At 54.9% G+C, this 141,714-nt stretch overlaps 1 protein-coding gene across 1 annotated transcript; it reads right to left on the bottom strand.

Annotated features, from left to right (window-relative positions):
* Nucleotides 1-32,509: 32,509 nt before the first annotated feature.
* On the bottom strand, nucleotides 32,510-108,930 carry CDH22 (cadherin 22; the record flags this gene model as incomplete). Its single annotated transcript, XM_080716765.1, has 11 exons — nucleotides 32,510-33,054; nucleotides 37,251-37,502; nucleotides 44,762-44,879; nucleotides 44,987-45,108; nucleotides 57,071-57,207; nucleotides 65,014-65,267; nucleotides 68,825-69,018; nucleotides 73,166-73,333; nucleotides 83,494-83,613; nucleotides 97,425-97,719; nucleotides 108,649-108,930. 11 exons carry the CDS (start codon nucleotides 108,928-108,930, stop codon nucleotides 32,510-32,512), a joined length of 2,487 nt encoding a protein of 828 aa, XP_080572891.1.
* Between the last annotated feature and the right edge of the window lie 32,784 nt (nucleotides 108,931-141,714).

The raw sequence follows: 141,714 nt of genomic DNA, 5'->3' as shown, positions 1-141,714 counted from the left end.
TGAGCCTGTTACCCCACCTGTAACGCAGGACGAGAAGGGCCAGGTGGTATCAGTATCCGGCCCTTGTTTCCCCCTCCTGCTCTCACAGGACAGGCAAACATGTAAGGAATGCTCACTGTATGCCAAACAGCCATCTAGGCCTGTAGCATCTCACAACAGCTGGGCCTGGTGGCTCATGCTTGTAATCCCAGCATTCGGGAGGCTGAGATGGGGATCGCGGTTTGCGGACAACTTCAGCTACTTAGTGAGGCCCTTTGCAACTCAGTGAGACCCTGTTTCAAAAAGAAAAAGAAAAAGCCAGGCGTGGCGGCGCACGCTTGTAATCCCCGCGCTTGGGAGGCGGAGACAGGAGGATCGCGCTGGTTCAAAGCCAGCCACGCTGGCTTAAGAGACCCTGTTTCCGAATTTAAAAAGTATAAAATAGGTCTGAGAGTGTAGCCCAGAGGTAAAAGGGTTTCCAGGAACCCCAGTACCACAAATAAATAAATACATAAATAAATAAATAAATAAATAAATAAATAGAATAACAAATAGGGCTGGGGGTGTATTTCAGAGGTAGAATGTCCCTGGGTTCCATCCCTAGTACCACAATCATTTGATCAATCAATCAACCAGTCAATCTCACAACAACCCCCGTGGCAGGCACTATGATAGTCCTGCCCCCTTTACAGATGAGAAAGCTGAGGCTCTCAAAAGTATAGCACGTTGTCCAAGTTCACCCAGCATGGAGATATTAGTGTTGAGTCTCAAGTTCAGGCCCGGCTGACCCTGAACCCCAGGACGCCAGTACTCTTGCCCACCTGCCAGCTCATCCTGCCAGGATCTCTGGGCTGGCCCTCCCCCCACCCCTAGAACACTCCTCTCCTCCCCACCCCCTCCTGGGCTCAGACCAGGAAAGCCCTGTGTGGAGCCTTCTACTCTAGAGGGATATATATTATCTAAATTTGATAAGACAACTTAATTTCACTCTGTGTCTGTTACCGGCGATAAAACCAGGAGACTTTTATGACCCAGCGTCCTCGGTAAGATTGTCAGGAACTTATTATACAAGGTCTAACTGGATTTCTCTCTGCAGATGGCTGGGAGCCACGGGCTGGAACGCACTTCGGCAACACATTTGGGGGAATAAATGCAAAACGCTTGTTCCAGAGACTGAGATAAGGCAGCAGGCCTCTGAGCTCCCCAAGAATCCGATCTGCCTTTCCTGGGCCCTGAAGGGTGATTTGGGGAGGATTTGTCCTGTGGGGGAGGAGGGGAGGATGGGCTCCCTCCACCATCCCATGATCCTCTGCGCCCCGGGAAGGAAATCTTGAGATTTGGGTCCAGCAAAACATTTCCTGGAGAGTGAGGATTCAGGGCAGAGGTGGGGGGCTAGGCTATGAGAGATTTGTACATCAAAAGGAGGGGAGGACAAAGGGGAGGGGGCAGGTCACTGGCTGCCTCGGGCCCTCCAGAGATTCACCCCGCCCTGCCATGAGAGGCCTGGATCCTCCTCAGATGCGCCCTCAGGGATGGTGGGAACCCTCCAGCCAGGGGTCCCAAGTAGACCCCACTCTCGGACATGGGGCTCACCTCCAAATCTAGGGGACCTTCAAACTTGGACTTAGAGACCCCCAAGATTTTAAGGTTCATCCTAAAGGCACCCCAAATCCAGATCTCACCTCACATTCTGGCACGTCCCAGGCTTGGGCTCACAGACGGGTTTGGGGCATATCTCAGCTCCAGCACCGAGGTAGGCCCGGCAAACCCCAAAGGCACAACTTCACGTGTGGCCTGGCCCCCAAGTCCCCACGCTGGGCGGGAGAGGTGTCGCTAACCTGACTAGCGCACGCGCGGATACCGCACACCCCAGATTCACATGTCTCCCCAAATAAGTGTGGGCGCCCGCAGCCTGGGGTTTCCAGCCGATTCAGGGGTCCTCTAAAGGAGCTCCGGCTGACACTTGATCAGAGTCCTCTAGCCACCCACCTGTGCGCTGGGAGCTTCCTCCCGCTGACCGGGGAAGTCAGGTCTTCCCTGGCCCTTGCCCACGGGCCCTGGGACCTTGAGCCCTTCCCAGTGGGCCGGGGAGGCAGCTGCGACACAGCCACGGACAGCTTCATGATGGTGACACTCTGAGGAGGCGTTCGTGGGTGACTTTGATGACGGAACGTCATAGCATGTACTTGTGTACTTACACACTCAGGCGGCTTCACCATCACTGAGCCGTGGGTCCTATGGGGCTTGCACGTCCCACCCGTCAGTGACCAAGGTGCCGTTGTGCAGCCCGTGGCTATATTTCCTTCACCACGTGGCTCCTCAATGCCCCATTTATCACCCATATGGTGGGCCCCGAACTCCATTAAGAAAGTCCTGTCTCAGGCCAGGCATGATGCATGCTCGGAATCCCAGCATTCGGGAGGCTGAGACAGGAGGATCGCGGTTCACGGACAGCCTCAGCTACTTAGTAAGGCCCTTTGCAACTCAGTGAAAGGCCCTTTGCAACTCAGTGAGACCCTTTTTCAAAATAAAGAATAAAGAAGAGGGCTGGGGGTGTAGCTCAGAGGTAGAATGCCCCTGGGTTCCATCCCCAGTACCACACACACACACACAAAAAAAAAAAAAAAAAAAAGGAGAAGAAAGAAAGAAAAAAAAAAAAGAAAGTCTGCTTGGCCTTCCCAGCCATCTTTGGCCTCTTCCCTCATTTGGGACCCCATCTTAGCAGGCTCCCTCACCTCCCATGCTTGGAGGGCAGAGGATACTGGGTACCAAGCATCCCCTGTGTGCCAGGCCCTGGCAAGTCTGTGTCTCGTCCAACGCTCACCGCGACCTCTCCAGCTAGCGTTTGAGCCTGCCCATTCCATAGGTGTGGACCTGGAGGCACAGAGAGGTTAAGTCACTTGCCCAAAGGCACACAGCCCAGAATGGGAGGAGTTTTCCTCTGCCGGGGTCCTGTCCCAAGATCAGAGCGGAGCTTGGGAGTGGCTGCTGGATGTGGGGTTCGGAGGGTGGCTGCCTTGGGGAGGGCCAAGGGGACGCTGCTGCCGCGGAACCTCCTCTTGTGGCCACACTGGCAAAATGAATACGGGAGGATGGGGCGGGGCCAGGAGACCTCGGTGAGATCAAGGGCGCTGGCTGCCAGAGCCTGTCACTGGGGGCTGGAGGGGGCAGGAGCTGGCTTTTGCCAGGAGAGTGATGGATGAGCTGGGCCCCGGCCTTGGGGCGCCGAAGGGCAAGTGGAGATGGCCCCCACGTGTGTGTGTGGGCGGGGGAGGTTGATGACAGAAATCTCTGCCACCCTGGAGAAGCCGGGAGGGGGGGAGGCCTCCCCTTGGTTGAAGGCCAGGAAGCCCAGGGGCCTCTGGAATGCTGATAACCTCTGCGGCTCCGGAGGGATGCAGGGGTGGGGCTGGCTGAGCTCACCTGTCTCTGTCTTTAACTCTGCGGGTTCCTGGGGGAAGGGAGACTGTGGAGTGGGGGCCGTGGGGGGCCTGGACCGCGGCTGAGGCTGAAGGAGAGCCTGGTTGCGGTGGGCAGCGCATGGCATGTTGGGACGACCAGGCTCTACCATTTCTGAGCTATGTGACCTCAGAGAAATCGCCTCACCTCTCTGAACCTCAGGTAGCTGTAAGCTGGTCTGGCGATGCCAACCTAAGGGGTTGTAAGGCACAGAGGCAGAGCTGCCCCCAGCAGTGGTGTTTTATATGATAAAGGTGTTACCCTCAGCCCAACACACAGGTCCTGGAGTCACCTCCAAGAGGGCTAGAGCCCCCAAATTCCCTGGCTGAAAGTGATTTTATTTTATTGTGGTACCGGGGACTGAGCCGACAGCATTCTACCTCCGAGCTACACCTCTAGTCCTGTTTTTTAGAGCTTTATTTTTGAAAAAGATCTCACTGGGTTGCTGAAAAGTCTCACTACTTGCCGAGGCTGTCCTTGAACCCGTGATCCTCCTGTCTCAGCCTCCTAAGTACTGGGATTATAAGCGTGTGCCACCACCCCTGGCTATGATTTTATTTTTTTCAAAAAGAAACAAGTCATATAATCCTCCGAGGATTTTCCCTTTTGGCTCTAAAAAAAAAAAAAAAAAAAAAAAAAATCTAACCTCTTCATTTCCATCCCCCCTTTTAAGCTAATTTGTGGAAAATTAAAACGGGGAACTCACGGAGGCTGGCATTTTAATTGGATCTTGTCTGGAGTCCTCTCTAGGATTTCCTGATTAGCTGCTCCCATTAAACCCCCCTGCTCTTTTCAGCTTGGTTGCACGGGCAGCACGGGCTCTGGTACTGCGAGGGGCGCCCAGGGCCCGGGTGATTTCCCACGCAGGATCGCGGGGTCGGGGCACCTGCCTGGCGGTGACAGCTCTCCCCGGCTCTCTGGTCAGAGGGGCCCTCGGTGGGGTTTCTGATGTGCGCAAGGCCCCGCAGGCTGCCCAGCTCTCTTTCCTGGAGGAGCTTGCCTGGCGGCAGATCAGCACAGTGGTCCCTTCCTCAGCCTCCTCCCAGACGCAGGGTGGGAGGAAAGGTCTCCCCAGCTGCCTGGGCCCTGAGGGCAGAGCCTCCTCCTTCTGCTCCAGCCAGCTACCAGTCTGTTTAAATCCAGGTAAGAGCCGGGCGTGGTGGCGCATGCTTGGAAGCCCAGGACCTGGGAGGCTGAGACCGGAGGATCGCGGTTTGCAGACAGCCTCAGCTACTTAGCGAGGGCCTCTGCAACTTAGTGAGACCTCATTTCAAAATAAAGAATAAAAAAAACTGGGCTGGGGGTGTAGCTCGAAGGTAGAATGCCCCGGGTTCCATCCCCAGCAGCACAAAAATAAATAAATAAATAAATAAATAAATAAATAAATAAATGAAAAAGCCAGGTGGCGGCCTCCCAACCACTTCCTGGGTTTGCTCAGTAATAATGAACAAGGATGGCCCCGCTGTTTCTTGCGTGCCCATCTCCTCGCAGACGTCACCTGCAGGGTCTTATTTTGCCCTCATAACAGCCCAGAGGGAAGAGACCACTATTATCTTTCCATTTTATGGATGAAGAAACTGAGGCCCAGAGAGGACAAGTAACTCTAGCTTGAGTGGCAGAGCCGGCTTCATAATTCAGGTTTTCTGGTTCCCAAAGCCCCCTGGACTCACCTTGGTTTCCTGGTGTGGGGGGGACAGTGGATTCCTGGCATGTTCTTGGGGTGGGGGCTCAGACCCTAGACGCCCTCAGCCCTCTGACCCTGGCAGCCAGCCACGTCCAGGGGGCTGGGTGAGGGAGGCATTGATGGGGCGTCCCGCACCCCCATTACAGGCCCAGCCCCAAGGCAAGGCGGGGCGCTCTCCTCGGCTCAGTGGGGGGCCGCAATCAGCGCTAATCAGCCGCTGCTAATTATCCTGCCCCTGGGGAGGTGAGCACTGCACCGGGGAGCCAGGAGGGAACCGCAGCGGAGGCCGCGGGATCCGTTCCTTCCAGCCCGCTGGGCACAGCGGACCCCGCTCTGCCTTTCTGGGCCTCAGTTTCCCTAACTTCGTGGAGAGAGAGGTGAAAGCAGTAGGTCTCCAACTCTGGAATGCGAGTGAAACAGCCCCGGGCCAACCTCGACCGAGCTAGACCAAGCCCTGTGCATGCCCACAGTCCAGGACTTGGGAGGCTGAGACGGGAGGATCGCAAGTTCGAAACCAGCTTCACCAATTTAGCGAGACTGTCAGCAACTTAGTGAGGCCCTGTTACAAACAAACAAACAAACAAACAAACAAATAAACAAACAAAGGCTGGGGGTACAGCTTGGAGGTAGAATGTCTCTGGGTTGAATCCCAGCACCAAAAAAAAAAAAAAAAAAAAAAAAAAGGCTGGAGAGACGCTTCTGACAGACAGCGGCTCACACCTGTAATCCCAGGACTTAGGGGACTGAGACAGGAGGATCGCAGGTTCAAGGACGGCATGGTCATTGAGTGAGATCTGTTTCAAAATAAAATTATAAAAAGTCTGGGGGTATAGCTCAGGGGTAGACTGTCCCAGGGTTCAATCCCTAGTACCTAATACACATGTGTACACACACACACACACACACACACACACACACACACACACACACGGATTCGGTGTGCTGGTTGGAACAGTTCCCAGTATATATAGTAAGTACTCAGTAAACCGCCGCTCACTCATGGTCAGGGAGCAGTTTTTGCTTCTATCAGCTTATTTAATCTCCCAACAGCAGGCCCGATGGTGCACCTCCTCAATCCCGTGACTCAGGAGGCTGAGGCAGGAGGATTGCAAGTCTGAGGCCAGACTGAGCAACTTAGCAGTTGGGGCTCAGGTTCCAACAATTTGAACCCCGACTTCCTGGCTCCCCTGGGGAGGGGCACTTCTGCACCCCCTGTAGGAGCTAGGGAGGACATGAGGGGGTACTAACTAATGGAAATCCTTGGGATTCGGGTGCCTGATGATCCCCCTGCTCATGAACTTCACATGCAAATTTCTTTCCTGATGACACCGAATGCTAGCAAACTACCTAATTTAATTTCTTTGTGAAAATAAAGAGCTAAAGTGGCCCTGGGTACCGGCATCAGCACTCCAGGCCGAGCGGACACTCATAAGTACCTCTGTGTCCTCCGGGCCCTCCTGGGGGAGGCTGTCCAGGGGGAGGCCGTCCCGCTGCCTCCCGCAGAGCACAGTGGTTGGGGCCTCAGTCGGGAGGAGGGGAGCGAAGCCATGCGGGCTAATTAATCACCTGTCTTTTACATCCATACGCTGTTATTAAACACAGACGCAAATGGTGCCTAACTGGCTGCCTTCTTAGGCCCGTCTGTCACGTGGGCCAGCCTCCCTGCCTCCCTCCCTCCCTATGGCTCCCCCCCACACCCCGTCCACTGGGGCCGGCACCTTTGCTTTGCTTACCCGAGGCCCGTGGATCGCACCGTCCTAATATGACTCTTCAGCAGGCTTGTCCTCTGCCCTCCTGCCTGGTCTGCCTCCTCTGCTGCTGGCCTCCACCCAAGCTCTGCGCGTGTCAGGACCTTTGCACGGGTGGTTGTACCAAGCTGTGTTTCTGTGGCCAGCTCTTTCCTCCAAGTTTAAGGTCAGTGTCAGCAGCCCCAGCCACCTCGTTGAAAGTGACCCTATCTTTTTTTTTTATTAAAATTTTTTTATTGGCGCGCTGTATTCATACATCATAATGGGATAAAAAAAAAACTTTTGTAGACATACATGCACCCAGTTAGTCCCTACCCAATCCTCACCCTATTTCCTCCCCATCCCTCCTTCCCATGCTTGGCTTACTGGTTGACATCTAATATAGCAATTTATCCAAAATTAACAATGATAATCTCACATAACAGGTTCATTTTTCTGATATCAAGCTTTTGATCACTTAGAGATAACATTTCAATATTTCTTTTTGTTTTCTTTCTTACCAGAGGATATTTTTTCTTTTTTTTTTTTAAGGTGAAACTATCATACATTTATTTTTTTTCAGAAAAAATCTATCCTAACATGAAATATGAACTCTAAATACCCAAAACAATCATGAAAAAGAACAAAACTAGAAGATGTACATTTTCTGATTTCAAACCTTATAAAGCTATGGTAATTGAAACAGTGTATACTGCTATAAAGGCAGAGATATAAACCAGTGGAGTAACATAAAAAGCCTAGAAATAAATTCTTCCATATATGGTCAAGTTATTTTTGACAAGGTTTCCAAGAACATTTGGTGAAGGAAATAATAATCTTTTCACTAAATATTGTTGAAAAATAATAATTACATGAAAAAGAATAAAATTGGACCCTTACCTAACACCATATGCAAATATTAACTCAAAATAGATAAAAGATCTGAATGTAAATCTTAAAACTACAAACTTTTAGAAGAAAACCTGGGTCATAAAACTTCACAACATTGAAACTGGCAGTGATTTCTTGGATATAATTTCAAAGGCACAGGCAACCAAAGAATAAACAAACAAACTTCCTAAAAAACAAAAAAATATTGTACATCCAAAGACATTGTAAACAGAGTTAAAAGTTGCTGATAGGATGGGATAAAATAATTCCAAATGCTATATCTGAAGGTATATTAATATTCCAAATAGAAACCCTAAAAATGAGCAACAATAAAAGCAAACAATGCAATTTAGAAATAGGTAAAAGACTAAAATAGGTAATGAATCTCCAAAGATTTTTATATGACCAATAAACACATGGATATCACTCATCATTATCATAATATAACTAATCATTAAGGAAATACAAATAAAAACTATAGTGAAATACTACTTCACATTTGTTAGGATGGCTACTTAACACGAATTACCTTGCTCCAGCCCTTTACCTTGAGTTTGTTACTATCTTTATTTGTAAAGTGTGTTTCTTGTAAGCAGCAGATGGATGGATTCTGGTTTTTAATTCATTTGCCACTTTATGTCTTTTTATTGGGGATTTGAGGCCATTTACATTCAGTGTGATAATTGAAAGATAACTTTTAATTCCTAACAAGTTAAGATTTTATTTCTGTTTGAAATACTGTTTATTCTTCTTTGCTTAGTTGTCTGCTGGATGGAAAATCTTGTTTCTCTGGTTCTGGTGTGTGTTACCTATTTCTTCTTTGAAGTTAATCTCTTTGAGTATTTTCTCTAGCGTTGGTTTTGAAGACATAAATTCCTTCAGTTTCTGTTTGTCGTGGAAGCTTCTTACTTCCCCATCTAATTTGATAGAAAGTTTTGCTGGGTAGGAAACTTTTGGCTGGAAGTTGTTTTCTTTCAGAGTTTGGAATATGTTGCTCCAAGCCTTTCTGGCTTTCATGACTTGGTTTGGGAAGTCTGGAGTGATTCTAATTGGTTTGCCTCTGAATGTCACTTGGCCTTTTGTTTTTGTTGCCTTTAAGATTCTCTGCTTGGCTTCCACATTGGTCATTTTGACAATTATGTGGCGTGGGGATCCTCTTCTCCGATCCTATCTAAAGGGAGTTCTATAAGTTTCCTGGACCTCTTGCTGTATGTTTGGAAAATTTTCTGCTATTATTTCTTTGAAGAGATTATTAATCCCTTTGGTTTCACCTTCTTTTCCCTCCTCTATTCCGATTACTCTTAGGTTAGCTGTCTTAAAATGGGCCCATATTTCTTCAATGTCAGATTCCTGCTGTCTGATTTTTTTTCTAAGTTATAAATTATGCGTTTGTTTTTGGACTGATCCTCTTCTAGGAGTGAGATTCTATTCTCCATGTGGTCTAATCAATTGTTTATTCTTTGAATTGAGGTCTTTACCTCAATGATCGCATCTTTTATTTCTTTTAGACTCTCTCTAAATTCTTTATGAAGGTCCTGTATTATTTCTACTGTTATATTCTTGATTTGATCTTCTGGAGATCTCTGAATTTCTGTGTTATCAGATTCTGATAATATGGGGTTGTGGGCATTCATTGCTCTATTGTTATTCCTCTTTCCCATGATTTCAGAATTTTGTGCCTTCCCTGGATCACTGCGACTTCACTTAGGGTGCTCTGGATCTCGAGTCTGTGGTAATCTCAGCTGTCACTACTCCTTTACTGGGTTGTATCACAAAGTCTCAGACCCAGGGAGTTAATCGAGGCTGTGCGAGACCATGGGGGTGCCAAGCTGGGCGTTTTCCCACAGGGAGCTGCGACTAGGGTGTGGTATCTCTGCCACCGCTACTCCTTCACTGGGTTGGACTGCAAAATCTCAGACCCAGGGAGATTATCAAAGCTGCGCAAGTCCCTGGGGGTGCAGTGCTGGGATTTCTCCTGGGGGTGCAGGGGCCGCAATTTCACTTATGGTTATTGTGCGCACTGATCAGGAGCTGTCGCGGTGCGTGGTGAACTCGCTGTCGCTGCTGGTAATATGGCGCCACTGTCATGCCCTCGGCCGTGAGGCTGGCGTATTTCTTTTCTGGTTTTGAGCTCCGTTCTGAGTCCCTGGAAGGCGTGATGAGCTTGGCCACTGGGAGTTTTAGTCGTTCTTTGCCCTGAAAGAACTGCTGAATTAAACCCGAATGATCCGCAGCTGCTCACTTCAGCTCCTTGTTTACCTTTCCTCTCTGGAGCCTGGTGCTGTGAGGGAAGATGGTGCCGGCGCGGCTCTGCCGCCGCATTGAGGGCTTGATTTTTTTCTAGTCTCTGGTTGTCCTTCTAGTCTTTTTTTCCTCTGTCCCTTGTGTTTACATTTTTTAATTTCTCTGCTGATAGTGTTTTCTGACTATGAAAAGCACTGATTTTGTGGCAATAGAGATAGAGTTTTAGCAGGACTCGTAAACGCTGCTTTTCTCAGCCACCATCTTCCTGAAAGTCTCCACTGTGACCCTTTCTTTTGACTCTAGCTTGCTTTGTCATTTTTTTCTTTGTACCTGATAATTTTCTTCTCTTTCTTTCTTTCTTTCTTCCTCTTTCTTTCTTTCTTTCTTTCTTTCTTTCTTTCTTTCTTTCTTTCTTTCTTTCTTTCTTTTTGTTGTTGTTTTTGCTATACTAGGGATGGAACCCAGAGGCTTTCTACCTCCAAGCTACACTTCCAGACCTATTTTTATATTTTATTAGATGCAGGGTCTCACTAAGTTGCTGAGAGCCTCACTAAATAGCTGAGGCTGGCTTCGAACCTGTGATCCTCCTGTCTCAGCCTTCCAAGTGCTGAGATTACAAGCGTGTGCCATCATGCCCGGCTATTTCTTTTTTATTTACTAGTTTTTCAGGTTTATTTTTCTCTCCTGCTAGAAGATAACTTAAACAAGGGAGAGAGAACCTGTGGGTAGCAGTTCCTGTTTTTTTCTCTTTTGACCTAAACTTTAGGCCTTTCTCTTTCTCTCTCTCTCTCTCTCTCTCTGTCCTGGGGGTTGAACCTAGGTGAAAAGTTGGGTCCTGCACTCATGTGACTTTGTGTCACATGACCTCTGCACGGGCAAGGGGGGCCGAAACCCCTGCAAGAATTGGGCGTTCCCGCGAGTAAACCCCCCATCTCGTGATATACATACCTTGAAAAGGAGAGCCCGCCTCCTCTAGCTTTGGACAGGCATGCAGGCCCCACAGTGCCTCACCCTGATCCCCAGGAGAGCCATGCCATTTAAACTTTACATGCCACGTGTACCGGATTTCTCTCGTGTTTTTCACACTCTGCCATACTCACATATTTTTTTATTTTACTTCACATTTTTATTTTACTTAACATTTGGTACCAAAACCCAGGAGGACTTTTGGGTCCCTCCCCCCTTTTTTTTCTTTTTTTCTTCTCTTTTCTCTTTTTATTTTTACTCTCTTTTTAAGCCCTGGACTCTCCGATCTGCCAGCAGCTCAACTGCGGGGTCCCACACCAGGTTCCGCTTGCAGGTGTTGCTCCCGTGGCCGCTGCGGCCACCACCGCCAGGGTGTGCAGACTCTGCTGGCTGCCCACCCACCCCAAGCCAGGCTCCTTGGGGGTGCTGGCGCCGGCTCTGCCCGCCGACCGCCTGCTCGGGCCAGGACCTCTGCCTGCCACTTGGACCTCCTAAAACCACCGTTCCAGCTCGGCGCTCCGGTCACTGCCGGGACCTCTGGCTGGTTTGCTCTGCCCGCCCCGAGCCAGGTTCATTGGGCGGTGCACAGCTGGCCCTGGCCTCTGCCACAGCCACCCGTGCCAGGCATAGCTCCACTCACTGTTGCTGCTCCGTTCCACCCGCCCCGAGCCAGGCTCACTGGCGGTGCTCCTCAGGGCCCAGCCTCAGCGTCTGGCACGCGCCTGGAAGCCATTTTGTCTTCACGCTGCGGGCCCGGCAAGCCATACCGCCTGCGTGCCTCCGCTGATCCCGCCCATGCCGGCCGCCAGTGCCGTCCACACCAGGCACCAGCGTCATGCGCCCCGGCTCCACCGCGCCTCCAGAAGCTTCTCAGCACTTCTGCCGCAGCCGGCGCTGCCCGGCAACGCTTCACTCCGGTAAGCTGCCTCCTTCCCTTGGTTAGCGGACTCCAGACATGGGTCTTCCGGTCCACTGGGACCCCGAAATCCAAGCGCTTGGTGACCCACTGTCCCCTGGTCCACTGGGACCACCCTCCGGATGACCAGGTCATCCTCTGGGTTTTTGAGAAGGGTTGGAGACGTCCTTCCCTCTCTAACACCCCCCCCCCCCATGTCTGAACGATTTGAGTAGGGAGAGCGGGGACGCCCACTTCCTGTTCTTCGTTTCCGCCTGCGAATCAGTCATGGGAAGTCGAACCTTTAAACTAGCAGATGCCCTGATCGCCTGTCTGGCCTTGATACGAGTTCGGAAATGGGTTGCAGTGGCCCAGGAAGAGTTAGGAACTTTTCTAAGCGGTCTGGTATCCCTCCAAATGCTCTCCCCCATCAGCTGCCATTTATTTATTTTCCTGCCAGCCACTATTTTGTGATGGCGCGCAGTCGCTGCCTGGTGACATCACAGTCGCCATCTTGGCCCGCGCCAGACTGCAATTTTGCTGGGCGGCCGCCCGGCCGGCTCCGCACGGTCCTAAATGTGCTCAGCTTCTGGCTCCCTTTCCAGCCTGCTTGGGCGCACCCTAGGTGCTGCGGAAAACACCGGGGCCGGGGCCGGGGTGATACCCTCTGGCTGCCTGCGGGGAATCCGTGTTGCCATTCTTGCCGGGCATCCGCCCCGGGATGCGCTCTTTGTATGTGAGTGTAGCACGGCTGACAGAACCTTAACATGGCATCTAAAGTTTTAATTCCAGAGAGAAACAGGCAGAGATGGAGTGTACACTCCAACTTGCCAAAAGGCAGATCCCTGGTAGCTGCCTGTTGGCTGGCGGTGGCGGCTCAGCCCTCTGGAGCGCCACCTAGGGGTGGAGGACAGCAATGACGACTACCTCCAGGAGCCTGCCTGAAGTGGGGTGCAGCCACGCCCACTAATCTGACCGTGCCCGGCGTGTTGCCAGGAGGGCCACTGGAACAGTGCCCTTGGAAAAGGGTGAGCCCCAAGTGCCTTGGCACAGGGGGACCACCTTTCCAGGCCCTGCCGTTGGCCCTAATCAGCCTGGCTGAAGACTGATGGCTCCTGGATCCCTCAACCTCCAATCCTTGCCAGCTCAGGGTAGCTCTCCAGGTAGTGAGTAAGCCAGTCTCCATTTTGGTCGCCTGCTTAATCTCACGATTTTTTTTTTTTTTCTTTAATAGCCCTTGCCTGTTCAAGCCTCCTCAAGTGCACATCACTAAGCTGTCCAGGGTAACCTCCAATTCTCACTGCGGCTATGCACCCACCTGCCCCCTTCCTGCAGACTCCGACTCCTCCCGGCCTGGGGCCCCTGACGACGCCCCTTGACAGCAGGAAGTTGCTAGAGGGTCCAATCGTCATCTGTTATCCCTACCATCAAAAGGCCGGGATGATAAGTTGGGTCCTGCACTCGGGTGACTTTGTGTCACATGACCTCTGCAGGGCAAGGGAGGGGCTGAAACCCCCGCGAGAATTGGGCGTTCCCACGAGTAAACCCCCCATTTCGTGAGATACATACCTTGAAAAGGAGAGCCCGCGTCCTCTAGCTTCGGACAGGCGCGCGGGCCCCACAGTGCCTCGCCCTGATCCCTGGGAGAGCCATGCCATTAAAACTTTACATGCCACGTGTACCGGACCTCTCTCGTGTTTTTCACACTCCACCGTACTCACATATTTTTTTAATTTTTACTTCACATTTTTTGTTTTACTTAACACTAGGAACATTCTGTCTCTCAGCTATACCAATAGCCCTTATTTAAAAATTTGAATCAGGGTCTTGCTAAGTTGCTGAAGGTCTTGCTAAACTGTGGAGGTGGCCTTGAACCCAGGATCCTCCTCTCTTGTCCTCCCAAGTACTGGGAATCACCAGTATGCACCACCATGCCTGTGTAAATTTTGGCCTCCTGAGATGGCATTCAAAACCCCTTATAAGACAGGTGTGGTGGTGCACGCTTGTAATCCCAGCATTCAGGAGGCTGAGACAGGAGGATCATGCAGGTTAGAAGCCAGCCTCAGCTACTTAGTGAGGCCCTTTGCAACTCAGTGAAACCTGTTTCAAAATAGAGTCTAAAAATTAGGGCTGGGGGTGTCACTCAGAGGTAGAACGCCCCTGGGCTCCATCCCCAGGACCACACACACACACACACACACACACACACACACACACACACACACATAGCCCCTATGTTCCTCCAACCCTGGCAAGCTCCGTGGCTGAGGTCCCGGCCACTATGTTCAGCCCACCACATCTCATTTAATCCTTTCAACATTCCTGTTAGCAGGGCCTGCTTTATTAATGCAGAGACCCGGGTTCAGAGAGGTTAAGTAACACGCTCAAAGTCACACGGCCAGACCAGATCAAGCTGAGACTGAATCGGGGAATGCCTGGTTTTGGGTTCAGCATACCTGTGCATTTCCCACATCTCCCACAGGCCTGAGGCAGAGCAGGAAGTGGTCAGAGCCTGCCTGCCTTGCCCCGGTCAGGTGAGAAGCAACAGAATAGGCGCTCTGTCAAGAGACTTGAAAGAGCGAAGGGTCGGGCTGCTCTGAAGGGGGGAGGGAGGGCCGGCAGCTGGAGCAGCAGGGAGGGCTGCCCATTAGCCCTAATTAGCAGCCCGTCTGGAGGAGAGCGCGGGCTGCAATTAAAAGGTACGTCAGTGGGTCCCAGCTGGGTCGTAGCACCGTGGCAGCTGCAACATTTCCAGAGTCTGAGCTTGAAACACCCAGCTGGGAGGCCTCTTGGTCGCCTCTGCTCAGATCTGCAGCAGGGAGGAGGCGCAGACCCTCCTCAGCCAGGCGGCCACCACCAAGACCCCTCCTGTGCGCAGCTCACCCCCAAAGCCCATTATCCCCAGGGTCCCCCATAGTCCCGGGAGATGGTACCTCTGAACCCATTTTGCAGAAGGAGAAACAGAGGACTTGAGGGTTTTCTTTTTTCTTTTTCTTTTGTGTGTGTGTGTGTGTGTGTGTGTGTGTGTGTGTGTGTGTGTGTTACTGAGGATGGAACCCAGGGGCATTCTACCTCCGAGCAACACCCCCAGCCTTATTTTTAATTCTTTATTTTGAAGCAGGGTCTCACTGAGTTGCAGAGGGCCTCACTAAGTAGCTGAGGCTGGCCGTGAACCTCGATCCTCCTGTCTCAGCCTCTGGAACGCTGAGATTTCAAGCGTGCGCCACCACGCCCGGCAACTTGAGGGTTTTAATGACAGGGTTGGGGGAAGCCTGACCCAAGGCTGGAGGGTGGAAGGAGAGACTGAACAAGGCCCTGACTAGGACTGGGGTGGGGGTCACCGGGAGGACAAAGGACAGGGCTTCCAGACACCACCCCTGCCCCCCCACCCTGCAGGGCAGAGTCCCAGGGCCACCTCTGCGGGGACAGATGCCTTCCACAGGGGAGGTGGGCTGGGGGAGCAGGAAGGCAGAGTGTCAGGAAGGACCCAGCTGCCTTCTAAAACCCTCACTTCCTCCCTTAAAGCTCTAAGAATAAACTGGGATTTAAAATCAAACTTAAAAAAAAAATCACAACACCCTAAAGCTGCCTTCCAGGAAATCGATGGCAGTGATTTGTGCCGCAGACCTGCCGCGGGGAAGCCGGCCGACGGGCTGCAGGGTGGGAGGGGCCAGAGGCGCTGGGGCCCAGGGAGCCCTCTGGGTCGGAAGTTGTTATTCATAATAATAACCACAGGCCCTGAGGACTTATTAAGTACCGCTTACTTGCTGGGTACTTTGGAGAGATTAACTCTTTAATCCTGGCAATTAACCTCACCGGGTGGGTGTCTATGGGTCCTTGTGTTGTAGTTGCAGAGACAGGTCCTGGGAGGGTGTGAAGAAGCTCGTGATATGGGGGGCAGATTTCAAGTCCAAATCTATTGGGCTCCACAGCCTCTGTGAATCTTGGCGGCAGCGACTGAAATGAAGGGCTGCTGCCCCCTCTGATGGAGTCCCCGACTTTTACCCCAAAGAATGGCTTAGATTTTATTTGCCCATGAAGATGTTTTCAGAGTACAGAGAGATTAGGCAGATATGGCTACTTGGGAGGCAGTGTGGAAGAATGCCAGAGGGAGGCTGGGGTTCCACAGGAGACCCGCGCCCTGAACCCATCACACACACAGAACTAGTGGGGGACCCCCCCCACCCCCTTCATCCTCCTAGACCCAGATCCCCAGGTGGCAAAGAACCTGTAGCCGCCCTTGCCTGTCTCATCAATAAAGTTTAATTGGAGCATAGCCACACCTACTCATTCATGCATTTCGTGTGTGACTATTTTTACGTACAATACAGATGAATAGTTACCAGATACCCTCGGGCGGCCTCTGCCAGTCACCTGCTGCCCCCAAGACGTCCCAGCTCTGGGGGACCTGCACCTCCACTGTACTTCAATGCCCTCAAAGCTGAAAATATTTACTATTGGATCTTAGAAGGAAAAAGCTCACGGTCCCTATGACTCCTCTGCTAGACAATGTAGGCATTTCCCCCTCCATTTAAATTTTTTTTTTTAATTTTATTTTTTGGTGGTGCCGAGATTGAACCCAGGGGCATTCAGTGTCTGAGCTACAGCCCCAGCCCAATTTTACTTATTATTTTGAAACAGGGTCTCTCACTTAAGTTGCAGAGCCCCCTTTTCGATCTCAGAATTCCCAGGATGACAGAGCTCAAAGCATCTTCAGAGAATATTCTATCCGACTGGGGCACAGAGAGGGAAAAGCATTCGCCTGAGGACACACCAGAAAGAAGCGGGAGAATCGAGATGGGAATCCTGGCTTTTACACCACAGCTGTATAGCGGCCAGCAGGTTTGTTCTAGGAAACCCCGAGGGTGGTCCACGCTTGTAATCCCAGTCCTTGGGAGGCTGAGACAGTAGGATTGCAGGCTAGAGGCCAGCCTTAGCAATTTAATGAGGCCCTCTGCAACTTAAAGAGACCCTGTTTCAAAATAAACAATAAAAAGGGCTGGGGGTGTAGCTCAGAGGTAGAATGTCCCTGGGTTCAGTCCCCGGTACCACAAAACAAAACAAAGGCACAGTAGGCCTGCTCTGACAATCAGAGACAACAGAAATACCACTGGACGGTCACTCACCCAGAAAGGTGGCTCCTCCCTGCCCTCTTTTGGTCCTTGGCTTTTATAGAGGGAGAAGTGGGCTTGGCTCTTGTGTGTCTGAATCACCTCTCAAATACTTAGAGATCTGGAGTAACAAAGTAACTTTATAGTAACTTCTGTAGTGTTGGTAACATTGTGGGAACTTTGTAGCATTGAAAACTTTTTAGTTCCTTTCTAACAAAGTAACTTCATGTAACAGATCTGTAAGCACAGGACTCCTGGGAGGCCTTGATGTGCAGGCGGCATTCACCCATTACTCCATCTTAGTCTGCCTATTTTTACAACTCCACCGATGTCCTGCGGGCCATTTTCCCACTCAATGTATCAATGAAAGTTTTGCTTTCAAAAATAAAGTCAATCTCAAACCGGGCGTGGTGGCGCACGCTTGTAATCCAGCATTCGGGAGGCTGAGACCGGAGGATCGCGGTTCACGGACAGCCTCAGCTACTTAGTGAGGCCCTCTGCAACTCAGTGAGACCCGGTTTCAAAATAAAGAATAAAAAATAGGGCAGGGGGTGTAGCTCGGAGGTTGAATGCCCCTGGGTTCCATCCCCAGACCCGCAAAATAAATAAATGAACAAATAAATAAATAAATAAATAAAGTCAATCATACAAAGGGGACTGTTTAGCTGGGCGTGGTGGTATATACCTATAATCCCAGTACTTGAAGGCTGAGACAGAAGGATCACAGGTTTGAGGCCAGCTTCAGCAACTTAGCCAGAACCCTGTTTCAAAAATTAAAAATGTAAAGGGCTTGGGGTATAGCTTGGAGGTAGAACACCCCTGCGTTCGATTTCCAATGTCAAAAGATGGGGAGCAAGGCTGTTGGAGGAAGCAAAACATTAAGTAAATAATCGTCTAAGTGCTACTTGGGTGTGACATAAATCATAAATTTGGTTTTCGAAGAGCTGAAAAATGGACACCACTGAAGAACTCCTGAAGTTCTAAGGTCCTGGGATCTGAGAGCCCAGCATGGCCTCCGAGGGAGGGTGCCATCATGGGTGCAGGCTGGTCACCTGCAAGGCCACTGGGCCCAAGGGCGGCCTCTTCTAATTCACGCGGAGATATGCGTTGGGCCGGCAGGCTCCCTAGGCCGTCCCTTCTCCTCGGCCTCCCAGAGGTCGGAGGCCACTGCGATGGGGGCTGCTTCCTGTGGCCGTTGGGTTCTCCCTGCCCGCAGTGAAGCCGCTCCAGCTCCAAGCTGCTTGGTGGCAGGGTTGCCCATGGTGACGGGGGCTGACTGGGGTCCAGAGGCAGTGAACGGCCGTCTGTGGGTCAGCCTGGACTCCGGGGCCGGCTCTGAGCAGCTGCCTGGCAGCTCAGAAGTGGGTGCCCAGCAACTCAGGTTTTTACAGATAGATCGCAGCAATGAGCTTTTTTTCCCCCAGGACCTGGGAACATCCTAGAACATTATTTTTGGGTTGGAGAGCGGGGCTGGGAAGCCAGAGGCCTCCTTGCTCCTGACCACATCCCTCTCTAACACCAACAGGGAGAAGGGAAACCGGCAAGCACTCGCAGGCTGGACTACAGGCGGGCAGCCTCTCTTGTTTCTGGGGTGGCTTTGTCCTGCCTCTGTGGTCTTGGGGACGGGGTCCCTGGCAAGACTGGTGCACCCTAACATGCTCCCCGGAGCTCCACCTCCCACGCCACGTCTCCGCCCACCCAACAGCTCTCAAAAGAGCCTTCTCCCTGGTTCCATAAAAGACCGGGTGATGGACAGACAGAGAAGAGGTTCCTGCCCAACAACCTCTAATATACTTCTAATATACTCACCAGATGCTTACGGAGCTTCTGTTACGTCCAGCCATATTTCACGGTTAGTGGTGATAAAGTGACAAAAAGTCACTGTTAGCCGGGCGTGGTGGCGCACACTTGTCATCCCAGCATTCGGGAGGCTGAGACAGGAGGATCGCGGTTCACAGACAGCCTCAGCTACTTAGCAAGGCTCTTTGCAACTCAGTGAGACCCCGTTTCAAAATGAAGATTCAAAAATAGGGCTGGGGGTATAGCTTGAAGGTAGAATGCCCTTGGGTTCCATCCCCAAGACAAAAAAAAAAAAAAAAAAGAGAAGAAAATAAGTCACTGTCCAACTGGGTGTGGTAGTGCATACTTCTAATCCCAGTACTTGGGAGGCTGGACAGGAGGATTGCAGGTTTGAGGCCAGCCTCAGAAATTTAATGAAACCCTGCTTTAAAAAAAAAAAAAAGGCTGGGGGTGTAGCACAGAGGTAAATGCCCCCGGGTTCAACTCTCAGTTTCCCCTTCCCCTGCCTCCGCTGTCTCTGCACTTTGGGCATCCGCAAGGGTTTGGATCCAGGCTTGGGATGGGCACTGGCAATGGGCACTGGCCACCTCCAAGTCAACACTAATGATGCCCACCAGTGATGTGTCCTTGGGGCGCTGGGGACAGGTTGTGCTGTAGCCTCAGGACGTTACTGATGGGTGCTGGTGGCACCCCTCTGCACTGGGGGGCGGGCGCTGCTGGGCTCCCCAAAGCCACCGGCACTGAGTGCTGATGGCGCCCTGATGTCACCAGTGCCAACCCTGGTAGGGTAGGGACCCCCTTCGCTTCTGCTGGAGACCCCAGGCTCCCTCCCCACTGGGCGGGGGGGGGGGGGAGCCCTGTGGCCGCCCCGCCCCCACCGGCTGGGCTGGCTCCCCTTGGAGCCCAATTGATCCCTGTCGCTGGGGGTTTCTCTCTGAAGCTAGAATGTCATTTTCTACCGAAATCCCCCTCTTTCTTGTAATTACTGAGACTCACTTATGAAGGGCGCGCACACGCGCGCGTATTGATTGCCACCCCGGAGAAGCCCAGGAATCATTTCGAGTAGATTAACCTAACTTTCTTTTGCCTTTTGGGAAGTTAGACTTGGAGTTATTTAAGGAGATTAATCAGCTCTTAAGAGATCCAGACAGCCTTTCTGCCTCCTCTCCCTCTTTTTGCACGAGCTGGGCCATGTCATTTATACCCTGCCTTCAAAAATACCTTCTTCCTCCCCACCCCCTCGCCCTCTCCAGTTTCTGCCATCCATGCGCAGTCTTTGGGCCCAGCAGGGTTCTCCGCCGCCCGGCTGGCTGTTGTTGGTTTACCTGGCTGGCCTTGTGGCCTGGACCCCAGGCTGGGCACAGCCTCAGAGAAGGAGGATGGTGTCCCCGACCTGAGCCTGGGCCGCAGCTGTCACACAGAAAGACATCACCATCCATTCCATGAAAGGCAGCGAGTTCCTCCCAGTGACAGCTCGCAGGCAGCAGCCCCACTCAGCCACCCTCCGGGTTTCCAGGTGCAGCTCGGCCCCTCCTCTTCCCACCCAGGAAGCCATTTCATCCCGTCCATCCTGCTTAGAAGGCAGCGAGAAGAGGAGGGGGAGACAGGAAGCCCGGAGAGGGAGAGGAAGAGGAGGAGGAGGGGAAGGTGGGGAGAGGTCCCTGGAGGAGCCAGCTTCTGCCCGCCTCCACTTCTCATCTTGGCGTGGACAGGGGCAGTTCTAGAGCCAGGCGGCCTTGAGTTCTGATCTCAGCCCCAGCCCTTTCTAGCTGTGTGGCCCTGGGCAAGTCGCTTACCCGTCTCTGAGCTTTTGTCCTTTATCATTCAAAGGGGGCAGTAGTGGTCTCTACCTCACAAAGTCGCTACCACCACCGAGCGAGGTCTGGTGCCTGCCCAGTTTGTGTCCCCTGAGAGCGGGTGGGTCTGGCGGGGTCAGGGCAGGGGGCTCCCGGCAGGTCCTCTTGAAGAATTGCTGTATCTTGTGGGACTCTCTCCTTCTGCCTCGGGGACTCCCGTTGCTCTTCCCCAACCCCAGGGAGAAGCAGAAGGGGCAGCCAGGATGATGGGGTCTGTCGGGGTGACCATTCATTCCTCATTTCAGGAGCAGTGGGGTCCCTGGCTTCTGAGGCAAAAAAGAATTACAGCCCGCGCCAGTCACAGCCAAAGACAGAGATTTCTTTAGGAAAATAGAGGATGCATATTCAAGGGAGAAGGTGGCCATCTCAAGAGGGAGAGAGCGACTTTGGGGTTTCACAGTCCTTTTTAATAGGAGGCCCCATGATGGAGTGGGTAGGGGGTGCATGGCAGGAATGGGGAGTCTGGTCCCCTTTTTTTCTGAATCCTCTGTTTCCCACCATTTCTTTGGTGGGTGCTGGGTGACGCCTGGGCTGGACCAAAGGCCAGACTTTTTCGGGTTCTTTGTTACCAAGCATCGCTCAGGAACTCCCGGCGGGGAGCGGGGCCAGTATGATGAAATACGAGGGGCTTATTTCTGCCTAAGAAAGAAGCCAGCTCTATGGGGTGAAGTTTCTAGATTCCAAAGTGATAATTCCTCCTTCCTTGACAGGTTGCCTCCTCTTTACCTATTACTTTTATTTTTCCTATCCTCCCCGAGGTCCTTGGGAGGGGAGGCGGGGGACCCTGAGCTCCTAGGGCCCGGGAATGTGGCAGAGCCGCCCCGCCCTGGCTGTGGCGCTTTCCTCTCTCCTTCCAGGAAAAAAGTTTGAAGTCGAATGGGTCCCGAGGTGGAATATTTTCCAAATGTCAGTGCAATCTGCGGCACATTACAGCTAAATGCGATCATCTCGCGCCAACTCTGAATGTCAGCGCGCCGACCGCGATGGAGTGACAAGCTGCGGGTTGACAGGTGGGGCCGTGGCCCCCGCTCTCCTGGGAAATCAGCCTGGCCGAGCAGGAAGACGGGCTGTCTCTGGGCTCAGCAAGCGGGGGCCAGTGGGGCTGAAGGGGTGCCCTGTGTGTAAGCAGGCTCCAGTGCCCCCCACCGGTCCCTGTGTGTCCGTGTGCACACGTGCTCAGAGACACCCGGGAAGGTGGTCACTAAGCACAGCTTGGGAATCTGCGGGCGGCTGGTCTGCGTGCTCTTCAACAAGGTGACACTGTAATGTGACTTTGTACACATTACTGGCCCCCCTGGGATGGTGTACACACATCTGCACTCACCGACCACGAGACCGTGGGTATCTGTGTGGATAGAGACACTCTCTATCTCACAGAGCCGCTTCTATTTGCCGTGTACCATCTTCTGTGCCTATGTGTGTAGCTGCGTGTGTGCACGATTGTGCGTGATTTTGTGATAACGTGACTGTGTGTGCACGCACGTATATGTGTAGCCACAGACACCTATCTAGCTCACGGAGCCTCGCATCTGCTGTGTGCCGCTTTCTGTGCCTATGTGTGTAGCTGTGTTGTGTACAATATTGTGTGGTTCTTTGCAGATGTGATTGTGTGCGCACACACACTGTTTCAGGTCATCTGTGCACGTGCGTGTGCATTTCTGAGCTTGGAAATCCCATCTCAACTACAAAGGAAGAAGAGAAAGTGGAGGGGGAGGGTGCTCTGCCTCACTGCCCTGGGGCGGGGCGTCCTGATGGCTGCCTGCTCAGCGGGCCTGTGATTGGTTGGGCGGGATGGGGATTAAATTGCCTCCAATTACAGAAAGCAAATGGTGAGGCAGGCCAGAGGCACCAGGCGTGAACGCCAGGGTCCGCCAACCACACCGGATTAAGGGTCTGCTTTGCAAATAGCCTCGCTTGCTTGTGTGGGTGTGAGGGCTGTGAGCACCTGCCCGTGTGCTCGCGTGGGGGGCAGGCTAACACGTGTGCCCAGGAGGACGCACAAGAACAGGCGTGTGCTTTGTGTGGCCACAGGTGTGGCCGTGTGTGCATCCGGAGGGCTGTCACTGCACCCGTGTGTGTCCATGTGTCTGGGGGTGGTGCCAGCCGTGGAGGCTGTGAGTTTGTGCCTCCAGGGCTGTGAGCCTGTGTATATGTACAGGATTCTGCATTTGTCCGTGAGAAAGGGGCTACGTGTATGTCTCTGTGTGTGACTTCAGATGGTGGGTGAATCTCCATGGTTCTTTCTCTGTGTGTGGGGTTAAATCAATGTTTATGAGGGAGAGGGGAGGGAGAAAAATATCCCTTTCCCAGATGGTGGCCAGAGTTCAGGATAGGAGCGTGTGTGTGTGTGTGTGTGTGTGTGTGTGTGTGTGTGTGTGTGTGTTACTAGGGACTGAACCCAGGAATATTCTACCTCTGAGCTACACCTCCAGTCCTATTTTATTTTATTTTATTTTTTTTTAGTACTGGGAATGGAATTCAGGAGCATTCTACCTCTGAGTTACACCCCCAGCCCTATTTTTTTATTCTTTATTTTGAATTGAAACAGGGTCTCACTGAGTTGCAGAGGGCCTCACTAAGTAGCTGAGTCTGTTTGCGAACCACGATCTTCCTATCTCAGCCCCCCAAATACCGGAATTACAAGCGTGCACCACCACTCCTGGCATTTATTTTTATTTTGAAACAAGATCTCACTAGGTTGATGAGAATCTCACTACTTGCTGAGGCTGTCCTCAAACCTGTGTTCCGATCATCCAGGACAGGAACTTTGATAAAGGGTGGGAGCTCTCATACCAGTGCCTGTCGACAAGGATCACTCACACCAGAACAGTATATGTGCCACACTCACACCAGTGCAGGTGGCCAGGAAGCACTCAGACCAGTACATGTGGACAGGGAGTACTCACACCAGTGCAGGTGGTCAGGGAGCGCTCACACAGTGTGGGAGGACAGGGAGCGCTCAGACCAGTACACGTGGTCAGGGAGTGCTCACACCAGTGTGGTGGACAGGGTGCGCTCACATCAGTTCAGGTGGACAGGGAGCACTCACACAGTGCAGGTGGACAGGGAGCGCTCACACCAGTGCAGGTGGACAGGGAGTGCTCACACCAGTGCAGGTAGACAGGGAGCACTCACACAGTGCAGGTAGACAGGGAGCGCTCACACCAGTGCAGGTGAACAGGGAGTGCTCACACTAGTTTATGTGACCAGGGAGTGCTCACACCAGTGCAGGTAGAAAGACAGCAATCACACCAGTGCAGGTGGTCAGGGAGCATTCACACCAGTGCAGGTAGACAGGGAGCACTCACACCAGTGCAGGTGGAAAGACAGCAATCACACCAGTGCAGGTGGTCAGGGAGCGCTCACACCAGTGCAGGTGGACAGGGAGCACTCACACCAGTGCAGGTAGACAGGGAGTGCTCACACCAGTGCAGGTGAACAGAGAGTGCTCACACTAGTTTATGTGACCAGGGAGTGCTCACACCAGTGCAGGTGGTCAGGGAGCACTCACACCAGTGCAGGTGGACAGGGAGTGCTCACACCAGTGCAGGTAAATAGGGAGCACTCACACCAGTGCAGGTGGTCAGGGAGCGCTCACACCAGTGCAGGTGGTCAGGGAGCGCTCATACCAGTGCAGGTGGACAGGGAGCGCTCACACCAGTGCAGGTAAATAGGGAGTGCTCACACCAGTGCAGGTGGTCAGGGAGTGCTCACACCAGTGTGTGTGGACAGTCTTCCTTCCTTGAACAGACCCTTGGGGAAGTGCTTTCCAAGGACAACTAAATCCCAAGGGAAGAGAAATAAGTGGTTTCTTATCATACCTTAAGATTCTTCAGTGGCGCCTCCCCATAATCCTAGTACTGGGGAGGCTGAGACAGGAAGATCACAGGTTTAAGGCCAGTCTCAGCAATTAGGAGACTCTTAATAACCTAGCAATATTCTGTTTCCAAATAAAAAAAAAATGAAAAGATCTGGAAGTGAAGCTTGGAGGTAGAATGCCTCTGGGTCCATTCCCAGTGCAAAAAAAAAAAAAATAATAAAGATTTTATTTTTTTATTTTTTATTTTTATTTTTATTTTTTGCGGTAGTGGGGATGGAACCCAGGGGCATTCTACCTCCGAGCTACACCCCCAGACCTATTTTTGATTCTTTATTTTGAAACGGGGTCTCACTGAGTTGCAGAGAGCCTCACTAAGTAGCTGAGGCTGTTCGCGAACTGCAATCCTCCTGTCTCAGCCTCCCGAATGCTGGGCATGTGCCACCACACCCGGCTCAAAAAATATTCTTGAATGTGAGAGCCAGAAGGAGCCGTGGGGATCAGTGAGGCCACCTCTTTCAGTTGCCCCTCCTTTACAGTTGAAGAAAATGAGGCCCACGTGTTTCCTCCCCCTCCACCTGGTCCTAGTATGCCTTAGAATCCACACTTGGGCCTCTGACCATGTCCCTGGCCTATTTTGCTCTTACAACGGCAGCTCTCGTGTGCACCCGGTCTCCAGCAAATCTTTCTCCAGGGCCCTCCTCTTTCTGAGCTCCAGTGCTGAATTTTCAAATTCTGTGCCCATGGCCGGCAAGCCTCTCGAATCAACACGTCCAGAATCAAACTGACCTCGCCTGACCCCACATCGGAGGCTTCTCTTGGGTTCCCTGGCTCATTACCAGCTCCGCCGCCCTCGTCGCTCAAACCCCAAGCCTTTGACCTTCCCTATCCACCATCCCCACATCCAGCCCATTGCTGGCTCCTGCCTGGTCTCCCTTCTAAATATTTCTCTAATCCACTGCTGCTGACCCAGTTTTGAGCTTCAAAGTCTTCTCTCTCTGTCTCTATCTGTCTGTCTGTCTCTCTCTGTCTCTTTCTCTCTCTTTCTTTCTCTCGATCCTTGTGTCAATCTTCTGTGTCAGCTACAGTTAGGTTTAGGTGTTTGGGCCAGAAGACAGAAGTTAACGTTGACTCCTATAAGTTGGAAGTTTCTTTCTCTCTCCTGTAACCCAGGTCTGGAGATGGGCAGGTCGGGGCTGGGATGGTGTCTCCACGAGGTTGAAGAAATTCAAGTCTCCTTTCTAGTTCACTGTCTGGCTATTTATAGGCTATGGCCCCTATCCTCTTGACCCAAGGTGGCTGCTTGAGCTCCAGCCCTCTTAGCTATATGCAGCTAGTAGAAAGGCAAAAGGGACAGGAGAAAGAGACAAAAGATGTGGGTCAGCAGACTTTTAAGGAGTGACTCAGAAGCTGACCCATGCTGATTCTACTTAGACTGCGTTGACTAGGACTCATTCTATGCAAAATATAGTTGAGATGGAGGCTTGGGAATGGACTTATTGTGATGGATGGCCACGCGCCCAGTTACCCACTGGGGGTTTTCTGGCTAAGGAAGAAGACAAGACTGTGACACCTCTTTCCATCCTCCCTCTCTCTGCTTTTACCATCTAACCTGTTTACCTCTGGACATAGTGGTCAGGACGATCTTTCTAAAATGAAAATCTGTATATAAGATTGCCACATTTAACAAACAAAAATACAAGATTCAAGCTGGGCGTGGTTGTGCACCCCTGAAATCCCAGCATTGGGATTCACTGAATGTGAATTTCAGATAAGTGATGTGTACGTTAGTTGTTATTTACCTGAAATTTTTTTCCTCACCAATGGCCCATATTTCTGGGTCAGCATGATCCACAGGCCTTTCACGGCCATTCTCAGGAGAAGGCCTAAGCTCTCAGCAGGGCCGCTGGGGCCGTATGCCCCCCCCCCCCCGGCTTGTGCAGGTCTTTCTGCCTAAACCTTGCTCCTCCGAGCGCCCAGGCCTTTGCTTCAGCGGTTCCCCTGCTCTGGGATGTCCTTTCCATCTGAGAAGCTTCCAGAGGGACCGCAGCATTTGCCCCTCCACGTTCCTGGATACGTGTAGGGGTGGGACATCATCTGCGTGGAACAAGTCCAAGGCCACACAGCAAATGAGCCAAGACTGCAGCAGCCTCTTGGGCGTTAGGACTCCCAGCACAGTGCTCCGTGCGTGTGCCTCGGCCTGTGTGGGCCCCACCTGGGATCACTGTCCCTGGAGCCTTTATTCTCCGACATCTTCCATCCGAGCCTGACGTCCCTCGGCACGCAGGGGGTTAAGCCAGCCTCGGAGCTGGGAGCCGGAGCCCATGGCGTCCTTCCTCACAATAAAGCTAATGAATCCCTCCTTGCTGTTTTCTCTTGCACAATAACATTTGATCATCATCTGCGCAGCAGACGAGAAGTTTGCGGCAGATGCCGTTCTGCGTGAGTGGCGATTTCTGTGTGTGGGCACGGCTCCCGTGGTCCCAGGCACACCTGACAATCCGGGGCTGGGCCAGGCTGCACCGGGGGTGGAGGGGGGGCATGCGTACACCACGCGCTGGGGCTCTGCCTCCCGCCACGTGTGGGAGACGGGCTTTGGAGGCACGTGTCCGCCGCGTGCAAGCTCGTCTGTGGAGGTAGGAATGCGTGGCGTGGCCGTGGGCGGGCCGCGCTGGCCCCACCGGAGGTGCACGTGGACAGAGGTGGCTGAGGACACGTGGCCCCAAAGTGGAGGTGTGTGCATCTCGGGGGGGGGCAGCTGCACAGGGCCATGCACTCTTGTGCATGCGTGCATACGTGGTGCAGCTCTAAGCACTCATGCAAGGAGGCCTCTCTGTTCAGGTGCTTGGAGGCGATCGTGTCTCTTATCTCCACGTACAGATCCGTGTGCTCACGTGTGCAAACGACCCTGGACATCGTGTTCTTAGATTTGGGGCTTGTCACTGATTTGCTGAGCCCACATCTGCAAGCAAGTGTGCGTATGCATTCTAAGTGCGTGCAGCTATATGTTCATGTGCACTAGCACGTCTGAGAGTGTGCACACACACTCACCGTGCCTTTGAACGGGAGCCTCTGGGGGCCCCATCTATGCACACGAGGGCGTCCCTGCCGGGAAGAGTTCGCTCACTGCAGAGTCCCAGTGGACACGTGTGCATGCCTGGAAGAGAACATAGCCAAGGGAGGCGTGGATGTGCTTTGCGTGCAAACACACGCATGCACACGAGGGCTTGCCTCCAGTGACCCATCTGCAGGCCTGTTGGATCCATTCTGCATGCGTGGCTGGAGCATCCGCGTGCCCGCACCCTGAGCACAGAGGGGCACATGTCTTCTGATATGCCCCGTGCATGCACACGTGTGCGTGCACCGAAGCGTGAGCCCCTTGCCTCAGAGCGGGCTGACAGGGTCACATTTTCCAGAGGCTCGGCGGCCAGCGACAGAGCCGGCCTGAGCGCGCTGGCTGGCAGGAGGTAAGCGGAGCTGCCGACTCGTGACCCGGGGTGGGCGGCGATGACGGCTGGCTGACAGAGGCGGGCGCTCGGCCGCCCCCGTGCCAGCGGCGTCTCTCGGAGCTGCCCGAAGCAGGAGGCGGGAGCTGCTTCTTGACCTATGCAGCTCGGCGCTGCCTTCCCACCCCCTCAGCGTGAGGAGTGCTCCGGGGACACGTGTGTGTGTGTTCACGGCCGAGGAGACACGACCAGGCTCGGACGTGGCAGCCCGCCCCGCGCCACCGCTGCCTCCGACCTCTCCCGCCTCTCCCAAGTTCCTCCGGGTGGGTGGTCAGGGCCAGGGCAGGTGAGATGGTCGCACGCCCTCCACGCTTTGTCCCCTGAACAAGTGCCCCTTCCTCTGTGGCCACGGGTCCCGTGTCTCGCCCTCAGAACACACGGCTAATGGAAGTACCTGGTTAAAATTAAACAAGGCACCTTATGTAAAATACTAAGCATAGGGAGCTTTATCTGTGTTAGTATTAATTATACACAGTGCTTAGCACAGCACCCGGCATTCAGCAGGCGCTGCGTAAGTGCGTCCGTCATCATTACCATCATCGGTGTTCATATTCCTGGTTCTGAAATTGTTGGCCAATTATACATCAGTTCTCTCTCTCTTTTTCTCTCCTTCCTTCCTTCCTTCCTTCCTTCCTTTTTTCTTCTTCTTCTTTTTTTTTTTTTTTTGTAGTACTGGGGATTGAACCCAGGTGTGTTCTACCTCTGAGCAACACCCCCAGCTCCTATTTTATTGTATTTTACTTTTTGTCGTGAAACAGGGTTTTGCTAGGTTGCTGCAAGTCTTGCCGAGTTGCTAAGGCTGTCCTCAAACCTGCGATCCCCCTGTCTCAGCCTCCCAAGTACTGGGATTGCTTGGGAGTGCCACCGTACCCGGTTTATATATCAGTTCTTACTCTAGACCCTGGGTGGCCTTTGTCCCGTGGTAATGACGCTGATGGTACTGGGAGGAGGATTTCTTTCTTCTCATTTTCTAGATATCTAGAAGGGCAGCCTCTTTGCCCTCTGCCCTCCTTGGGAAAGCCAGTGTATCCACCTGGAGCTGAGAACTGGGGTGGCCATGATCTCCACCCAACATAGGGAGACGATTTGGCCCTCTTGGGGAACTGCCAGATACCCCAAAACTGTGCCCCCCACTCAAAGACCCTTCCCCATCACCACAAATCATCAGAAAAGCTCATGATGTGCTTGGTGTGAGCAGACACCTCATGCGACCTACTGTGGGGGCCGGAGCTCCTGTCTTTACTTGGGGCTTGACCGGTGGCCTGCAGAAACAGCAGGCCATACAGGAGCTGGGGCGGAGGGGACTCAGGAATGTCGCCTCCCCCTCCATGGCCCCCCTGGAGCTGATAGAAATCAGGGGAAGGCTTGAAGCGTGCTCAGAGCCCCCTGTGTGCTGGGCTCTGGGTGCCACAGATCAGATAGTGCCAGGCTGGAGTTCCCAGGTCTCAATCTTTTTATTTTTTGTTTTTGGTACTTGGGGGACTGAACCCAGGGCTATTATACCTCTGAGCTACACCCTCAGTACTATTTTATTTATTTTTGTTTTGAAACAGGGTCTCACTAAATTGCCGAGGGCCTCAGTAAGTTGCGGAGGCTGGTTCGAACCACGATCCACCTGTCTCAGCCTCCCGAAGACTGGGATTACAAGTATGTGCAGGATGACACCTGGTCCGGGATTCTATCTTACATTTCCACTTAGTAGCTGTTTGATCTTGGATGCGTTACTTAAGTTCTTTGTACCTCCTTTTTCTTGTCTACAAAACAGGGGCCACAGCCGGGCGTGGTAACGCGCGCTTGTAATCCCCGCACTTGGGAGGCTGAGACAGGAGGATCGCGCAGGTTCGAACCCAGCCTCAGCTACTTAGTGAGGCTCTCAGCAACTTGGTGAGACCCTGTTTCCGAATAAAATATTAAAAAAAAAATAGTTCTGGGAGTGTAGCCTGGAGATAGAAAAAACCCTGGGTTCCACCCCCAATACCACCAATAAATAAATAAATAAATAAATAAATAAATAAAACAGGGGCCACTCTGTTGGGTTGACGTGAGATTAAATGGGTTAATTGCACCCGACGAGCTCAGTGCCCAGGGAAAGGCTCGGAAGCCACCGCCGTCAGAGCATCTTGAGCTAGCCACAGCCCACGGAGTCGGTGTTTAGAACTTTACGAATAAGCAAATGGGGGTCCAGAGAGGGTAACTAACTTGCCCAAGGTCACACAGTGGGTATACAGCAGAGCAAGAGGCTCAGAAAGCGAATCGGGCCGAATAAAGTTCTCTGTTGCTGGGGAGGTCCTGGACGAGGTGTCCAAAGGACCCGTGACTCCCTGTCCTGGAAATCCTTTGGACACGTGACTCTTGGCAGAGTCAGGATCTCAACCAGAATGTGCGGAAGGAACAGAGACATGGAGTCGGGGACCTGTGCAGTCTCAGCTCCGTCCCCTGCCAGCCATGTCCTTTATTCCTCTGAGTCTCGATTTCTCCCACTGCGGTGTTAGGTGGCAGTGACCAGCCTCGGAACCGTCCCTGGGCACCGTAAGATACGGCGGGGGAAATGATGCTCCCAGGCATCCCCGCCGCGGGCACCCTTGCTGGGCTTCGGCTGCTATGTTCAAGTTCAGCAGAGCACTGCTTTCCTCAGCCTGGCCCTTCATCCTGTAACCCAGCGCCTGGAACACACTCTTCCTGAAGCTGCCCTGTGCTCTTGCTTGCTGAGAAAACTTACACTCATTCTACAAGACCCAGCTAGAGCCACTTCTTCAGGGAAGCCCTCTGGGAACTATCTAAGGGTTTCCAGGACCTTGTTCTGTTAATTCTGCCACATCTGTTTTCAAACACATCATTGGTGTTATCTGTTCCCAAGTCCCCTTGACTCAGCCCAGCTAAGTCCTGAGCTCCTGGATGCAGGGGCCATTGGCGGTGCCTACCCTGGATGAGACCACGTAGGGGAGAAGACCGTCAGGCCTGCTGGCCCCCTCTGGATCTCCCATGGCGACCTTGGCCAACGTGGAGAAAATGAGTGGACGCTCCCTGGCGGCATCGGAAGCGAGGCCAGGAGCATTTCTTGAACAATGTCCACGTGTCAGGAAGGCACTGAGCTCAAAGCTTCACCTTCACGTCTCCCCTAAGCCTCCACAACCCTTGGCCAGAGAAACTACCCCCACCTGACAGAGAAGGAAACGGAGGCTCCCGCAGCCGAGGGTGTCAACGAGGACTGCCCAGCGGGGATTCACGGCACATCGGTGCGGAATGAATGAATCACTGGGGAAGGGGTGACATCTTTTTTCTTTTCTTTTTGGACTGGGGATTGAACCCAGCGGCATTCTACTCCAAGCTACACCCCTGGCCCTATATTATTTTTTATTTTGAAACAGGGCCTAAGTGGCAGAGGGCCTCACTAAGTTGCTGAGGCTGCCGTGAACCTATGATCCTCTTGTCTCAGCCTCCCGAGTACTGGGATCACAGGTGTGCGCCACCACGCCCGGCTGCAATTGACGTCTTAGGATCATGGTGTCAGAGTTGGGAACTCTTGGAGATGCCTTAGCTCTGGGGTTGTGGGGGCCCATGGATGGGGAGACTCGTGGGTTCCCAGACCAGACAGATAAGATCCCTACTATGCCCCGTGGCTTGCAACCCCTCCGTCTTTTGCCAACCCTTCTACCCAGGTCCTGGAGCCACCCGGCTGGTCTTGCCTTGACCCCTGCCAGGTGTCTTATTTTGATGTGGCCCGAGACTCTGGTTCCACAGAGGTTCCACAGTTGCTGGGGCCATCCCTATCCCTCTCTCGGGGCAGAATCGGGAGCTGAGAGTCGGGACTCCTTCCTCCTGCCTTGGAGATGTGGATGAGGAGACGGTGCTCAGAGCTGGGGCTCGACACGCGGGGCTTCTAATAACCACAGAGAGGACCGTCGTAACAAAGGCTAACATTTACTGAACACCTACTATGTGCCAGGCACTGCCCTACCCTCTGGACGCACACGAAACCTTTTTATGCTCACACTTCTTCGAGGTAGGTCTGTTATTAGCCTCATTTGACAGACGAGGAAACAGGCCCAGAGAAGCGACGTGCCTTGCCCAGCGGTGCCAGCGGCGCTCTCGGAGCTCACTTGGGCAGGTGTCCCGGGACAGGCCACACGCTTCTCTGGGGGGCTCTCCCCATCTGGCACCCGCAGGACCCCACCTCATGGCTTCTGTGACGGCTGGAGATGGTCTCCGTTCGCGTTCCCGCACACAGTAGGTGCTTAGTAAATGCACAGCCCTTTTTTCCTCTTAACTGGGATGCGAGGAAGCCGGGGCGGGGGCATCTCCGCAGTGTCCTCGCTCCAACATTCGCCTCCCAGGCGGCGCCACCTCCCTGTCCCCTCCAACCCCAGAGCCACGCAGCCCGGTCTCGCTGCGCGCTGTTAATGCTGGCGGTATTTCTGCACCTCCAGGCCTCAAAGCTGGACCCCCGGGGAGGGGGTCAGAGAGTCTGCCCCAGGCAAGTGCCCCGGTGTCCGGCGAAGGGCTGAGCGGGGGGAATGCGCGGTCCTGGGCCCCGGTGCATCCCCGACGGGCGCGCCCCGACGGCACGGCGGGGGCTAGGAGGCCTGGGCCTCGTCGTCCGCGCGGTGGCCGGCGTAGAGAGCCGCCAGGGGCCTGAAGCGCGGGCCCCAGCTGCTGAGATAGGCGAAGTCCTGCTCGGAGCCCGAGGAGCCGCTGTGCAGCGAGCTGAGCGAGGCGGCCGGCGAGTCCGCGCCCTCGAAGGCGTACGTCTGGAAGGCGTCGTAGGGCGGCACCGACAGGTCCCCGTCCGCCAGCGCCACCTTGCGGCGGATGAAGTCCCTGAACACCGAGAAGTCCGGCTCGGGCCTGCCCTGCGGGAGCGAGTGGCGCTCGGACGGCAGGCCGGCCTGCGGGGGGCTGCCCGCGCCCCCGCCGCCCCCGCCGCCGCCCGCGTCGCCGCCCTTGAGCTCCCCGAAGTCGTAGAGGCTGCGCAGCGCCGACATGTCGTAGGCCTCGGTGTCCTGCTCGCCGCCGCCCTCGTCGTTGTATTTGATGACGTTGTCCCGCATGTCCTCGTCCTCATCCGGGCTCAGGTGGCTCTTGTGGTGGCGCCTGAGGGTGAGGATCAGTAGCACCAGCACTGCGGGGAGAGGCGGGGCGCGGAGTCAGCTCCCTGCATCATTGGGGACCCCCCCCAACCACCACCACCATGTCCAGTCCTCATCCTCAGGCTGCTTCCTGGATTTCTAGGTTTTGTTTTGTTGTGTTGTGGTGCTGGGGATGGAACCCAGGGGCACTCCACCTCCGAGCCACACCCCCAACCCGGTTTTTTATTCTTTATTTTGAAACAGGGTCTTGCTAATTTGCAGATGGTTTCACTTAGGTAGCCCAGGGTGGATGCAAAATTGCGATCTTCCTGTCTCAGCCCCCCCCCCCCCCCCCAGTACTGGGATTACAGACTGTGCTTCCACGCCCAGCTCTGCATACTAGCTTTCTGGGTTTTTAGCACCTTTCTTTTTTAAATTTATTATTATTATTATTATTATTATTATTATTATTATTATTATTACTACTTGGTGCTCCTGGGGATGGAACCCAGGGGCATTCTACCTCTGCGCTATACTCCCAGACCTATTTTATACTCTACTTGGAAACAGGGTCTCACTAAGTTGCTGAGAGCCCCACTAAGTAGCTGAGGCTGGCTTCGAACCTGCGCGATCCTCCTGTCTCAGCCTCCCACGCGCTGGGATGACAAGCACACGCCACCGCGCCCAGCTTTAGCACCTCTCTTACAGCCAGAATGGAGTGGTGAGCTTCCCAGTTCTGGCAGCGTGCAAACTGAGACCAGATCAGCACTGGCACTGGGGGGACAAGCAGCATAGTTGAGGGTTTTCATGGCGTGGAGGGCTGGATTCAGTCTCGGAGGTCTCCAGCCTCAACTCTAAAAGATACGCCCTGCCAGGCCTCTAGGTGCTGGGGGCTGGGGCAGCTGAAAGAAGGATGATGGATGGAGCTGGGGAGTGAGAGCTGCCCTTGACCATGACCTCTCTCCCACCCTTGATCCCTCTGCCTGGTCCAGAAGTCCTGTGGTCTCAGGTCTCAGGTGGAGACCCTTAAGAGCCCTCCCCAGGGAACTCCAGGCCAGATTCAGCACCTTCATCTCCAAGTCTCCTGGGAAAGGGTTCCGCCATCTGTCACGCTGGTTCTCTAAGTGTGGCCCCTGGGTCAGCAGCAGGGCAGCCCCCTCGCCCCCCACCCCAGCTTGTGAGAAATGCAAATCTTCAGCCTGGTGTGGCGGTGCAGGACTGGAACCCCTTGGGAGGCTGACCCAGGAGGATGGCAGGCTCAGGATCAACCCTGCGGAGATCCTGTTTCCAGATAGAGCTGGGAGTGTAGCTCAGACGTAGCATGTCCCTGGGCTCAATCCCCAGCACAAACTAAAATAAAACAAGAAGGACATGCAAATCTTTCAGGCACCTTCTGGAGCTGCGGGGCGGGCCCAGCAGCCTTATGCTTCCAACGAGGTCTTTGGGTGATAAAGAGTGGAGATCGCAGTCCTATCACAGACCAGTACCTGTTGCATCTCCCCAGACCCCGAATGCACACCCCAACCTACTCTCAAGGACCTGGGAATGCTTCCCTACCTTGGTGCTGAGGCCGTGCCAGCGTGTAGCAAACGCTCACAGCATGTTTGTTGAATGAAATAGTTGAGAGCTGGGCGTGGTTCCGCACGCTTGTAATCCCAGTACTTGGGAGGCTGAGACAGGAGGATCACAGGTTCGAGGACAGCCTTGGCTACTTAGTGAGGCCCTTTGGAACTCAGTGAGACCCTGGTTCGAAATAAAGCATAGAGCCAGGCGTGGTGGTGCACGCTTGTAATCCCAGCATTCAGGAGGCTGAGACCGGAGGATCACAGTTCACAGCCAGCCTCAGCTACTACTTAGTGAGGCCCTTTGGAACTCAGTGAGACTCTGTTTTGAAATAAAGAATAAAAAATAGGGCCGGGGGTGTAGCTCGGAGGTAGAATGTTCCTGGGTGCTATCCCTAGTACTACCAAAAAAAAAAAAAAAAAAGTTGAATGGATAGATCTGTCTCCTCTTGGCTTCCAGGACCCTTGTTTTCCTCCTTTTCTCACCTCAATGAAAGCTCTTCTCCATCTTCTAAGCAAGCTTCTCCTGCCTTTCTGACCCATTAGCCCCAGCTGCCCCCGCACGCCACACCGGCTCCCTGGACGCGCTCCTCCAGTCTCCTGCCTTGAAGTTCTATTTAGAAACTGACAACTCCCATATCTCAGGCGCCAGCCCGAACCGCTCCCCGAAACCTGGATTGTACACCCAATTTCCTACTCGACATGTCCTCTCGGTTGCCCAAGGGAATCTCAAACTTAACGTGTCTAAAGTAGAAATAATAATCCACCCTTGATGCCCCCCATCTCAGTGATGGGGGACCCAAACCTTTCAGGGTCTCAGAGCTTAGAAAAGTCTTTCGTTCATTGATGAATCCCAGCGCCACAAATCTCGCACATAGGAGGGACTCACCAGATGGATTATACATAAATGACGGTGGACGGGTGGATGGATGGACAGGCAGATGCTGGGTACCGTGGCAGTTAGGGGTTAGACAGTCTTGCTGCTCTGGGGCCAGAGCCAGCTGCTAGAGCCACTGGGCAGGATTCCGGCTTACCGCCTAACAAGGTGGCTCAGGGAGGGGGCTGGGGCCAGGGCCAGGCCTAGAGGGAGGGAGGGAAGGTGTCAGGAGAGAAGCACTAAGATGCATGGGCAGCTTCTGGAGCTGGAGGCTGGGAGCTGCAGAGGGGGATGCCCGCGGGAGCAGATGGTGGGGATGGCGGGCGGCGGGCAACAGATGTGCCAGGCCTGATCAGCGATTCCGCCCGTCACCTTTAGAGCACTGATGTGCACTTTCTTCGTTTGTGGGCAATTAGGCAGAAATTTGTTTGCACTGCCTCGGAAAATGAAACCGCTGTAAAGAGCACCCTCTGGAAAAAGGGTTTTGGAGTCATGGGCCGGGGCAGGGAGGGGGGCTGGGCCTCCCTGCGAGGCGGAGCCTGCCCAGGCCCTCTGCTGGGCCCTGAGGAGGCATAGCAGGCCCAAGAGGATGGGCTGTGACCACAGCAGGGGGCAGGTGACCTCTCCCAGGGAACTGAGCCGCCTGTGTACCCTTATGCCAGCTGCTTGACCTCTGAGCCTCAGTTCCTTTCTAAAAATGGGATGATGTGCTCGGTCAGGCAGAAGAATATTTACATTCCTTTCTCTCCACCCCCCACCCAGGGATGGGCATAGAGGCATTCTACTTTCCAGCTATACTCCTAGCCCTTTGTGTTGTTGTTGTTGTTATTGTTGTTGTTGTTATTATTATTATTATTATTATTATTATTATTATTATTTTGTGGTACTGGGTATGGAACCCAGGGGTATTCTACCTCTGAGCTACACTCCTCCCCTATTTTTTATTCTTATTTATTTATTTATTGTAGTACTAGGGATGGAACCCAGGGGCATTTTACCCCTTAGATACATCCCCAGCCCCCCCCCCTTTTTTTGGTGGTACTGGGGTTCCTGTAAGTCCTTCTACCTCCGGGCTACACTCCCAGACCTATTTTTATATTTTTATTTGGAAATAGGGTCTCTTAAGCCAGCACAGCTGGTTTCGAACCTGCACGATCCTCCTGTCTCCGTCTCCCAAGCGCGGGGATTATAAGCGAGCGCCACCACGCCCGGCTTCCCAGCCTATTGTTTTATCCTTTACTTTGAATCAGGGTCTCACTGAGTTGCAGAGGGCCTCACTAAGTAGCCGATGCTGGCCGCGAACCGCGATCCTCCTGTCTCAGCCTCCCAAGTGCTGGGATTACAAGCCTGCGCCACCACGCCTGGCTTCATTGTTTTTTATTTTGAAACAGTGTCTCTAAATTGCGAAGGCTGGCCTTGAACCTCCAATCCTCCATCTTAGCCTCCCAAGTACTGAGATTATAGGCGTGCATCACCACACCCAGCTCTATATCCTCTTTATGAAGAATAAAACAGGGGCTATAGATATAGGAGAACTTTAAACAATATAGCCTTGGTTTTTGAAACACTGGGAAGGAGTTCGGGCTGCCGAGAGACGGGAAGTATAAACTGAATCCCAGTGGGGGGGGACCGTCTGGAGTTCACGGGGGCTGCACTGGGCGCAGGAGACCTCCCACGGCACTTCAGCTTAGAACTCGGAGATCATTCAGGCCAGCCCCAGCTTGCACAGAGGGGGAAACTGAGGCACGGTGGGGTGTCAGTGGGAAAGAAACCCAGGGCTGCAGGACGGGTTGGCTCTAGGTGGACTCACCGACCAGGATGAGGACACAGACCAAGAGGGCGATGAGGGCGCCGGGGCTGAGGGAGGCGGCCATGACGAAGGCCGTGGTGTTGCAGGACTGGATGGCGCCGGCGCTGTCGCAGCCGCAGACGCGGATGGTGAGGGTGCCCGTGCTGCTCAGCGTGGGCGGCCCGCTGTCCACCACCAGGATGGGCAGGAAGAACACGTCCTGCTCCTGCCGGTTGAAGCCCACGTGCTGCGTGTGCACCGCGGCCGTGTTGTCTGCACGGGGAGAAGCGGGTGGCGTGTGACTCGGGCCACGCTCCGCCCCCTCCGTCCCGGCCCCCTCCCGATTCCACCTTGAGATTCACCTCTCTGTGCCGCAAACCTCCGCCTCCCAACTCATGGCGTCTGTTCCTCCAGCTTCCCAACAATTGCCCCCAGCCGCGGGAAGGTCCTGTCCCCAGCCATGCAGCCCACGGGTTCACCCCCAGCTGTTCCATGATTCCCTTCCCAGCCGCCTAAGCTGCCGTTTTCAGCACTTCAAAGACGCCTGGTCCACGCGGTGCCAAGGTACTGTCCCCAGCTATTCCAAGATTCTGTCCCCAGCTGGGCCAAGGTCTTGGCCCTGGCTGTGTCAAAAAAATGTCTTCCCCATTCATCTCCACAGCCTGCTTTTGTTCTAGTTTCGACTTGAGCTGTCTAATGCCTTCTGACCCTCGGAGTCCTGGGGTCCTTGGGCTCTCATTTGCTGGGCCCTGACAAGTCCGGGGACATCACAGAGGCCTGGGGGCGGTGGCTGGCCTCTGCCTTTGTCAGAGGGGGCTCTCTGACCTTTGTGCTGGCCAGGAGTCCTGCAGCCAGCTCAGGAGTCTCTCCTTAGGAGGCTGAGTCAACAGGGATGGGAGTGTGGCCTCCAGGGCCTCAGGAGGGGACCTGACAGCACCAGTTCTCCTGCCCCACGCTTTTCCTTGGCCCTGGTACAAATGGGGCTCACTGCATGGCTTTGGCCTGTAAAGCCAGGCAAGGCTCAGAAAAAGGCTGGGCAGGTCTTGGGATACAGGCTGGGTGATAGGTGATCCCCACTTCCTCCGCCCCTTTTGTCCACCCACAGCCCGTTGCGTGGGTGGCTCCTCTCAGTTCTGCACAACTTGGCGGTGCAGAGAACTCACAGCCCCTCGCTGGCCACAGAAGGGGGCCCGGCCTGCCTTCAGAAACCCCTTTTGCTTTCTCTCTGCCCACAGTCTTTGCTGGGCTCTGATCTGAGACTTTGGCTGCCTGGGTCCCTTCTCCAGTTTCATGGCCCCAGATGGTTCAGACCAGCCTGCTCTTGGATAAAGAGGGGATCCCGAGGCCCATTGGTTGCTAGCTGGGAAGGGAAGTCAGGGTCTAAAATGGGGGCTGATCCCTTCCCCAGCAGCCCTCCCCCCATCTCAGAGTTCCTCATGGTAGACACAGCGCAGAAGGAGCCCTGGGAAGGACTGGCTCGTGACCTCGGGCACATCTAGGAAGGGGACTAGGCGTTCAGGGCAGACGAGATGGATCGGGAGTTGACAGCTGCCCACAGGCGATGGGCTCATCGGATCATTCTCCAACTTGTGCGCAGCACTGGCACATTTCCATAGGAATGTAAAATGCCAAGTGTGTCATTTGCTAGCTGGGAAATCTCAGCTCCTTTGGACCTCGGAGTCCTCAGATGTAAACCGAGAAAGGGGATCTCCCGCGGGTGTGAGGGTCCAATGCGATAATTCACGGGTCACACTTGGAAGAGCTCCCAGCACTCAGGAATTCCCCATCATGCTGGCTGTGTTTTTCAGACTCGGTCCCCATTTTCCTGACCCTGCACCCAGACCTGCTTCCTGCACAGACCTCCCCGCCTTTCCTACAGAAGTTCCCATCTCTGGAACACCCTCTCCACCTCCTTCCCTGGGCAAATTCCTCATCTGTCACGCTCCAGCTAAATGTCACCTCCTTGCCGTGGCCTCCTTTCTCCGCTTCCCTGGGAAGGAAGGATTTATGGTCCCCGCTCCCAGCTCTGACGATGCAGGTGCCACGCACACTTCCGTTACGGTTCTTGTCACCTTGTATTAAGGCAGTGCGTGTCTGTCCCCCAGTACCCGGCCAGCTGGGGCCTGGCGCTGAGCCAGTCCAGAGCGAAGTGTGACTTTCAGGCCAACTGCTGCTCGGGGGCCAGCTCCTCGGGTTTTGGCTTGGACACTGGCCCTCCTGTCAAAGGGTGGGTGACCCCAGCTGTGAATGATCTGTCTGCCACTGGGGAGAAAGGGGGTTCAAGGGCAAGCAAGCCAAAGAGAGAACGGTGTGGGCCCCATTCTCACTGAATGGATGCTCTTTTTGGCGGTATTAGGGATGGAACCCAGGGGCACTATACCTCTGAGCTACACCCCCAGTCCTATTTTTTAGTCTTTTTAGTTTTTAAACAGGGTCTCACTGAGTTGCAAAGGGCCTCGCTAAGTAGCTGGGGCTGTCTGCGAACGGCGATCCTCCGGTCTCAGCCTCTCGAATGCTGGGATGACAAACGTGCGCCACCACGCCCGGCTTTATCGGATGCTTTTTTGATTGTTTTGTTTTTTGTTTTTTTGGTGGTATTGGATACTTTTTAATGAATCGAGACTCTGTGGGCACTTTATTATTATCATTATTATTTTTCGGGGTATTGGGAGCCAGGGGCATTCTACCTCTGAGTTATACCCCCTGCCCTATTTTTTATTCTTTATTTTGAAACAGGGTTGTAAAGGGCCTAAGTAGCTGAGGCTGGCCGCAAACCGCGATCCTCCTGTCTCAGCCTCCCAGATGCTGGGACGACAAGCGTGCGCCGCCACGCCCGGCTGTGTGGGCACTTTAAGTACATGGTAATGTTTAATTCTCCCAACCAAGAGCTGGGGCAGAACTCCCGGTTCTTGTGCGGGTAGAAATGGAGGCTCAGAGAAAAGAGACTTGTTTAAATTTATCTTGTGAAAGGATTCATTCCTCTGTTCATCTGTCCATCACTCTCCGTCCCCCACCCCCATCCATCCCCCACCCATCATCCATTCGTCTGTCCATCCACTCACCCAGCCATCTACCACCTGTCCATCTCTCTTCCCCCAGTAGTGAGTGAGTGTGTGTGTGTGTGTGTGTGTGATGTTGGGGGTTATTAGGCATTGGATCCAGGGGTGCTCTGCTCCTGAGCTACACTCTCAGCCCTATTTTATTTTTTATTATGAAACAGGGTCTCACTAAATTGCAGAGGGCCTTGCAAAGCTGGCTGAGGCTGGCTTGAACCTGCGATCCTCTTGTCTTAGCATCTCAAATACAGGGATTACTGGTGTGTGCCACCACGCCTGGATGTAGCACATCATTTTTTTTTTGGTACTGGGGGTGGAACCCAGGGGCTTTTCTACCACCAGGCTATACCCCCAAACCTATTTTATATTTTATTTGGAAACAGGGTCTCACTAAGTTGCTGAGAGCCTCACTAAATAGCTGAGGCTTTATTTATTTATTTATTTATTTTTGCGGGTCTGGGGATAGAACCCAGGGGCATTTGACCTCTGAGCTACACCCCCTGCCCTATTTTTTATTCTTTATTTTGAAACTGGGTCTCACTGAGTTGCGGAGGGCTTCACTAAGTAGCTGAGGCTGTCTGCGAACCGTGATCCTCCAGTCTCAGCCTCCCGAATGCTGGGATTACAAGCGTGCGCCACCACGCCCGGCTTGAGGCTGGCTTTAAACCTGTGTGATCCTCCTGTCTCAGCCTTCCAAATACTGGGGTTACAGGTGTGCGCCACCACACCTGGCTATCGGTGGGGTTTAAACAAGGAAGCCACCGAGTGGGTGCCATACCATCCACTCACTCAACAGCAGATATGAAATGAGCCCCATCTTCATGTCAGGCCTAGTTTAGGCCCCGGAGACACAGCAGTAAAGTCCCGGCCGAGCCTCTCTTCTCAGCAAGGGAGCTTATGATCTAAAACAGGAGAGCGGGAAAGAAGCCGCCTGCGTTCTGCGCCGTATGGTAGCGGCAGAGGAGGCACGGAGAAGCAGGCTCTGGCACAGCCGCCAGTTACCCACCGAGAACAGAGATGTTTGTGTCTCAGGTTGCTGTCTTTGGCCACGCAGCCATATGTTCTGAGCGCTCTGATCCCTGCTTCTCCTCCACCAGATAAACGGGATTCCCTGAGCATCAGCCCTGAGCCCGGTCCAGCTGCCTCCCAGGCAGCAGCTGGCTCCTGCCAGGGAAGCCGCTGGCCTCGCCAGGCCCCACCCACCCCGCCCTTCCAGGCGGGATCCTCGCCCAGCTCTGCATCCATCCATCTGGCTTGACATACATCAGTGTCAATCGCTGGCTGCAAAAGCAATATTTATAAATCACGTTTCCAAACTGGCTACACATTTGTACAAAGAAACAGATGGGTTGGGGTAGCCGTTTGTCACCTAGGATATTTATACGGTAAAGAGGAGGGGGATTGGCTCTTTGCGGGTATGGGCTCGGGGACCGGAGGACAGGATCTTCCGTGGCTTCTCTGACCTCAGCACACTGCGGCCGCCTGGAGTTTATGTTGGGCGGTCATGGGAAGGGAGCTCGGGCAGCCCTAGCCAAAAAGAAGCAGCTGGGGCCGAACCTGGGGTGAGGGAGGACCGGGCTACCTGAGCCTCCTGGGCCAGCCCAGGCGACCACTCCAGTGATGCCATAGCCAGGTGCACTGGTTGTCAAATCCTGAGGTACTTCCACAAAGGTGTATATAGCCACGCTCGGAGTCCCCCAGGCCCTTCCTGCCCTCTCAGCCTTCCTTCGGGAATCCCTCAACTCCAAGGCAATCGAGCCATGGAAGGGTTAATGCCAGGCGCAGGGTCAGGTCCTTCCCGATTGGTTATCTATGCTGCTACTCTGGCTCTTAGGTACTTTTATTATGGCTCCTGAGGATGCAGGGGTCTGGCTTCAGAGGCCACCAAGGTCTCTCCTTTTGGGGGTGGTGGGGTATAAAGGTCTTGGGGTGGACCCCTGACCTGTTCTGGGGCCAGAAGGAACTAGCGTGATCCAGCCCCAGTGCCTTTCTGGCTCCATCTCCTCCCAGTTGGGCCTCTCACTGGCTCTGGCCAGCATGGCCTCCTTCACCCTGCTCTTACCTCTGGGCCTTTGCACCTGCTTCCACCTTGATGGTTCTTAGTCCTGATATCTGCATGGCTCACTCCCTCCTTTGCATTATTATTATTATTATTATTATTATTATTATTATTAATTTATTGTTGTTGTGGTAGCACTGGGGGTTTGAGCCCAGGGACATTCTATTTTTGGGAGGGTACTGGGGATTAAACCCAGGGGCAGTCTACATCTGAGCTACACCCCCAGCCCTATTTTAATTCTTTATTTTGAAACAGGGTCTCACTAAGTTGCACAGGGCCTCACTAAGTGGCTGAGGCTGGCTGCGAACCTGTGATCTTCCTGTCTCAGCCTCTCTATATATACTATAGTACTGGATAGTACTATCCCAGTACTAACCTCTAAGCACTGCGATTACAAGTGTACGCCGCCACACCTGGCTCAGCATTCTACTTCTGAGCTACGCCCCCATCCCTATTTTATTTTTTAAAATTTTATTTATTTATTTATTTTTTATTTTTTTGGTGGTACTGGGGTTCCTGGAAGCCCTTCTACCTCCGGTATACACTCCCACGGGCTACACTCCCAGACCTATTTTTTAACATTTTTATGTGGAAACAGGGTCTCTTAAGCCAGCGAGGCTGGCTCCAAACCAGTGCGATCCTCCAGTCTCTGCCTCCCAAGCGCGGGGATTACAAGCGTGCGCCACCACGCCCGGCTATTTTTTTAAATTTTAAAACAGGGAGGGTCTCACGAAGCTGTAGAGAGCTTCTCTAAGTGGCTGAGGCTGGCTGCCCCCGCGCTCCTTCTGTTTCAGACTCCCAAGTACTGGAATTACAGAATTACAGGTGTGCACCTCCACGCCCAGCTATTATGATTATTGTTATTTGTATATGTGAGTGTGTGTAGTGCTGGGGATTAAACCCAGGGGCATTCTACCTCCAGGCTATATACCCTCTCAGCCCTTTTTAAAAAATTTGAAACAGGGTCTAAGTTGCTGAGGGTCTGGCCAAGTTGTCGAGGCTGCCCACAAACCTCCACCCTTCCCGCCTCGGCCTCCCAAGTGCTGGGATGACAGGTGTGCGCCTTCGTGCCCAGTTCCTCCCTTTCTCTAGCTCCCTGCTCACCCCAGGTCCCCTCGGGGAGGCTGTCCTAGAACATTAAACGCAGTGCCTACTCTTGCCCTGCTTTATTTTTTCAGTTTAATGTAATACATTTTATCGAGCACCTATGATGTGCCGGGCATTGTCCTAGGCCCCTGAGGTCCAACAATGGACAAAAAAACCAAAAACCAAAAAGTCCCATCCAGACATATGTGGAGATGCCCCCGTCCCCTCTCTGCCGGCCACTCACTCCTCACCCTCGGTGTGTTTAAGAATTTAATTTGCCAAGCCGGGCGTGGTGGCACACGCTTATAATCCCTGCGCTTGGGAGGCGGAGACAGGAGGATCGTGCAGGTGCTGGCTTAAGAGACCCTGTTTCCAAATACAAAAAAGTATAAAATAGATCTGGGAGTGTAGCCTGGAGGTAGAAGGGCTTCCAGGAACCCCAGTACCACCAAAAAACAACAACAACAAAAAAAAAAAAAAAAAAAAAAGGATTTAATTCGCCTCACTAGAATGTTAACCCCACGAGCTCCAGATTTTGTTCTGTCTGTCTGTGTCTTTCCAGGGCTCAGTGCTCAGCCTGACATCTGCACACCACGTCCCACTAATGTGCCCTGTGATTACAGAAACGGACCTGCTCAGGGTGCTGGCAGTACTCCGCCATAGCCCTCCTCCCTCCAGAGCCCCCCGGCCACCAGGAAGGATGGGTGTTATCAGCCCCTAGCGACGGATGATGAAACTGAGGCTTGGGGAGGGCCAGATACTTGCAGAGGATGCGTGGGGAGTCAGCAACAGAGCCTGAGCTGGGACACCTGCCCCCCTTGGTCCATCCCGGGGCACAGTCGGTGGGGGTCACCTGTATCAGAGGCTGGTGTGAGCCTGAAACCGCACACTCTATCTCTCTGGGACTCTGGGCAGGGCAGGAAAAGCTTCCTCCAGGGTGGCCATGGGGACCCAGAGCAGGGGCAGGCACCTCCGGACCCGCAGGCTGAGGAGGGCCTGGTGCAGCGTGCTTTTGTCCTTGCTGAGGACGGGCTCCTCTGGACTCTGGCCCGGCCATTCCTGGCCTCTCTGCCCTCTCTGGAGATCTTTCCACCTGCCATTCTCTGCCTTCAGGCAGGACACGCCCCTCCACACTCCCTGCCCCTGGGGCTCACACCCGGGCCAGGCCCGAGGGCTCAACAACAGCCTCAGCCATCCCAGGCAACCCGTGACCTTAGACCTAACACCAGCCCCTGGGCCCCTCGGGTCTTCCATCTGCAAGGACAGAAGAGGGCAGGGAGGCCGGGCCCTCTGTCCCTGCACCGGGGGTGGGTGGACCCCACGTCACTCACCTTGGATGTCGAGCAGAGAGAAGTGGGGGTTGCTGGGCGCCTCTGGCACTAGGCGGAAATAGAAGCGGTGCCCGCCCTGGGGCTCGTCCCGGTCCACCACACTGATGGTCTGGATGAGCTGTGGGGGGGCGGGAATGGCCGACGGTGAGGCTGAGGCCACCTGGGCCAGGCTAGGGGCTCCCTGGCTCACCTGGCCGCGACCCCATCCCTAGCCCTCAGGGGTACCTGGCCCGGCTTGGCGTCCTCACACACAGCTGCCTCGTAGGGTGTGGCCAGCTCTGGGGGATTGTCATTCACATCCAGGATTCGGATCCTTAGGGATGCCCGGGAGAGCTGAGCGTGATTGTCTGTAACAAGAGCACAGAGTAAGGGCACGGGCGTCACGGGGCAAGAGCTGGGCGGCCTGCGTCTGCTGCCAGGGCAAGATTGGGTTGTATAGAGAGTATGTGGGGTTGACCAAGCCGGTGCAAAGAGGCAGGGCCGGGGACAGCTGGGCTTCAGTGAACAATGGGTGTCGTCGCCAGCCATACCAGCGACACCGTTGGCATCATCACCACAACCTCTACGACCACCATCACCGGTGCCGGCCCATGAGCATCAGTACTGCCACCATGAGTGTCCCCCCACCATCCCCACAGCTATGAACACCGTCGCCACTACTGCCACCTCCACCGTTAACACCATCTTCCTGCCTCTACCAGCAAACCCAGGAGTACCACCGCCACCATCCACACCACCACGGCCCACACCACCAGAATCAGCACCATCCTCGTACCCACAAGTGCTGCCCTCATCAACTCTCCACCATCACAAGTACCAAGGCCACCCAGTATCACCAACTTCATCACCACGATGGTGAAGCCCTGGTCGCTGAAGTCATGACCGCCATTACTACCAACACCATCATCCTCTTCACCATCAGCACCACAAACGTGGACCAGCCCCATGATTACTACTGTTACCCTGACCTTACACACCAGGGCCTCCATCACACCCCCGCCCCACCATCACCGCCGAGGCGTCTCTGTCTCTCCTGCTCGCCCCTGGAGCACCCGCAGCTGTAGTTTGCTACACTGTTGCAAAGGAGACACTAATACATGGTTAAGGAATGGGTCAGCTGTCCACTGGACTTTGAAACCTCTGTCCTCTGCACATCCCATCCTGAAAGGGCCAGATGAGTCGAAGCAGGTGGGCCTTGGCCCGCAGAGGCAATACGTCCCCACCCCTCCAGCTGGCACGGCCATCAGGTCAAGGTGGGTGTCTTTATCTTTGAGATACAGCGCAGGGCAGTTTCTCATACACGTACTGAATAAACGAATGAAGCCTGGGAGGCTTGGATTCTGGGTTGTGGCTCTGACCCTGACTCCATGTTTGATCTGGGGGGAAGACCCTGCCTTCTCTGATATCGGATTCCACGTGTGGAAAATGAGCAGGATAGTAATTCAATGACTTGAAGCCAGGTGCGGAGGCGCATGCCTTTAATACCAGTACTTGGGAGGCTTGAGACAGGAGAATCGCAGGTTAGAGATGGACCTCAGCAACTTAGTGACACCCTCAACAACTTAGTGAGATGCTGTTTCAAAATTGAAAGGGCCAGGAATACAGCTCAGCCGCCCACAAAGAGCAAAGTCTTGAGCCTGCTGGCTTTGATTCCAACTCTATCACTTAGTAGCTGTGTAGCCCAAGACAGGCCACTTTCTAGAGACAGGCTGAGTTAATATCCATAAAGTACTTAAAACCATACAGAGCACAAAATGGGAAGCGAGATGGGAAATTGGTTAAATAATCATCCTCACAATGACTCTGGATGTGGAACACCTCATCCCAGCCTGGCCTCTCTGCTGGCCTCCCCCAGCCTTCTGCCTGGGCCTCCGCGCTCTCTGGAACCCTGTCCCCAGCCTTCCTAGCCCCGAGTTCAGCCTGTGCCTGCCCACCTGCCACTCACCCCAGGAGCATCCTGGTTGCGGGGGGGGGGGACCACACCCCACTTCCAAGCAGCAACTCCGGAGATGGGGGCCTCCAGCTGGGCTGGCAGGGAGCTAATTAGAGGGCAGCCTGGGAGGCTCCAGGTAGCCAGGCACCCCATGCGTTTGGGGGGAGCGGGACTGATGGGCTCTTTTTCTCTGAAGTTGGGGGCTCTCTTCATGCCCGACTGCAGCTGTTCATGTTGATAAAGAGAAGCGGAGATGGGAAGGCAGGTGGGGCCGCCTCCTGGGGGGAGGAGGAGCAGGAGTGGGGTCCTTCACTTGCCCAGCCGATCCCCTCTGGAGTTCCCCTTAGCTGGGGGCACCTTATCTTCTCAGTTCACTCAGATCTGCTGCCTCAGGGATTAGAGGGGGCTCTTTCAGGGCGAGAGATGGGAGTCGTGACAGGGAACGCCGGGTGAGCTGTTATTTTTAAGAGCGTGTTGCCGGAGAACCTCAACAGACAGATGGGGGTGCTTTCTGGAGGAGGGGAGGAGGCAGGGCACAGCCCACAGCCTGGAACCTGCGCCTGCTGCCAGCTGAGGCAGGGGTGGGGGAGGGAGCCAGCCGGGCCGAGTGCCCTTCATGGGCAGCACACCCCACAGTGGGTGTGCGGGCTGAGGGAGAGGCGTGACCTGCGGTCCTGTGGGCCATGCAGGCTGCTAGGGTGGGGTAGCGCCTCCTGGAGCACGTCCCACTGCTGGGGAGACCCCTGTGATTGGCCCATTGCAGTGCCCTCTCCAGCTCTTTTTTTTTTTTTTTTTTTGGGTAGTGGGGATTGAACCCATGGACATTCTACCTCAGAGCTACACCCCCAGCCCTCTATTGTTCTTTATTTTAAAACAGGGTCTCGCCACATTGCAGAGAGGGGGCCTCACTAAGTTGCTGAGGCTGGTGGCAAACCTGCAATTTTCCTGTCTCAGCCTCCCAAGCGCTGGGATTACAAACGTGTGCCACCACACCTGGCTACCGACCTCCTCTTTTAAAATGTCACAAACACTGGGCATGGTGGCACACACCGGTAACCCCAGTAGCTGAGAGGCTGAGAGCTGAGATGGGAGGATTGCAGGTCGAGGTTAGTCTCATCAATTTAGCAAGGCCCTCTGGGGGTCAAGCTTGGAGGTGGAATACCTCTGAGTTCAATCCTCAGTACAATAATAAATAAATAAATAAATAAATAAATAAATAAATAAATAAGCAAGCATCACCGATCATCCCTTGGGAAAGCCCTGGTCCTTTGGCTGGTGTGAGTGAGGGTCTCGGATCTGAGAGGTGGGGACTGACTGAGTTTGCTGAAGAGGTGTCCTCCCAGGTCCCCGAAGCTGCCTCCTACGGAGCTCGTCTGAGGGAGGAAGGAGCTGGCCTGCCACGCCCAGAGCCCTGGGGCAGTGGGATGCCTTTTCTAGGTTGTTGTGGTGGTGGTGGTACTGGGGATCGAACCCAAGGGCATTCTACCTCTGAGCTACACCCTCAGCCCTATTTTATATTATTTTTAAATTTTGAAGTAGGAGGGGCTGAGCTACTGAGGCTGGCCGCGAACCTGTGATCTTCCTGCCTCAGCCTCCCAAGTACTGGGATTACAGGCATGTGCCACCATGCCGGGCTCTGGGAAGCTTTTAAAAAATAACAGCGCCAAGTGTTTGGTCATTGATTTTTTTTTTCCCCAAACAGTTCCCCAAGGGACTCTAATGCGTATCAATGATTGCAAACCATGGGATGACTGATGACGATGATGGTGTGTGTGTGTGTGTATGTGTGTGTCCAACCTGATGTCTCACCTCTGATTGGTTCCTCCTAAGCCCTCCTGCTCACAATTAGCATCACTCCAAATAATTGGCAATAGTAATTTCTAGTTATCACCTTACAGACTTCTGTTGTAAAAAAAAAGAATCCCCCAGATGCTTAACCTTGACCTCAGTGAGATTTCCCCATTTGTAAGCCTTTTTCTTATTGCTGACCACATGTGAGCCTTGAAACAACCCGCAGGAGAGGTGCAGCTAAACCCATTTCGTAGATGAGGGAGCCAAAGCCTGTCAAGAAGCAGGAATTTTCTTTTTCTCTTTTCTCTTCTCTTTTCCCTCCCTTCCTCCCTCCCTCCCTCCCTCCCTCCCTCCCTCCCTCCCTTCCTTCCTTCCTACCTTCCTTCCTTCCTTCCTTCCTTCCTTCTTGTGTGTGGTACTGAGGATGGAACTCAGGGGCATTCTACCTCCGAGCTACACCCCAGCCCTATTTTTTATTCTTTATTTTGAAACAGGGGCTCACCGAGTTGCAAAGGCCTCACTAAGTAGCTGAGGCTGTCCGCGAACCTCGATCCTCAGGTCTCAGCCTCTCAAATGCTGGGATGACAAGTGTGCACTCCTGGCTCAGGAATTTTCTTAAAGACACAGGAAGTGAGCCGCAGGGCGGGGTGGGTAGACTAACTCTCCGGGGTCCGAGATCCTGGTCCGGGGCTCCCCTGCTGCCAGCTCTCTGTCCGCCCAGAGGCAGCTGCTGCTCAGAGCCAGGCTCAAGCTGACCTCCTGCTGCCCGGCGCAGGTGCCCCCTCCAGGGGCTGGGCCCCCACAGCCCTCCCGCCCTGGCATCTCAGTTCAGCTGACTGACATGCAAATTAGTTTAATTATTTCTTCTTCTAAAATAAATTATATTTTGCAGTAGCTGCAATATGTTGTGTCAGGCAAAATTACATTCAATATTTTTAAACTAATTGATGCAGCCTTGAGGAGAGCTGATTGACAGCCCGGAGCCGAGCAGGCCCGTAGCCTTAACCGATTCCTAAATTAAAATGAAACGTGCTCTGGCCCGGTGCTTCCTCCGCGAGCTGGCTCACTGTGAATCCGGGGAGGGGCAGGGGAGCCCTGGGCACCCAAGGGGCCTGAGGACACCTGACTTGGGGCAGAAGGACTGTCGGGCGGCGCACAGGTCTCTCCTCTTTGCAGGGCCCCCGAGTTCCTTAAGTACGTAGCACAGACGTGGGCTGCGTGGACCTTCTGGAACGGAGACTCGTGGTTTTCGCTGACAACTATAGATTGAGCGCCTCCTTTGTAGCAAGGACACAGCTGTGAACAAGAGCAACGTGGTCTCTTGGTCTAGCAGCAGAGATACACATTACTCCTGACGGTGACTGGAGTTTAGAAAAAAGAGCCCAAGAGCTGTGGGCAGGGGCAGGGACTCCTGACAGCACAGGGTAGAGAGTCTGGTCCTTGTTGGGTATGGGGATGTTTTCCCTGGAGAAAGGATATTCTGTTAAGATCTGATTGGGAAGTAACTGGGCATAGGGGGGTAAGAAGGGAAATTGCTCTAGAAAGTGGGGTCAGCATGTACAAAAGCCCTGGGGTGGGAGGGGAGGCTAAAGACCTCTTCCAAGGAAGATCCAGGCCCCTGCAGAGTCACTCACCTGGCATTTGGCCCAAACTAAGCAAGAGGCTGGGGTGCACCTGGGGGTCAGTGGGAAGGAAGAGGAAATGGGGCCTGGCCTGGGGACCAGAGGAAGGTGCTGGGTGGCAGCAATCGTAAGGAAGAACCTGCCACAGAGCAGGGCCTGCGCCTCCCTGTTCACCCTGTCGACCCCCCGTGGGAGGTGGGGACTAGTATCTCTCTGTGTTGCTGAGGAGGAAGCCTGCTCAGAGTGTTGGAGCAACGCGCCTCTGCCTCCGGTGGGCTCCTCCTGCGGTTCCTCCTGACCTATCCCTCCCCGTCCCTGACTCATGGACTCCTCTCTTGACTCTCCCCACAGCATCCTTCCAGCATCCTCTGCGTCCTAACTCAGCGCGCCCATCTCGCTCCTCCCCAGGACAGAAGCAGAGCTTTCGTCTCTTGGCGGGCTGCGCGCGCAGCATACAGTAGGCGCTTAATAAAGACGTGCCAAATGAATGTATGGGGGTCCCTGTTCTGAGCTCCAAGAGGGGTGCTGGGGAGGGGACGCGGAGCAAGGGCTTGTGGCCAGAGCACTGCTGCAGGGTCCCGCCACAGAACACGCATCCCCGGCTCTCTTGGGGGCCAACATCTCACCTGCAAAACAAATGGGGCGCATGCCATGGCCCTCCTTGGCTACTGCAGAGAAAGAGAAAGCCGGAGACAGAAAGAGGGAGTGGGTGGGGGCATCAGCATGAGAAATGGGGGGAGGAGCAGGCAGCTGTGAGGTGTCTCCTTTCCACCTAGGGCTGGCAGGCAGGGGCGCCCATGGGCCCTCTCCCTGTGGCCCTCCCAGCCCCCCTCCCCAGGGAGTTAAATTGCATCTGAACACCAGGCTCTGATTCGAGCTGGTCAGCTGGGCAGGAAGATTGATCATCCCAATTACCGCTGCCAAGACAGGCAGCAGGAGGGAGGAGGGCCCGGTGGGCAGGTGGGGTGCTCGGGAGGAGGGTGTGGGACAGCCGGGGGAACCCGTGTCTCTTCATGGAGCAGGAGTTTGGGGAGCCCGCCTTTGTCCAGGACCCGGACCCTCCTTCCAGGTGAGAAGGGAGACTTTGACCTTGCTGGGCCAGTTTATTCCCCCACTGGATGGGAGGACTTCAGGGTGAAATGGGGCCCCTGAAATCATGGCGTCTTTAGAATTTGGGGGATAGGAGGAACAGGAGATGTCCTTCCCTAGAGGTGGAGCGGGTCCTGGATGCGTGTCCGTGGACAGCACTAAAGCTCCATCCCCCTCAGCATCGGTTAGGTAGCAGGTGCACAGGACCCCAGCTGTTGCCCAGTGCGAAAGGAGCCCAGGCCAGATGTACACACCTCTGGTGATGGGGAGCTCGTCCCCTCTCAAAGCAGCCCCTCCCGTGCCCCAGATACCCCCAGCCTCCCCGGGGCTCCCTCCCCAAGAGCCCCAGGGAATGAGGGGGCCCAGAGCTGCTCACAGCACCTTCTGCTCAAAGGCCTGTGCTGGCTCCCCAGCGCCTCAGGGAGATGTCTGCGTCCTCGGGGAACACACAAGTGCCTTCTTGCACACAAGTGCCACTGAGCAGCACACCCTCATCTCAGCACGGGATCCAGCCATCCCCCTGCCCCAGCTGCAGCAGAACCGGCAGGGGCCACCATGCCTCGGTATGGTTTTGGGGGATCTTTCTGCCAAGACTACCTCAATCTCCTGTACACCCCGAAAGCCTGCCTTGGCCATTGAGACCACCTCAGACATCTCAGACATCCCCTCCTCTGTCCCTCTCTGGGTGGGCCGGTCCTTCCCTGCTCCTCAGGAACCCCACAGCCCCCCCTGACTTGGACTCTCGCCGTCACTGACTGCAGACTGGTCTCCCCGTGAGCTCCAGGACCGCAGCCAAGCCTGTCGATGACCAGGCCCCAGTGCCCAGCCTGAGCTGCCTGGGGCAACTGACAAGAGGCTCCTGAGAAAGAGTGGCTGAGAATAGACATGGGGGGCCCTGGAGGAGCGCCCTGCTGCTCAAAGGTGCTCTAACCCGCTCCTTTCTCCGGCCTCCACAGGTCTCTCTAGGGTCCCCCAAAGTCCAGTCTCATGGGCAGACCATTCCTTCCTCAGCTGGCCCCAGTCTCCCCAGCTGGGAGACGTGTGCAGGGCTGCAGTCCCTGGTCTTAGCCGTTCTCTCTCTCCCTACCGTCCTGCCTGCGTGTGTCAGGCACCAGGCTAGGCACTTGCATGTGACTTCTGATTCCTGGGGGTCTTAGGTTCTATATAAAACACTCAGCACCTATCTGGTGCATTTTAAGCTTTAAATAAATAGAAACAGATTGGTTTTTGTTTTGTTTTTGTTTTGGGTGGTACTGGTGACTGAACCTAGGGGAATTCTACCTCCAAGCTATACCCCCAGCACTATTTTATTTTATATAGTTTTATTTTGAAACAGGGTCTCATTAAGTTGTGGAGGGCCTCGCTAAATTGCTGAGGCTGGCCACAAACCTGTGATCTCCTGTCCCAGCCTCCTAGTACTGGTATTCCGGCATATACCATCCTGCCCTGCAGAAGCTGCTCTTATCAATATTTACTATCTACTAGGCATGGAAGCGTGCCTGTGATCCCAGTACTTGGAAGGCTGAGATAGGAGGATCCCAGGTTCAAGGCCAGTGGATGGCAACTTATTAAGACCCTGTTTCAAAATAAAAAACAAAATAAGAGCCGGTCGTGGTGGCTCACGCATGCAATCCCAGCATTCGGGAGGCTGAGACAGGAGGGTCGTGGTTTGCAGACAGCCTCAGCTACTTAGTGAGGCCTTTTGCAATTCAGTGAGGCCCTGTTTCAAAATAAAGAATAAAAATAGGGCTGTGGGTGTAGCTCGGAGGTAGAATGCCCCTGGGTTCCATCCCCAGTACTGTAATCAAATAAAATAAGGCAAAATAAAAATAAAATAAGGTTCAGCTCAGAGGTAGAATGCCCCTGGGTTCAATATCTGGTGCACACCTCTCTCTCTCTCTCTCTCTCTCTCTCTCTCTCTCTCTCTCTCTCTCTCTCTCTCCTCCCTCCCTCCGTCAGTCTCTCTCTCTTCTCTCTCTCCTCTCCCCCCCCCTCTCTCTCTCTCTCTCACTCTCTCTCTCCTCTCTCTCTCCTCTCTCCTCTCTCTCTCCTCTCTCTCTCCTCTCTCTCTCCTCTCTCTCTCTCTCTCTCCTCTCTCTCTCTCTCTCTCTCTCTCTCACACACACACACACACACACACACACACACACACACACACACACACACCATCTCTATAGCCATCCACTAAGGTAGGTATACTTCTCACTCTTTTAGAGATGAGCACCCCAGGGTGACAGGAGGAGCGGCCCCCCAAGCCCTGGGCGCTGAGAGGCCCTCCAGCCCTCCTCCCGCAGCCGCCCTGCCTCCCTTCCTACCTGGGTGCACAAGCCCGGTCCTTCATTCCCTTAGTAAATATTGACGCACCTACTGTGTGCCTAGACCACGTGGATGCCGCAGACACAGCTCAGAGCTAAACACACACAGATGCATCTCTGAGTCGCGAAGCGTGCTTTGTGTAAGAAGGAAAACATGAGGGGCGGGGTGGGGGGAGACACGGGCTGGCCCCAGGGGTCACCCAGATGGGGGAGCCTCTAGCTGGTCTGGCTAACCCTCTGCTGTCCTGGCCAGCTAGACATCACCCCTCCAGCCCAGCGGGGTGCAGCCCACCCCAGCCTCCCCACGGCCCCCGCCCCCATCTCTTTGAAGACCATCCCTCTACAACCGCCCTTTCTACCGGAGGATCCAGACACAAATCGTACTTTAAATTCAATATTGGTCATTAATATTTCATGATTACAAAACGTTAAAGATAATGTCAGAGGAAGGAGCGCCTGCATGGGCAGAATGGATGACTCAGAAGTTCGGGGAGAGGGGAGCCGGCATACTAAGTGGGTCGGGAGCCTTTGAGGTAATGCGGTCTGACAGGTGGAGGCTCCGGGCTCAGCACGACATTCTCGGAGGTGCTCACAGAGCTCCGCTGCTGTGTATAAATATTTCCCCTCTGATTCTTGTCGCCTCCTGTTTGTTACGCCTGGGAGCAGGCGGGGCCGCCGTGACCCCCTGCTCATCCCTTCTGTTTCTGAGGAAGCCAAATGGATGGTCTGGCAGAAGGACGCAGGGCCGGGCAGGCCCCTGGCCGCCGCACTCGGGGGCCCAGGCTGGCTCCTACAGAGGCGGGAGGTCTGGGGTCCAGCCCCGGGTGTGCATGGATTTGGACTTGCCCTGTGGTTCCAGGGCCAAGGGCCACCATCGCTCCAACCTGCACCTCTGATTCCTCATCAGTAAAATGGCAATAATAATTTTGTCCTTGTTTCACAGAAACAAGGTAGAGTGGGTGGGTTATTCGTCACAACTTGTGTGTGTGTGTGTATGTGTGTGGTACTGGGGATGGAACTCAGAGGCATTCTACCTCCGAGCTACACCCCCAGCCCTATTTTTTATTTTTCATTTTGAAACAGGGTCTCACTGAGTTGCAAAGGGACTTGCTAAGTAGCTGCAGCTGTCGGAGAACCGTGATCCTCCTGTCTCAGCCTCCCAAATGCTGGGATTATAAGCATGTGCCACCAGGCCCAGCTTTTTAAAAAAAAATTTTAATTTATTATTATTAGTTGGTACAAGCAACTGAACTCAGAACACTCTACCTCTGAGCTACAATCTCAGTCCTTTTTACTTTTCATTTTGAAACAGGGTCTTGCTAAATTGTGGAGTTTCTTGCTAAGCCCCGGAAGCTGGCCTTGAACTTGCGACTCTCCTGTCTCAGCCTCCTAGGTACTGGGATTATAGGCCTTCGTCACCAAGCCCCCTCTACGGCTCCTGATTTTGTGCGAGGGGCTGTGATTGGAAGGGCAGCCGGCTGTGGAGCGAGACAGGCTGGGGCTGGGGATCTGGACAAACGGAAGGCCGCTCAGCAATGCAGCGGAAGGAGCCGTGCCAACACGGTGGGCATCTCACACGCCCCCGGCCGAGCCGCCTAACGCTGAGCCCCAGTGTTCCCACGTGTAAACGGATGCTGACCACACTACGGGGTCAGGATTCGAGAAACGTACCTGCTGGACGGCACTGAGCCCGGAATGCATGTTGGGTAAACTCGGCAAGGGTTTGTGGCATTCTGTCTTCCGCGCAGCGGTATCATAGCCCTACACACGCTTGCTTCTGAAAGAGACCCACTGGGTAGAAGTGTGATGTCCCCTAACTGGAGACCCGCTGGCCTAACTGGGACTCCTCGGGCTGAAACGGGCCGTCGTGCAGGACGCCAGGCCGGCAGGCATGTGCCTTTGTGGGTAGGAGAGGCGGCGTGTCTGCCAGCCAGGCGCTGCCCCCTGGCTCTGTGGGCAGCAGGGGCCTCCTCCCTGGCTGTCGGGGGAGCAGGTTGGGGGGCTCTCCCCAGTCCAGCGCCACTTCCTCTCCAGCCATGGCTGTTATCTCTTTCAAGCGGAGCGGGAGTGGATTCAAAGGCTGGGAGCAGCAGGCACTAAGGTTCGAGCCGGCTTTGTATTTTCTTTTAAACTGCAGTTGAAAGAGAGGAAGGGGAACTTCAGCCTAGGGACTTCCTCGCCTGGACCGGGCTGCGGGCCTGGGAAGTGGGAGGAGGCCAGGCCAGCAGGGGGGGGGCTGGCTGGGGCAGCGGGGCCTGGAGCGGAGGGGAGGCAGTGGATCCGTGTCCACCTGCAGCCCGAGGCTCCAGGAGAAGATCCGCTGTGCTCCTGGTGCTTGAGCATGAAAGGGCAGTGCTGTGGGCTCCTGGCACACACACCTGGAGGGCAGGGGTTGGCAGAGCAGGCCCGGCTCGTGTCCCCTGAGTGGTGCCCGCTAATCCTGCGTCTCTGTTCCCACCCTTATGGCCTTATCATCTTTTGTTCATACTTTTCTGGCTGCTCTCTCTCTTACACACACACACACACACACACACACACACACACACACACACACACTTCCAGAAACTTCTCAGCTATGCCAAACTGCCTGTGGCACAAGGGCAACTGAGGCCAAGCACCGCAGAGTGGCCCTTGACCCACCTCTCACCACCTGTTGTGCCCCAAAGCCAGCCACTTCCTCCTTCTTCGCTGCTGCCCCAGGCTAGGCCCCCCACTCTGCCTCTTGGAGTAGTGTCCAAAGACCCCCTGAGGGTGATTCCTGGGCTGCTCACCCCTCCCCCAGTCAGCCCCTGGCCCCTCCTCCAGCACCCAGGCAGCTGCCACCTCAGGGCCTTTGCACGGTCTGTTCCCACTGCATGAGAGCCGTCAAGGCTCACTCTGCTGCGGTCTTTGTCCCCAGTCTTCTCCCAGGCGGCCTCTCTCTAGGAGAACAATGCTCCCCTCCCTCCCTGTTCTGAGCACACACGTCCTGTGACATCCTGTGGACAGGCTTTGTCTCAGTCCCCTGGTGGCCTAGCTCTTTCTGGAGAGGTTAGGGCGGTTTTCCTAGGTGCTAGGACATGGTGTGTACTTAATAGTTGCTCAATAAACAAGAGAGGCTGCCCTCAACACTAGCCTTATCCCTTCGGCTTGAGACCGCTCCTGGGTTTTTGACCCAGAGACCAGCTATTTTTTTTTTTTTCAGTCGTAGGGATGGAACCCAGGGACATTCTATGTCCTACCTACACCCTCGGCCCCATTTTTTTATTCTTTATTTTTGAAACAGGATCTCACTGAGTTGCAGAAGGCCTCGCTAAGTAGCTGAGCCTGTCCTCACGTCTCAGCCTCCCAAATGCTGGGTTTACAAGCGTGCACCACCACCCACGGGGCTCGGAGCCCAGCTGTTGCCCACACCCACCCAGGTCTGAGCTTTGCCAGATGCATACTCTTTGCCCCACCCCAACCCTTGACTCCGCCCACACACATTGACAGACAGCCCAGCCTTGCTCCACCCCCCCCTTGGCCCCGCCCCCAGCATTTGCCCCGCCCCATGGTTGCCTGGGAATGCCACCCAGCTCACCCGCTTCCATGGCCAGCACCGTGATGTTGTGCCAGCCGGCCGTCTCGCGGTCCAGCCCCTTGCCGGTCACGATGGCGCCCGTGTCTGCATCGATATCGAAGATCTGGTCCAAATCCGAATCACGGTCGATGGCGTACCTGAGGGACGCAGGACCAGGCTGAATGAAGGTGCCCCAGTGCCCGATGGAGCCCATGCCTAAGACCTCCCCAGCCCTACCCCAAGACAGAGACCCCTCCCCCCCCAGCCGCAACACGAGGGGCAGAGAAGCCCTCTCCAGCCGAGGGAGGAGGGCAGGAGCACACCGGGCCTGCACCCAGCTGCCTGGCCGCCCTCGGCCTGGCTGTGCCTCGGCTGGGCAGTGGGGCCCATGGCAATCCGCGCCCCACGCTGTCACTGAAGTAGGCAGGCTGCCTGGCTTGCTTACAGACTTTCTAATCTTTCCAAACTAGCCGACGCTAGAACTGGGCCTGACCGCCAGGAAGGGACTGGGGCTGGCATTCCGGCCAGTGGGGACACAAGGCGGATGGGAATTATTCAGAGAAAGGTTAATGGTATAAAATAATCACGGCCGGGAAATGGAGAGCGAGTGAGTTGGGTGCCAGGACACGAGGCCGCAGAATCCGGGACTTTGACGAGGTCTGGGGAGCCGATGGGGGCGTTTGAGCCGGAGAGGGGTGGTCAGTTGTGGCGGTAGAGGCTTTTCAGGCGGTCAGGGTGGAGGCCCGAGGCCAGGGCCCGGCCTCCGTGCATGGGGAGAGGTCTGGGCACGGTCGCCAGCTTCTCCCGCCTGCGCAGCGGCGCAGGAGCTAATCTGCGGCTTTTCAGTTGCTGCGTGAAAAAGCCCCTTTGTTCCGCCTTCTTCCCGGGCCTTTGTGCGGCGGCTCCAGGCCTGAAAGGCCCGTGTCCAACACATGTCTCGGGTGGCGGCGGCCCGGAGAGGCCCCGCCAGCGCTGGCCGCCGCTTCCCGGCGCTGATAACACTGGTGGGGGAGCAGCGGCAGCTCCGCAGACAAAGGCGCATTGTGCAGCAGGGGGAGGCGCAGCCCGGGCCCCTCCTCCCCCAGGCCGGAGGAAGTGCCCTGCCTCCAATCCCGGACAGGGAAACCGAGGCCCAGGCCTGCGGACCCGGAGCGACGGGCGGGCTGCAGGGCCCTGAGCTGGGTTTGAAGCATCTGTGGCTTCTTCTGGGACAGGTGCCTGTACCTCCCTGTCTTTTTGCTGGAAAATGGGGGGATTCATCCTGGCGCGGCACTATGGTGCCAGCTGGGGAGGGGCTGGGCAGGGCGCAGTCCTGAGGCTGTTCATATCTACCTGTGTAGAGGGCTGAAGGCCAACTAGAGTGCGGTGCCCACAGGCTAGGTGGGCATTAAACGCTGGCCTCCCAGATCCCAGGCCTAATGATCCTTCCTGTCCTTAGGCCGCTAAACTGCTTCGGGTCGCCCTGACCTGGGAGGTTCAGACCAAGATAGTCATCCTTCCCTAGCATGGCTCGACAGTTTGTAGATGCCCTCCTCCCTCCCCGCCCCAACCAGTACAGTTTGCTGTACTCCTTCCTGCCCCAAACATCAATTGTACCACTCTGTGCTAGGCACCGGGGGAACCCTGAAAAGGAGATGGACAAGGGTCCTGCCATCATCCTGCGAGGCTGGCGCATCTCCCCGCTTTGTGGACAGACCGAGGCTCTGAGAGGCAGCTTGCCAAGCTTAGGGCTTGCAGAGCATGGCTGTGCAGGCTGCATCTAGTACAAGGTACCAGGCTGAACAGGAAGGAGGAGATGGAGTCCAGCCAGCCTTTTGCTTAGCTAGCCAGGTGTCCTAGGCAGGGACTATCTTCTCAAAAGGGGGCCTTTTTCTTTTTTCTTTCTCTCTCTTTCTCTCTCTCTCTCTCTCTCTCTCTCTCTCTTCTGGGGATGGAACCCAGGGGCATTCTACCTGGGAGCTACCCCACCAGCCCTATTTTTTATTCTTTATTTTGAAACAGGGTCTCACTGAGTTGCAGAGGGCCTCACTAAGTAGCTGAGGCTGTCCGCGAACCGCGATCCTCCAGTGTCAGCCTCCCGAATGCTGGGATGACGTGCGCCAGCCACCACACCCAGTTCCTTTTTCTTACTTACACAAAGGTGCCATGTGGGCTAGCGACTGGCCCTGCCTGGGGTACCCACATGTGAGACCCTACACTGAGAGGCTCTTCCTGGCGTGTTGGATCAATGCCGGGAGCCACAGGTCCCCTGTGCCCCTACCTGGCCCTGTTAGGTGTCTGAGTCCAAAGGAGGCCGAAGGGGACTCCTAGTGTGGTTTGGCTGGAAGGAGACTTGGATATCCTTGGGATTCCACAGGTGGGTGAGGGCCAGGAGAGGGCAGGGCTTATGCGAGGGCGTCACCACCTTCCTCTCTTCTCCTCTTTTCTCCTCTTTCTCCTCCTCCACCTCCATTTTTTTTTTTTGTTCCTTCCTAGAGGGGCAGGGAGGGGCTGGAACCTAGTGGAGGCAGCTGTCCCCAAGGCTGTGGCTCTCACGGCCATTAACCAGCTAAAGACTTGGGCTGCCGGTCAGCGTGGCTGGCTGGCTGAACACAGGTGTTTCTGGTCCAGCCCAGGGAGCCAGCGAGTGAGTGCAAGGGAGGGTGGGAAGGGCTGGGGCCTGGCAGATGTGGGGTTTGGGGGGACCGTGCACCTCGTGTGCAGGGCCATATTACTGGCCTGTGTTCCTGGAAAGCGCGCGCGCGTGTGTGTGTGTGTGTGTGTGTGTGTGTGTGTGTGTGTGTGTGTGTCTGCAGTTGCACTGGCAAAGGCTCAAGCGGCAGCTGCTCACCCTGGGTCTGGAGCCAGGTCCGCACCACCCCAGACAAGCCCCTTTCATCTTGGAGGGGTTCATCCTGCCCCGCAAGTTCCCAGGGAGGGTGGAATGCAGTGCGGTGTGCAGAGCCAAGTTCCAGGAAAGTCACAAGTGGGAACTGTGGTCATTGTAACCGCAAGTCAGAAAAATCTGCTTCCTCCTGTGCCCGTGTGTGGCCTGCGTGTGCCCGGGGGGGGGGTGGCACCCGCCGGTGGACCTTGGGACGCCCCCTGTGACCCGAGGAGGACGGAGGCAGCTGGGGCCTGTTGCTGCTTCTCATTTAGCCGGCTGGACCCTGAAGGCGGCAAGGGTTCTGGAGCAGGTGTGGGTGGAGGGGGGAGCGAGAGAGTATATGTAGGCTAGTGTGGGGGTGGGTGTGCAAGCGCTGTGTGTGCAAGGAAAACTGGGAACGCTGGTCAGTGCACAGACCTGACGCCCCTCTGCCTGGAGCCTAGCGGTGTGACCTTGTGCGAGTCACTTGACCTCTCCGTTCTTCAGTTTCCTTCTCTAAAAATGGAGATAAGAATGCCCCCCTCGCAGGCTGGGCATGACACCGAGACAGGTGACTACCAATACATAAAGGCCAGTAAGTAAATATAAATAAGCACCAACAAAACAAGAAAGAAAGTGCTCGCTCCTGCCGCACGGTATGGGAGCCACTCTCGTTTTTATTTACAGGGCTTGACCTGCGTGAGCTCCCAAATCCCCAGGTCCTGTCACCCCAGGTTCAGCTGTCACAACCTGGGCACTAGGAGCAGCTGCGGCTGTTGAGGTTAGGGTGGGGAGAGGAGGGGTACAGGTCCCGGCCTGGGTGAACGTATGACGTTTGGCACATAAATATGTGCGTATGTAACGCACGCTGGCATGACAATCGTGCTGCCGGCTCATGCGTGGCAGGCTTTCTGGTGTTCCTGTGTGCTGGGCTCACCAACACATACGTGTGCCAGCTGAAGGGCGCAGCACCTGTCCAACCGCTAGTGGGGCGGCACCCACTCCAGTCCAAAGCCTGCGCCCTGCCCATCGAGGGCTCTCCGCTCACTCCGCCCCTCTGTCTGTCTCCCACTTTTTTTTGGTGGTGCTGGGGTTCCTGGAAGCCCTTCTGCCTCTGGGCTTCACTCCCAGACCTATTTTTACATTTTTATTTGGAAACAGGGTCTCTTAAGCCAGCGTGGCTGGCTTCGAACCTATGCGATCCTCCCGTCTCTGCCTCCCAAGCACGGGGATTACAAGGGTGCGCCACCACGCCCAGCTGTCTGTCTCCCCTTGAAGACACACACTCAAAGGCCCGCACGCAGTGCCTGGGAAGTTGTCTGTGGTCGGTACTGTCTGCAGAACGAAGAGGAAAATACGAGTGTCCAGCTCACCAAGAAAAATATCATGTGCATTTCTTGAGAGTCTACTGTGCGCCAAGCACTTAATCCTCCTCCTAACCCTGGGAGCACTGAGCACCGACGTGGTGTGTAGTAGACATTTAACACCTGCTAGTGAGGCCATGACAAGCGAGGCCAGATGCCTGTCATGATGCCCATTTTAGAGACAGGGAAACTTAAGTTCAGAAGGGGGTGCAGTGACCTGCTCAGAATTCTACAATTTGAACCCAGGTTTTCTCTGACTCCAAAGCGCATGCACTTTATACTGCTGGTGGGGTTGGGGGGAGGCGGTGATGGCTTCCACGGGTCCCATGTGGACTGGTTTTGATGTTCAAAGGAGACTCACAATGGGGCTAGGGCCGGTGGGAAGTGGCTGGGCTCATAATGGCCGGTCTGTCTGCATGGCTGCCTGATCCAGAGATCTGAGCCCTCTCCTCCCTCCCTCTAGAGCCTTCTGAGGCTCCCCACTGGCTGTAGGATAAAGTCCCACTCCTTCACCTGACATTCAAGGTCCTTCAGAGCCTGTCCCCAGATGCCACTCCATCCCGTCTCCCGCCACACCCGCTGGGCGGCCACCTGGCTGATCTCCCTGCCTGGCCCCTGTTCTGCTCTGGCCAGCTGTCTCACTGTCCAGGACCACCAGGGAGAAACCTGTGGCCCCCTCCACTGAGCTCCCCATTGTTGGGCCCGGGACTGTCACTGGCCCCATGCACACAGGAGGGAGGGCATGGTGAGCCTCGAGGGCAGGCCAAGGAGCCCAGGCTGCGTCCCCGCGCTGTGCCAGAAACCGTGTGCATGGGCACCTGGCCTTCCAGTGGCCTGTGTCTGGCCCGTCCTTGTGGTCCAGGCACAGGAAAGGGCGCTGCACACAGTCAGGAGCTGTACTGACCACAGAGAACTCCAAGGGTGGAAGCCCGTGAGGCTGGCAGTCCGCCAGAGCTAAATCTTGGCCCTTGCCCTTTGAGCTGGGTGCCCGTGGGCAAGTCACGTCCCCTCCGGGACTCCTCATCAGTAACATGAGCACAATACCTCTGCAGGGGTAGATGCACCGCGCCAGGCACCACCCACTCTGCGGTGCAGAGGTGCAGGAAGTTACTCTGGGCAGCCCGTGTCCCCGGGCCCTGCAGCGTGTGCTGAGCAAAGTCTCCCAGGATGCTGTTTCATTTCTGCACTTCCAGGAATATACCAACTCTCTTTCTGCCTGCCTCAGGGCCTTTGCGCTGGCTGGACCTCTCCCTGGATGCTCTCTTCCACATCTTTGCCTGGTTAACTCAGTGATTCAGATCCGGATGTCACTCAATCTAACGTGGCCCCAATCCCTCCTCACCTGTTACTGTCTTTATAGCTCTTATCAGTGTAAACCATTAGTTGACTGTCCCCCTCCCCAGAAAAGGCAAACTCCAGGTGGCCAGGGATCTATCTTATTATGCTTCCTCATTTCATGGAACAGTGCCCAAAGTGGCCCAGTGGCCCTCAGAGCCCTGGAGCTGGGCCCGCCCTGAGATGACCCCTTCTCTGCCCGCACAGCCCCCACTGGCCTCGGGCTCCTGGAGGCCCACCCCAGCTCCGCCCTTGACTGAGTCCTCCTGCCGTAGCCCCAGGCCTGCGCTGCCTGGAGCAGGGAGTAAACATTTGTGGTGCTAAATTGGACCTGTCTCAGCTTCTCTGAGCCTCCTGCTTCTGAGGAGCCCTGGGGAAGGGGCCGGCAAAGAGAGATGAAAGGAGGTGAGGAGGTTTCAAAGTTGGCCCTTTCAGTGCAGATAAAAGCAGAAGAGGAGGAAGCCAGAGAGGAGGGAAGGGGAGGAAACAGAAGGGCAGGGGGAGTGACGACAGGGAGAGGAGCAGAGGAGGCCCCGCCAGGGCCCTACCCACAGAGCCTGTGCCGCTCCCCCACCCGGGCCTCAGCTGCCCAATGGACGGGCCACCTGCCTCCCCAGAGGTCTGAAACTGGGCAGAGGCAAAGGGGGTGTCTGGCAGGTGGGAGGGGGCTCAGCCTGAGCTCCTGGCCTGCCCCTGAGGCTCACTGTGCCCTGCACCCACCCCTGCTCTCCCCAGGCACACCGACCACCACCTTGCCTTTCCACATCTGCATGCACCACTCCTCGTCAAAATGCCCTCCCCTGCTGTCTACACCTAACCAGAGCCAGCTGCCCGGCTCAGTTAAATTCCCGGCCCCTCCCGGGGTCTTCCCAGGCCCCCGACGCTATCCCCAGCCTGAGCGCCTGTGGGTAGGTGGGCAGCATCGCGTCTCTGTGTCACCACCCAGGGCTGCCGTGGAGGCTTGCACAGGCTGGGCACGAGACAGTCCCAAGAGCACTGTTCAGACATGTGCCGGTGGACACGTTATCCTCTGGAATCGTGCAAAGCACAGATCTTTAAGTTAACTTTCCCGCACCTTCTCCTCAATGCCCAGCGCAAGGCTAGGCCCAGAACCGGCCCAGGGATCACTCATGGGCTATGTTCAGGGTTTTTAGGGAAAAAGTGGGGAGCCCCAGAGCCTCTTCCCCACCCATCTGACGCTGGCCAAACCACCCTGACCCCTCCTCTGGATCGGTTTCTGCTATGGCTTGCTCCTCCCTCCCTCTCTCTCCTTTTCTCCGCGCGCGCGTGCGTGTGTGTGTGTGTGTGTGTGTGTGTGTGTGTGTCTACTGGGGATTGAACCTAGGGCATTCTATCTCCAAGATACACCTCCAGCCTCCCCTCCCTTTCCCTTTTCCTTCCTTCCTTCCTTCCTTCCTTCCTTCCTTCCTTCCCTCCCTCCCTCCCTCCCTCCCTCCCTCCTTCCCTCCTTTTGAAACAGGGTCTCACTAAGTTGCTGAGTCCAGCAGCAAACCGCCAATCCTCCTGTCTCAGCCTCCCACAGGCCGGCATTACTTGGTGCGCCCGCCCTGCCTCTGCTGGTCCTAGCCTCCTCTCTGACCTTCTTCTGCCGAGGATCCTGCCCCCAGCGCTCCCTGTCCCTCGCCTCTGTCTCTCTGGATCTGCTTCTTCCCTCTCAGGTTCCCTCTCCAAGGCGCCTTTCTCCGTTTCTCAGGCTCCTCCGGTTTCTCTCTGACCTCTCCCTCTCGCCGTTGGTTTCTCCACATCTCTGTGAGTCTGTTTCTGCCTTTCTCTTAGTCTCACTATTTTTAATTTCATCCGTTGGCCATATACTGATGGGCGTCAGTGAGTAGCAGGCGCTGGGCTAGGCCCTGAGGACACTGCGGGGAGCAGGTTGGTGTAAGTCTCTACCCTCCTGGGGCTCACCTCTCAGGGGGAGCCATCGGAGGGCACATGAGATGGCCATGAAGGCCGGGAGATGGCCAGCGAGGAACGGGACCTGAAGTGTTAGGGCAGGATGCTGGGGTGGGAATGATGTTTAGGAAGAGGCCTTGCTGAGGGTGGCTTTCGAGCCAGAGAAGTGAGAGGATGAACCCTGGGGGACAGCAGGTCTAGAATATTCTAGACTCAGGGACCAGCAGTAGCACAGGGGACCTGCGTAGATAGAGAGGATGTGGGGCCAGCTCAGTTCTCTCTGCCCTTCATCTGGTCTGGCTCTCTCTCCTTGTCCTCAATTCCCCTGCCTCTGAATTTTCCCTCCTCTGCTTCTTAGCTCTTGGGCTCCCCGACCCTTTCTCTGCAACCAAGCCCCACGCAGCCGCCTCCCCGCACCCCGTGCAGCCGCCTCCCCCCCGCCCGTGGTCTGTGGTGGGCGATGGTGAGAGCAGGCAGCAGGCGTCGGCCCCGGGCGGGGGTCTCACCGGACGGGCCGGTTGGCGGCGTCGGGGTCCCGCGCCGTCACCACGCCGACCAGGGAGCCCACCTGCGCGTCCTCCTGCACCTCCAGGAGGCCGGAGGGCGGCCGGAACTCGGGGGGCTCGTCCACGTCCGTCACCGCCACGCGCACGATCGCCTGGTCGCGGAACGTGCCCAGGTCGGCGAAGCGGGGGTCCACAAACTTGTTGAGGGCCTCCAGGACCACGGTGTGCACGGGCTGGGATTCGAAGTCCAGGCGCTGGAGAGAGAGCAGAGGGCGGTCAGTGCGCTGGGCCTTGGTGGGCAACACAATCTCAGGGGAGGGGCGGGCTGAGCCGGGGTCACAGGCTGACCCCAAAGGGAGCCAGGGCTACCTGGGCTGCCCCACAGACCTGGCTGCCAGAGACCCAGACCAACCCTTCCCAGGAGCAGGTAGAGAAACAGGCTCCAGTGGAGGAGCCCGCGGAGGAGCACTCGGTGCTCTGGGATAAGGGTGCTGAACAGCCAGCCTCCCGTCTCTGTACACAGCCCGGTGGGACGTTTCATTCTTGTGTGTGTGTATGTGGTACTGGGGATAGAACCCAGGGGCATTCTACCTCGGAACTACACCCTAGCCCTATTTTATTTTATTTTACTTTTTGTTTTGAAACAGGGTCTTGCTAGATCGCTAAGAGTCTCATCATGTTGCTAAGGCTGTCCTCAAACCTGTGATCCTCCTGTCTCAGCCTCCCAAGTACTGGGAATACAAGCATGGGCCACTACATTCAACTCTCTTTTATTTTTAAAATTTATTAATTTATGCCGGGCATGGTGACGCACACTTGTAATCTCCGCGCTTGGGAGGTGGAGACAGGACGATCACACAGGTTTGAAGCCAGCCTCGCTGGCTTAAGAGACCGTTTCCAAATAAAAAAAAAGTATAAAAATAGGTACTGGGAGTGTACCCTGGAGGTAGGAGGGTTTCCAGGAACCCCAGTACCACCAAACAATAATAATAATAATAATAATAATAATAATAATAATAATAATAATAATATTATTTATTTTTATGGTAGTGGGGATGGAACCCAGGGGTATTCTCCCTCTGAGCTACACCTCCAGCCTTATTTTCTTTATTTTAAAACAGAGTCTCACTGAGTTGAAAAGGGCCTCACTAAGTAGCTGAGGCTGTCTGCAAACTGCGATCCTCCTGTATCAGCCTCCCAAATGCTGGGATTACAAGCGTGCGCCACCACGCCTGGCTTTCTAAATTTATTTTTTAAACTAATTTCTTTTGGTACTAGGGATTGAATTCAGAGGCATTCTACCTCCAAGCTATACCCCCGGGCTGATTTTATTTCTTATTTGGAAACAGGGTCTCACTAGGTTCCTGAGAGCCTCCCTAAGTTGCAGAGGCTGGCTGTGAACCTGCGATCCTCCTGTTTTAGCCTCCCAAGGACTAGGATTACAAGCTTGTGCCGCCACGCCCGCTTCATTCATATTTTTGAACACAAGCCACTTACTGTGGGCTGGTACTTTTGTTACACTAACTCCCTTTCCCAACCACCCTCAGAAGCCTGCCTCACTACACCTCACTGACGCAGGAGGAGCTGAAGGCCTAGAGAGGTTCAAGGTGCTCAGAGCCCCAGGAGGGATCTTAGGACCAGGAGGGGAGCGGGCGCTGGGCCTGGGTTCTGGGGCCGCCCTGCCGTAGCTAGCTCTGACACAGCAAGACAGAGCATTGGCGCTGGGCTCCCTGGGCCTCAGGGTGGAGAGAGAAGCTCCCGGCACCGGAGGCGCTGAGCTGAGCTGTGGAGTGATGAGCCCAGCTGCCTTGCGCTGCCTCCGAGATGGGCTTCAGGCGGCTGGCGCTGCTTCTCATCAGGAGCTGCTAACGGGTGACCCGCTGATGAATGGTGTCCCTAGCTGTGCTTGGCTCTGGCCTGCTAAAGATAGCCCCCGAGAGCAGATAGAGAAGCCATGGCCCAGCCATGGCAGCCTGGCTGCACGGCGGGAGCTACACGATTGGCAGGGGGGTCTTCCCAGAGACCCACAGGCAGGAGCCTGCCCTGCGTGCAGGGTCCCCCGACTGCCCACCCCTCCTTCTCAGCAGCACAAGCGGGCACCTCCTTCTTCTACCCCGTGGATCAGGAAATCAGCATGCGGAAGGCAGGCGGTGGCCTGGCCGGGGAGTGAGCGATGGACTCTGGAGCCGGCTCATCAATCAGGCTGGGCTCTGCTCCCCAGCCATCTCCGAGGACTCCACACAGACACCCGGGCGGCGCCGGCCGTGCTGGTGTCCCACGCCAGGCTCCAGAGCCCAAGGCTTCTGCTACTCCGGGGCGCTGGGTCTCAAGGGCTCTTTCATTCTCCATCTGTGAAATGGGATTGTCTCACCCTAAGGACACAGACCGGAAGCCATCCGTGCGTAGAAGGGGCGGGACTCTGAGTCAGGCCACCAGGCTTGTGTCCCTACAGGGCTGTGCTGGGTACATGACCTTGGGCTGGTTACTGGACGCAGACCTCAGTTTCTCACCTATAAGCTGCACAAGGATGGGCCTCCAAAGGCTAATATGGAGATTTAATGAGTTCATACGCAGGGAAGAGTGGAAGGGGCGCCTGACGCGTGGTAAGCACCTTATTACTATTAGCTATAGTGTTATTATTCTTTAGAAGGAGCTGAGAAAACTGGGAGCTCTGTCCTCCAACTCTCAACGCCAGGCCAAGAACGGGTCACTCTGCACTCAAGGAGCAGGTGAATGGCTGCTGGGGGCTGGCGGCTCTGTGGGGCCCAGAAGGTGGAGCTCACAGAAGGCAGGACAGGAGCCAACTGAAGGAGGTAGATTCTGGCTGCCGGGGAGGAAGAGGAACTGGCCAAGAGCAGGGAGTGAGACTCCCGTCTGTCCCGCCAATTTGTGGGACAGTTTAGGTCTCCCGGGAGAGAGCAGGTTGCAGTGTGGTCTTAAAGGCCCGCACAGCCCCAACTTCCCAAGTCCCTGGCTAAGTCCTGGAAGGTGGCTACTTGCTTCTTAATGTGACTTCCATTTTTCTCCTACGGGGCGCTGGGTTTGTGGTTTTAGCTTCTGGTCCCTCGACCAGCCAGTAGGACAGGAACCTAAGAAGGAAGGAGCCTTGGAGTCACTCTGCGGGACCCAGGTTCAAAGCCCAGCTCCATCCCCCACGGTGTGATCTAGGGCAAACGCAGGCCTCCCTGAGGTTCTGTGTTCTTACTCAGTGGAAATGAGGGTAAAGACCGCTCCTCTAGGAGGAAAGAAGGGGGGTACTGAAGGCAACAACAAGGTTCAGAGTTGAAGCACCACGTTCTAGCATTTATGAGCGTGGATTCAAATCCAGATTGAGCCGGGCGTGGTGGCGCGCGCTTGTAATCCCAGTACTTGGGAGGCAGGAGGATCTGGGTTCACGGACAGCCTCAGCTACTTAGTGAGGCCCTTTGCAACTCAGTGAGACCCTGTTTCAAAATAAAGAATTAAAAAAGAGGGCTGGGGGATAGCTCAGAGGTAGAATGCCCCTGGGTTCCATCCTCAGTACTGAAAAAAAAAAAAAAAAAGAAAAGAAAAGAAGGAAAAAGCAGAGAAAGAAAAAAATCCAGATTGAATCTCAGCTTCCATGGGTAGCTGTACAACCTCAGACGAGTCACTTAACCTGCACCTCCCTTTTCTCATTTGTAAAACAAAAATATCATAAAAAAGAACGATATCATCGGTGTCCTGCCAGGTCAGTCTGGGGTCTCTAGAGAGAGAGACCCAGCCCCTAGAGTGGAGCGAGGGGGCAGTATCCCCCCTCCACCTGCCCATCCCTCCTCCTGCGTGGCCGCACCTTCTGCACCACTAAGATGGCCTCCTGAGTGTCGCTGTCCGTGGTGACCTTGAACGCGTCGCCGCCGCTGCCGCTCTCCTCCTTCAGGTGGTAGGTCATGTCCGTGTTCTCGCCCACGTCCGAGTCCTCAGCCTTCACGCGTCCCACCGCCGTGCCGACGGGGGCCGACTCCTGGATGCTGAACTGGTACATCTCTGTGGGGGACACGGCCGTGAGCGGGATGGGGCAGCCGGGGCCCTAGCCTCCGCCAGCTGCGTGGGAGGGATGGGAGTCGGAGGCAGAGCGGGGAGGAGGCTCCTCGTCTGGCCCTCGAGCTTGCTTGCCGACTGGTGTGGGCAGTGCCTGCAGCTCTGTGGGCCTCGGGTCCACCCTGCCCACCAAGGAGGCAGAGGAGCAGGACAATGGAGGCTCGGCCTCCGGAGCTGTCCCGGCCGGGTCACACTGAGCCTCAGATTTTCTCCTTTGTAGGATGGGAACAAGGGCAGCTTCCTAAGATCAGCACGGCTACGACAGTGGATGTGGAGGACGATGCGGGAGACCTGCGCCACAAGAGCCCAGCACGTGTAGCTGCTCAATTAACAACTGGCTGCATTAAATGACGGCAGCGTGTGGCCGTCCTGTTGATATCAGGGATGCTTGGCCCCGCATTCCAGTATCACCTGTCTACATGTGTGTGTACTCACACGCACACACACACTCACGTATATATGTATATATGTATATATGTATGTATGTATATATGTATATATATATATATGGAGCACGGAAGAGGTCCCAGATGGTATAGAGTTCTAGGTCTTTGGGTCAGAGCAACAAAGACAACAGATCCCAATCCCAGCTCTCGAGCCGCTTCCTCTAAAAAGAAAGAGCAAGGCACTAACCGGGCATTTCAGTAAAACACGCCAGGAATGTTAGGAAGGGCCCAGGAGTGGCCGGGCAGGCTTATGTGAGCTGATCAAGAAAGAAAGGCTTCTCTAGGACTGGGAAGGTAGCTCGGTGGAGCAGTTGCCTAGCATGTGCAAGGCCCTGGGTTCAGTCCCTAGTGAGAGGGGGGGAGAGGGGGAGAGAGAGAGGGGGGGAGAGAGAGAGGGAGAGAGAGGAAGGGAGAGAGAGGAAGGGAGAGAGAGAGGGAGAGAGAGAGGGAGAGCGCACGCACGTGTGCTAACACTCAGGGAGAAGGTGACATTTCTGCACATGTCTGAGGGAGGCAGAGACTGAGCCAGGTGGATATTTGGGAAGAGCACTGAAGACAGAGGGGGGCAGCAGGTGCCAAGGCCCTGAGGTGGGCACCATGCCTGGCACGTTGGAAGAAAAGCAAGATGGCCCTGGTGGCCGGGGGGAGAAGCAGAGGGAGAGGCAGAAGGAGCGAGGTCGGATGGCGCCAGCGCCCGCTCTCCACCAGAGCCAGGCTCAAGGTGGGGAGGACCCTTGGGTGCTAGGCCAGCCCAGGTGAAGTGGGGCCGTGGGACGGGTGTGGCTCTTGGGGCCTTCCTGTGTCTGGGTAGCCCCTGTGTGCAGTGGCCTGATTCATGCTTCCATAGCAGCCAGGGAGCCTTTCCTAAAACACAAGTCACACACGCCGTGCCCTTGCTTACGCCCTTCCGTGGCTCCCCGCTGCCCTTGGATGGCCTCTCGCTGCCTGGCCTCTGCTGACTCCTCTGGGCCCCCTCCCCCGCTCCGACTCTAGCAGAGCCTGGCTGAGGCTGCGGGGCCCTTCTCTGTCCCCATCACTCCAGCTGCTGGTCTCACTGATGTCACCTCCTCCAGGGATCCTCCGCTCCTGTCGGCACCTCGCTCTCAGGTTCAGTCTCTTCTCTCAGCTCAATGTAAGCTGAGCATCTCTGATTGACCAGGCATCCTAGGGGCCTGGTAGGACGCCAGGCTGTCCATGAATGACACATGTGAGGGGCCAGTGAATGAAGGGCAGCCGGAGCTACTGGCCTGCGCTCACCAGATGAAAGAGTCTGACAATCCTAAGTGTCAGCTAAGAGTACAGGGTATGCGGGACATGTTTGTGTGTGTGTGTGTGTGTGTGTGTGTGTGTGTGTGTGTGTGGTACTGGGGATGGCACCCAGGGGCATTCTAACTCTGAGCTATACCCCCAGCCCTATTTTTTTTTTTTTTTGCGGGTCTGGGGAAGGAACCCAGAGGCATTTGACCTCCAAGCTACACCCCCTGCCCTATTTTTTATTCTTTATTATGAAACAGGGTCTCACTGAGTTGCGGAGGGCCTCACTAAGTAGCTGAGGCTATCCGCGAACCGCGATCCTCCCGTCTCAGCCTCCCAAATGCTGGGATTACAAGCTTGCGGCCACCACGCCAGGCCCCAGCCCTATTTTTTATTCTTTATTTGGAAACAGTGTCTCACTAGGTTGCAGAGGGCCTCGCTAAGTAGCTGAGGCTGGCTGCAAACCGCGATCCTCCCGTCTCAGCCTCCCAAGCGCTGGGATTACAAGTGTGCGCCACTATACCCGGCTTCATGTAGGTTTCTTCATAGGAAAAGCAGTCTGGTTTTATTTAGCAAAGCCAGGCGTGTCCCAGGACCCTGCAGTCTTTGTCCTCTCTACATGCAGCAGAGAAATGCATGGAAGGGGCACTAGGAGATGTGCAACGATGTTTAAAGTGGGTTCATTCACGGTAGCCCCAAGCCGGAGACAACCCGGTGTCCATCAACAGCAGAAGAAATGATAAAATTCACACAGCAAAGAAAAAGAGCGCCACTGCAAGGAACAGCTGAGCTCCTAAGCATGGCTGAGACACAGGAGCAAGACACGAGCGCTCTGCATTGCGTGACGCCGCTTAGACGAGGTTAAAGTGGGCAAAATGGGCCTAGAAGGTTTGGTGATGCGTCCAGAAGGGAGCAGACTCTAAGAAAAGCTAAGAATAGATGAGAAAAGCAAGCGTGGTTACCACCCGAGGGAGTGGTGGGGGTTCGCAAGCTGCAAGGGGCGCACCGTGCGTCTGCGCCATGGTCGCTGGTCACTGGCGTATTTGCTTTATAATTATTTGTTGAACTGGACATTTCTACCTTATGCTCTCTGTGCTGTATTTTGCCACAAAGGAAGGAAGGGAAGGAGGGAGGGAATGGAAAAGAAGGAAGAAAGGAAGGAGGAAGGAAAAAGAGGACGAGGGGGCAAAGAGAAGGAGACAGCAGAGAGAGGAGAAGTTTTCCTCTCTCTAACTCTGAGCTATACCCCCAACCCTATTTTTTTTTTTTTTTTGCGGGTCTGGGGATGGAACCCAGAGGCATTTGACCTCCAAGCTACACCCCCTGCCCTATTTTTTATTCTTTATTATGAAACAGGGTCTCACTGAGTTGCGGAGGGCCTCACTAAGTAGCTGAGGCTATCCGCGAACCGCGATCCTCCCGTCTCAGCCTCCCAAATGCTGGGATTACAAGCTTGGGCCTGGGCTCCTCCCTGCTCTGCCCCCAGTTCCAGGGGCGAGGGGGGCCGCCTTGTTGCTCAGAGCGCAGCTGGGCGGCTCCTTCCCTGGTGGGGCCGGCTGCGGCATGGGCAGTGCGGCCTCGGTGTCCGGCTCCCGGCGCTGCACAGCGGTGCTGGCCGCAGGCTCTGCCGCGCTGTCTGGCTGTGTGCTCGGCTAAGGGATTGGATTCCCTTATCTTGCGGGGGTCATTCCCCCGTGGCGGGGCCTAATGTGAGAGCAGCAGACCTCGAGTAATGACTCGCCCGATAGGAATCAGCCCAGCTCCCAGCGGCATTTCGTCTCTGCCAGCTCTGGCGGCTCTCAGCCTAAGCCTGGGACAGAGGGGCTGATGAGGACGTGGGGGCCTGGGCTGGAGAAGCCCCCAGCTCCTGTTGTGCCAGGAGAGGCAGAGGGTGCAGAGGCCTTCCAATTCAGAAGTCTCCGGCCTCATAGCAGGAGGAAACACCCGTGACTCAGTTTCTCCAGGCACACGGTGGGTGTCCCTCCACCGGAGATGGTACTGATACCTCAGTCTACACCCATGCAAGCCCCCACCCAGCCCAAACCTGTCCGTTTGCAAGCATGGGTCAGCTGCGCATGGTCAACAGGTCCCAGGGGCGCAGGGGCCAGTGAGGACCGGTGCGGCTGGGCGGGCTGCACAGGTGGGGCCTCTCTGCAGAAAGTAAGATCAGGGGTGGGAAAGTCATTGCGTCCCTTGAATGAACGGCAAACCACACCTGGCTGGGGCCTTCTGCGGGGGGCATGGCCAGAGAGGGCTGCGGGCAAGGTGGCACCAAGGGGGTGGATGGAGAGATGGCAGCAGTGCCCTTAGGCGGGAAGCCGGGGTCGGTGGGAGGCGTGAGTGGGCCGTCAGACACACACAGACGCAGCCCGGCTGCCGACGGTCTCACTCACTCTGCGGGAAGCGAGGTGGGTTGTCGTTGACGTCGGTGACCACAATAGTGACAGTCGTGGAGCCGGAGAGGCCGCCCAGCTGGCCGGCCATGTCCGTGGCCTGGATCACCACCTCGTAGCGCTCCTGGCTCTCGCGGTCCAGGTCGGGCACGGCCGTCCGGATGACGCCTGCAGGAGAAGGAGGTGAGACCCGGGGCCGCCAGCCGTGGGGACCCTGCGTTCAGGTCCAAGTTCCTATTGGTCAAGTTCAGTATGGGGGGAGTGCCGCATGTCCGTGGTGCCGGCGTGGGGCTCAGCGGCCACCATACGCATGTGTGCTCGTAGAGACGTGCTCACGCACACAGGCACATTCAGATCACCACACACGTGCACACGCTCACACTCAAATACACTCTGAAGTGCACACATGTGCAAACACACATTCACATTCCTACGACTCATACGACTGTTACCTGCACACAGCCTCACACATACACACTCATACACACTTACACCACCCTTGAACACTCATGTGTACTCACAGACACACACATCTCACACAGGAACAACGAAGAACAAAGGGAAAGATTGCCTGATTTACCAAGAAGAGGCCTGTGCTGCTCCCAGCCGCACCCAGCCAACCGGTCCCCCGGCGGGGCCTCAGTTTCTCCTCCTGATATTTTACGTGAGCCTGACTGGGTCAGCGACACTCACAGGTACCATGCCGCGCTCCATGAAGAGTCCCCCAGCCCCAGGGCCGCACCCTGTGGGCGCCAGACTCTGTCCAGGCATCGGCTGGTCCCTGAGCAGACAGCCCTCCACGAGGCAGAAGTGGGGTGACTGCGAGACTGAGTCTGTGGAGGGAGGGAGGGAGGGAAGGCCAGCTTCCCGTCTCCCTGCCGGCCAAGGAGCCTCGGGTCTGGAGGGGGAGTCCGTGAAGCATTCAGAACCTCTCCTGACACTCATTGCAGCCCGCCCGAGCACCAGGTGGTGACAGGTGGCGTCCAGGGCCTGCGCGCCAGGTGGAGTGATGCTCCAGCAGCCCCGTGATGTGCCCCATAAAACCTGAGCTCCCTCCTCCTGTCCCCAAATGCTCCCCAGACTCTAGTAAAGGCAGAAGGAAGGGAGAGGCGGTTGGGCATGCACGCCGGGTGTGTGTGCGTACATGTGTGTGTGTGTGTGTGCACGTGTGTGTGTAAATGGGAGGTTCTGGGGGTGCTCCTGCTTTTGTGAAATCACAAGGAGATATGGAACGAGCATTCGGTCTAATCAGGGGTCACGCAGCCTCTGACAGCGGCCTTAGCGGCTCCTCCCGTGCTGTGGCTGGTCTCGGGGAGTCTCAGAAGCAGATCGCTTTGGGCTGGATAAACCCAGATCGGCTGCTTTTTAGTCTGGTGACTCTGAGCAAGGTCTCTGAACCTCATTGTCCCTATCTGTCAAATGAGGACAACCACAATACCTTTTCTTTCCCTTTTTGGGGGGGGGGAATGCTGGGGGTTGAATCCAGGGGCATTTTACCTCTGAGCTACACCCAGCCAGATTTTCTATTCTTTTTTTTTTTTTTCTTTTGCGCTGTTGGGGATGGAACCCAGGGAAGTTCTACCTCTGAGTGACACCCCCAGCCCTAATTTTTTATTCTTTATTTTGAAACAGGGTCTCACTAAGTTTTGGAGGGCCTCACTAAGTAGCTGAGGCTGGCTGCGAACCCAGATCCTCCTGTCTCAGCCTCCCGAGTCCTGGCTCCACCACAATACCTATCTAAGGAGCAGGAGTTCTCCAACGTGGCACCGTTGACATTTTAGGCAGGACCATTCTTTGTCGTGTGTGTGTGGGGGGCTGCTCTGTACACTATAGGATGTTTAGTGGCAACCCTGGCCTTCACCCACTGCACTGTGTAGCATCCGCTCTCTGCACCCCAGTTCCCAGCATGCCTCCAGACGCTGTCAAATGGACCTGGAGCAAAGTCACTTGACAGGTTTCTAGGAGAAGCTCATGTGATAACAACAGTAACCAACACTCAACGTGCATTTACTCTGTGCCTGACGTTGTTCCAAGCACCTTCAATGAATCATCCATTTAATTCTCTCCACATCCTATGAGGAGGCTGTGAGTATACCCGTTTATTATTTATTTATTTATTTATTTATTTATTTATTTATTTGTGGTACTGGGGTTCCTAGAAACCCTTCTGCCTCCGGGCTACACTTCCAGACCCTATTTTATATTTTTATTTGGAAACAGAGTCTCTTAAATCAGCACGGCTGGCTTCGAACCTGCGTGATCCTCCTGTCTCCGCCTCCCAAGCGCGGGGATGACAAGCGTGCGCCACCACGCTCGGTGAGAGACCTTGTTTTAAAAATAAAAATAAAATAGAGCTGGGGATATAGCTTGGAAGTGGACTGCCCTGGGTTCAATCCTTGGCAAGGAGCTAGAGCTAGAGATAGAGATAGATAGGAGGAGGAGGGGAGGGGAGAGAAAGGAAGAAATCCAGCAAGATACAGGAAAGAGGGAAGGACAGAGAGAGAGACAGACAGACAGACAGACACACACACACAGAGGCAGAAGGAGAGAAGAAAGGTGGATGGGGAAGGAAAAGGAGAGAGACGGGGGGGGGAGAGAGAGAGAGAGAGAGAGAGAGAGAGAGAGAGAGAGAGAGAGAGAGGAAAAAGGGCAAAGGGAGAGAAAGCCAGAGAGAAGTACAAGAGAGACAGTGAGAGAGAGAGAGCAAGGGAGAGACGGAGAGCCAGAGAGAAACAGAGAAAAAGAAGGCGGGGAAAGAAGAGGGTGGAGGAGAGCCCGAGGGAGTGGAGAGAGAAACCAGGAAAGGAGAGCCTTGGAAGGAGGAGGAAAGGTGGGGGCACAGGAGAGGGCAGCTGGGGGCTCAGCAGCGCCAGGCCTGAGAGCGGGGGTCCCAGGCAGAAGGGCAGGGAGGGGGCCGTCTTCAGTGCAGGTCCCTCTGCGCCTAGGGCTGCCCTGTACATAGGGGGCTGCTGGTAGGATTCGGGTCACTGTACACCCATGTGTTTGGACACCAAAGCTGGGCATCCCAGCTCCGCAAGGGGCTTGGGGTCTGGGTCTGGCTCTGCCCCGTGGGTCAGAAGCGCCAGGCGGCTGTTCCCCCTGCCGACCCTGCCACTTCCAGCTCCAGAGAACTGGGTATGCTACTCTCGTCCCTTGGAAACCGGTCATGAAGTCTTGCTCAGCGTGTGATTTGGGTGCCATCTCGGCATCTGTGAATTGGCCCCCAGGAGCCATGCTGCCCGGGGCCCTGCTCCTGGGTCACGGGCTGTGGTCGGTTGCCATGGCAATAGCTCTCATTGAACCATGTCTCCCGCTATCCACAATCTTGGATCATTCTCTCCTACTCGGAATCAGGCCTTGGCCACGTGACTTGTTTTGGCCTATGGGACGCCAGCAAGCGCGACAAAGGCCGAGGCTTGATAAACCTGGGTGCGCGGGGGCACTGTCCTCCCGGGATTCAAAAGCACTGTGCAGTGAAGAAGCCCAGGAGGAGCGGCCCGGTCAGGCCAGCTGCCCCCCAGCGACCTGGCAGCCAACTGTTGCCACCTGAGTGACCCCCACAAAGGAAGTGCCCAGCCAGCCCAGGGAACTGTGACAGAGAACAGATTGTTGTTGTTCTAAGCCACTAAGTTTAGGGTATTCGGCTACATAGTCCTAGATAACTGATGGAGAAATCTGCTGACTGGTTCCGTCTGGGTTCACTCATGTAGCCACGTTCTGCTGGAGGATTCGCTGGGCTAGGAGGACCAGGAGGACCCTACGCACACCTCTGGAGCAGATCCTGGCTGTGGGCTGGGACACCTTCCTTCTCTCATTCTCCTGCAGGATGTGACTCAGGACAGCAGGCTCAGGACTCTGCAAGTGCCAGCCTCAAGCCCCCTTCAGGCCCAATCTTTGCAATTTGCATAATATCCTTCTGCCCCATTCTATTGGCCAAAACAAATGACAGGCCAGCCCAGATTGGAGATGTGGCTCCGCCTCCTAGTGGGAGTGGCCAAGTCACTTTCCAGTTGGCCTTCCAGCCATTTCTGCTGGGTTTGTATTTGTGGGTTCAATCAACTGAAGACTAAAACTATTCAGGGGGAAAAAAAACAAACAAACACTGTGTCTATATAAAACATGTACCGACTGTTTCTTTGGTCGTTATTTTCTAAAATATAGACGATGACAACTATTTACGTAACATTTACTTTATAATAGGTATTATAAGTAATCTAGAGATGATTTAAAGTATTCGAGAGGGCTGGGCATGGGGGTACACACTTGTAATCCCAGTACTAGAGAGGCTGAGACAGGAGAATTGCAAGACCGAGGCCAGCCTCAGCAACTTAGTGAGATCCTATTTCAAAAGAAAAAATAAAATAGGGCTGGAGGTGTAGCTCAGGGTAGAAAGTCTCTGGGTTCCATCCCCAACATCACACACACACATACACACATAAAAGTAATCCAGAGGTCATTTAAACATCTATCTATCTATCTATATTTAAATACCAACAGTACTAGGGATGGAACCCAGGGGCATTCTACCTCCAAGTTACACCCCCAGCCCTATTTTTTTTATTCTTTATTTTGAAACAGGGTCTCACTGAATTGCAAAAGGGCCTCACTAAGTAGTAGCTGAGGCTGTCCGTGAACCGCGATCCTCCTGTCTCAGCCTCCCGAATGCTGCGATTACGAGTGTTTGCCACCATGCCTGGCTTCAGGAAGGTCTTAAAAGTCATTCACCCCTTCGTCACTTATGGAGGACCTACTCTGCGCCAGGGATACACAGACTCAGACGTGGGCAGGGTGAAAAGGATCGAATCTAGATTCAGACTGGGACAGGTTTGCGCCTTCTCTCCACCAGCTGCACGCCACCCAACCTCGGATGTGTTCGTGGGTCCGTTTCCATCCTATGAAGTGGGGGTACCCACACAGCTGCTGAGAGGCTCAGACGAGAGAAGCTTCCAGCAGCAGCTCTCACATTCTGGAGGTGTCTTGATGGTCCCCTTTCTTGAACCCTGGGTTGGGAATACCCCAAAATAAGTTCCAGGGCAGCCAAGCATAATGGCGCATGCCTGTAATTCCGGTACTTGGGAGGCTGAGGCCTGAGGACCACAGATTCAAGGCTGGCCTCAGCAACATAGTGAGACCTTCTGCAACTTAGTGAGATCTCATTTCAAAATAAAAAATAAAAAAATAAGCCGGGCGTGGTGGCGCACGCTTGTCATCCCCGCTCTTGGGAGGTGGAGACAAGAGGATCGCACTGGTTTGGAGCCAGCCTTGCTGGCTTAAGAGACCCTGTTTCCAAATAAAAAAATATTTAAAAAATAGGTCTGGGAGTGTAGCCTGGAGGTAGAAATGTAGAAGGGCTTCCAGGAACCCCAGTACCAAAAAAAAATTTATATATATATTTTTATTTATAAATATATATATATACATATATATATATTTATAAATAAAAGACACTTGGAGGTGTAGCTCAGAGGTAGAACACCTCTAGGTTCAATCTCCAGAACACCTCTAGGTTCAATCTCCAGTACCAAAATACTATTACTACTACTACAAAATAATAATAATAATAATAATAATAGTAATAATAATAATAATAATAATAAAGAACTTCAGACAGAAGTCCATGCTGGTGTTACCCACCAGCATATCTATAGAGCCTGGCATAATGCTCAAATACTACTTGGACTGTGATTGGCCCCTCCTACCCCTGCCACCTCATAGCCTGGGGGTGGCCACCTATTACAGCTTCTCTGTTAGAGCAAAAACTGTGTGGGCAGAAACCAGGTCTAGTTCACCTCCTCCACCCCGCAATCAAGCCCTTTACAGGTGCTCAAAGCATGTGTGTTTCCTTTTCTCCTGGTGAAAGGGCCGGCTCTGGCCTGGCGGAGAACTTTCTGCAGAGATCCTGAAGCCACTGAGTCTTCCCACCCTGCTGGGCTGGTGGAGGGCGGGGGCTGGCAATTACAACCTGACCACGGCTCCCGCAGCCCAATGCCCCCAGATCCAGCTGTTGTCCCCTCTGCCCTGCCACCCCTCATGCTGCAGAAGAGGCCCTGGGGCCCGTGTGACGCCTCATTAGCCCGCAAATGCCATCCCTGCTGCCCCCGTGGGGGGCTTGCTGGCAGGCCTGGCCTTTAAAACACACAAGTTAATTCCTCCTCCGGCACGCGGGCCTCGTGGCGTCGCCTCCTCCCTGCCTCACACCTTCCTCCCAGGCCTCGTTCGGGCTCTGCTCCCTGCTATCTGCACAGCGAGAACAGACTGTACCTCACAGCGGCGGCTAAATATAGACCCGCAGCGGCGGAATATTCCTGGCTGGGAAAATGGAGCTGGGGCCAGGAATGGTACCAAGGCGGCCCTGACAATGGGCCTGGGGGCCCGGCGAGGAAAATTCTGGCTCTTCCGGGGAAGTGTTAGGAAGGACCCTGGCACAGGCCCACGCTGACTCCTTCACCTGCCTGGCAGCGCTCCTTCCTCAGCCTCTGGGGAACGTTTCTGCTCTTCCAGGCTCTAGGGCCTCCGGCTCCCCACCCTCCCCTCGAGCCTCCCTCCCTCCGCAGCGGGGGCTGCATCTTAGACACTGGCCGCCCTCCTGCCTCTCTTGGAGTCTGAACTCCATCCGCCCACCCCTGGCCCTCCCAGCACTCAGTCCTGGCCCTTCTCTTTTTCCCTGTCCTGTCTTTTCTTCGCCTCCTGAAAGCGCACCCACCCGAAGGTCCCTACCCCGTCCTGCTAAGTGGACCAGGGTCTCGCCATCACCACCATCGCCCCCGGAGCCAACTCCACGCGCGTGTTGCTCCTCCAGCGCGCAGAGCCCTGGCCCCAGTTCCCCGTGGCTCACACGCTCACTCCATCTGGCTCTGCCGCAAGGCCTCCTCTCAGGAAAAGCCTGCCCTGATCTCTTACTCCAAGGCCATCCCCTTACCCTGTTTTACATTCATTGCTACATGACATTACACTATATGCTTTTGTGCTTGTAAACACATAGTAGGCACTCAATAAATACTCTAATGCAGCTGGGTGTGGTAATCCACATCTGCAATCCCAGTACCTGGGAAGCTGAGACAGGAGGCTCGCAGGTTCAAAGCCAGCCTCAGCAACTCAGTAAGACCCTGTTTCCAAATAAAAAATAAAATGGGGCTGGTGGTATACCTCAGGGGTAAAACAGCCCCGGGTTCCATTCGTAGAACCACCGGGGAAAAAAAAGTCTACTGCATGGGCACATAGTAGGCACTCAATAAACAGCTGACTGCATAGGCACATAGTAGGCACTCAATATATAGTTAACTGCACTGACACATAGTAGGCACTCAAAAAATAGTCAAATGCATGAGCACATAGTAGGCACTCAAAAATAACCTGAACTCTCCAGGTGAAAGCTGGTTTCTTTAACTCTGCCACAGACCCCAGGGCACTGCCGCCGACTCCTCTGCGCTGGAGAGTTACTGTCATTCTCATTCCTCCTGTTTCAGTAGGAGGTGCTCCTCGCCCAGCTGAATACATAGGACGAGGTGGAAAGAGAAATCAGGGGTTCCTAACTTCGGGGCCTTGGTCTGGCCAATGCAGGATCTCACCGTACCCCTCAGCATCTCAATGCCCCCCTCTTTCTCAGTCCTTCACCATCCCTGCCCTCCTAACTGGACAGGCAGATTAAGGAGTTTGCCAGCTTCTGGCTTCTGTCCTTTGGGGGCTCTACACGAGGTACCCCATGTTTGGGGGCCTCCCTGCCTCCAATCCCTGCTTCGGAGCCAAGCTCTACAGTGGCTGCCCGAGGGATCTTGTTAAAATGAAAACCTGAGCGTGTCACGTCTCTGCTTAGAAGTCATCAATGAAGCCACAGCGTCGGCGAGGAGGAGGGGAAGCCAGCACTCTCACACGCGGCTCGCAGGAGTGTAATCTAGTCCATTTCTGTATTATCTGCTGGGATTCCAGATGCATGTACTCTATGACCCAGCTTTCCCACTTCCTGAAAATTATCCTGCAGATATGCTCACACAGGCACAAAATGATGTATGCACAAGGTTATCCACTCTAGCACTGTTCGTTGCGGCAAAAGATTGGAAACTGCATAAGTGTCCATCAAGGGGGGACTGGCGAAATAAATTTTAGTGTATCCATAACAGACATTAAATAAGAGGATGAGGAAGCTCTTTATGGACTGATAGGGGATAATCTTCAAGACATATTGTTAGGCAAAAAGGCCAGCAGTGTGTAGAGCATGTCTTTAGAGCTACCGTTCATGAAAAAAATAAAACAAATACAAGAGCCTTATTTTCTTGTACATGCATAGAAAAGCTCTGGAAAGATTCACAAGAAAATTACATCGGTTGCCTTGGGGACACAGACTGGGTGGCTTGGGGGACTGGAGAGGGTGAAGAACTGCCACTAAATACTCATTTGAACTTTTTGAATTTTGAACCTTGAGATGTATAATCGATTTTCTAAAAATGACTTAATATTTTTCTTTCCATATATGTATGTACACACACACACACACACACACACACACACACACACACACACGATTGAATCCAGAGGCATTCTACCTCCAAGCTACACCCCCCAGCCCTATTTTTAATTCTTTATTTTGAAGTACAATCTCACTAAGTTGAGAAGGGCCTCACTAAGTAGCAGAGGCTGACCTTGAACCTGCGATCCTCCTGTCTCAGCCTCCCAGGTACTGGGATTAGAAGGTAAGCCCCACCATGGCTTTATATTTTATTTTATTTGCCAAGAGCCTCACTAAGTTGCTGAGGCTGGCCTCGAACCTGCGATCCCCCTATCTCAGCCTCCCAAGTACTGGGATTACAGGCTTGCAGCATGGCGCCCAGTTGACAGTATTTTCAAGTGAATGAGTCCAAGGTCTCCTAGGACACACACGACAAGCAGCTTCCTTTAGAGCTGCGATGACTAGGAGCTGGGAGTGGGAAGCACTTTCTTTTTTACATTTACTTAATGTTTGAATGTTTTCTAAAATGTATTACTTTTGCAAGGAGGAAATAATAACGAAGATATTATATGTAAGAGAGTAGGATGCAATTATAACCGTGCTCGTAGACTAGAACCCTCCTCCCCACACAGAACCAAACAAACACACGGACAAAAACTCCAGGCCGAATCGTCACTCCCTGCCCACTGCCCTCACACTAAAACCCAAGCTCCTCGCCGGCCTGGCGCGCACGGCACAGCGGGCCCTGCCAGCTCCTGCATCATCTCTCAGCGCCCGGAGCCCAAGCCCCAGTTGCTTAGAATTCCCCTCATGCCTCGGGCAGATCTCCACGCCTCTGGCCTGGAGTGCCCTCTCTGAAGTCTCCATCTGGCCGGCAGCTTCTTACCCTTGGAGACTGCCACTGCCGTCCCCAGGAAGCCTCACGTCCCGAGTGCGCAGGCCCCGGGGCATTTGATACACGCTCTGCGGTATCTGGTAGACTCGCAGATCTTCCTCCCTCCTCTCGCCAGGGGTGGTGAGAGCCGGCGCTGGCAGGCCTGGGCAGCTGTGTGACCTCCAGGGAGTTGCTTCACCTCTCTGGGCCTTAGGGTGCTCGTTGTTTGGTGGTGCCTGTGTGTATGGGGGTTGTGAAGGAAAGGAGCTCGCCGTCTAGAACGGCCTCGGCCTGCTTGTCATTCCATCAGATCCTTAACAACAGCCTTGTGAGCAGAGTTTCCAACGTTGCCGAAAAGGCCCCCTCCGGGAGCTGGAAGGGCCGAGGACAGCCTCCCTCTTAGTTCCAAGGACAAACGAGCTGCTCAAAGGCCTCCGAGGTGCTTCCAGAGCAGCTGCCTCCGCCTTTTATTTTTATGATAGTCTCACAGGAGCCCCCACCAATTTTTTTTCTGTTTTTCATCCCTTTCCTCTTCCCGTCCTTGCCCCCTACCACACACCCCGGCGTCCCCCGCAGCTTGCAAGATGCCTGTCTCCATGTCTTCTGTGCGACCTCAATGTTGTTGGTACAAGTAGACCTCTGAGGTTTGGCTGTGGTCCTTGACCGCCCCCACGGCATAGACACCACTGGGTTGGCCCAGGCCCCTCCCTCAAGTTCCACCCCGGCCCCACCCCCTTGTCCTGGCCCAGGCCCCGCCCCTTGTAGCCCTGCCCTGAAGTTCCACCCAGGCTCCAACCCCTGTCCCAACCCAGGCCCCGCCCCTTACAGCCCCGTCCTCGAGTTCCACCCAGGCTCCATTCCCTGTCCCAACCTAGGCCCCGCCCCTTACAGCCCCGCCCTCGGGTTTCACCCAGGCTCCACCCCTTTGCTCCAGCCCAGGCCCCGCCCCTTACAGCCCCGCCCTCGAATTCCACCCAGGCTCCACCCCTTTGCCCCGGTCCCGCCCCTCACCGGTCTTAGGGTCCACAGTGAAGTGGTGCTCGCCGTCCAGCACGCTGTACACCAGCCGGGCGCTGCTGCCGTACGTGGGGTCATCGGCATCGGAGGCCATCACCTGCATCACGGAGGTGCCTAGGCCCCGGAGACCAAGAGACAGGGTCACCCGGAGCCGCCATGCTCGTTCCTCCCACCTCTCCCCACCCCAGAGAAGCCCGAGAAGAGAGCCATGGAGGTCATGGGAGGCGGACCCTTGCAGTCGGTGTGGATTCAGACTGGCAGGGAGAGGCGCCTCTCTAAATATGTTCCCTCTTCAACAAAACGGGGTTAACCCTCAGCCACAGTCGCCTGGTTGAGGGAGTGAATTTTGAACTCTGGGCACAGAGCGGCTGGGGGTAGTCTCTCAAGGACTGCAGTGATCTAATCACCGGTTAAGGTGATTGCCACCTTAGAGCCAGGCGCCTCCCTCCCCGCCCCGAGTTCTTCTACCCCCTCCACCTGTTTGGGTCCCTCAAGGACTTTCTCATCCAGGTCCCCGCCTCGGCTTTGGGGGCAGCCAAGAGGGATGGCCCGGTTCACTGGGCTCAGGGGCTGGCGTCTCCAGGGCTCTGGGCAGGAGAGTGGCAGAGCCCAGCTTTCCCTCAGGGAAGTAGCCAGCTGCAGGCCCTGGTGCCCTCCTCGCCCCTCCCCCGGGTGCCCAGACAGCCCCCCACACACTTCTCCTCATGCTCTGCACGTAGGCTGCTGGGGAGAGTATAAATTGGATAAAAGTCCATCAAACAGCGGCAATTAAGTTATTGATTTTCGACGCTGCCTCATTAAACTGGGAGCTTCTCTCGGCCTGTCCCAGAGATGGCTCTAATTTGACATCATGTTCAATTTGACGAAAGCAGGGCTTGGGACGTGAGGCTGGACCCGGTGGGGGAGGGGTCAAGCAGAGGGGCCGGCAAAGCCGTCTGGTACAGCTGAACCTCTCCAGAAAGAAGGGGGAGAGGGGGAAGCTCCAGAGGGAGTCCCAGGGTACGAACCCCAGGGCGCGGACCGAGACTCGCTTCAGGGGCATAGGCTGCTGGATGCTGGCTGGGGCCCGGGCTCTCTGGGCTGGCAGAGTGGCATGCCGGGAGGTGAGGCTGGTTCAGTGTGTGGCTAATGAGTGAGCCTGGATGTGCTACCGCAGCAGTTCTGCGAAGCCCAGCCCGCTGCCCGCCTCTCCCGCCTACAGCCCGGGGCCCTCCATCATTCCAGACAGACACATGTATTTATTTTTCACTCCTTTGCATTCCTCATTTCCCTCCCTGGTTCCCCTCCCAACCAGAGTCTCCTAATCTGGCCCTGCAATGCGCCTCTCTTTGAAGGCTCCAGTTCTGTGTCAGCCACGTCCAAACTTGCTTTGACAGGCTGGGGAAGCAGAGTGGACAAGCCCCTCCCTCCGGATGCTGGTGTCCAGGGGTCCCCTGCTCGAGGCTAAGGGCGCCGCCCCCGGCCCTCCCGACGAGGTGGAGGAGGGAGTGGTGAGCTGCCGGGCCTTGCACCTGGCTTCACCCACCTCTTAAACACACCATCTCCAATCCTCAGAGCATCTCAGAGATGCAGAGTGGGACTTTCTAATACTGCTGGTGAGAAAACAGGCCAGAAAGGGGAAAGGCTGGACTGAGCGTCCAGGGAGAGGAAGCGGTGGGAGCTGAACCCAGGACTGTGCTGCCAAAGCCCTCTGGGTACCAGAGTCAGCACAGGCACAGGATGGTGGTCTGGACGCATAGCCAGTACCTCTGCCGCTTAGTAGGATTTGGGCCTTGGACATGTCAGGGACCCCTTTGTGCCTCAGATTTTTTTGTGTGGTAGGATTACAAGTGTATGCCATATGCCTGGCTTCAAACCCTTCACTTGGGAAACCAAGGAGACGGTATTACTAAACTCCTGAGATCCTTTTGAGAATTCAAATAGATTCCCACGTTCAGCACCAAGGACAGTGCCCAGCCCAGCCCGCGCTAAGAAGCCAATAAATGCAGGTGGTTGTCAGCTCTGGAGGCGAGGCACACGGAGTACAAAGGCACAATCATGCCTCCCGCACGGAGGCATGAAATAGGAGAAGCTACATAAAGCACCAGGCTCATGATGGGTGCTCAATAAATGTGGGTGTCATAACTGTTACGGGGGAGACTCTCGGTCACTCCCCCTGCCCGTTCCCACCACCCCATACGCAAGCCACAGCACTAGGCTGAGTGACTCCCCAGGGACATGGCTGAGCCCTCTCTCTCTCTCTCTCTCTCTCTCTCTCTCTCTCTCTCTCTCTCTCTCTCTCTCTCTCTCTCTCCCTGGCTGCATCCCAGGGACTCCCGCGGGGATGATGGAATCATTTCCCCAATCCGGGATTCTTTATTGCAGCCATCACAGTTAATGCCGACAGTGGGGATGGCAGAGGGTCAGCGATTCGCCTGTGCTCCCCCAGGCCCACAGGAGTGGCTTCCTCAGGCCACGCACCCCACCTTTGCACAGTTAGCAGCTCCCCACCATGGCAGATGAAGGAGGTGCCAGGCTGTGGCTGATGAGACCACCTAGGGGCTGTCCCCTCTAGGTCGGCTCCAGACCTCACACTGACTCTGACATAGTGGGGCAGGAATGCCCCAAGTGTTCACTGATCTCGGTGGTGTATGGACTTCTACCTTGGTCCAATTTAAAGCCACCAATGTGCTATCTACCAGCCCACAAAAGTTCTGAAGATCAATACAGCTCTCATGAGTTGGAACCCATGATTATATATTAGTGTTTGGTAACAGTGAGCTGGGTGTGGGTGTGCAGGCCTATAAAAATCCCAGGACTCGGGAAGCTGAGACAGGAGAATTGCAGACTCAAGGCCAACTTCAGCAACTTAGTGAGGCCCTTAGCAACTTAATGAGACCTTATTTCAAAATAAAAAGGGTTGGGGGTATAGCTCAGAGGTAGAATACCTCTGGAGCCAATCCCCAGGACCACTCAAATAATAATAATAATAATAATAATAATAATAATAATAATAATAACAACAACAACAACAACAACAATAACAACATAATAATAATAACAAAATAACAATAATAACAATAATAATAATAATGACAATGATGTGCTAGGTACCATGATATAAGCCCTTTATGTACACTGCCTCATGGAATTCATACAATAAAGCCTCGCAAGTGAGACTATTACGATCTTCACCTTACATGTGAGGACAGGAAGCCAAGCTGAGCAGTGGGCCCCTCTCTACCTCAGCTTCCTTATTTATGAAGCAGGTGCGACGCTGTAAGAAACTCAAATTGATTTCTACAACCAGGTCCAAAGGTAGCACCTAGCAAATTCAGCTGGCAAAGAGATAGGCAAGGCAGGACTCGCACCGGGTGGATCTGATGTCAAGACTCCCCTGAATGCTGGCTCACAGGTCGACTGGAGTGGAACTAGACAGGTGGGCAAGAGAGGGGAGACTCAGAGGAAGGAGGGGAGGGGAGCGGGAGGGCAGGAGCTGGGTTTGCATCCTCCCTCCCTGCTGCTGATTCTAGCCCAGGCTCCTAGAAGTGGGGCTGGAACTGGCCGCTGTCCGTGGTGCTGCCCCACCCCCCAGCCTTTCCGTGAAGTGGTGTTTAAGAGTCCAGGCTGGGATATAGGAGAGAAAGGGCTGCCTAACTGATTCCTAGGTAAATAGGATCTCAGGGCCCAGGGATTCATACGGAATGTCAAATATAGAAAAGCTGGTCCTTGGAGGACACAGAAACCAATGGTTCTCAACCTGGCTGCGCATTACAATCTCTTGGGAGCTTTAAAATAAAACCAACGTGGAGCCCCATCCCAGAACAATTAAATAAGACTTTTGGGTGGAGCCCAGGCAAGGGTATTTTTACAAGCTCCAGGGTGATTCGAAAGTGCCTCCTGGAGCCGGGCGTGGTGGCGCGCGCTTGTAATCCCCGCTCTTGGGAGGCAGAGACAGGAGGATCGCACAGACCCTGTTTCCAAATAAATAAAAAATATAAAATAGGTCTGGGAGTGTAGCCCAGAGGTAGAAAGAAGGGCTTCCAGGAACCCCAGTACCACAAAAAAAAAAAGAAAAGAAAGAAAAAAAGAAAGAAAGTGCCTCCTGGTCGAGCCAAGTGTGGTGCCACACACCTACAATTTCAGTACTTGGGAGGCTGAGGCAGGAGGATCACAGATTTGGGGCTAGCCTGAGCAACTTAGTGAGCCTCTCAGCAATTAGTGAGAATCTGTTTCAAAATTTAAAAAAATCAAATAGAGCTGGGGGTATAGCTCAGAGGTAGAACGCCCTTGGGTTTCATTCCCAGTACCCTTCCCCACACAAATCTAAAGAAGTAATTAAAGTGTCTCCTGGCCTAAAAACCAATGCCCGAGACTCCACCCCTTGGATGAACTGGTGGGGAAACTGAGTCACGGGGGCCTTAGTGGCTTTCCAAGATCACATCACTAGCAGGGGGACTCCAAGCCAGGTCTGTTTCCAGGTCTCACTGAGCCTGTACCGCCAGCATGAGAAAGAGGCAGGAGGTCAGCTCATGCCACCGAGTCAGCATGAGAAGTCAGGTGCTGCTGGAGAGGAGAGGCCCCTTGACCACCACAGTCCTGGGTTCAGATTCCCACCACCCGCCACTCCCTCACTCTGTGCCCTCAGACAAGTCTGGCCTGCTTTCTCATCTATAATTATTTTTTGGTGGTACTGGGGTTCCTGGAAACCCTTCTACCTCTGGGCTACACTCCCAGACCTATTTTATATTTTTTATTTGGAAACAGAGTCTCCTAAGCCAGTGCATGTAGCTGGCTTCGAACCTGCGCGATCCTCCTGTCTCCGCCTCCCAAGCGCGGGGATTACAAGGGTGCGCCACCACGCCCGGCTCTCATCTGTAATATTAGAGCAGCCAACCTGCATGTCCAAGATGCACTCAGGGCTAGAGATGGTGAATTAGGAGGCTGGTAAAGCTGGGCGTGTACTGGGTGCCCAACAGGAGTTTATCCCTGCCCCTCCTCCTAGCCTCATCTCTGGTTTGTCTGAGTGGTCCTAATGCGGTCCATCCCGGAGCAGGACTGAAACCTACATCCCAGCTTGTCCCTTCACGCTTGCTATCTGTGGGGGGCAATCGAGGCCCCGCGGGCTGCTGGAGGGGGTGAGTGTTGCATGCAGAGGAGCTCAAGGATACAGACAGGCGTTCTCACTCCAGCCCTGTCCTCGGCGCAGTGCATGGGCCGCAGGAAAACCAGCCAAGCTCCCCGAGTCCAGTTCCCCCTTCTGTAACATGGAGATAACACTTTATCCCTCCTGCTCCCCGGGTGTGGGGGACCCCTTAATGAGATGAAAGACGTGAAGCACTTAGCAAAAGAACAGAGTCCTCCACCGAGGTGACCACGTGTCATTATGATGAAGTTGTTTGTAATTATGATCATCCGGCTGCCTCCCTACCTCCTCGGCTACCCTGCTGGGCCCAGGGACACCCTAGGCTCACATTTAGATTCTCAAACATTTATAAAAAAAAAAAATACAAGTCCCACCCCCTGCTGCTGCCAGCACTGCACGGAATGCTTTCTATTAAAAATTAAAAACCACTTGTCGAGTCCCTGGGAACACTGGGATTACACAGGAAACAAACCCCTTCTGAAACTCCTCCCTCCCGCCTCCTCCCAACTCCCTCTTGGAACATCAGTCATGATGCCGGAGTGCTGGGCTAGTCTTGACCTTGCTTCCGGCCGCCCAGCCAGGGCAGGCTAATGCAGATGGATGACACACAGGAGACCCGGGGAAAGTGGCTGCGCAGGAGGGGAGGTCGCGGGACGGAGGAGAGGAGGTGGGGCCAGGGACAAGTGACAGGGAAAGCGGCACCTCTAGAGAGGTGGGACAAGAAAGTGGGCCAGAGATGGAGAGATGGCGGACAGAGATGCCAGAGCGGGGCTGGAAATGAGACTCTCAGAAACAGAGACAGGGAAAGGGAACAGAGACAGAGGCATGTATGGTGCAGGGCTGGGGGTAGCAGGAGGGACAAGGAGCGGGAAGGTCTGGTAAGATGTGGGCCTGTGAAGAGAGAGGGACCCTGGACAGCGCCCCTCATTCTTTCCTCAGGGTCCCAGCCACAGTCCCACCCACCCAGGCAGCACCCGAGTGCGTGTGTAGCGGGATGTGCCTCAGAGAGAGAGAGAGAGAGAGAGAGAGAGAGAGAGAGAGAGAGAGAGAGAGAGAGAGAGAGGACTCTCCCACCATCCCAAATTGAGACCCACAAGCTCCTCTGTGGGGCACCCAGGCTAGCACGACGGCACTTCCACAAGGACCTCTGTTGTGTGGTCCAGCGGCCTCGCCTGTTTGGGACAGCAACATTAGGTAAGTATCTGACATGCATCCTTCTGCCAGTGGCAAAACCAGTTTTGCTTACGGTTCAGTTCCATCTATCTGCCCACCATTTGCAGAGCAGCCCACCACACGCCCGGCCCTCCAGGGCAGCTTTACCACCTTGCACCCCCATGCCAGCCCCGTGGGCACAGGATCTGGCGATGACAGCGCTTACGTTTGTCGAATTGTTCATGGCTGGGAAAGCCAAAGAGAGACGTGGGTGGGCTTCTCCCTGTGCCTCTTACCTGGACCGGGGGGCAGCTCCCCAGGGCCAGGGCCTCTGCGCCTCTCTGACGCCTCCCCCACCCCCAGAAACCTCCTGCCCCGTCTCCCCCGACCCGGGTGGTGAGAGGCAGTGCCGTTGCTAGGCAAGGAGATATTGCACATATAGATCTTCCTGGACTTTAATTAAAAACATCTTTAGAAGTTGTCTCTGCAGAGCCAGCGATTGATTCCTGGCTTGGGCCTGCGGGCTGCTGAGCCATACTCTCTCTGGCTGCAGACGGGACAGTCGGAGGCCCCCAGGCTGCTGATGTCCTCCCCAGATGAGGCCCTGGGGGCCCGGCCCACCCCCCGCCTCCCTCCTGCCCTCTCTGCCTCACTCCGCCGCTTCTGAGCCCCGGATTTGGGCACCGGGGAGCACGCTTCTGCTATCATTCCCTGTCTTCTCTGCTGCCTTGCTTCCTTAGTGTGAAGTGGTCATGTCGCCGGGCGTGGCGGCGCACGCTTGTCATCCCAGCGCTTGGGAGGCTGAGACAGGAGGATCGCACAGGTTCGAAGCCAGCCTCAGCTACTGAGTGAGGCTCTCGGCAACTTAGTGAGACCCTGTTTCCAAATAAAGTATAAAATAGGTCTGGGAGTACAGCCTGGGGAGGTAGAAAAGCCCCTGGGTTCTACCCCCAGTACCACAGGAAATAAAAGAAAAAGAAAGCCGTGGGTGCCGAGTCCAGTCACTTCGGCTCCGGTTCCAGGCTCCGGGTGTCGTTCTAGCTCCGACTCTTCCCGTGGAACCTGAGACGAGTCACTTTACCTCTCATCGCATTTATTTCCTCATCGGCAAAATGAGGACAGTAATACCTGCCCTGCGTATTCCCCGGGATTGCGAGGATAAAGGGAAATAGCTCTGTGAAAGCAGTGTTGGCTGATAGGTATTATTTAGTGAATGTCCCAAGAAGTGCAGGCTGTACTACCAAACAGCCTTTTCTTAGCCATTAAAGATGCCGCTCACAGAGGAACTGGAAGGCGCGAGGCTGGGGCTGCGGCAGGTCCCTGCCTGCTGCCACGGTCAGCTGAGCCCCCGCCCTGTGGCCCGGCCGTGCTGGTGCTACGGTCGACGTGCCCCCACATCCCCCGTCCTTTTCTCGCTGTAGACATCACTAACCCGTTGTGGCATTCTTTTCTGCTGAACCCAAACAATCTCTTTGACTCCCTGACCCCGCCCTACAGCCACGACCAACGGCTCAAAGTTGGTGCAGGAGATGGAATTGGTCCGAGGTTAGAGACGGCGTCCTGCTCCGCCGTGCACCCTCCGCACGCCTAGCAAAGTGCGACGTGCACGCGAGGTGTTAATAAGTGTTTTCCGAATCAAAAGTAACTACTTAATTCTCTTTATGCTCGGTGGGTCTAGATATAAAGTAGGTGCTAATAAATGTTTGCCGTCGGGTGACTCATCTTCTCGAATTCTACAGAGTCAAGTGCTCTGGAGGCCTTGTGTGTAATAGGTGCTAATAAACAGTTGTGGGCTTAATTCAATTACTTAATCTTTATGTCCCCTGCAGTGCCCAGAATGAAGCACGAGTTAATAAATGTGCCTTAAGTTGAATGCCTCTTTCTGTGCCCTCAGCGGTGCCAAGCACAGTGTCATGCACACAGTTGGCATTAAGTGGTACGTAGAGAACCAGGTGTGACGGTACCTGCCTGTAGTCCCAGTACCTGAGAGGCCGGAACAGGAGGACTGTAGCTTTGAGGACAGCCTCGGCAACTTAGTGAGGCCCTCTGCAAATCAGTTTCAAAATAAAAAGAAAACAGGGCTGGGGGTGAACTGGTGTGGGACCCTGTAAAATGCTCCTGCGTCCACCGGTTGGGTTGTGACATCCCAGGAGAGGGATCCAGGCTCCCTCCATGGAGAGGTTATGTTGGCCGGCTCTTCACTGCAGGGCTCAGTCCTTGTTGACCGCACTGCGGCCTCGAGTTTTGACTTCCCTGGCTCTGCAATGTTCAGACTCAGATCCATCTGCGCCCCTGACATCTGCACCTGGCTCCAGTAGACGTCTCAATCGGAACATGCCCAAGGATGAATTCTTCATTTATTTTTCAGACTTGTTCCGGAGCACTGGTCTCTGTCTCGGTCACAGCAGCCCCATCTGTCCACTTCCTCAGGTCGAAATCTTCAGACCATCCTGTCTCCTCTGCCTCAGCTCCCCACATCCAGTCCCTCCTGGACCGGCTAGTCCTCTTTTTTTAATGTATTAAAGACTGAGCACAGAAACATTCTACCTCTGAGTTAGGCCCTTAGCCTTTTTTTTTTTTTTTATGGTACTGGAGATGGAATCCAGGGGCATTTGCCTCCCAGATACACCCCCAGCCCTTTTTTTTGTTCTTTATTTTGAAACAGGGTCTCACTGAGTTGCAAAGGGCCTCACTAAGTAGCCGAGGCTCTCCTCGAACCGCGATCCTCCTGTCTCAGCCTCTCAAGTACTGGGATTACAAGCGTGTGCCACCACACCTGGCTGCCTTTTTTATTTTTAAAAGTTTCAAACAGGATCTTACTAAGTTGCTGAGGCTGACCTTGAACCTGCGATCCTCCTGTCTTAGTCTCCCCCGTACTGATATGACAGGCAAGCGCCACCGAGGCCAGCTGGCTCTACCTTCAACACACGTCCAGAATCCCACCCCTTCTCACGATCTGCGTGGATCCCAGTCAGCATCCTCAAGCCTCCTCCCTGCCCACCACCTCCTCCCAGCCCTCCTCCCTCTACTCTATTTTCAATGCAACAACCAAGGTGTGTGTGTGTGTGTGTGTGTGTGTGTGTGTGTGTGTGTGTGTTACTGGGGATTGAACCCAGGGTGGTCTACCTTTGAGCTACAGCCCTATTTATTTTTTATTTATTATTATTTATTATTTTTTGTGGTATTGGGGATTGAACCTAGGGTCATTCTACCTCTAAGCTATACCCCCAGCCATATTTTATTTTTTTATTTTGTAATAGGGTCTCACTAAATTGCAAAGGGCCTCACTATGTAGCTGAAGCTGGCCTCAAGCCCAAGATCTGCCTGTCTTAGCCTCCTAAATATTGGGATTACAAACGCACACCACCACACCTGGCTTATTTTTTATTTTGAAACAGGGTCTCACTAAATTTCTGTGGGCCTCACCAAGTTGCTGAAGCTGGCCTTGAACCTGCCATCCTCCTGTCTCAGCCTCCCAAGTACTGGTATTACAGGTATAGGCCACCACACCCAGCTCTAAGTCTTTTTTTTTTTTTTTTTCAGTAAACTGGGTATGAAACCCAGGGGCATTCTACCTCTGAGCTACACCCCCCAGCCCTATTATTTTATTCTTTATTTTGAAACAGGGTCTCACTGAGTTGCAAAGGACCTCATTAAGTAGCTGAGGCTGGCTGCGAACCCATAATCCTCCTGTCTCAGCCTCCCGAATGCTGGGATTACAAGCGTGCACCACCATGCCCGGCTTAAGTCATTCTTATAAATACAAGTTGGAGCATATCCCTTCCTCCCTCCCCATCTCACGCACAGTACAACTGAAAACCTTCCACTGGCTACCCAGTCCCGAGTCCTGTGTGATCCAGCTTCGGGTCCTCCTGAGGTGCCCAGACACTTCTCCATCCCTTCCTCTTCTCCAGCCACACTGGCCTCCTTTCTAGTCCTCAAACACGACACACACACTCTGCCCCAGGACCTTTGCCCTTGCTGCCCCCTGTGGCTGGAGCATTCTCCTAGATTAGCGGTTCTCTAGGTGTGGTCCCCAAACCAAAAGTATCGCCTGGGCATTTCATTAACACTTCTAACAGCCCAGACCTACTCAGTCAGGGAAACTGTAGCTCAGTATTAGAGCCCTTACATAGCATGCATGCGGCCCTGAGTCGGCTACCCAGCACCACAAAGAGAAATAAAGAAGCAAGCTCCAGGGAGAGAGGAGCGGCCATCAGCTTTAATGAGCTCTCCGGGTCACCTGGGTACGCGAATAGTTTGAAAACTACTGTTTGGTATAGTTTTTTGGTTCCTTTGCTTTAGTCTGCGAATTAATGTTCTCTTAGAAAAAAGAGAAGCTTTTTTGACCCTTCTATCTAAAAGAGCATCCCCCCACACCAAAATCACTGCCAACCCCCTCTTCTATAGGGCAATCCAGCCCCTAGGCAATATATATTGACTTGTTTCTTTCTCATCTTTCCCTGATATAGTATGTGGGCCTTCTAAGCAGCCCCAATGCTTGGACAGTGTCTGGCGCATAGTAGGTGCTCAATAAACATCTGTGGCATGAACAAACCCCTCCCAGGCTCAGAAGGGTACTTTGAGGAGCCCAGAGGAGGACGGGACTTCCCAAGGTCACGTGGGCGGGCAGGCGGTTTTCCATCCGCCAGCTCAGAACCTGCTTGGCTGCCTCGGGACCAGTGTAGCTGGCGCGGCCCCCCTCAGAAGCATGGCGCATCGGCCCCCGGCACACTTCCCTTCCCTTTTAAGCTCTGAGTGGTTTAATTTTCGAGCACTGCTGCCTTTCATGTCCCAAGCTGCGTCCCTGCTCCCTCTGATCTCCGCAACCACCCAGCCCCACTGCCGCTTGTCCGCCCCGCCCTCCTCAGCCCGGATCAGGAGGCGCAGTAATTGTGACTGATTTTCAAAGCTGCCTGGAGTCTCAGCACACACCCCCGTGTCGGGTTCGCTTCTCCTTCAAAAAGTTGCTCGGATAAAATAAACTAATTTAATTTCTGCCTCTTGCCCCCTCCTCCTGGATTCCCCAGCTCCTCCCTGCAGAGCCATCCCGCCTCCCTTTGTCCTGAGTGTAAGATGGAGCCAGCAGGCTGGGGAAGGGGGGCGCTATGGGGCTGGGATTCAGGGCCGCCCCCGCCTCCTGCTCGGTATGATCCTGGATGACCTCCTGCCCTTCTCTGTAAAACAAGGCCCTGGCCACTCCAGCATCTGAGAGCCAAGCCCGGCAGCCATGGCTGCTGCTGACCATGCCTGGTGACCGTGGCCACATCCCTCCTGGCGGGGCCTCAGCATTCCCATCTCTGGGGCGGAGATGCTCCCATCAGACCTGACCCTCTCTATTGGTGATGGACGAGCTGGGTGGTGGCGGTGTGTGGCTACTCCTTGCCTGGAGCCGTCCCCAGCTGCTCTCCCCAGGGCAGCAGGGGGAGCATCGCCAACACACATGGGCCCAGGTCACGTCCTTCCCAGGCCTTGCCTGGGCAACCTGCTCTCCTCCAGCCCCCCAGGCAGCTCTCCTCCAGCATCAGCACCAGTTACCTTTCCAGTCCTTTCGTTGGGGAGTGGCGTGGGGGCCGTTGGACCTGGGAAGTCAGGGACTCGGGCTGCCCGCCTGACTTGGGATGTGAGTCACAGTTTCCCTATTTGCAAAATTCGTGTCTAAGTTCTCACCAGACTCGGAAATTCACTGGGTCGTGGCCACTGACAACCTCCACATTTATCTCCCCGGCCCAGAGCTCCCCACAGAACCTGCTTATTCGCCTGCCTTTTTAAAGCTCTCCGCTCGGCTGTCTGGGAAGTAAGTACTTCTGACTCAGTGCGTCTGAGATGGAGCTCCCGCTTTCCCCTGGTCCCCGCATCTGCTCCCCCCATCTAGTCTAGCAAATGGAAATTCCATCTACTTAATCACTCAGGTCGAAATCCCCACCGTCATCCTTGAGTTTTCTCCCTCTTACACCCCATATGCGGTCTATGAGCAAGGGCCCGCGGCTCTACTTTGAAAATCCCTCCACAGGTCGACCTCATTTCAGCTCCCCCACCGGCTCCGTCCTGCTCTAAGCCACCACCCGTTTTCCTGTCTGGGTAATGGCCACGTCCTCCTCCGGGGCCACGCGCGTTCCTGCGCCGGCCCTCCCCTGCCCATCTATTCTCCGCAGAGCAGCCACCGATCCTGTGAAAACTCGGTCGGGTCATGTCATTCTTCTGAACAGCACCCTCCACTGACTTCCTGGCTTGTTCAGCATAAAGGTAATTCTCCAGCTGGGGTCTACACGGCTGCAGTATCTGGCCACCGCGCTCTCTCTCCCCGAAGGGATTCAAAACCAGGGCCTTTGCGCCTGCCTGCCGCAAGGCCCACCCCCTCCTTTCCTTATTTGTTTCAATTGGTTTCTCAAAGAGGCATCATGGAACCAATCGTTTACATGTTTATTATTGTCTGTATTCCTCAGGCAGAATGGACTCCTCCAGAGGCCGGGCGTCTCCTCTGCCTTTTACCTGCTCTGGCCCCTGTTCCTAGCACCCAGTCGGTACCCAACAAGTATTGGAAGGAAGGAAAAAATACGCTCCGATAGACTCACAGCGCGCCACGCATGCGCACGGGCCTCGGAGCGGGCCTCGCTGGCTGTGCGTGTGCACGTCTGCACGCAGGTGTGGAACGCATGCTCCCAGGCACGCAGGCGTCCCCACACATATGCACACAACCCTCCCGAGCCCACACCCTGCTGTTCCGTGTCCTCTCTCTCACCAGCCATCTTCTCAGGCCCCTCCTTCATCTCTGTCTAGTTGGCTTGCGGTGATGGGGAGGGCACAAGGCAGGGCGGCTCCCTGGCTTGTGCGCCCACCCGTGGCTCCAGTGTCCGCCAGAGCCCTGGGCTGAGCGGGGCCTCGGGAGTCAGACAACTGCTGGGGGAATTCCACTGCGAGTGGGAGAGGCAGAGTCATCTGAGCTTTAGTCTCAGGGTCCTGTTCTGTGCCGATGTGTTTCTAAGTACGGTCACATCTCACGTCTTCGTGTGGATGTGTGCTTCAGTAACACTTCCTTTTTTATGTACTCAAATGTGTGCACACTGCACCCCTGGGTGCTTGCAGCCACCCTGGGGAATGCCCTGACTCTGCCTGGGTCCTCAGGCCACGAAGTTCCCAGCAAGCCAGGGCTCCCCTGTGGGCAGTAGGCAGAGCTATCTGCATGGTGTGCGCCAACTGTGCCCGGGGGAGCTGCACACCTGGCAATCACACACGACCTCAGCCACAGCTACACGCTCAGCCCAAAAAGGACACACCTGCCTGTGGCCACGGGACACAGCAGCGCAGTGGTGCCTGCCTGCCTGGGCCGTTCGCCTGTGTCCGTGTGGGTGGACAGGTCCGCGCAGAAGTTCTCTCTGTGTGAGGGCTGCTCTTACGCGGGGGTCGCACGTGGCTACGCCAGTGTGAGGTCACATCTAGGCTCTGCCTCAGCTGTGACCCTCGAGACCTCGGCCAGGGGTGCGGCTGCGACCGTATCAGGTCTAGTCCCGCCCCGGGAGCACTGGGGCTCGCGTCTGCACCCTGTGCCCCGGGGCAGCAGCTCCCAGCCTCCCACAGAGGACCTGGCAAGCTCTTTGGGGCACATCACCCTGGTCCCCCCGCAGCACCCCTGGGACCCGCGGCCCACCTGTGGGCGACAGTTCTGCCACGCTGCCGATGTAGGGGCCATGCAGGAAGCGGGGCTCGCTGTCATTGATATCCTGCACTTTGATGATGAACTCCGACTCAGGCTCCAGCAGCCGGTTGGTGGCGCGGTCCCGCGCCTGGGCCTGCAGCGTGTAGAAGGTTTTCTGCTCACGGTCTAGGCGCTCCATTGCGTGGATGTCGCCCGTCAGCTCGTCGATCAGGAAGATGGTGCCAGCGCCCTCGCCCGAGATGGTGTATTTGATGGCTCCGTCGCCCTCATCCGAGTCTGAGTGGATCTAAGGAGGCAGGAGGGAGGGAGGCAGGATGGAGGCTGGGGAAGGGAGGCTCCCCTCTGCTGCCTCACTTGAGTCTCCCTGGGGGCCGCTCCCAAGCACAGCTCTCCTTGGACACACTCACACCTGTACGGGAGAGCTCGAAGCCTGGAAGCTACACGTGTTCCCGTCCTGGTGTATACTCTGACTTAAGTGTGTACCAGCCCTCCATGGCTCAGCCTGCCCCATCCCTGTGCCCGTAACCGGCCTTCCCCTCAGCCCCCAGAGACAGCTCTGAACACATCCTGCCTTGCTCTCAACCCTTCCATGGCTCCCCACTGCCTTTACCAAGAAATCCAGAGCCACTGCCTTCTCTCTCCGTCTTGCAGCACGTGCTTTGAGGCCCATCCTAATGTCTCTGCTACTGAAAAGCCATACACCCTGCAAGGCTCAGCTCAAATGCCACCTCTTCCAGACGCCCACTCACCGCTCAGCCCCAGATCTCTAGTGCATCAGGCCGATGTCACCATGTTCAGGCTCGCAGGATCGCTGTCACCAGCGCTTCCCACACCTCAATGTGCACGCGAATCGCCTGTGCAACTTGTTCAAACGCAGCTTCTGACTCAGTAGTAACTGTGGGGCGGAGGCCTGGGGTTTGCGATTCTAATGAGCTGTGGGTCCATGGCTGCACTCTGGCTCCATCTTCCCCTGGGCTCTGAGTGCCAGGAGGACAGGGTGGCATCGTACACAACTCAGGACATGGAGAGACGGGCTCGTGATTGGGCACACCACAGGGTCAGGGAGTGGAGGAGTGGAGGAAAGGAGGTGAAATTATAGGGCACCTGCTGTATGCCACACACTCTGCTAGTTCAGGCCCCAGGCAGAACTCTGTGTGTGTGTGTGTGTGTGTGTGTGTGTGTTGTTGTTTTGTTTTATTGGTACTGGGGATTGAACCTAGGGTCATTCTGCCTCCAAGATATACCCCCTGGCCCTATTTTATTTATTTTTTTTTGTTTTATGGTACTGGAGATTGAACCTAGAGTCATTCTACCTCTGACCTACACCCCTGGTCCTATTTTTTATTCTTTATTTTGAAACAGGATCTCACTAAGTTGCAGAGGGCCTCACTAAGAGGCTGAGGCTGGCCGCAAATGGCGATCCTCCTGTCTCAGCCTCCCAAGTGCTGGGATTACAGGTGTGTGCCACCATGCCCGGCTTCCTATTTTATTTTTTTTTAATTTCAAAACAGGGTCTTGCTAAATTGCTAAGGGTCTGGCTAAGTTGTTGAGACCAGCCTCAAGCCTGCAATTCTCCTGTCTCAGCCTCCCAGGTACTGGGATTACAGGCATGTGCCACCAGCCCAGTTTAATTCAGGACTCTTAAAAAAGAAGCCCTAGAGGATTAGAGGAATAGGGTGTGTGTGTATGTGTGTGTGTGTGTGTGTGTGTGTGTGTGTGTGTGTGTGTGGTACTGGGAGTAACACCCAGGGGTATTCTACCTCTGAGATGCCCCCCAGCCCTTTTTTTATTTTTAATTTTGAAGCAGGGTCTCACTAAGCAGCCGAGGCTGGCCACAAACCTGTGACCTTCTTGTCTCAGCCTCCCAAGTACTGGGATTACAGGTGTGTGCCACCATGCCTGGCTTAAGAGAACATTTCGCTACCTGATTTTACAGATTAAAACTTTTGTGTTTTCCCTAATGAGGACCAGAGAAGGGGGCTGCTTTGGTCTAGGTGAGGCTGCCGAGGAGCTGCCCGGCCGCAGCCTGGGCTCTCCACTTTCCCCCAAGCCTCTGAGCAGAGCCGAAAGGGAGGAGGGGTCACGCAGCCTGGCGAAGCCATCGTCTCCCGTGTGTCCTCGTGCAAGTCCCTGTGCATCTTGGGACCGCTGCTCCATCTGTAACATGACAGTCATAAAGCATGTCCTCCCAGGGGAGTTGAGGGGCTCACTGAGTCGGGAATCTCCTAAGGCCCTTAGCAGCTGCCTGCACCAGTGACATGTGTAATATTTAACAGCCAGCATGGCGGGCACCGCCTGTGGTGTGCCGCTGCGGCAGGGCCCAGGCAGGATCCCCTGGCCGCTGGATCACGGAGCGATCCATCCGAGGGGCTGAACACCGGGGTGGGGAGAGAAGGGGCCTGCCTGCCGCGGGCCTGAAGGTTTTGTGCTGTTTTAACAATGGACACAATGATGCCTGTTTGTATTAGCCGAAAATCATCCCTGGCTGCGACATAATAAGTGTCCAATAAATGGTAGCTCTCGTTATTATATGATTACGACCTGATCGTATCTGTAACTGGGATTTCAGCCTAGTACCGCTAGACTCCAGATCTCAGGCTGTTCTCAATGCACTGAGATCTCTTGAGGGAGGAGCCGAGAAGTCTGTTTTCTTGCAAATGGAAACACCTAAGACTTTACCCTCCAACGCCCAAATCTCCGAGGCGGCTCTGAGCAGAAGCAAATCCATCCCGAGGAAGCCGGTGACTTCGGGCGGGTCCCTGCTCCTCTCTAAGCTTCTGTGGAGATGCGGCATGAACGAGACAATCCCTAAAGCCCCTTTCAGCCTGGGCTGCCACGAACGCGGCCCCCCTCAGCGGGCAAGCAGGTACCAGTGAATTGGTCACGAAGAGGGAGGAGGGCCCACCTCCTGCCGCGCAGGGGGAGCTGGGTGTAAATTCTGCTGGTGGAACTTTGTGTCTGAAAGGTGGATTATAGAAGTGCCATTTGGAAGATTGAATGGCCCATAAACATTTTCATATTTCATTAGCCGATTAATGGGCATCTCTCTTTTTGGCGAGTCTGCTGATTCTCAGCAGAAATCGCAGGGAGTAAATGGAGGCGTCTGGTGGAACCTTTCCGGGTCCCCATCCTGTTATAGATTGCCCCAATTAATGCCCGTCCCGGGCTCCACCGAGAAGCCTTCTTCCTGTCCAGTTACTGTTAATAGATTTCTCATAAGTGGATGGATTGTAAAAACCTCATAACTCAGTTTAATGCCCCCAATAAAATTATCTCAGGACGTCGGCCCTGAATCATTGGCACTGCCGCAGATCAGGAGAATTGTCTCTCCTGTTTGCTGTTGGTGGTTTTCACCGCCTTTGCCTGGGGGAGACGCGCCGGAGAGGGTAGACTTGTTCCCTCTCAGACGCTCTCCGCTTCCCAAACAGACCTGTTTTCTGCCTATTTAATCAGCAAGCATTTCCTTTTTTGTGGCACTAGGGATTGAATCCAGGGGCCTTCTACCTCCAAGCCACACACCCCCCCCCCACTCTCCTGCCCATTTTGTTTTGAAATAGGGTCACACTGGGTTGCTGAGTGTCCCAAGTCCTGGGATTACAGGTGTGCGCCATCATGCCCGGCTCCGCCAAGCTTTTTTTTTTTTTTTTTTTGCGGGTCTTGGGATGGAACCCAGGGGCATTCAACCTCCGAGCTACACCCCTGCCCTATTTTTTATTCTTTATTTTGAAACTGGGTCTCACTGAGTTGCAGAGGGCCTCACTAAGTAGCTGAGGCTGTCTGCGAACCGCGATCCTCCAAGTCTCAGCCTCCCGAATGCTGAGATTACAAGCGTGCGCCACCACGCCTGGCTCCGCCAGGCATTTCTGAGCAGTAGAGCGCTACAAATGGCACTGGGGGGTAAGCTGAACACCCATAACCTTATTGGCCTTTGTCAATGCCCTAAAAACATCACTATGCCCATGTCCTGGCTCTGCCACTCACGAATCCTACGGCCAAGGGCTTCTTGCTTTTACCTCTCCACGCCCTGTTTTCTCACCCAAGAAATCCGATGGAGCCCTCCCTGGCCCGGGTGTGGTGAGGATGAAGCGCGGGCCTGTGTGCAATGGCCTACGCAGTGTGTGGAAGGTTGAGTCCTCCTTCCCTTTCTATCCCCTGGGTCCCCGCTGCCTTCAAGCCTTGACATCTTAACTCAGACCTCAGACAGGGGTCACTTCTCAGTGAGGAGTGGGAGGAGGGAGTGGGACCCCGAGATGATGTCATCGAAATTCTTCTATGCAGTGCGACACGGAGCTCAGGCTGGGGCTCCGCGGCTGCTCTCTGGGGACTGCAGAGTCAGACAAGGCTGATCGCCCGGGGTGGGAGCTAATAGCTTGCAGCTTGGCTTCAGGCTGGGCAGGGTCCTGGCTCGGAAGTGGAGAGGGAGTGCCTGGCTCTGCCCGAGGAGGAAGATATTTCTCCAGACTCTTCTCTGTGCGTGGATGGAGGATGAGGCTCTCATTTACTGAGCACCTGCTATGCATCAGACGTGTTGCGGGGCCACCTGCGGAAATCTAACTTGACTGGTGGCGTAGGGAAATGTGGCCCCACTTTCTAGGTGGAGAGACTGAGATGGGCCTGGGTGTGTTTGGCTCCAAGGTACAGGTCGGTCCCTCTGCAGCCGGGGAAGCTGGTCAGTCCGCATATACAATGTCCCCGGCAGAGGTGGAGGGAGGGATCGAGGAGTGGGCGCGGCAGTGGCTGGGTGGCGAGGCCGGGGAGTGGCCGGTCTTGACCCCAGTCCCTGACCTCGCACCCAGCGGGCCTCGTTCCGCCATGACCTCGTCCCTCTGAGCCTCCCTTTGGTTGTTTGAAAAAGGACTTCGGATCCCAAATCAGGGAGGGTAACGGGGTCTGAAGTCAGGAGTGGCTGCGCACTGGCTTCGGCTCTGTGGCTGGGCTGCCGCATGGCCCCGGGCCAGCGCCTGCCCTTCCCTGAGCCTCAGTGTTCTGAACTGTAAATGGGACTGATAGAGCTTCTTCGCAGGCTCCGAAGATTCGTAAGATAATGCCTGGGAGCTTCCGGCACCTAGGTGCTCAGTGTCGATCTCTTTCTCTTCTTATTCCTCCCGGTCTCGGGTGGGATTGGGGGCTGCCCACTTTATCCACATAGGGCCCTGAATCAAACCTCAACTCACTGGAGATCCGGGGCTTCACCCAATACCTTCTTATCTTTTTTTTTTTTTTTTTTTTGTCAGTACTGGGGATGGAACCCAGGGGCCTTCTACCTTTAAGCTATACCCCCAGCCCTATTTTTTTTATACTTTATTTATTTTGAAACCGGGTCTCACTGAGTTGCAAAGGGGCTCACTAAGTAGCTGAGGCCGTCTGCGAACCTGGATCCTCCTGTCTCAGCCTCCCGAAGGCTGGGATTACAAACGTGCGCCACCACGCCGGGCTCAATACCTTCCTATCTTGCAAGCTGGGCTTGTTCCCTCCTGCTGATAGCCCTCTCCGATGCCCTCCCATTTGGCTGAAGAGACCTCACCTGGCTCTGTCCCTGTGCCCCGCACATGCCTCTCTATCCCACACGTTCCTGTAACATCAGCCTGGCACACCTGGGGCCCTGGCTGTCCTGAGCCCTGGGCACGAGCTAAGCTCACCCATCCATTCTGTCTGAGCTCCCCATGCCCTGCCGCTGGTGCTGGGTCCCCTGAAACAAGTGCAGAGAAAACACGGGGTGTGGGGGGAGTTGAGCGTGTGCATAGCAGGGTACACCAAATAGCTATTTCCATCTCCTAGCACCCCGCACCAAGCATCCTGAGGAAATTAACAAGAGCATAGATAGCTGTCTTCTGAGACTTCTGGAGGGGCCGGTCACTCTGTTTGACCTCAGGGACACAAGAGCTAAACTAGTGAGGAATGTTCCAAGCACCATTTCAGACCCTGTAATACCTCGTGGCTGTCTCATGACTCTGAGAAGCGGAGACTGTCTTTCTCCATTGGCAAACAGGCCCAGAGAGGCCCGGATCCTACCTAAAGCCACACAGCCAACAAAGGACCGTCCGAGGCCTGCCTGACACTCCTCTAGAGTTCTCACAAGAGCTTCAAGCAAGGCCAACCCCGGAGGAGAAATCACCCCCAACCCGAGCCCTCGATCATCAACAACACGAAACACACAGAGAGTGATTACTCCTTATCCCAGGGGGCTAAAAAATGGGATTTACGAGGCCATTAATTACTTCCTCCTAATTAAATCAAAATTAAATGCGAGCAGAAGTACGTTTTCCTTATTAAAGACAATTAAATGGACAGTGCGGCTACGCAAATAAAACGAGCCCAGGATTTAAACGGAAAGCAAATCAAATAAAAAGCCTTCCCCGGAACGCGAGGGGTCCGTTCACGCCGGCGCAACTCGTAAACCGGGAGTTCATCAATTTCCTTTAAATATTAGCAACTTAATTAAATCTGCTCTCCTCCCCACTTTAATCCTGCCGTATATCTAAAATAGATCTCACCGCCCACAGGAGTTGGTCATAAGTGCTGACCCCATAATTCTATCTTTTTTTTAAGGAAAAAAAAATTTTAAATCCTACAAAATCCACATGCAGCTGGCAGACGCCCCAAGGGAAATTAGAGTTTGGTAAAGGGATTAGTCAAAGTACCCCCGATTTTATGGAAATGCCGGGAGGTTGCTCTGGGGGTGGTTGTTGCAGGAAGGGGCGCGGAGGTGGGCCGGGGATGCCCGGTGGGGGCTGGGCCGCAGAGGGCTCCGTTGCCCGGCGGCTCCCACGGACGCCCACAGGCGCCTTTGGTGAGCGATGAAGAAGGCGGTTGTAAAATAGGTTACTGTGGGGCCGGGGTTCACCGCGCCTGATGCCGTTGCTAAGCTACCTTTGGGTTTCGACAAGGACGGATGCTCGGAGCAGCTCCCCGGGGCGGGGGACCAGGAAGCAGTGAATTCACTGAAGCCATAGAGAAGCCCTTTCTCTCCAAGAGCCAGGGAGCACGGCGTGAGCGCGTGTGCCCGCGTGGTGTGCATGGGGGCGTGTGCACCCACCGGCACTTGCACGTATCCCGGGCTCAGCTGGAGAGGGGACTGGTGGTCTTTAAAAGCCCAAGCTCACATTGCTAGGGTGGGCGAATGACAACCTCCTTCCCCAATTAGCGGTGAGAAACTCGGCTGTCAGGTTGCCTTTGGGACTCCAGACCGGGGCTCACAGAATCTAAGTCGGTGGTAGATTCCAGGTGGGGGAAATACGGGGTGAGGTTGTAAGAATAAAAACTAGCCAGGCAAGGCGCTGCGTGCCTGTAATGCCAGCACTTGGGAGGCTGAAATGAGAGGATAGCGGGTTTGAGGCCAGCCTGGGCAACTTAGTGAGACTCTGTTTCAAAAAATAAAATAGGAGCCCACTGTCGTGGCGCACGCTTGTAATCCCAGCATTCGGGAGACTGAGACAGGAGGATCGCTGTTCGCGGACAGCCTCAGCTACTCAGTGAGGCCCTTTGCAACTCAGTGAGACCCTGTCTCAAAACAAAGAATTAAAAAATGAGGCTGGGGGTGTTGCCCGGAGGTAGAATGCCCCTGGGTTCCATCCCCGGTACCACAATAAATAAATAAATTAAATTAAAATAGGGCTGGGGGTGTAGCTCAGAGGTAGAACGCCCTTGGGTGGAATCCTTAGTACCACACACACACGAGGAGCACAAGCCAGCCCCAAGCCCAGGCCAGGAGCGGGTGCTGTTCTGGGTTCTCCATTTACGCTAACTCACTGGTTCCTGGTGGTAGCCGCACTCGGCAGAAAAAGAAATTGAGACCCAGCGAGGTCAAACAGCGGGCCAAGGGGAGTGAGAACCAGCTTCAGCCGCACACAGGCCGCGGACCTCCCTAAGGATGCGCCCGGCGCTCAGAGCTGCTGCGAGGGAAGCCCTGGGCCCGCGCAAGGCGTGGCGCGGAGCGGACGGAGCGCCCAGGAGCGCCGCGTGGGCACCGGTCCAGCGTCGGGACGCGGGCTGCTACCATTTTGCAGTGTGGTCCTGATGCGATGTTCTCCACTTCTGGGCTGTGTTTGTTTTTTTTTGGTACTGAGGATTGAACCCAGGGCATTCTACCTCCTAACTGTATCCCAGCCCTTTTTAATTTTTTAGTTGAAAACAGTGTCTTGCTCATTGCTGAGAGTCTAAGTTCCTGAGGCTGGCCTCGAATCTGTGATCTTCCTGTCTCAGCCTCCCAAGTGCTGGGATGACAGGTGTGTGCCACCACACCTGGCTCCGTCTCCCTTATTTATTTATTTATTTATTTATTTGTGGGTCTGGGGATGGAACCCAGGGGCATGTGACCTCCGAGCTGCACCCCCTGCCCTACTTTTTATTCTTTTTATTTTGAAACCGGGTCTCACTGAGTTGCAGAGGACCTCACTAAGTAGCTGAGGCTGTCCGCGAACCACGATCCTCCGGTCTCAGCCTCCCGAATGCTGGGATTACAAGCGTGCGCCACCACGCCTGGCTCTCCCTTATTTATTGACTAAACTCAGGGCATTCTACCTCTGAGCTATACCCCTGGCCCTAGTTTAGTGTCTAATTTTGAAAGAGGGTCTCACTAAGTTGCTGAGGCTGGCCTCGAACTTGCAATCCTTCTGTCTCAGCCTCCCAAGTCCTGTGATGACAAGCTCTCCCACTGCCTGGCTTGGCCTCCCCTTCTCATCCATGGTCAACAGGCTGGGGCTCAGGGAGATGCCATGGGGCTCTTGGGACCGTCAAGGCCAGCAGTGGTTCAGCAGATGTTTTTCTCCTCTTGCAGGACACGGGTGGCTGGGGGCCTTTGCTGCTGAGCCTCAGCTCTGGGTGGGCGACAGGGCGGAATTGCGGGAGCCGGCCACCTCACTGATACTCGGGCAGCTGTGTAGGTCCAGGTCTGAACAACCAGGCTGGAGCTGCCCCTCCTCCCCGGGGACTCCCGCAGGATCCAGGGCTCTGCCCACCCTGACCTCGGCTTCTTGGCCCACAAAGGGGAATGAAGATTCCTACCTTGCACTTTAAGGATTAAGTACATTGTATGGGAGATATATATATATATCCCCACAAACAAACAAGCCCCGGGCCAAACCCTTCACGCGCTCAGTTCTTTTTAAAATCCACAACAACCTTTGTAAGAAAGATCTCTGAGCCCCACTTTCACAGATGAGGAGGCAGAGAGTCTCAGGGCTGTGAGTCTGTTGTTCAAGGTCACGGGGAGAATGGGGTTGGGGGGAGGCACAGACCAGGCCTCCAACACCGGTGTGTCTGCGCCCAAAGCCTGCGTTCTCAGCTGCTCACTCAGCATGCAGCGGGCTCAAGTCCCTCCTTCCCCACCCCACCGTCTCCCTAACCCAGCCCCGGTGGGGTCAGCAGTGCCGAGCTCCGCCCACCAGGGCCTGAGCCCCCGGAGCGGCGTCTGTCCCATCCTCACGAGGCTCACCTGTAGCGACATACCTCAGTGGAAAGAGGACCAGGGACTACTACTGCGGGGAGGCCTGGGAAACCCTGAGTTGCCTGCCTGTGGGCACACCCAAAGCTTTACGTCTAGGCTTTTCTCCTGTGCCTGCCAAGGATCCTGAGCCCCGAGCCTCGGGACTGCTCACCTCCCGACTCTCAGACTCACTCAGCACGCAGGAAGCGCTGGAGTCGCATCCCCACTGCTGCCCACAACTTCCTGCAAGGCTGACCTTAATTAAAGTCCAAGAACCGGCCCTGAGCACCGCCCTGCTGCCAGCCGGCAATCGCCCTCCCCTTTAAGACCTCAGCTGCTGACTTATCGCTGAGTGAGCCAGGCTCCTTCAGGCCTCCAAGCTGATACAAAGACTTGGTGAACTCCTATTCAAACACCAAAACCCAGTCCAGGCGTTTTCTCCTCCAGGAAGCCAACCAGCAGGTACCATTCTATGAGTACCCGCCCGAGGCTGAATGGTGAGGCTCCCCAAATGACAGAGTTTGGATCTTACTGATTTTTGTCTCCCCAGACCCACACCTGGGCCCCGCAAGGGGCTCGGGAATTGAATAAATGAATAAAAGTCCTTCTCCATCCCTTATTTTCCTGGGGCACAGGTCCTTAGGCAACAGTCACAAAGAGAGTTTGAGAAGGCAGCTTTCATTTATTCATTCAACAAACAGCGGCAGCGCTAAGCATTGGGGATATAATGCTGAACGAACCAAACACAGACTCCTAGGAGAGACACATTAACGACAGAATCAGACTCACGTGTGCACAATTAGAGGGTTATAAAGGAAAGACACAGGGACCGCAGAGGGCATGTAACAAGGGTCTGTCCCAGCCTGGTACGGTCAGGAGGGCTTTTCTGAGGACGTGGCGTTTGCATGGAAACGTTAGCGTTGAGTGTGAATTCAGGGCAGGAAGCGAGCCAGGAAGAGGGCAGTGGCAGGAGGGTGCGTGGGGTCTGGGGGGACTTTCAGAAGGGCTTTGGAGTGTGAGGGCCCGCTCCTGTAATCCCAGTGAGACGGGAGGATCGCAAGTTCAAGGCCAGCCTCAGCAACTTAGCGAGACCCTGTTTCAAAATAAAAGACAAAATGTCCCTAGATCCAATCTCCAGTACCATTTTTTTTTTTTTTTTTTTTTTTAAGGAATGGGTCTGGAGGGTGTGACTGAATCTCAGAGGCATAGATCTTTACAATCCACGGGCTGGACTTTGGCCTTGACCCCAAGCTCACGGAATGCTATTTGAGCATTTTATTTATTTATTTATTTGTGGGTCTGGGGCTGGAACTCGGGGGCATTATACCTTCGCGCTACACCCCCAACCCTACTTTTTTAGTCTTTTTATCTTTGAACGGGGTCCCACTGAGTTGCGCCAGAACCTCGCTAGGTAGCTGAGGCTGCCTGCCAACCGAGACCCCCCCAGGTCTCAGCCTCCGAAGGCGGGCATTACAAGCGTGCGCCACCACGCCGGGCTCTATCTGAGCATTTCAGGTGGGGAGGCCAGGACGTGTGTGCTATGGGATGAGATGTGCGAACCTGTATCTGCAGGCCACTAGCATCTGGGGACGGGTGGGCGGGGTTTACGCACTAGTGTGGCATTCAAGAGGGGGGGCAGAGAGAAGGGCAGGTCTGGAATAGAGGAGGGGGCTCCAGGCCATCGTCTGTCCCAGCCTGGGAAGGGACCCGGGACAGGAGCTGGGGTGGGGGCCTCAGATCTCCACCATGGCGCCCGGGCACTGGCCAGCCTGGCCCGGGGACCCCATTTACCTTGCCCACGTACAGGGGCTCGGTGCCCGTGTACTCCTCCACCACGAAGAACTGGTTCCACACCCAGCCGCGCTTCACGCGCCCGGTGCCCGGCGCGCCGTCCAGCTGAGCCGCGGGCGGTGGGGACGAGGCCGGGGCGTTGGCCGGGGCCGGGGCCGGGGTGCCCGCGGCCCACAGGCGTCCCCGCAGCGGCGGCGGCGGCGGCAGCAGCAGCAGCAGCAGCAGCGCGGGCGCCAGCGCGGCTCCGGCCCGGAGCGCCCGGCCGTCGGGCCGCGGCCTCATCCTTGGGCAGCGCGCGCCGGGCCCCGGGAGCGCGGACGGGGGCACCGGGGCGGCGCCGCGTCACATGGTGGCCTCAGCGTGGCCGCCGCCGGCACGTCGCCCCCGACGGGGCACCCGGACCGGCCCGCGGCCCCGACTGCCCGGGCATGGACGGGACCCGCCCGCGCTCACCAGCGCGCCATGGCCGCTGCGCCCAGACGGTGCGCCCTGCGCGGGCTGGGGACCGGCCGACGCTGCGACCCTTCCGCTCTAGGGTGCTCCCCGCTCCATCCCGGGCCTGCAGGAGAAAGGAGAGAACAGCGCGGGTTGTGTGTCTTGCAGGGCACGTCCAGCACGCATTAAACACCTACTGTGTGCCTGGCGCTGGGCGGGGTGGGGCCGACTCAAGAGTGACCCCTAGTGGCCCTGTCTTCTGGGCGCCGTCTGGGTACCTGGCTCCCTCGCCCCACCCCAGGGTCACCCCTGTTCTCCCACCCGCCGCCAGGCCTCCACTGCAGCCCCCTCACCCAGCCCGAGCCACAGGAGCCGCCTCCCCGTCCCTGTGGCCCAGCCCAGTTCCCAGAAGGTCTCTCCCACACCCCATGAGTTCCAGAAGGGTCTTCAAGAGCCCCCAAGATCCTGGACGCAGAGTTCAGCCCCCAGCCTGCCACCCTCCAAAGCAGCCGAGGCCTTTTCATGGGAAACAGAGCTGGGGGAGGCTTCGGCCCTGCGGCCCCCCTCCCCCTTTGAGGGATGGCCCGCTGGGGTCCCAGGGCCTTGCTGGAGGTGGCCCGTGTGACTTGGAACAGGGCCACGACACCCCTGGGCTGGCCTTTGGTGTTTCCACATCCCCCATCCCCCACACCCTCCTTCTCTGAGTCTGAGGGACAGCCCCCCTCCCCACCCTGGCCGGCACAGTGTCCACAGATCAATCCATCTCCTTCTCCCGCTGCCAGCAGACCCTGCTTTCAGCAAGGCAGGATGGAGGGACTCAGGCCTACTCAAGCCCTAATGATGAGTAATGGCTTAATGTGGGTGTTTACAGGGGACAGCCGTGCCGCTTTAATGGAGGAATCCCAGGCACAGGGAGGAGAGCGGAGGTGAAGGGCCCAGGCCCCCTCTGCCGCCCAGGCCCAACCCGGCTCAGATCAACCCCACAGAGCCTCCACTCGGAGCCAGGTTTCGCCTGGACGCTGGGGACAAGGATCAGGACATGCCCCTGGGATCTGAGGACTGGGAGGCGGAGACAGGAGGGTTGCAAGTTCAAGGACAGCCTCGGCAACTTACACTCTCAGCAACTGAGTGAGACCCTGTTTCAGTGTAAATAATAATAATAATAAAATAGGTTTGGTGTGTAGTTCAGGTAGAATGAACTTGGGTTCCAGTAACACACACACACACACACACACACACACGTACACACACATGTTAACCATTAAATCTGGCATGTGGGCACGTCTGTAATCTTAGTATCTGAGAGGCTGAGACAGGAAGATGCAGGTTGAGATTCTCAGCGACTTAGAAAGATCCTGTTTGTGGAAGGAGTTTCAGGGCTAGGAGGCACCGGGCCGTTTGAAAGTGATGGTGAGGGTGAGGGGTGTCTGGGTGACGGTTCTGGGAACCTGGCGGTCAGCGCAGAGGGCCCTGCACGCATGGTCCCCTCAATCCTCCAGGCCCAGCCCTGAGCAGATCCCGGCAGACAGGACCCATGAACCCTCCCTGAGCACCTCCGCTCTCCTTTCTGGCCCGTCCCGTGGCGTGGGCCTGGGCACATGGCGGTGGCCTGATCTGCCATCCCCAGCCGTGCTCCTCCTCCAGGATCGTTCAGATTCCCCGCGCAGCGGCCTGAGCTGCTCGTAATGAGCTGGAGTTATGGGCGAGGGGCAGGCGTGCCCAAAGCTTCATTTCCTGCCGCTTATGACTTCCCTGAGCACGCTGCTGCACCACGCCTCGGAACAAACGGTCCCCCTGACGGCACCAGACAGGCAGTCCTAGAGCGTGAGCCCTGCAGGGACAGGGAGGAGGGGTGCGGGAGGAGGGGGATTGAGAGGGAGGCTGGGCCTCCTTAGGGAACGGTGGGCCAAGGGGCGGGCCTCGATTTTTGGAGGCCGCTGCTCACCCCCTCCCTCCTTTCTGTTATTTCTTTGTTTATAATACTTTTTATGGGGAGCACACAGGGATTCAACCTTTCATATATTCACTCATCAAACATCAGCCTCTACTGCAGGCAGAAATGCACTTCATTCATTCACTCATTCATTCATTCCCTCATATAGCAGACTTGTAGAATCATTTCTCTGTATAAGACAGTGAGATCCAATCAGTTGTTAGGAGAGAGAAGTGCCCCCCCCCCGGCTATTCATTTATTCTCTCCACAAATATTTAGCTGCACTTCTGTGATGCCGGCCCCTGGGCTGAGCCCCGGGGACAAGCAATAAACAAAATCCAGTCCAGGCCCTCCAGGAACTGACCTTCTGGGGAGAGAGGCGGTGGCAAAGGAAGAGTGTTCGGTGTAATTTCAGGAGCGGTGCGCGTTAAGGAGGAAGGGAGGCTGGGGAGCAGGAAGAGAAGGCCAGAGGGACGGGGTGGGTGCGTTGTTACGGGCAAGGGACCCATCGGAGGACTTCTCAGAGGAGGTGACCTTTAGTTGAGTCTGGAAGGATAAGGAGAAGTGGGGTGCAAACCAGCTCCCCACGGAGGATGGCGAGGGCAGAGGTCCCCAGGCGGAAGAGCTGAACTCTAGTTACAGCACAGGGTGGGTCTGGGGGGAGGAGGAGGCACACCCTGGAGGGAGGGCTGCCTGGGGCAGAGTCCTGGAGTCAAGGCCACCCTTCAGAGAGCAGGCAGGGGTAGACTCCGGGAGTACAGGGCTGTGCGGGGCCGCAAACCAGAGCCTGTGCTGCCCTGGCTTGGGCGATGCGAAGGGGTACCCGGGGGTGGTGTTCGCGGTTGCTGCTGGGTCACACTTGGCAAGATGAGGCTGCCCCTGGCGCGGGGCACCATGGTCTGCTCGGCCCTCCCCTGCCCTCCTCCACCGCCCTACACCTCCACTGCCAGGTCCTCCCCCAGGCAAGCTGGCCGCGTTCCCTGGCCGCTGGCCAGGTCCTCCCGCGCCACGCGGCCTGCAGGGCCTGCACACTCGGGCTCCTCCCCTCCCTTCCTGTGCCAGCTGCTTTCCCCAGTGGGCGACACCACAGTGGGTCTCTTGGCATTCTGTCCATCCAGGGGCAGCCGTGGAGTGCTGGGGCTGTGTCCTGCTCCCCTGGGACTCTCTGGGGCTGCTGTTGCGTGACAGCTTCCTTTCCTGGGCCCCGGGTCTCAACCCACTGCACAGAGCTGTTTAATCCCAAATGGAATTAAGAACCCAGCCATGGCCCGGCTCAGTTAATGTCGGCTGGGCCCTGCCCGCGCGGCAGCCTCGCCTCCCCACAATTCACCTGCGTGCCGGGGGCTCTGGATGCTCGTGCCCGTTCCTTGTGCGGCGAGCACATGTCTGCAGTCATACACAGGGCACCTGCTCACTCATTCATTCCACCAATATTTATGAGTTTCCGCTCGGTCGTTCTAGGCGCAGTGGAAATAAACAGGCAGAGACCTTGCAAACACAGACAGTAAGCAAATAACTTGTCTGCTAAGGTTCAAATTTGGTCTGTCCCTTCCGAAACACGCCTTGAAAGCTGATGGTCATTGCGGGGGATGTTGGCAAGTGGAGCCGAGTTTAGTGTTGCAGCCTGGAATCCCAGTCCTTGGGAGGCTGAGGCAGGAGGATCACGGGTTGGAGGCTGCCCTCAGCAATTTAGTGAGGCCCTCTCAGCAACCCAGCAAGACCCTATTTCAAAATTAAAAAAAAAAAAATTAAAAGAGCTGGAGTCGCCGGGCGTGGTGGCGCACGCTTGTAATCCCCGCACTTGGGAGGCGGAGACAGGAGGATCGTGCAGGTTCAAAGCCAGCCTTGCTGGCTTAAGAGACCCTGTTTCCAAAATATATATATGTATGTGTGTGTGTGTGTGTGTGTGTGTGTGTGTGTGTGTGTGTATTAGGTCTGGGAGTGTAGCCCGGAGATAGAAGAGTTTCCAGGAACTCCAGTGCCACCAAAATTTTTTTAATTAAAAAATAAAAATAAGCAATCATTTATGCAGAGTGGGCGGGGTTTGTTATTAAGAGGACATATGAACAGATAGGAAGTGGGCGGGAGGCTGTCCAGAAAGCGTTCCAGACTGAGGGAACAGAAAGTGGGAAGGCCCTGAGGTCGGCACACATTTGGGGTGAGGGGCCTGGGGCTGCTGATGTGGGGTGAGTATGGGGCCTGGCAGTGGAGATGTGGGTGAAGTCTGCTGCATGGCCTCTTGGCTTTCCCTGTAGTGAGATGGGCCCACCAGGAGGGGCTGGGCAGAGGAGTGATGCAGCTGACATGTTTTAAAAGGTCACGGTGCCTGGTTATTGTGTTAAAGTGGAGGAGGCTGGGGCTGGGGATATTTTGACAGGTAACTTAGGGTCACGGTGCAGTGGAGCGGGGGTCACGGTGCTGTGGAGCGGGGGTCACGGTGCAGTGGAGCGGGGGTCGCTCAGCTCTGGTCTCCTGGGGTCCTCTGGGCTGGGTCCCCGGGGGCTCTGCCACTTTGTCGGGGCCACAGATAGACGGGGTGATGTGGGAAGAACAACTTGACACAGCAAAGACACCAACCACAGTGACTCCAGAGATGGGGCCCTAGCATCCCCGCTAGGCCAGGGCGTCGCCGTCAGTGGTTGGAACATGGGTAGGCCCGGGGGTGCTGTGTGGCAGGGATGGGGGACCAGGGCTGGGTAGTCTCCAGGGGGTAGGTTGGCCAGCAGCTCTTTACTGATGGAGAAGTGTCTCCATGTCACGACCTTGTCACATGGAAGTGCTGTTCACCAGCCCTGGCGGGGGACCAGATGCCGTGATCCCCACTCCCAAGCCACTCACAGCTCCATCCACCCATCCACCCATCCATCCATCCATCCATTTACCCATCCATCCATCCATCCATCCATCCATCCATCCATCCACCATCCACCCATCATCCATTCATCCATCATCCATCCATCCACCCATCCATCCACCATCCATTCCCCATTCATTCATCCATCCACCCATCATCCACCCATCCATCCATCTATCCATCCATCCACCATCCACCCATCATCCATTCATCCATCATCCATCCACCCATCCATCCACCCATCCATCCATCATCCATCCATCCATCCATCCACCCATCCAGCATCCATTCATCCATCCACCATCCACCCATCCATCCATCATCCACCCATCCATCCATCCCCCATCCATTCATCCATCCACCCACCTATCTACCCATCTACCCATCTAATCATCTATCCATCCATCCGTCCACCAATCTACCCACCCATCCATCCATCATCCACCCACTCATCCATCCATCCATCATCCATCCATCCATCCATCCATCCATCCATCCCACAAACCCTGTGGAATTCCCTAATGCGCTGGACGGGGCCTTAGACATTCTTGGGATGGTGGAGACGCAAAGACACAATCCCCTCTAGGGAGCTCGCCCGGGGCCGCAGCAGCCGCTCAGCCTTAGAGGAGCAGTGTGTTTGCACCACTCGCTCCGTTATCTGTTTGGTGGCAGTTACTGGAGGCTTGTTGAGAAGCAGGCCGTGACTAAATGCACATGTTCACAGATGCGTAAGAGCCCGTCGATGGTAGCGGTAGATGTGTGTGTGTGTGTGTGTGTGTGTGTGTGTATAAATGGAACTAATCCAAGGCCTTGCACATGCTACTTAAGCACTCTATGGCTAAGCTACATCCCTGGCCTTTTCGTTTTATTTTGAGACAGAGTCCCACAGTTACCCAGGGTGACCTCAAATTCGATCCCCCTGCCTCTGCCTCCCCAGTAGTTCATATTACAGGCGTGCACCACCACGCCTGGCTCAAGAGACCAGTCTTTTAAAAAGTCACCATAACAGCCAGGTGTGGTGTTATACACCTATAATCCCAGTACTAGGGAGGCTGAGACAATAGGATCGCAGGTTCAAGGCCAGCCTCAGCACCTTGGCAAAACTCTCAACAACCTAGTGAGATCCTATTTCAAATAAAAAATTTTTAAAAGGCTGGGGTAGAGCTTGGAGGTATAATGTCCCTGGGCTCAGCCCCAGTACCACAAAAACACTGTAAAAAACAAGTAATAAAACAAAACGATGCATAGAAATGGAACGTACAGGAAGTGGGTCTAGCGGGGTAACCAGGGAGGGCTGCCTGGAGGAGGGGCGCTGGAGCTGATCCTTGAAAGGCAAACAGGACTCGGATATGAAGAAGGAGGGAGGGAGGAATCTTCAGGCAGGAAGAACACGAGCAGAGGAACCCTGGGGACCAGGGAGCAGTGGCGTCTGGCTGGGCTTTATGGTGTGTAAAAAGAGGGATGAGATCTCCAAAGGACAGGGCTGCCTGCAGACAGCCAATCCCTCCCCGTCCTGCCTTCCCGTTCCAATTGCAATATTCACCCTCTGTTGGGCCACGTGCTCAGACTCTCCTCTGTGAACAGTGATTAGTCTAAAGCCATAAGAGACATTCCCCTCTCCCCACGGGTGCCTTGTTTCTCGTGGCATGTGACACCATTTTGGTCAATAAAATATAAAGGGTGATCTCCCGGGGAGCATCTGAGAAAACATTTTTACTATTAAAAAGGAGATCCCTCAAGGAGAGATTTTTTTTTTGTTGATTTGTTTTCTGCATGTGTGTGTGAGAAATGGCTGGCGCAATGGCAGCTATTGGGGGACGATAAAAGGGAGACAGTCCATGAGGAAAGACAAACTAGTCTGTGTCCTTAATCACCCCTGAATTAACCCCCTCTGGGTCTTGAATCCATCTCTGGCCGCTGCTTCCTCCAGACTCTTGTCCTCTCTCCTCTGAACCCCCTCGCCCTGGCTGGCTGAGTGTACCCTCTGAGGCTTAGTGTCAGCTGGGAAGTCAAGCTTCTGAATGGCAAAGACCATGCCAACCCTTCTTCCTCCAGAGCCCAGTACAGCCCCGGGCCTGGGAGGACCGGGGACACTTGCTCCCTGGGCAACATGACTTTCCATCCCTGTCGCTTCACTGTGGCTCTGTCTGGGCCCTGGGCATCACTGCACCACGCACACACCATGTCCTTCTGGAGCCCAGGACGGGTGGCCAGCACACCCTTGCTGCCCGGGTACATCACGGCCTCGGCGCTGCCTGCCAGCTCGCTGGCTGCTGGCTCTCCTGTTTCTGGCTGTCTCCCTGGGGACAGAGGAAGGGCCTTTCCTCCCCACACAGCTGCCTCTCAGCCAGGGAGAGGGGCTGGGCACAGCGGCGCCCAGGCACCCAGAGTAGAGCGGGGCTCTGCACCGGTGCCGGCAACCTCCAGAATTGAACACTCCGGGGTCTAGGACCAGGAGGACCAGAGTCAGACTCGGGTTTGGGCCCCAGTTCCGTGAGTTTACTGTCTGTGTGACCTTGGTCGTTGGCTCTAATTCTCTGAGCCTCAATTTTCTCATCTGAAAAATGGTGATAATCGTGTTCTAGAGCCCACGCAAGGAATCAATGAGCGCCCGCTAGCGTGAGGCTCATGGCCGCCATTACTGCTTCGGGACCCCGGTTCTCTGCAGGGGATCCTGGCTGGGGAGAGGGAGTCGGAGCTACTGACCACTGAGCCATGGACTTATTTACCCTGACCTTCATTAACAACTGCTGATCGGGCCCCTGAGCCCAGGGGAGCAGAGGCCCAGGGGCGCCTCCTCTCCGGGTGCTAGGCTGGGGCCGGGGACAGGAAGAGCCAGTTCATCCATTTACTAACTCCACCTGGCACACCCGGCTCGTCTGTGCCCTCTCTCCATGCCCGCCTGGCTCCGGGTCTGCCACTGGAAGCTGTGCCTGGCAATCTGGCTGCCGTCTGCCCCGTCCGAGTCCCAAGGGCACGGTGCCCGTTGGATTGAGAGCCCAGAGCTCTCGGTGCTGGCAGCCGCCTGCTCCCAGCGGGAGGGGGGATTATGTCTACCAGCTTAGTGCCTTTCCTGGAGCCAGAAGGGATCCTGGCGGGATAATTTGAGGCCCGGAGGGGGCTGGGTAGACCACCTTAGCTGCGCTCCGCCTCTCTGCTGCTGGAGACCCCCGGTGGATGTCACAGTAGCGCCCTAAGCAAGGAGCTAGTTAACAGCTAGTTAACACCTCTGCATGCCTGTGACCCACTCAAGCCTGTGGCGGCACAGTGTCCAGCACCAAGGACAGCTCCCAGCACCAAGTAGCTGCTCAGTAGGGGTGCAGGGCGGCCAGATGGAGCGGCTCTCACAGGGCTGCGGGCGGGAGGCGCGCGTGTCCACGGAGGGGTCTGTTTCCATCCCGAGTGAGCTTGTGTCCGATGTGTGAGATGTGCCCAAGCTTTGGGCTTGGTGATATTAGCCAGGAAGAGGGGACCGGAAGAGCGGGCTGTCAGGCATCCCGTAAACACAGTCACGGCATCTGCAGAGGCCGGTCGGGGGCCTCCGGCCTCGCCCGCCGAGCGCACACCTGCATGGAGCCTGGCTCAGGCTGGATGGCTCTCCAGTTGGAACCTTTCTCCCCTTCCACTAGACTCAGAGCACTCCCCATCCCCGTTTTGGAGGAGCAAAGGGTTCGTCGTGCTCGGCAGCGCTGCGCTCGGCCTTGGAGATGGGTACTGGCGCTGGCCTTCATTTTCCAGGGGGGCAAACTGAGGCACAGAGGTTGTATGACTTCTCCGAAGTCACGCCACTGGCATGTGACGGAGCCTGGATTTGAACTCTGGATCTGAAGCCACTACCCACTGGGCCACTCGAGAGCTGCCTGTGAGTTAGAGTCAGCACCCCGTGCTGGGGCTGTGTCCCTGGGCAGATGGAGCCACCTGCCCCTTAGGCCTTCCCTGCCCCTGGGCCTTTGCTCCCGCGGGTCTCTGTCCAGGAACGCTCTTCTCTGGTTGCCCCGTGTCCAGCCCTCCAGCGGCCTGGCCCGGCTCTCCTTGGTCTGGGCCTCGGGCCGCCTGCAGGTTGTGGGGTCCCTGCTACTGATCTCTGCTCCCGGGCTCCCCGCTTAGCGCGGGGCTCGGCGCGGGGCTCCTCGCTCGGCGCGGTGCTCCTCACCCGGGAGGGACTGGAGGAAGCCTGCAAGCCGCACGGATGGGTGGCTGGGAGGACGCCCAGCAGGGCTGCCTGGACACGGCACACCAGTGTCCTGGGCTCCTTCTGGGGCAGCTCCCTTCTGCTTGCTCTGTTTGTTGATGCACTAGGTACTTCCTGAGCGCCTACTGTATACCAGGCCCTGTGCTGGAGGCTAAGGAGGCCTCAGTGAGGAGATCGGCAAGATCCATGCCCCGCTGGTTGTGTGTGTGTGTGTGTGTGTGTGTGTGTGTGTGTGTGCGCACGTGTGCATGCGTGTATGGGGGGGCTACATTAATCCAATAACCTCACAAACACATGTATAATTATCAAGTGGTATCAAGTAGATCGAGTTCTACAAAGAAAGTACGGGGATCCCACGTATCATGGGGGAGACTTTACTAGGGGTGGTGGGCCCAGGCAGGGGATAGTTTGGGCTGAACCCTGAAGATGAGTGGGGTATACCTGGTGCAGAGCCGTATCCGAGGGGCTGAAAGGTCAGGGCTGGAATGGAGTGGAGGCGCTGGAGGAACCGCCTAGGCGGGTGGAGGGCTTTGCATTTGGCTTGAGAGCAATGGGAGGAGGGGAGGATTTTGAGCAGAGAAGATGTGACCAGATACGTATTTGTTTGTTTGTTTATTGGTCCTGGGGATGGAACCCAGGGGCATTCTACCCCCGAGCTACACCCCCAGCCCTATTTTTAACTCTATTTTGAAACAGGGTCTCACTGAGTTGCGGAGGGCCTCACTAAGTAGCCGGGGCTGTGCACAAACCGTGACCCTCCTGTCTCGGCCTCCCGAATGCTGGGATTACAAGTGTGCGCCAACCACGCCTGGCTTTATTTTTTATTTTGAAACAGGGTCTCAATAAGTTGCTGAAAGTCTCACCAAATTGCCGAGGCTGGCCTTGAACCTACAATCCTCATCTCTCAGCCTCCCAAGTCCTGGGATTATAGGCATGCGTCATCACGCCCAGCGGTGAACATGGGTTTTTAAAGCGATGGCTGCACTTGTCACTTGAGCAAGCTGTGGACACGCAAGGCTGGAAGTGGGGGCCGGTAAGGAGGCGGGTGTCCATGTCTGGGCGTGGGAGTGGCAGAGGCCTGGGCCAGGGAGGCTGTCATGGGATGGGGAGGAGGTGACAGCTCTGAAATGTTTCAGAAGCAAAATGGAGCCGACGTGGTGATGGATTGAGCGCAGGGACCGAGGGAGGGAGAAGCCTCAAGAACGACTTCCCCGGTTTTATTTTCGTTTCACCTGACATTTATTAATCACCTACTAGGAGCCAGGCGCTGTCTTCGCCCTTTATGTGCATTTCCTGGCTGCTTATTCCTCCCAGTATCCCACGCGGTAAGTGATCACCGACCCTTCACTCCCATTAGGACGCGGCGCCGAGGGACGCGGGTGGGGACTCGTCCCGGGCCCCAGACCTTCAGGGGAGCCGTGGCCTCGGGGGGACCACGGAGAAGAGGAGGCAGGCCGTGTATATCGGGCTTCATGAGCCGGTAAGGATGATGGATGGCACTCGGGGAGCCTCGCCGCGCTCTCGCCGGGCACAGGGCCATCCAATTAGCTAATAATCAGAGCTAACGCCGACTTCCGTGCGGGGCGCTCTACCCAAGTCCTGACTGGATTCCCCTAACAGCTCTCTTTCATATTTCTATTACAGAAGAAGGGATGGTGGGTCCGAGAGGTTGAGGGACTTGCCCAAGGTCACACAGCTAATTAATAGTGGATCTGGCCTTCAAAGACCCTGCGGCCCCGGAAGGGAGGGCATGAGGATGGGCGAGGTGCTCAGAGGTGGCCGGGAAGGACAGGCCTGGGCTGGGCTCCGAGCGGGAAGCTCGTCCCTTGACCACTGCTTGGCGTGATTTGGCCCAGGACACGTGCATCAGGACCGAATGTGTGTCTGTGCGTGTGTCCGTGCACACGCACGCACACGCCTTGGCTGGCCCCGGCTCACCTGTCCAGGGCAACCACGTGGACCTCCAGCCAGGTGCCCCAGCCAGCACCTGTCTCCGTCCCGCCCCACCCAGCCCGCCTGCCGGTGCCGCGGCCCAGCCGCGCTGTACATCATGTTGACAGTAGAAATTACATCCCGGGCTGCTGTTTTACACCGCACCCTGTCAGAACTCACCGCAGCCCAGTGATCAGGACAAATTGAATACATTCCTGGCCGTGTCAATATTTATTCCATTTTACAAACGCGGCCGGATGGGGGGCAGGGCCCGCCGCGGTGCCCTGGAGCAGGCCCCAAGCCCACGCCTCTCCCTCCGGGCAGCCGGCCTGCCTGCTTCCCTCGCCTCCCCTCTCCTTCCGCCTCCTTCTGGAACTTTCCTAACCAGTTACAATTGTGAAATTCAACCATGATACAGAATTTGGCACAAATAAAAAACCACACAGCATAGCTAATAATTACAAGACAAACCGACGGGTCCGCCCTCCGGTCAGAAGAGTGGCAGCCGCCGCCCTCAGAGCCCCGTCGTGGGTCTCCATGCAGAGCCCTGGCTCCCTCTGCGCTGGCCTTGACGAGGACCAGTTCCTGCCTTTCTTACTGCCCCATCTCACTGTGCCTAGCTGCCGCAGTTGTTTTTTTGTTTTGCTTGGCTTTGAGCTTTATATAAGTAGACCCCTACTGTATACACTCTGCTTTTCCATATTACATTTGTGAAACTCATCTTGTTCTGCGTGGCTTCCTTTTCACTGCTGAATAGTATTTTACTGCGTCAATATGCCACCAGTTCCAATCCAGTCACCCTTGCCCTCTTTTTTTTTTTTTTTTAACAGAGTCTGTTAAAGTCTGTCTCTGTGGCTCCCTGAGGACAAGTTGGGGCATGGCACAGCATTGGGCCTTTGTCCCCACACATCACACCTCCAGCAACCAGCAGGGAAGACTCCACCTTCCATTTTTCCCCACAGGTAAAACACTGCCCTCCAAACCAAGGTGAGGACTGAGGTGGCCCCAAGTGCCCAGTAGTCATCTGTAGAATACAGAGCTGGGAGGCAGCCATTTGTAGAATGCAGAACTGGAGGCAGCCATCTATAGAATGCAGAGCTGGGGGGAAGCCATCAGTGGAATGCAGAACTGGGGGGCAGCCATCTGTAGAATGCAGATCTGGGGGCAGCCATCAGTGGAATGCAGAACTGGGGGGCAACCATCTGTAGAATACAGAACTGGGGGGCAGCCATCTGTAGAATGCAGATCTAGGGGACAGCCATCAGTGGAATGCAGAACTGGGGGGCAGCCATCTGTAGAATGCAGATCTGGGGGACAGCCATCAGTGGAATGCAGAACTGGGGGGCAGCCATCTGCAGAATGCAGAGCTAGGGGCAGCCATCAGTGGAATGCAGGGAGGAGGGAGGTGCTGGAACCTGGTTTAGACGGGGCTGAGCCCCAGCCTCAGCTCTGTTTGCTCCAGGTCTCAGGAGCACCCTCCCCATGCCGAGCAGGGGGGGTCTCACCCAGGCCTAGGCAGAGAAGACCACAGGCTCTGCGGGCCCTCCTCGGAGTCCCTGGAGAGACCACGTGGACGCCCCAGGAGCACGGGTGACACGTCATCCCAGGCTCCCTCAGTTCTGGAGCTGCATTGATGAGGCACATATTCAGGGTAGTTAATTTTTATTGCAAGAGAACAGATGACATTAAGGAATCTGTCCCTTTGCGGCACAGGAGAAATCTCTCTGGGCCGGAAGACAAGTGGACGACGACGTTGGAGCTTGGCTTTGATGTGCCAAGCTGGATGACCTTGGGCAAGTCCTTGCCTTCCCTGGACTCTGTGTACTAGAGGGCCACACTGCACTTCCCAGGACTCAGCAGAAGACCAAGGACTAAGGGTAGCCGGGCACGGAGGTGCGTGCCGGTAATCCTGGTACTTGGGAGGCTGAGACAGGATGATTGCAGGTTTGAGGCCAGCCTTAGTAATTTAGTGAGGCCCTCAGCAACTTAGTGAGACCCTGTTTCAAAATATAAAAATTAAGCCAGGCGTGGTAGTGCACACTTGTAATCCCAGCATTTGGGGGGCTGAGACCAGAGGATCGTGGTTTGTGGACAGCCTCAGCTACTTAGTGAGGCCCTCTGCAACTCAGTGAGACCCTGTTTCAAAATAAAGAATAATAAAAAAAAATAGGGCAGGGGGTATAGCTCGGAGTTTAAATGCCCCTAGGTTTTATCCCCAGACTTGAAAAAATAATAATAATAGGGATTGGGGGTGGCAATTCAGAGATAAAACATCCCTGAGTTCAATCCCCAGTGCTGCAAATAATAAATAATAATAATAATAATAATAATAATAATAATAAATTATTTGCTTTTGTGGTACTGGGGATGGAACCCAGGGGCATTCTACCTCTGAGCTACACCTCCAGTCCTATTTTTTAGTCTTTATGTTTTATGAAACAGGGTCTCACTAAGTTGCAAAGGGCCTTGCTAAGTAGCTGAGGCTGTCCTTGAACTGCAATCCTCTGGCCTCTGCCTCCCGAATGCTGGGATTACAAGCGTGCACCACCACGCCCGGCCATAATAAATTACTTTAAGAAAGAGGACCAGACCACACTGGCACCATCACAAGGGCCTTATCTGGAATGCATACTCCCAGGCCCCAGAGCATGTGATTCAGTGGCAATAATACTAGTTCAAACAGGCATGGTATGCAGGGCGCTTGCTCCATGCCAGGGGCTTACACACCTATTCACCATGTGCTAAGCATTTTGCATGGCTTTCTTTGTTTAACCTGGGCTGCAGTGGGGTTTTTTTTTTTTTTTTTTTTTTTTTTTTGTGTGTGTGTGTGTGTGTGTGTGTGTGTGTGTTTTATAATTGTTATATTTTGTTTGAGGGAAATGGGGCACAGAGAGGGAAGGTTGTCCAAGGTGACAGCCAGCCGGGACCCCAGGTAGGAAATCTGGCTCCAAGCCTGTCGGAGGTCAGGAGGGCTCCCTCGCGCATTCCGAGACGGACCCAAGAGCCCCGACCGTCGCTCGGGAAGCTGGGTGCTGAGGTCAAGCATTGTTCACCTACTGTGTGCCCAACCCTGGCCCAGCCACTACTGCTTTCTTGGTGATGCAATGATAGGTGTGCGAAGGTGCCTCCCTGCACAGTGGGTGGGCTCTCGCTTCAGGCCAGGGTACGCCATCCCCAGGGGGTCCCTCCAGGGGCCTATGGGCCAAGAAGAACGGTTTCTCTGCAAGGCCTCGTGGGGAAGGCGGTGCAGGGAGGCTGGAGACCTCCCGTTCAGGCTGCCCCATTCCCCCGCTCTCCCCGCGCCCAGATGGGACTCAGTCTTCTCCCCTGTACTATGGAGGAGCTGGCCGAGCCGGCCGGTGGCCTGGGACCCAGCTCCGCCTTAACATCAACTGAGCTGCGTGACTTTCTCCAGTCTCTGGGCCGCAGCCTCCTAGTCTGCCTTAGAAGTTTCCAGTACCCTTCCACACCACACCAAGTCCGTTTGAGAACACACCTGGAGATGGAAGGCCTAGCTCCAGCTCTCTGGAAACAGGCCCCGAGATGAGCTTTGCCTACAGTGCTTGGTGGCCAGGAGCTCTGGGGACACTGCGGAGGGCGGCAGGGAGAAGTCCCACGCCACCCTGTCTAGCAGGGGCCTTGTAGGTCACGTGGAGAACTCTGGACCTAGAGGCCTGGCCTCTGAAGTCCCCATCCACCGGCTGCTGGACATGGTCGTCCACCTGCCGGGGCCTGAGCCGGTGACGCAGCCCACTGCAGCGGAGGGCCATCCCTCCCAAGCCGCTCGGCCTGGGCTGTCACCGGCTGCGGCTACAGACATCTTGGGAGGTCCGTTCCACTAAATAAAATCCACTGGGAACCTGCGGCCCAACCTGGCTCTGGAGGACAGCAGGTGAGTCTCAGCCTGAGCCGGGCTTAGCCAGCCGGGCCTGCCGATGCTCTGCGGAGCCCCCACCGCCGCCTGCCGCGATCACAGTGATCACAGAGGCACCGGCGCCCTGATCTCCCTTAAACCCCGGCCGCCACCACCGGCCTGGCAGCTCATCTCCTGCGGCTCCCCGAGGTCCCGGCGATTATGCCACTGAAAACTTTGCTTTCATCTTGACAACCTCGCAGTAAATTACAGGCCCGGGGAGGCGTGGGCCTCCTCCTTAAACAAGATTCAATTCCACTTAGCGCCCCCCCCCCTCCACCCCACGCCTGGATCCCTCCCTCTGCCACCCCTGCGCAGGATTTATGGCCTCTTTTCCCAGGCAGCTGGTAATCATGGCCAGCTCCTCAGGGAGGCCGGAGCCTCTGCAGCCCCAGAATCCACTGCGGCCGCTTGCTCCTAGGAGGAGACAGGAGACCCCAGTAGCTATGAGCACTCGGGACCAAGACAGCTGTCCTCATGAAACCCGCGGCCCATGCTGCCGTCACCCCATCGTATCAACGGGCAACCGGGGCCCGGCACTGTGTGATCACCTGCCAAAGTCACACGCCGAGGAAGAGGCTGTCCCGAAGCACCGTGTCCCAGACCGCTCGCCCCGCCGCCGCTGCTTAGAAAGAGTTCAGGCCTTGGCCCCCCATCTGGCGTCTGGCTTCTCTCTCAGAACTCAGCCCCTGCTTGCATTCCTCCAGCGACGGGGAGATCATCCCCTCCCCTGCAGGCCCATTAGCTTGTCAATGATTAGACACAGTGGCCAAATAACTGATCGAGCCATATCACCCTCAGAAGCGCTATTTTGCCATTTAAGGCCCTCTGCCATCTGGCTTCCGATCCTCCTGCACACTTGATTTCCACGACTCATCAGTGCCACGGGCCGTGGAGGACCTCCTCCCTGCTCAGCTCTGGCCCGGGTCTTAACTATACCAGCCCAGGCCCCGTAGAACAGTAGAACACCTCAGCTCCCTCGCTCCTAATCCCAGAGACCAAACTTTACTCATTTTCTTCATGGAGAGAACCCCAGAGAGGCATGGACTTCCCTGGTACACAGCCTGGGTTGATAGTGGGTTCTAAATCTTCTGCCAATAACTTTTGGGGGTGGGGTGGGGACTGGGCATTGAACCCAGGGGAATTCTACCTCCAAGCTACACCCCAGTCCTTTTTATTTTTATTATTTTGAAACAGAGTCTCTCTAAGTTGCTGAGGCTAACCTCGAACCTGTGATCCTCCTGTCTCAGCCTCCCAAGTACTGGGATTATAAGGGTGTGCCACCACACCCATCTTGCCAATAAATTTGTGTGTGTGTGTGGTACTGGGGATGGAACCCAGGGGCATTCTACTTCCGATCTACACCCCCAGCCCTATTTTTATTCTTTATTTTGAAACAGGGTCTCACTGAGTTGCAGAGGGCCTCACTAAGTAGTAGCTGAGGCTGTCCGCAAGCTGTGATCCTCCAGTCTCAGCCTCACAAATGCTGGGATTACAAGTATGTGCCTCCATGTCTGGCTGCCAATAAAATTTTAAATGTTACTAAGAATAGTGGACATTCACTGTGCGCTTGATATCATCATCCCAAGCATCTTACATGCACAATCCACTCAATACTCACAAAGCCCTATCAAGCAGGTCCAATTCTATTGCCATTTTGCCTGGAGAGAAAGCACAGAGAGGTCAGTGGACTCGCTCAAGATCACTCAGTCTTGATATCAGAGCCAGGCACTGAGGGATGCTAAGAGGAGTCCACCTGCCAGGGGGAAGCAAGGGTGGCCGCTGTGCCAGGGGGCCTGGGCTACTGCTTTAATTCTGGGGCTCCAGGGCCTCAGGGGTCCTGCCTGCTTGGGATCGTCACTGCCTCTGGCCTGTGTACATCCTCAGGGACTCCAACCTGTGATTTTTTCCGACTGGTCTGAAACCTTGAACCTCTGGAGTCAGGACCCGGGCTGTGATTCATCTCTAAACCCCAGAGCCTAACGCAGGTACCACCGTGAAGCCGGTACTCAATAAAGACTTGCTTTTTTTTTTTTCTCCCCAATACTGGGGATGGAACACAGGGGCCTTCTACCTCCAAGCTACACCCCCCCCAGCCCTATTTTTTTATTTTTTTATTTTGAAACAGGGTCTCAGTAAGTTGCAGAGGATCTCACTAAGAGCTGAGGCTGACCTATGAACCTACAATCCTCCTGTCTCAGCCTCCCAAGTACTGAGATTACAAGCCTGCGCCAGTATGCCCAGCTGTTCCCTGCCTCTAAGGGTTCAGGTCTGCCCTGTTCTCTAGAGGGTCCTACAGATGTAAAATGAAACAGAGTTTCCACTGCGGGGCTGCAGAAGGTGGGCGGTGCCACCCCAAATCCGTGTCATCCTTACAGAGAAGGCAGGTGCCGGGCCAAGGGGGATTTGACGTGGGAGTCTGACTGGCGTGGTACGTCCCTCCCGGCTTTGCTGGTACCGGCTGTGTGACCATGGGTAAATCTCTGCCCCTCTCTGAGCCTCGGTGCTCTTCTCTGTGCTAAGAGGAAAATAAATCCCCCTCAGTTATGATTTTTTCTCTCCTTTAAGCTGGAGAAGACGACTGTAAAAGAAGCCCTCTGGAGGGAGTCGAGTGCCGTAACCAAGTGAGGTTTAATTAGTACTTTCCATACGCGAGTGTGGATCAGAGTCACGGAAAGATAGGAATAGCAGCCACTGTTTGCAAAGGGTTGTTTCCTGCTCTGACCAGGCTGAGCATCGAGCCCCACCGCCCTCCGAGGGTATCCCAACATGCAGACTCGGGAGCTCAGCTTCGTCCATCCTCTGGGCACCGGAGAAAGTGTCCCTTCTGGGGCCGAGCACAGTCTCTAGGCTCTGGGTCCCACGCACACCCACCTGGAAGTTCTCTAAAAAGCTCCAGAGTACGAACCATGGCACACACCTGAAATCTCACTACTTGGGAAGCTGAGACAGGAGGATTGCAGGTTCAAGGCCAACTTAGCAAGATCTCAGCAACCGAGTGAGACCCTGTTTCAAATCGAAAAACTAAAAAGGACCGGTGGTGCAGCTCAGAGGTAGAATGGCCCTGGGTTCAAAGAAAAGCTCTGTCCTGTGGATTCTCCCTTCTCCTGCGGCTTTGGTTTGAGTCTGCTTTATTCCCTCCGGAACTTAGGTGGAAAGTGAATCCCCAGGAGGAGACGGTAAGAAGTGGGACCAGGTGGGACTTTAAAGAGGGGACGACGGCTCCGCCCTGGTGATCGACTAATCCATTGATCGACTAATCCATTCGTGAGACTGGTAATGGATCGGTGGATTCCGGGGCTATCTGGGACCCAGTCGGCTACAAAAGCCCCTTAGGCTAGGTCTCTCGTACCACCTTAAGAGCTACCGGCCAGGAGACCTCACTAGAGGGACCAGAGCGGGGAGCCCTCGGGCTTCCGCACGCCCCCCGCTGTGCTCTGGTGCTCTGGGCAATGGCAAATGGACCAAACGCCTGCTTCCGCTTCAGGCTTCTCCAATGGACTCCTGGACATCGGCGTTTAAGCATGCTCAAGCAGACTCCATCTTTAAAAAAGCGAAACAACAAAAGCAGCCAGATGTGGTAGCACACACCTGTAACCCCAGTACTTGGGAGGCTGAGCCAAGAGGATCACAGGTTCGAGGCCAGGCTCAGCAATGTAGTGAGATCCTGTTTCAGAATTTAAAAAAAAAACAAAACCAGAAAAGACTGGGGATGTAACTGGGATGTAGAATTTCCCTGGGGTTCAATCGCCGGTACCAAAAATGAAAAAATAAGCGTGTACTTCCTGACACCTCCCAACTCTTTCCCTACACTGGCCACCATCCTGGCAGGTTGGCCACACCCACTGTTTCCTTCCCCGCCTCCCACGCCCTCCTCAACCCGCTGCCGCCCGGCCTTCACCCCCAACATGCACCAAGATGGCTCCCTCCCGTCACCGAGGACCGCCGTGTGGCGAGGTCCCACGGACGGACGTCCTCCAGTCAGTGCCCATTTCCCTCCACTGGGCAGCACTTGGAACACACAGCTGAACCTGGCTTGCTTCAAAGCCTCCCCACCCCACCCTGAACCCCTCACTCTACCCCCGGGCGGTGCCATCCATGCCAAAGCCTCAGTGCCCACCAACATTGATGGCGCTCGAACTTAGTGTCCGCAGCTCTAACCTGTCCTCTGCAGCAAAGACAGACGAGAGCCCGGGCCGCGCCTCCACGGAGCCTCGAGCTCAGCACGGCCAAAGCTGCGCACACACGTCTTTCTCCTTAAAATTGGCTATTCCCAAGCCGGGCGTGGTGGCGCACGCTTGTAATCCCAGTATTTGGAGGATGAGACAGGAGGATCGCAGGCCCACAGCCAGCCTCAGCTACTTAGTGAAGCCCTCCCAACTTAGTGAGACTCTGTTTTAAAATAAAGAATAAAAACTAGGGCTGGGGATGTAGCTCGTAGGTCAAATGCCCCTGGGTTCAGTCCCTGGCAAAAGAAAAGAAAAGAAAAGAAAAGAAAAGGAAAGGAAAGGAAAGGAAAGGAAAGATTGATGGTTTCTTCTCCAGAGTTTCCCATCTCAGGGAACAGCCCCCATGTGCGTCACGTAGCCCAACCCAGAAGGCCAAAGTCACTCTTGACAACTGTTCCAGAACAAAAAATTAAAGAAAAAAAAAAAAGGGCTGGGGATGTAGATGGGAGGTAGAATGGCCCTGGGCTCAACACCTACTACCAATAAATAAATTAATTAATTTAAAAAATTTAAAAAGAGGCCTGGCATGGTGGCGCACGCTTGTAATCCCTGCGCTTGGGAGGCTGAAACAGGAGGATCGCACAGGTTCGAAACCAGCCTCAGCTACTTAGTGAGGCTCTCAGCAACTTAGCGAGACCATGTTTCTAAATAAAATATAAAATAGGTCTGAGAGTATAGCCCGGAGGTAGAAAAGGCCCCGGGCTCCACCTCTAGTACCATAAAAAAAAAGAAAAAAAATTAAAAAGAAAAAATGGAAATAATTAGGGAATTGGGGCTGGAGGAAGCCAGAGTGTGTGCTCTGTGTGGAGGTGTTCCAGAGACACTCTCAGGGCGGTATGTATCAAGCAGCTGGACAGAGCAGGCTGGAACTCCAAAGAGAGGACCAGGCCGGAGGAGACAGATCAGGGGCTCCTCAGCGGGTCGACGGCACTGAATGCTGAGGAAAAAAAATGAGATCTCCTGAGGAGAGAGAGAGGGCACAGCCAGGCTCCGGCCCGGGGCACGCCGGCATGAGAGAGGAGACCGGAGGCCGGCGGGTGGAGGCCAGGCGAGGGGCCGTGGTGCCACAGAAACCACGCGGAACTGAGGCCAGCAGCTGCAGGGTCTGGGGGTGAGGACACAGGGCAGACGAGTGACCCACTGGGCACCGCCGCCGTGGGAAGGTCCTCCACAAGAGCGGTGCAATCTGCCTGCCTGCTGGGGGGGCTGCACACCCCAAAGGCTGGTCTGCACACCCAAGGACCAGAGCTGCACACCCCAAAGGCTGGTCTGCACACCCCAATGGCTGGGGCTGCACAGCCCAAGGGCTGGTCTGCACACACACGCCTCTGCAGCTGAGCCCAGTCAGCAGCGGCTTTGACTGTGTGTCGGCCATTGCACCTGGAATTTTATTCTGAGAAAGAATTTGAAGCCCAGGATAAAGGTCTGCTTGCCTGCCTTCCTCCCTCCCTCTCTCTCTCTCCTTTCTTCCTTCCTTCCTTCCTTCCTTCCTTCCTTCCTTCCTTCCTTCTTATTGAACCCAGTGGCATTCTACCTCCAAGCTACACCCCAGAGCTTTCTATTATTATTGTTGTCATGATGATTATTATTATTGTTATTATTATTTTAGTATGGTGCTGGGGATGGAACCCAGGGACATTCCACCTCTGAGCTACACCCCAGCCCTATTTCACTTTTATTTTGAAACGCGGTCTCACTAGGTTAAAGAGAGTCTCACTACTTGCCAAGGCTGTCCTCGAACCTGTGATCCTCCTAGATCAGCCTCACAAGTACTGGGATTTCAGGTGTGCACCACCACACCTGGATCCTATTTTATTTTTATATTTATTTGTTTATTTATTTATTGCAGTACTGGGGACAGAACCCAGGCGTATTCTCTCTCTGAGCTACACCCACAGCTCTATTTTTTAATCTTTATTTTGAAACAGGATCTCATTGAGTTGCAGAGGGCCTCACTAAGTAGCTGAGGCTGTCTGTGAACTGTGATCCTCCTGTTTCAGCCTCCAGAATGCTGGGATTACAAGTGTGTGCCACCACGCCCGGCTCCTATTTTATTTTTGAAATGGGGTCTCACTAAGTTGCGGAGGGTCTCCCTAAATAGCTAAGGTTGCCTTCCTTCTATCTCAGCCTCCCAAGCACTGAGGTTATAGGCATCCTGCCTAGCTCTTCTTTTTATTTTTCTCTCTCTCTCTCTGTGTGTGTGTGTGTGTGTGTGTGTGTGTGTGTGTGTGTGTGTTATTGGGGATTGAACCCAGGGCATTTACCTCCAAGCTATACTCCCAGCCCTATTTTGTTTTTTAATTTTGAAACAAGTCTTACTAAGTTGCAGAAACCTCACTAAGTAGCTGAGGCCAGCCCTCAACCTGCCATTCTCCTGTCTCAGCCTCCTAAGTATTTGAGATTACAAGCGTGCGCCACCATGCCTGGCTCTATATTTTATTTCAAAACAGGGTGCGCCACCACACCCAGCTGGTATTTCTGATTTTTTTTAAAAAGGCATTTATATTTGGCTGTGGGTGCTACTATTGTGGGTTTTTTTCTTTCTCTCTCTCTTTCTTTCTTTTTTTTTTTTTTTTTTTGTATGTGCGGTACTGGGGATGGAACCCTGGACCCTTCTACCTCCAGGTTATACCCCCGAGCCCTATTTTATTTTTTATTTAAAAACAAGTCCCGCCATGGCGGTGTACTCCTGTAATCCCGGTGATTTAGCAGGCCAAGGCAGAAGGACTGCAAGTTTGAGGCCAGCCTGGGCCACTTAGTGAGACCCTGTTTCAAATTTTAAAAATAAAAATAAGAAGGTCCAAACTGGAAAATAAATAAAAATAAATAAAAACAAGGCCCACAAAATTGTCACAAAGTTGCTGAGGCTGGCCTCCAACCTTCGACCTCCCTGTCTCAGCCTCCCAGGTACTGGAATTCCAGGCGTGCACCACCACGCCCAGCAGGGTTACTTTCAATAGCCCGTTAGGCTGAGGTTCCCTGGCATTCCCAATCCGTGGCCAGCGCTTCCCCGCCGTGGTGGCTGCTGGCCTCTCTGCACCCCGACCCCAGGGCAAAGCCCTTCAGAGGCCTGATCTGTTTCCAGGATCCTCAGCCTGACTCCCGCCTCGTTCCAGCCGTGGACTTTCATTTCCAGCCCCTTCTGCTGTTCGATCATCAAAGCCCCAAATCCCATTTTCCGGGATGGGCGCGTCCCCTCAGGACAAAAGCTGTTTCTCCGCTCTCTCCGACTTCTCCGGGTTGCTATTTTCCCTTCAGTTTTGACCTAATAATTCCTGGTAATTCCTTACAAAGCGCGTACTTGCCGGCTCTTTGATGCTTTAATAAGATGCCGTGTCTATTTTTCCAGCATGCTCAGCTCCTTTCGGCTGAGGGGTTAGTCCAAAAACCCTAATGTCCTGCTTCTGAACGCCGAAATGGCTGATCTCTAGGACTTTTGCACGGCACACGGCACATCTTAAAGGCTCAATAAATGTTTGTTGATTGAATGAGCGAGGTGAAACTAGATCTTCTCCGATATCCTTGTCCTCCTGAGTGCACTGGACATTACTCTCGCAGGTCAAGAGTTGTGTGTGTGTGTGTGTACGTGTGTGTGTGCACACACACACACGTGCACGCACACACTTGGGGATTGAACCCAGGGACATTCTACCACTGAGCTATACCCCCCCAGCCCATATATATGGGCTGGGGGTGTATATATATATATATATATTTTTTTTTTTTTTTTGCGGGTCTGGGGATGGAACCCAGGGGCATTCGACCTCTGAGCTACACCCCCTGCCCTGTTTTTTTTTTTTTTAATTCTTTATTTTGAAACCAGGTCTCACTGAGTTGCAGAGGGCCTCACTTAGTAGCTGAGGCTGTCCGCGAACCGAGATCCTCCGGTCTCAGCCTCCCGAATGCTGGGATTACAAGCGTGCGCCACCACGCCCGGCTCTTTTTATATTTTTTAAACGAGGTCTCCCTAGGTCACTGAGGGCCTTGCTAAATTGTTGAGGCTGACCTTAAACCTGCAATCCTTCTGTCTCAGCCTCCCAAGTATTGGGATTACAGGCATGGGCCATCAGGCCTAGCTGCAGGTCAGGCTATTAATAGAGCGCTGGTTGGAGCCGAGCGAGCTGGGCAGAGAGGCAGGGCTGTGAGCCCAGAGGAAGGAGACAGGCAGCGGATGGCAAGGGACACTGGCGGGGGTAGTGGATGGGACCAGGTGAGCACAGGATCGGACTCTGTCTTGGCCAGTGAGTCACAAGGCTGGAAAACGAGGAGTCTCAGGAAATGGACATTAGCAGTCCAGACCTGAGCCCAGGCCGAGGTGCGTGAGGAATCCAAGGACCCTGTGTGGGCAGAGAAGCAGGGCGCAGCCAGGGAGAGGGGCCGGGGGAGGCCAGGCCCCGTATCTGCAGCAGCGGAGCCCAGGCAGGGGTAGCTCCCTGCAGCCACTGGGCAGAGGGAGGAGGAAACAGCTTTTGTTGAAATGCACACATGGTAATTGCTACAGAAGAGTGTTTCCCTTGGTTTAAAAAGCTTTCTCCTCTGCATTTTCCTTGGTTCCAGTTTCAAAGGAATTTTAATTGCAAAGAAAATTTTGTCATCTCCCCGGGGGGAGAGGGCTCGGCAGCTTCCAACAGTCGTGCCGGTGCCGATTCTCCTCCAAACCGGGGATTTTCACGCTTTGGTGGCGTGAAAGCTGTCTGGGGATTGGCCGGCGCGGAGGGAGGGGTGCGGAGAGACCGGCCTCCTGCTCCCTCCCGGGGCTGGGAAGGCCTGGTTTGCAGCCAGGGGTTCCCTGGCCTGGGTCCTCCACCAGCCCCTCTTGTTCCAGCCTGAGCACCCGGGGCCTGGGTTCCCAGTGCCAATCTGACTTTGTCCTTGAACCCAGTGGGCTTGTTTAATTATGTTTATGAAACGACCCATCTCTTCGCTTCCATCTGCTCACTCTAGATTCCTCTCCACATGGCAGCCCATTTGGAAAACAGTTGGGTAGTTCCTTTAAAAGTTAAACATAAATTTACCACATGATCCAGCAATTCCGCTCCTAGGTATCCACCCCGGAGAAATGCAAACATATGTCCGCCGCAAAGACTTGTACACAAGTGTCCAGGGTGGCATGAGTCAGCCCCAGAGCGAGAGCGATCCCGACGGTCGCCCAGCCAGTAAACAAGTGTGGCCAGTCCACTCGAAGGAGTACTACGGAGCCATAAAGAGGCGTCAGCTGCCGACGAGCCAGAGCGCGGCCGCCCCTCGGACATGTCAGGCCCCAGGAAGGAGGCAGGTTCAACAAAACAAAACAAAACCAACACGCATTGCGGGGTTTCTTTCTACACACTGTCCAGAAAAGGCAAATCTAGAGAGACAGAAAGCAGATTAGTGGTTGCCTGGGGTTGGTGGCGGGAATAGCAATCGATGCGGACGGGCAGAAAGGATCTTTGGGGGGTAAAGGGAATGCTCTCGCACTGGACGGCGGTGACAGCCGCGCGGCTCTGTAATTTACTAGACACCATTGACATGTATGCTTACAATGGGCGACTTTAATAGTATGTAAATTACACTCAATAAAGCTGTCAGGCAAAAAATGGCCCCCATTTCTCTCAGAATAAAAGCCAGACTCTCTACAAGGCCCTACATGATCGGCCCGTGACCTTTCTGGCTCCGTCCCCTCCTCCCCTCCTCTCCTCCCTCCCGCTGCTCCCGCGCTGGCCTCTGGGTCTTCCTGGTCTCAGTCTCCACCTGAGAACCTGAGTGCTGGCCGTCCCCCTGCCTGGACGCTCTTCCTCCAATATCTGTAGTATTCCGGTGCCCCTCCCTTGCCGGCTGACGATCTGTCCAAATAGCACCTTTGCACTTAGAAGTAACCATGTGTGTGTGTGTGTGTGTGTGTGTGTGTGTGTGTGTGTGTGTGTGTTACTGGGGATTAAACCTAGGGAAGTCAGGGGTATTCTATCTCCATGCTACACTCCCAGATCTATTTTATTATATATATTCTATTTTATATATATTATATGTATTTTGAAACAAGGTCTTGCTAGATTGCAGAGGGCCTCACTAAATTGCTGAGGCTGGCCTCGAACCCGTGATCCTCCCGTCTTAGTCTCCCAAGTACTGGGATTACAAGCTTGGGCCACCATGCCTGGCTGATCTCTTCTTGACTCCTTATTTTTTCTATTTCTCTCCCTTTCTTCTTTCTTTCTTTTTTTTTTTCTGTTTTTATATTAGGGATTGAACCCAGGAGCATTCTACCTCTGAGCTCCACCCCCAGCCCCTTTTATTTTTTATTTTAAAACAGAGCCTTGCTAAGTTGCTGAGGCTGGCCTCGAACCTGTGATCCTCCTGTCTTAGTCTCCCAAATACTAGGATTAGAGGCAGGTGCCAGCACTCTGGACGTGACTCCTTATTTTTCATAGTGTTCATTATCTTGTAGCTTATCGTATTATTGACTTATTTATTATGCTGATTGTTTATCACATTCTCTCTTCACTGACATGTCTGTGTCACCAGGATAGAAATTTTTGTTGGTTTCTTTCACAGATGTACCCTTATGGCACAGAACAATCCCTGGCACAGAAAGATGTCCAACAAGTATTTGTTGGCCAGAAGATGAATTACTAAGGGACTCGGCCAGCATTGTCTGAACGCCCTCTCGCTCCAGGAGCAGAGTGTCTCGTGGTGTGCTGGGCGGCGAAGTCTCGGACCCTGGAAGACTTGTATGGAGTGGGTGAGGGTCCACGAGCCAGAATGGTATTTTGAGCCAAGGATGGAGAGCCCATCACCAAAAAAATCACGAAGAGGATCAACTTTAAAAAAGGTTGCCAGGCATAGTGGCATACGCTTGTAATCCCAGTACTTGGGAGGCTGAGCTAGGAGGATCACTGGTTTGAGACCAGCCTCGGCAACTTAGCAAGACCTTGTTGCCAAAAAATAAAAAGGACTACGGTATAGCTCAGAGGTAGAATGCCACTGGGTTCAATCCCCAGTACAAAGAAGAAAGAAGAAAGAAAGAAAGAAAGAAAGAAAGAAAGAAAGAAAGAAAGAAAGAAAGAAAGGAAGGAAGGTTGAGGCCCAGGATGCAGCAGGTGCAAAGGCCCAGGGGCGAGAGGCAGCACATGACCCTGTTTGGGGAAACGTAAGATGCTTGTTCCAGTTGGAATGTGAACCATTAGGGGGATGAGGGAGGGACGCGGCCGCTGAGGCGGCTGGCTGCAGCCTGCAGAGGACCTCGGGCACATCAGAATATGTCAGTCAGCTCAGAGGGGTGCCAGCCAATCAGAACAGACGCTGGCTTGCACACAGCCAGGACCCTCTGCTGAAGCTCCGCAGCGCCCTGGGCGAGGAGGGACCCTGGCTTCCGCTGCGCTGGTGGCCCCTGAAGGGTTTCAGCTGTGATGAGGTTTGCCTGTTAGAGGCTCTCTCCAGCTGACAACAGAAAGATCCCGTGGAAGGCCCAGCGCACCGGGGGACGCTGGGAAAATCGACAGTTCTGGGTGATCGATTGGATAGAGGTGACTGAGAAAGGGGGGATCGTGGCTAAGCACCGTTACCGCAGCCAGCGCCTAGTGAGAGGTGTGTGTGGCTGGGAGGGCCACCCCGGGCCTCTCAGGGAGCCTGCCAGGGTCACCTTGGCCTGCCCACACATTGGTACCACCACCCCATGAGGAAGGCGCCATTGCTGTCCCCACTTAACAGATGAGGAGTCCGAAACATGGGTGACTTTCATGGACCGAAGTGTGTCTCTAGGGTTCAGCTGCAATCTGACCACCATGCCAGGCTTTGGGGGCGACTCCCAGGAAGCTGGCTCGGGAGACCAGGCTGGGCTGGGCCGGGGGAGCAGGTGACAAGAAGAGCGGTGTTCGGTTTTCCAGGGACTATGCTAGATGCAAAACAATGTGTGAGGTTCTCCGCCCAAGTGGATACGTCAGATGGACACTCGATCGTGGGGGTCTGGCCTCCAAGAGGAAATTCAAGCCAGCAAGTAAATTGGCCCTTAAGCCCCAAAGGCACCACTTGGGTGGCGGAGACGGCTCAAAATAAGAATGAGGAGGGAGAAAGGGCCCAGGTCAGGCCCACAATGGAAAGGGTGGCAGAAGCCGAGTGTGGTGGCACGCACTCGTAACCCCAGTACTCGGGAGGCTGAGACAGGAGGATCGCAGGTTCTCGGCCAGCCTCAGCTGCTTAGTGAGGCCCTCTGCAACTTCGTGACACCCTGTTTCAAAATAAAAAGGCTAAAAAATAGGGCTGGGGATGTAGCTCAGAGGTAAAGTGCCCTTAGGTTCAACCTCCCCCAGTTCCATAATAAAAATAAAAATAAAAAATTAAATAGGGCTATGGCGTAGCTCAGAGGTAGAATGTCCCTGGATTACATCCCCAGGAGCACAAACAACAAAGAAAGAAACAAAAGAGCAAACCAGACATGCTGGCGTGCACCCAGGACATTTTCCTAGAAGTCATTATGAGACCTTGTTGACCGGGGCCGCCTCTGGCGAGCCGCTGGCCAAGTGAGGGCGGTACCCTGCGGTCAGCTCGGGCCTCTCTGTAGACGGAGCAGGTGCTGGACACGTGGTCCGTAAACCATGTCTATGTGTTTTATTTTTATTTTTTATTTTTTGGTGGTACTGGGGTTCCCGGAAGCCCTTCTACCTTCGGGCTCCACTCCCAGACCTATTTTTACATTTTTATTTGGAAACAGGGTCTCCTAAGCCAGCGCGCGCGGCTGGCTTCGAACCTGCGCGATCCTTCTGTCTTCCTCCAAGGTGCGGGGATTACGAGCGTGCGCCACCACGCCCGGCATGTCTATGTGTTTTAAAAATGCCAGCGGGGTGGGGGGAGTAGGTGATGGTGAAATTTAAAGTCTTTTATTTGTTTTTCTTTCTGTATTTATTTCTGTTTTTTTTTTTTTTTAAAAAAAGCTAATAAATGTTAAACAGATCAAGGGGCAGGTGGAAAAGGAGATGGGGAAGGTGATGCAGGGAAGGGGCTGGAGAGGCCGGCTGGGGTCAGGGGTCAGAGAGGATGGGGTCAGCGAGCGGGGTGCCCCCCCAGCCATCGTGCCCCGAGACGATGCACGGCTTGGGCGAAGGAACCGAGGTTAAGAATGGCGAGGGAGGCCTCGTGACCCCGTGGCGGGCAGGCAGCAGATTGGAGTGGGCGGTAAGTGGGGGAGAGAGAGAGGAACGAGACAGCTTGTCAAGTTGGGCCTCAGAGGCAAGGACAGAGGATGGGGCGTCACTACGGGGGAGGGGGAGCAGGAGGGTTTTCCTAAGGAGGAGAGGCCTGTTCAGAGCAGGAGGCAGGAGCTGGCCTGGGGGGGGGGCAGGAGGGAGGAGGAGGACAAGCAGGGTGCTCCGGATAGAAGCCTGGGCTCCCCTCGAGATCGCCCCTCCAGCTCTTGACTGCCGGGAGTGGCCTCCTGGGGACACGAGTAGCTTCGCATCTCGGGCTGACCTGTAACTCTGGCCCCAGCTTCTAGGCCCTTTGCAGACCAGCCGCTCGAGGGGGCGGCGGCTGCTTGCCCCTGAGCACCCCTGACTGTTGACCTCCAGTGCCCTGGCTTCTCCTTGGAGGGCCATCCGTCCTACGCAGGGCGCCAGGACTCTGCCTCCACGGATGCCCTTCCTGCCCTGCCTCTGCTACTCCTGTCCCCAGAGACCAGATTAAGAAAAATGCACCCAGGGTGAGGTAGTTCCCCCCAGCGATAAGACGATCCTCCCACCCAGAGATGCTCGGGACAGACACCTTTCTAACGGCTAGCGAGACCAGCACTTGGGATTTTGTGGATTCTGGGCACTGAGTCCAGAATAACAATAAAATCGGGTTGGGGTGTAGCTCAGAGGTAGAATGTCCCTGGGTTCAATATCCAGGGTCATAATCAAAAAAGAAAAAGAAAAAAGAAGGGAAATAGGGTGGGCATGGTGGTGCATGCCTATAATTCCAGTACCGGGGAGGCTGAGACGGGAGAATTGCAAGTTTGAGGCCAGCCTCAGCAACTTAGTGGGACCCTGTTTCAAAATAAAAAATAAAAAGGGCTGAGGGTGCGGTTCAGTGGTAGAGGGCTGCATTTAAAAGAAAAAGATGGGAGAACTAGCCCCCCATCTTCAGGTAAAGGAGAGGAAAATAAAGCCAAGCACGTCCATCCCATGGAATTCAGCCACTTAGATGGAGGAGCTATATATATAAGTCCACATTGGGAGGTTTCAAAAACATTGGTGGAGAGGAAAAAAGCGAACTGCAGAATGATGCATCCAGCATGAATCCATTTACATTAAAAAATACAAAACAATGCTACTTATATTCTGCGGGTACACGTAATGTATGCCAAAGTATAAAAATGGTATCCCATGACACACACCGGGCTCGCACCCCCTTAGCTCCAAGGACGTGGGGAACGAGACCAGATTGGGGGGGGGGGGCGCTCACGCGTTCTTCCACCGTGTCCCAATTTCTACAAGAACGGATTCACGTACGTCTTGCAAAATTAGTTTTTAAAAAGAAACGAACAACTTCAAAATATATGTGCCCTCCCTGTCTATTCCACTAAATTGTTTGGTGGATCAAATTTGATGGGTATGGAGAATTGCGAGATTCATTTTCTAGTTGGAAGAGATTTTTTTTTTTTTTTTTAAACTCATGGGACCTTGTTCAGATTCTCCCGGAAGGATCGGAAGGACCGGAGGGATGGATCATCATTTCTGTTCTATCAGGGAGGAAGCCGGGGCACGCCGAGGTGGAGCGACTTGCCCCGGTCTCACACGTGTTGTGGGGACAAGCTGAGATTCCTGCCTGGGCTCTGATTCCACAGGTCTTGCCAGTGCTGCGGATATAACGTAAATAAAAAGGCCTCTGACGCTGTCCAGGGGCCGCCGGCGCCCTTAGGATAATGATGTGGGCGCCATCCTCCGAGCTCTTTCTTGAAGGGCCTGCAGCTCCACTGAGCTGGCCCCAGAGATCTCAGCCGTGAGGACCGGGGGCTGCCCTCGCTCCGGAGACCCTGGGGCACTATTCTCTGGGAGGCAGTGATGCAGACGACTAGACGTTAGATGTGGGCCTCAGAGCCACCTGGGTTTGAATCCCAGCTCTGTCGTTGAGCCGCAGTGACCTTGAACATTCCTTGCTTTGCAAAATAAGAGCTCGCAGGTTGCTGTGGGCGAAGTGTGCACGGTCGGCGTCCCAGAGTGTTGGCTCCTGCCCTCTTTCCTGCCCTTCCTGACAGTTTTCCTGACTCTAACCGGGGCGGTGGGGGCTGGATCACCCCAGGCAGTGTCCGACTCATGCCTGAGCCCAAGGCCTGACATAAAGGTGTTCAGGAAAGCCTGCCACTTGGTTTCTTCCGTGGGGCTAAATTACCAAGGATGGCAAAAGAAGCCGCCGCAACCTCACGGGGGTGGAAGACTCGCAAGAATCTTCCCACTCTCGGCTGATTGCTGGGGGCAGATCTCTGGGGCCATCCTGAACTGTACCGGAAGGGCAGCGGGGCGCCATTGAGGATTTAATCAAGGCAATGACACAGATAAGTTCCAGAAAAAAAGCGCCGTGCGGCGCGTGACTGGGGAAGGGACAGGTCCTGGTCAAGGAGACCCACCTGCGGCAAGCCACCTGGGTGACAGATGGGCCCCCGGGAGCCCTTCTCACCCCATGAGACTCCTGGGGGACTGGAAGACGCCAGAGAAAAATAGGATGGCCGGACTGGATTTTGAAAGATCCAGTCACTGGGATTTTAGAGCAGACTGAGAGAAGACCTGTGTTAGAGAATGTGTTTTGGGAGGGAAAAAAAAAATGGCATCCACTTACTCCGACGCTCCGTTGACACCAGCACGGCCGTTTTCGGCCTGCACAACATCCCCGCACCTTTGTATTCAGAGAGCGTTGACACAGGTCTCAAGTAAATTCCCAGCTCACCTGAATCACTTGGCAGAAACAAGTTTTTATGTCAACTCACAAACCGACCCGTGTAAGCCCTCCGACAAACACAGGGCGTATTATTGCAAAGGCGGCCAGCCAGCCGAGGGGACGGTCAGCTTCGCCTTGCTTGTTTGTCACGGACACATCTGCCCACCTGCACCTGGCATTCAGGATAATATCACCGAGGCCGGGAGCTGCAGGCTCCAGGGAGAAGCGGGAAGGGCAGGTGGAATAAGGCCAGCGCGAGAGGGGGAGGGCGGTTACAGCTTATCATCAAAAGAGCAGTCTTCCGTCTTCCCGTGTGCAGAACGCGGGCTTTATTCTTCCCCATCTCTGACGCAGGTGCTGTCTTTCCATGGGCCTTTTACAGACAGGCGAATGCAGACCCAGGGACCAGAGCACCTCACTGAAATCCACACAGCTGGGGCCAAGACCTCGTCCGGCTCCAACATCCACGAGGCGCGTCCTTCTATCGCTAGACCTGGTGAATACCAATGCCTTCCTCTCTGTCCCCAAAGACACCCGGACTGATGGTTTTAATGATGTTGCTTCGTTTGTTCATGCAAAAAAATAATAATAATAATTCCTTAGCACCTACCGTATGTTTGGTAAAGAGGAGGGAGATTGGCAGGGCCAAGGTCAGAAGACGGAAATGAACATGCCTGGAAAATCCCTTGGGGTTGCCGGGGTAGATTCTGGAGCCGATTGGCCTGGTGGGTGGGGAGCGGCGCTGGGGAGAGAGAGGGGTCCATGACAGTGGCGTGGCGGGGTGGGGTGGGGCAGGAGCGCTGCCAGAGTCTCCAGGAAGGAGCCCGGCTTCCTTATTTATTACCTCTGGGCTCTCAAGCGCACGACTACCAGGCAGAAGTGACAGAATAAAAAGGGAAAGGAAGAAATGCCAGCTACAAGCCAGAATAAAATCAGGGCAAATAGAATAAAACCTGACAGCCAAGTATAAATAAATATTCGTAAAAGAGTTAAAGGACAGATTAAAATAAAAACACCAAATGCAATTCTTACCCCTTGACAAATGCAGCGTGAATTGGGTCCTTTTAATCAAATGTTTGGCAGGTGTATGAATTATTTATAATTCAATATCGGGTGGTTAAATGGAAAATGGAAGATGTTCCTGCCATCTTCTCCGAGCTTATCCGCCTCCCCCAGTGAATGCCCCTCTTCCCCGGGGGCGGGGCGGAGCGGTGGTGGGTGGCCGCCCCTCCCCCACACCAGGTGCAGGGCTGGACGCTGGAGCCCGTCATCGGCATCCCTGCCTACTTCTGGGCGGGCGGTACCGTTTGTCACCTTGTGCCCTTGCTCCAAGACTGCTGGCTGCTCGATGGGTCAGGAAGGAGGGCCCCTCGGTACTGGGGGTAGATACAGTGGCACCCAGCCAGGCGCGGAGGAGCCAGGGTGGCCTTGACCTGGGCCTCCCACGGACCCTGTGCAGCTCTCCTGAGAGTCTTTGTCCCTTCCTGGGCCTCCTCCCTCAAACACGCCGTTGCTTTCCCAAGTCACGTTTCTGTTTACAGAAGGCAGTCGCCACGTGGTCGCCACCACATCCGGCTTTGGCAGGAAGCACCCCGTCTCCATTTTACAGAGGAGGAAACTGAGGCTCTGAGAGATGGTGGGTGGACCTCGGTCACACAGTGGGAGCTTTAGATGGAGAAATGAAAGCCCATTGGCTAA

Source organism: Muscardinus avellanarius (genome assembly GCF_963383645.1).
Source record: "Muscardinus avellanarius genome assembly, chromosome: 19".
Classification (NCBI taxonomy): Eukaryota; Metazoa; Chordata; class Mammalia; order Rodentia; family Gliridae; genus Muscardinus; species Muscardinus avellanarius.
Note: the sequence above shows the minus strand (reverse complement) of the source record. Positions and strands in the feature narration are given on the sequence as shown.